At 39.5% G+C, this 144,179-nt stretch overlaps 2 protein-coding genes and 1 long non-coding RNA gene across 5 annotated transcripts; 1 reads left to right on the top strand and 2 right to left on the bottom strand.

Annotated features, from left to right (window-relative positions):
- Positions 1 to 54,822: 54,822 nt before the first annotated feature.
- Positions 54,823 to 69,337, bottom strand: LOC131575999 (uncharacterized). Its single transcript, XR_009276898.1, has 3 exons — positions 69,004 to 69,337; positions 62,509 to 62,638; positions 54,823 to 55,082 (listed from the first exon to the last, which is right to left on the bottom strand). It is a non-coding gene; the product is annotated as an uncharacterized LOC131575999 (long non-coding RNA).
- Positions 69,338 to 71,878: 2,541 nt separating this feature from the next.
- On the top strand, positions 71,879 to 76,825 carry C2H18orf21 (chromosome 2 C18orf21 homolog). Of its 2 annotated transcripts, none has more exons than XM_058833086.1 (5): positions 71,879 to 72,042; positions 72,127 to 72,149; positions 72,906 to 73,105; positions 76,023 to 76,231; positions 76,611 to 76,825. In XM_058833086.1, exons 1-5 carry the CDS (start codon positions 71,969 to 71,971, stop codon positions 76,762 to 76,764), a joined length of 660 nt encoding a protein of 219 aa, XP_058689069.1. In that variant the 5' UTR covers positions 71,879 to 71,968; the 3' UTR covers positions 76,765 to 76,825. The 2 variants fall into 2 exon arrangements, with proteins under 2 accessions (XP_058689069.1, XP_058689070.1); XM_058833087.1 differs by having other exon boundaries at positions 71,929 to 72,042; positions 72,127 to 72,490.
- Positions 76,826 to 79,111: 2,286 nt separating this feature from the next.
- Positions 79,112 to 121,875, bottom strand: RPRD1A (regulation of nuclear pre-mRNA domain containing 1A). Of its 2 annotated transcripts, none has more exons than XM_058831563.1 (7): positions 121,549 to 121,875; positions 112,161 to 112,290; positions 111,392 to 111,498; positions 111,217 to 111,311; positions 110,133 to 110,259; positions 109,859 to 110,034; positions 79,112 to 83,717 (listed from the first exon to the last, which is right to left on the bottom strand). In XM_058831563.1, the coding sequence occupies exons 1-7, from the start codon at positions 121,697 to 121,699 to the stop codon at positions 83,568 to 83,570; spliced, it is 936 nt and encodes a 311-aa protein (XP_058687546.1). In that variant the 5' UTR covers positions 121,700 to 121,875; the 3' UTR covers positions 79,112 to 83,567. The 2 variants fall into 2 exon arrangements, with proteins under 2 accessions (XP_058687546.1, XP_058687547.1); XM_058831564.1 differs by lacking the exon at positions 79,112 to 83,717 and adding an exon at positions 106,896 to 106,978.
- Positions 121,876 to 144,179: the final 22,304 nt, after the last annotated feature.

Here is a 144,179-nt window from a genome sequence, read left to right as displayed (position 1 = left end):
CAGCTTCAATCAAAACCATTTCTAGCATGGGTTTTGTACTGACATACAAGGGGTTCACTGCGTTCTGCTTTGAGTGCTGAAGTTAAAAAAAAAAAAAAAGTCCAAATTGAAAAAAAAAAAAAAAAAAGAAGAAGATGCAGATGAGGAAGACTGTGTGGAATAAAAAGGCCCAAAGAATGAAACTTCTCATAAGTGCTACTGCCTGCTGTGCTTTAAAACCCACAGGTGAAAATTCAGGATTCTGTGAACCAGGAGAGCTTTGCCTTCAGTTTTGGTGTACCTATGCTTCCAGGTAAGATCACTACTTTGCTGTCTTTACAGGTCCTGCAGCTTGACATGCTTGCACATTTCCTGCAGGTCACAGCAGCTGCATGAGGAACACCTGCCATCCTGAACAGAGCGGGAGGGAAGGGGCAGAAGGGAAGTTGCCAGGAAATGGTCTAGTGGAATGTGTCCCACCCATAGAACCAGATGATGTCTCGGGGTGTTGGAATCAGATAATCTTTAAGCCATTCTGACAGTCTATAAAAAGACACCATTGTGGTAAAGTGGGAAAATGTCTGTATTATTGTGTCTGGCTGCCTCCTGTCCTAGCTGCATGTGCCTGCATGAATACACAGCTAAATCAAAGCTAACTATGCAATTGAGCTACAGCAGACCAGCAGAAAAGTGACATAATCAGGGTGTCCTGGTGGCTGACAGTCATCTGAGAGAGTACCTTGCTCACCGGCTTCTCTGGGGCTGGCACACAACGGAGTCTCTCCGCCCAAAACATGGCCTTAAGTAAGACCTGGAGCTTCTGAAGATGGCTGTGTTGTATCAATGCCTGAGGGAATCACAGAGCTAGGAGGCCAAACACACAAATGCCTTAAGATACAGCATCAAGAAAAAGAAAAAGAAAAAGAAAAAGAAAAAGAAAAAGAAAAAGAAAAAGAAAAAGAAAAAGAAAAAGAAAAAGAAAAAGAAAAAGAAAAAGAAAAAGAAAAAGAAAAAGAAAAAGAAAAAGAAAAAGAAAAAAAGAAAAAGAAAAGAAAGAAAAAGAAGAGAGCAAAACAATTTTAGTGTTCTTCCAGCATTGCCTCTTGCATTTACTCCAGCACACTATATTTGGTATGGCTGTTTCTGTAGGAGAGCTACTCTCTGACAAGTCCTCATGTAGAAGCAGCAAACCTCCAGGGAGTTTAAGGCAGCTTTTATTTAGACCCACGCTTTGTTATGATACCAAGTTTAGCCTCAGTCATGCTGCTTACTGAAATCCCAGTGTCTGCGGCTGCTCACAAGCTAAGGGTCCACATTTCTTGGGTTTCACTGATTTTCCAGCATCACTGCCCATACAAAACTCTGCTCCTGTCAATTCAAATCTTTGACTGGAGCTCAGATGTCTGGCGATGGAGAGAGGGTGGTGGCAAAGACAGCATGCAATGTACACTGATGGGGACAGGAACATTGTGTAGTTGTCAGCAGAAAGAAAAGGAGGCTCATCTTGCAGCAGCAATATTTGGGACAGAAGGCTGGAAGATCAATTTAACTTCTTTGATGTGTCATATCTTGCTAGTAAAGGCTTAAATGCTATTTCTGTCTGCCACATTGATTTTCATTATTGCAGATCCTCTTCCTGAGGTAAAGAATTTCTCTCAGAGAAGTTTCCTAAACCTGTTTAGCTTGCAGTGATGTTATGTTTTAAATTACAACACAAATACCTGCATGCATATATGCACCAGCTCATATTATGTGTAAGAAATCTGTGTATGGTACTGTGTAATTTTAGATTTCCATGACAGCAGCATTTAAATTATGTATTTTCTTCAAAAAAAGAAAAAAGAAAACAGATCATAACTCATCCAACTTGCAAGTACAACACCCTGTCCCATTGCTCCTCTTCCATTAATCTGGAGATTGGAAGGCATTAAGTGATGCAAGGCCTTTGAATCTGCCCCCTCAGAAACTCTGACAGCTCAGAACATTGTACGTTCTCTGTTATTGTTCCAAAATATCAGCTTGCACAATCCGAAACTGTTTAAGAAATACTGATTTAATCATATACTCCCCCACATTTTTGCGACTGCCATCACTACTGTGAGTGTTAATATGCCGAGTGGGACAATGGTGGTGTTTTGCTGCTCTAAAGAAAATTTTTTTCATCATAAATTCCAGGAATGGGTTCTTTCTGCTGTTTTAGCTATTTCATGTAACAAATAATTTTTGCAATAGGAGAATTTGGCTCATCATGCAGATTTGTGTTCTTTATAAGTGGAAAATAATAGCAGACAGTCTTCCCCCTGTGGCAGTGCTTTATTCCAGTCAAGGTTCATAAAATATTTCTTGAAGAGAAACGCACAAATCAGCCTACATCGGAAATGATGATGATGATGATGATGATGATGATGATGATGATGATGATGATGATGACGACTGCAAGTTTGGGGGTGACAGTCTGGTGTAGTGGAGTTCCTTCCCTGTAGCACTTGGGATTTGGCTGGTGGGGCTTGATAGGAGACCAATGGAAGTTCTTAAGGCTGAGATGAAAACCATGCATGGTGTCACTGCTGGAAGAGCTGTTTGGAGGAGCCTGCATGTTCCCAGAATAGTACAGCTTCTCTAACATAGCTACAAGCAACACATCAAGCTCCAAAGAGATTCTTTTTTTAGGCTTGGATCTAAGGAGGAGGGAGGGGGGAAGACAAACACTAGAAGGCTGACAATGACAAGCAGGCATTCATTTAAAGGAAAGTAATACATCTACTAAACTCTTAAAGACTGACAGCATAAAGCCTTGGCAATCCCATCACTTTCCCCAAATATAATAATGTCAGAATTTTAGTGTTGTTAGAAAAAAAGAAACAGCACAATGTTTAAGACTAAAACATAGCATTTTACAGCATTATAATAATAATAATAAATACAACACTGTCTGGAAATAAAAGAACTTTTTTTTCCTTTTTGTCTGGGCTCAGATGTTGCAGTTACTTCTGCATAATCATATACATCAGCCATGTGGTAGCACATGGAGGCCCTGGCAGTGTAAAAAAGCCACTGGATTTTTCAGTAATTGCATTGTAACTTTAAGAAATGTCCTGTACATTTAGTATCCCGCAGCTTACTTATTGTTTTGTATAGTCACAGGATTTAATGCCCTTGGGCTGCACTTTTGAATGGATCATTTGGGTGTTTATGGTTTTCACTTCTCCTTGAAGAGCTCACCTTCCTGAGCACTCTGATGAATGCAGTTCAGCATGTCTCAGCTTTTCCATGGGAAGAAAGGAAAGATGTTGTTAGACCAAGACATTTCGTTTTCTTGAGCATCAGGTACTTACCCTCTAGACAGCTTGGTTCTCTGGCTTACAGCTCTGGGTTTCCCTGCTGTCTTGGTCATGTGCAGAAAATACAATCCAATTACTTCTTCCATGTGGAGAAGATGCAGAGAGTTAGCAGTGATAGATAGATCCCTGCAGTGCAGAAAGACCCATCCTCTGCAAAATAATGAACCCTGTAGCAAAAGAAAAAGGAAAAATAAAAAAATGCTTGGAAAAACACAGCTTACAACTGAAGACCCCACGGCCCTGAGTGAACTGAAGTTGAAAGTTCATGTAGTTTTGAATCATTGCTCAAGGCTCTCTTCAGAGTCAAAGGGATCTCAGTTCATACACTGGTTATACATTTAATCCTGCTTTAGCAGCTGCAATCAAGTCAAAAGTTTTTACTGTTTGGGAGGGTTTTGAGTGAAAGCTAATACCACGTGTGGTGAGAGAGAGCTTTCTTCAATTCCACAGACCTGAAATAATCAGTACCACAGTGTGAGCTCCACTTCATTCAGATGCAGTGTAGGCCGAAACTTCTTTCCTAGTCCTGGATATTCTTCACAGAGAAGCGAGCCTGAACATTTCTGAAGCAAACACTGGCGTTATCAATCAAAGCAGCACCTGAGCAAGTGATCTGATTTTAAAAGTGATGAAATGGAAACTGTTGGTGCTTTTTCACCTCTGAACATCAGACAGTATGCTCATAGCTTTCTCTGGAGGCATTTGATATTAGCCACTGTTTTGCAATTTGCCCTCTCTTCTGATGTGTTACAAATGTGGGAGCAAAAACCTAGGTGCCACTATTGTTTGCAATAAGAAGCAGTAAATAGCCTCTCATCACTCCTTCACCAAGATCACATTAATTATAAATACAGGAAATGGGCTGTCTTTGATGTAATTGCATTCATTATTAGGATTTCTTTGCCTACTGTGGAAATCATTATATTTGGGGATCCTCTTAATGGAAGCAGTTCCGTTTGGATATGTATAAAACTGTTGATCTTGCAAAACAATGTCTGACTATATATTTTTTAACTTCTTCCTCCTCCCCAAACCAAATTTAGCCAGTTATGTTTGTGAAATAGGAAAAAAAAAAATACCATTCATTGTGTGGCAGAACACAGCTTGGAAAACCTTCCCAATGCTCTTAGCTCAGCTTGTATATATGGTGATGTTCACTTTCTCTGCTTACCCAGAAGCCTGAACAGATACTATAAATTCAAAGACCCTCTCCACATTGCAGGTGCTAATTCACAAGCAGCAGCACACACTCTGCCCTCAGCAAAGCCTGGGCTGGGTGATGGCAGCCTTGGCCCCACAGAGGAGCATCTGCATCTGCAGATAGTTTTAGAGAAATCAGAAAGTCTCAGAAGAATAACACTCTGCAACTGTAGCCACCTCTTCCCAGGTGACCTGCACATCAAATTTTTTATTTTCTTTTTCCTAGAGAAGCTGGAAAATGCATTTAAAACACATACCCCTGTATGTGATATTTTTCAGCCAGTTTAAGCCATGGAGGGGAAGTTTTGTGGGCTACAGAATAGGTAAATGCAGTTTCAAAAACCTTTGTCCTCTTTTTGTAGTCTGATGCTTTTTATTAGCTTTTCCATAAGGCTAATAAGCATAAGCTTATTAGGCATAAACATCTGTTTTCATCTATGATGGACAAACTGAATTGCCTCCAAGACTGCTGACATTCTCCTCTTAAAAGTCATTGGCAGCAGCTGAGCAGAATCAAACTATGGTGTGGTGTTTGTGGAAAGAGCAACCCACCACACACACATTCTTGCCCAGAGAAGTTGCATTGCATAGATCTCATTTCTATAGAAATTCAGACTCTAAAAATATTTTAAATTTGCTCTCTTTATTCTATGTATTTCATTCAGCTGTGCTTCAATCATTTTCTGCCAGCCTTTCTTGCTCTTGTGAGGCTGGAGAAGTCATAAATATGGCAGGTCCCTTTGAGTGTGAATGCTGGATGCTGTCCATGACTGCTGAGCTGCAATATGTGAGCCAGCGATACCACAAGGAGAGAGTTTATATTCCTTCCTGACTACATATTTTTAGTGTGTAAATCCACAGAGCAGAAGAAATTTATAGTGAAGTGAGTGGTCATGGGGAAAGTAATCTCCATATAAAGCAGTGGCAGATACCTCTTTCTGTCTGGGACTCCTTCTATTGGGAAGTTTCCCGCCAGGCTGAATGAAACCTTCAGTCACTGCTGTTCTTTTTTTTGTGCCTCAGTTTTGTGCCTCAGTGACAGGGGCGTCACTGACATTGTTTATCCATTATTCATTTAGCAATGCCTCTGGGAAGCAACTTAATGTCATGTATTTTTCACTTACATGAATTGCAATAAACTGGTTTCTTCTTCAAGCCTGCCTGCACTGGGGAAATTTTCTAAGTTGTTTTACAGCCAGCATAGCTGAAAGTGTTTGGAGGCTGCAGCAAGGGCCTGGTAATAGACAGCATGAGGTGAGTGATAGTTTTTTACCGATGTGGCTTCAGACTGTGGCACTAGCTACGCTTACTAAAACACAAACTATTAAGACAACATAACCCAGAAATATTTTGGCTTTCTTGAAATACGTATTATCTGTCTCTCTTGGACTGAAAATGCTTCTATTCCACAAACTGCTCATTCTCCCTTGAAAGGACTGGCTTTCAGTGGGAGATTTGAGTTTTTCTTTGCTTTCCTAGCCTTCTTTAAAGCAGGGTATTTTAAGTCAATATATCACTAACAAGCCCAGATGAGATTTCAGTGCAGCCTTTACTGTCAGAATCAAAATTACATTAAGTACTGCATTTTGAGGCAGTGATATGTGTGCAGTCAAGAGGAGGTAGATTCTGATCTGGCCGGTGAAATGCTCCCAGTCAAATCCCATCACATGTGGGCCTCTACACAACCAACACATTTATAACTAATGTTATACACTACTATACAATACTAATAAAACCAAAGGGTTGGAAAGAGAAAAAAAAAATCTCTGGCTCTATTAGGAAGGATGTGAATAAATCACAGCTGAAAACATGGAGCAGAAAAATTTGGTGGATACCCAAGGGATCGAGACAGTAGATCCTTTGTTGAAGGAAAGCAGGTGAGGAGAAAGAGGGGATGCTACACAGAAGGGAACACTCATGTCTGTCCTCAGGACCTCCTGGTCTTGACGTGAGCAATATATGGGTCATTGGATATGGGGGATTAAAAATTATCCTGTAGTTGCAACGATACTTTTTCTGAAGAGGTGAAATTTGCTGAATTTCAGCTGAAGTCAGATGCACATGCTTCATTCCTTTAGACAGTCTCCAAAAATAGTAGAAGCAGGGTGGGTTATTAAAGCATGTGTCCAAGTCCTTGTGTGAAAAAAACTTCCCTTGGCATGAGAGGCGTTTCTACCTCAGGATAAGGATGGCCAGGTTTGGGTAGTAGAGACCGTGCCCATGGGGCCACGATCAGTCAGAAGTTCTCCGCCTGTCCTGGGAGCAGCAGAAGACCCTGCTTTTCCTGCAGCTGCTGTATCCCCTCTGTACTGAGCTTCTGGCACGAGGAGACAAGGGCTGTGCTTTGCAATGTGTCAGGAATGAGGACAATGTGTCGGGGAAGAGGAGAAGGAAGGCAGGAAAAACTAGTTGTTTCTTAGCCTTTACCAAGCCATTTTCATCCCTAGAACTGATCCAGGGCTTCCTGTGAAATCAGAAAACATGTGGTCTTACAAAGAGACACTAGGACCATCCCAAAGGAGGGAGAGAGCCTCTTCCAAAGCAGAAATCATCTGTATTTCCCTTCGGTGCTTCCATACCTTCTCAGATTGGCTAAGCTCTCATCTCAGGCTACCCCTGGAGTGGGTTTGGCTTCCAAAGTTCCCACAGCTTTGGAGGACAGTAAAAGGCAACTGGAACTGTTCACTGACCTCTGCAAAGGGGCTGGTTGGTCACTTTTGCCTTTCCCTTTTCTTTCCAGGGCCAGCCATGAAGGAGATTTAGTAGTCTGTTGGCAAGGGTGCAAACCCAGGTTTAAATTAGCTCATGAGGACCTCTATGTGCAGAGAGGAACCAGCTTGTTCACACCTCCATGTCTTCTACCTGACCAGGAAAATGCCTGATTCCCAAGCTGGTATTTCTGCCTGGCCAAGTGTCCCAACACAGGACCCTGTGTTGTGACCCGTCTGCTGTGGAATGCCCCTGGAAGGAAGCACCTATCTCTCTTCTTTGCTCCCCTGTCCCACAGCCAAAGCAGCCTTACACCTCAGGGTCAAAGAGTGGTGCTCAACATTACGGTGCCATGCACAGGTCCCCCTTGAGCTCTGCGCTGAGTGCAAAGAACACCTCAGGGCACACAGCACTTTTCCATCATCCCAGAATTAGTTTCTCTGCAAAATAGTTTTGCACTTGCAGACACTTGAGGGTGTCATGTCCCTCCTTTTTCTTGCCTCCAAGAAGCTAAGATTCTCACATAAAATTCAAATGAAGATGATTTTGGTGGGATACTCAGTAAAAAAGCATGTTGGATGGTGAGACAACAAATCCTTTCCGTCTCTGAGAAAGAATTGTATGTGGTCCTTAGTGCTATACTGCCCAGATTGCCTGCTATCTAATGAACCCTTATCTTGCCTCTACCAAACATTTGACTATAATCAAGGCTTTACACATTTACTTTAGCCTAGTCTTACTTCAGCTGCCAGGGTGGTGAGGTTACTAGTTCTCTTGAGGCATTCCTGGTGGCTCTCCAGGTTGCTAAATCATCCTCCATGCAGATCCTCTCAGAACTGGTGGCTTAAACACAACTTCCATGCCCTCCCTCAGCTGGATTACAAGATGGGGGCCAAGGGGTTACTCTGACCACCATGACAAAGGCAGCAGGTCCCTCTCATCCTTGCACAGGTTCCAGGATTGCAGTGAGTTCAGTTCTCCCTATGAAATGCTGAAGCTTATGGGCAGCACAATACGGATCATGAACTGTCAAAAACTTCCCTACATTTTCTCCATGGCAGACAGATGTGTAGGTGGGGTTTTTTTTGGTCTCAGAAGCCTGCAGCTTGATGATTCACCAGCACAAGCTTTGATGACTCCTACCCTCCAGCGCTGTTTCCTGCTCTACACTGGCTGCCCAGCTGGCAAGCTGAGGGGAAAGCTGCAAAGAGAGGGTATGTGAACCAAAGGAGTCTTGCAATGAACAGAGAAGGCTGTGACTGGTGTGTCATCCACTTTTAATATGACCAGGTGTCCCCTTGGAGAGTGTGTCTCCCATGTATACTGCATGCTAATCAAATGTACATTCCTGTGGCACACAGAAATACAGAAGAGTGAAACCCTTTTGAGGCTCTGTTGGAAGCTGCTTGTCAGTGTCTTCCCATCCTGGCCACAGGGATTGTAGTCCCAGGTGGAATGAAAGATCAAGGTTTTTCCCAGCATCTGGCCTGTGCCAGCTTCCTGCTGTGTGCTAACTGGAGGTACAACTCCAGCCATGGCCCTGTGTGAAAGGGGTAGCAGGTGATCCTGCTCCGCCACAAGCAGACATCCATCCAGACAAAGCAGGGAACGGCAGCAGCACACCAGGGTCTGCCCCCTCAAAAAAGGGCAGGTCCTGCCCAGAGGGAATGTAGGCTGTGATTTGCTGCAAGTGGGAACTTGAAGCACCCATATTATATCCACAAAATATCCACATAATAATTATGGATAACATAATGGACTATGGACTGCTGAGGAAGAAACAGCAACATTCCCACAAATGCAAGGTTAATACTTTTTATCCAATTTATTTGCTATGCTTAATTTACATTCTTTTTTCATGTGGCTGTGAAAATACTCATATAAGTGTGAATTATTTAAATACCTGTATTTTTTTTCATTCTTCCCCTTTCAGTGAAATTTTTGGTGGCAGACAAGCTTCTGATGGACAATTTTTATACACATCTGTGGGATTTTTTTTATCTGTTATAAATATAAATTATTTGATAGCCAGATATTGCCTTAATTGTTTACATACCAACTGGGGACAGATAATGTGTAGCCTAAGCTTTATTTAGGAACTTAAACTAAAATGTTACTGAGTGGCTGGTAGACAAAACATTACATTGTAAGGTTGTTTTGGTTTTTTCCCTTGTCCTATAATATTTTACTTTGATTAAAGCTGTACTGAGGTAAAATTGCACATCTCACGCAAAAAGCAATTTACCTCAGCTCTTATTGAAGTTAACCATACTTATTTGTCCTAGCATAATGTATTTTTCCAGCTGCATTCTAACTGCAGTGCTTTATCATATGAACCAAGCCAGATTTAATCAAATTCAGTTTGTGTTGTGAATTTTAAGACATTTGTTCAATTAGTTGGAATAAAAGCAAAACATTTGGAAGAAAGATTAAAGTTGAAAAATGCTGTTGCTAAGCTGGGTATCCAATGCTCCTTCTGCACCTTTCCCATCCCAAGATACTTCTCATGCTTGAAAAGGCTTCCCAATCTTCTTTTTTTTTTTTTCTTTTTCCCTGTTCCTCAGACTGCTGGTGGAGCTCAGAGGATAGGGAGGATAGGAGTTATTTTATCAGGTTTCAACAAACAAGGGTAAGACCTGATGGTTTTTCCTCCTGTTGTGTCTGTCATGAGATTTTTCTGGGCTCTGATGGATTGGGACCACATTCAAGCTGGGGGCTTTCTTAATGTATTGGAGTCTGCCGGGAAGCCACAGTGCTGCTACCCAGTTCCTCTCTAGTCTTTCCAGTGCCCCTCAACTGCTTTCCTATTATTCTCCTGGTTGCCACCTGGTGGAAAAGTTGCCATCACTCACTCGTGTTGGCCCTTCAGACCTGGGTGTGCAGCTCAGGGAGACCAGCACAGGAGCTGAAGGACATCGGGGAGAAAGATCAGACTCTAGCACACCTTTCCAGCAAACAAATTACTTTCTCCTCTCACTTCTCAATTGCTTCCCCTAAAATGGCTGGTTTGTACACCGACAAGGTATTTTAGGCCATAAGAATGTTTTTACTGTGTAGTCCTGCCAATGAAATACAACATACATTAATTATTATTGTATTACTTTTATCAAGAGATGTTTTATGCTTGTTGTTACTTCGTCTTATTTTCCTCATCTGGGAATTCTTACCTAATTTGGCTTAGGCTCTCCAGCCTGAGTGATTTGAAAAGACCATGGTAAAAAAATTGCAAGAAATAAAAATGTCTTAGTGAAGTCAGAGTCCACTTTCTCAGCTGAGAAGTGCAGTGTTTTTATATTTTGAGACAGTTTCTCAGACAGCCAGACAAGGTGACATTAAACAAATCACACTAATTACAAGACAATTTATGTAGAGAAATTTTACTGGCCTGCTAATGCTTGGCAGGAGCTGTCAAGTACTAATGTTCCAAAAAAGAGCATTTCCAGCATTCACTTTTTTTGGTGCTTAGGGAAATGATGGAGTCTGTTGACGTCCCTTGTTTGTGCCAAGGGACGCAGAGCCCACCCCAAGTGAAGAGGCAGGGAGAGCTCAGAGTTCAGGCCATGTCTTTCAGACAGAGTTACACAGATTCTGCTGTGGCCCCAGGCAGATCATTCCTGAATGCACCCCATGCCAAACAAAATCAGCAAGAATTTCTGTGATACCTGGAGGCGTTGCACCTCTCTGGCTTCACAGGTGCTGTGTGTGTGTGTCATGCCCAGGGGTGCAGACAAGACCCTGCCATTCTGGGCTGGAGACATTTTACATGGTTGATGGTACATTATATGACTGAGGAAAACATAGTGCATTAGCTGCCTTATTAACAGAACAAAGATTAAACACTTAGCTATAAAACTTGCCAACAGCACCACAAAATTTGCTTCTCGGGGGCATGTAAAGTGCCTTAAGCTTAAACGTGAGAGATATGTAGGGTTTTGCCTCTAGCTCACTTAGTTTAAAATTGTGTTCCTGTAAGATGGTATCTGTCCCCATCCAACCCCAGCTAGTGGCTACCTTCACCTTCACAGAACCAACACAAGGGTATGGGTCACCCACTTCTTGCACACACTGGTGCTTACATCATAGCTTAAACACTTCAGCTTACAAGAAGCCACCCTGGCCCTGAGAAGTGCTCAGGTGCATCATGCTGCATGTGATTTTGCTGCAGGGACAGCAGCAGCCTGGTAATAGCAAATGGCTCTGGGAGCAGGGCCAGGAGGAGAAAGCAGGAGGGGGAGAAGGCTGGTAATGGCCTCTCACTGTGAGGGTTTTCTGAATGAGTCTCTGGCCCTGCTGTCTGGACAGGCTTCCACTCTATGTAGCGGCCATTGATGACACACAGAATCACAGAATATTCTGAGCTGGAAGGCACCCACAAAGATCAAGTCCAATTCTTACATTCTTACATTCTTCTGTTCATGGTTTCCCATGAGAAGCAAAGCTCAGGGTTAAACCTCTAACTCAAGGGAGAGTGAAGTGCCATGGGGAAGGATCCTCAAAACCCTGCTGCTTATAGCTAAAAGAGCCCAGCTCTGTTTCTCTGGGACTGTTGGAAATAGAAGCCAATTAGATAATCATCTCACTCTCTGGAAAAGCAGAAATGCTCTGGCAAGCTTTTCCTCATGTGCTCAGAGGAAGATGGTGTGAATCAATGTGAGCTGGACATTCTCAAATAGCCTGGGGGGTGAGATGTCTTGTTCTGGAGGTGGGTTCAGATCCTTCTCCAAAGCTAACTGAACTCAGCTCTCTAAATTGGTATCTGGATGCAGGGTTCCCCACACTCAGCCAAGTTGCTCTCATTCTCCCACAATCATTCATGTAGCCCGTGTCTGGTTTTGGTATTGTTTGGAAATGTCCATAAGCATGAACATACCTCTGCAGAGCTTGGGCATCTTCTTTCTGGGCTTCTTATGTTTTGCTCTGAGCTAGATTTGCAGGGAACTCTGCATCTGTGCTTCCAAGGCTTCATGCTGCCTGTGGGAATTTATCTCTGGTGAGTCCTGGATACTTGTGGAAATTGCTCAGGAGGTAAGCTGTATTTTTGAGAGGGTCATAAGGACTCTAAATGGTATATTTATCAACAGCTGGAGACAGGAACACCTTAAGGGGCCTTGATGGAGGTGGCACTTTTTGCATGCATCAAGGAAATGCAAACTCCTGCCAACCATAATAACACCATTAAGTCCCACAGCGCTTGCACGCCCAGCGGGCATTTGCAAAAGTTACAAAGAGGCTTGAGGGGCAAGGGCAGAGTACTACAAGGGGCAAAGTCTCCACAGGGAATGAAGCCTCCTGGTCTTACCAGGAAATGCAGTTCCTGGCAACTGAAGATGATTTGCACCTTGTCTCAGCAACCTCTGGGACTTACACCTGACTACCAGACACTCTCCTGCGGTAGTGACACACAGAGCTCATTTTCCTGTACAGCTGTACCCAGTGGCACATGTGATTGTCACTTGCTGAGTATGGGCACATTTTCACACTTGACTCACAGTTAGTCCAGTGCCACAAGCCAACACTGCCTGTGGTTACACAAAAATTCAGTAGGGCTGAGAATGCATATAGAAGGGGAGAGAAATGGGTCAGAAGAGTTATTTCAAGCAGATGTTGGTGATAGATGTTGGTAGCAACACTAAGTTATCAAAGGGAAACAGATATATATATATCTTTTCAGGATAAAAAATGAGCATCTGCACTTGAACAGGGTTTAGTGATTGCTAAATGACTCCATTGTCAAGCAAGAAGCTTTATGAACAGAAGGGTTTGCATGAAGCAGTTGTTGTTTACACCTGAAACTGGTGTACAAATAAAGCCATCATTCTTTGCTGCCAATTCTCTGCTCTGAGCCAGAGCAGCCTGTGGAGCTGCATGACAGCCCTCCTTGCAATTGTTCCTCGCAGGTGTAGCTTTTATATGTGTTTGCTAATGGTTGTCCAGGTCAACACACACACTCAGCCCCATTTAATTCAACAAAGCAATGTGTTAAGAAAAGCAGGGAAGGCATTATTCAGAAAAGGGAACTTTGGCCATGGACAGAAAAAGGAGAGCATGCAGTTAATTTTCTGCTTTGAGCTGCCCCGCAGAGAAGTTTAGCTTTTTTCAGTGAGTGTCAGAGGAGACCAGGGACAGGGGACACCATGGACAGAAGTTTCCTTATGCAGCTGCCTCCTTTGCCTTCCCTTCCACAGGCAGTAATCACAGCCCCACAGACTAAGCTTCAGCTGGATAAAAAACAAAGCCTAAAATGTAACACACTAAAATGTGAATCTGAAATCTAATCTTCTTCTCCCATCCCATTTCTGTACCTTTTCTACAACCACCACCATCAACTGTTTCTCCTGTATCTTTCTCCTTGTTCAGGTAGGTCACATGAGGTGCCTTCACCCTGAGAAGATCAATCCTGGGAGCTGTGACCCTCTGGTACCTTTTGCTGCAGCTGCACGCCTCCTGTGGTGGCAAACCTCAGCTGCTACAGAAGTGCCAGAGAGCCCTATGAACCTCAGCACCAAAACTGTCCTCTGCCAATTGTGGAAGGAGGCAGCAAGCTCTGAGTGATTGTGTCCCTTAAAGCCACCAGGAGCCTGGGGTGTAAAAGTGCCACTGCAGGAAGGGACATGAGAATGGGACCAAGGGACTAAAAACCTTCCAATGCTCCAATTGCATGACCAGGAGGAGCACAGGGAGGTGGTGGGAAGGGAGGAAAGTCTGAGAAAGGCAATAAAGAGGGGAGATGGAGGCTGGAGTAATCCCAGGAAGGAGGAAATGGAGAAGCAGAAAGAACTAGCAAAATGAAACGGTATTGATGGCAGTAGAAAGCATCATTATATTGTGCTGCATAATTGTAACACAATGTTGTCACAGCTACACTTAAAAGATCTCACAAGCTGGATCATAGAAAAGCTTAAAATGTACTGCTTAAAGCAATAAGTTTGGTCCTTTTTCTTTTCACTTCTCATTGACAAAGGAGGTCATGTCTTCAGGCCTTTTATCTAGAAATTAACATTTAAGAAAACAATTCTCACCAAATTGTGTGCCTCAAAGAACTAGAGCACTGGGGAAAACATCAGCTATCACAAATCTTACCACTAAACAACAAGCACTAACAAGTGGGGGATTAGGTTTTCCCTGGACCTGCCCCTTTAAGTTCCTGGTAGCTTTGATCTAGCTGCAGAGAACTGACGTGGGAGGACAGATCACATACTCCCTCCTGGATACCTTCCTTTGTAGCTGCATGTGATGCTGTCATTTAATCTTGGCTAGAAATGGGAACTAATGGTTTCTCTTTTTGTGGGTAGCATGGATAGATCCCATGCAGACATTCCAGCCCCAGCTATCATGGCTTCAGGAGACAGTTTCCAAGGAGAGGTTATGCTGGGACTCACCGCTGCCTAGGCACACATGCAGTAAAAAGCCAAGACACAGACCCATACCCCACCTGTGAAACACTACAAGGTACAGTGTTGTCCCCCGGGCAAGCTTTTTTTAGCACTCAGAAACTCCTGACAAACAGTAAAATGTTCAAAGTGTGTCTGGGAAAAATTTCCAAATGGACAAAGAGCATACTTCTTAGAGAAGTGTGGGTTATATCCAAAGCCAAACAAATCCAGTTTCCCATTCTGACACCAAGTGGGAGTCAGCCCCAGCCTTCAGATTTACAAAGGCAAACCCAGATCTCTTCATGCCTTTAGACAATGTGAAAACTAGTTTGGGCATTTAAAGATAATCCAGATAAAAACAAGCTCATCTTAAAAGTTCATCCAGTGAGACATTGGATGTATTTGAAAGTTCATATCATCTTTTAAAATCACTGTGGCTCACTTTTAAAGTCTGAAATCATCATACCCATAATAAATCCCTTCATGGAAGTTCAGTTTCCTGGAATTAAACTGGAATAGGAGGTATCTGTATAGACAGATACACAAAATAAAACAGGCAGGCTGGCTTACAGTGATGTATACTGTCTGTAAGGGAATACATCAGTGGTTCCCCATATAAAAAACACCTTTCTATAACTATGGCATGCATTAAATGACACTTTTTAATGCTTTTTTTTTTTTTTCTGCAGTAAGAAAAAGTGATTTCCCTGGATGTGGCATTTGCTTGAGCCAAAGCCCATGGGGTGTATTGTCATCTGTGTCACTGTAAATATTTGTGTTAGATCTGTTTCTGAGGATTCTTCCTCCAAGCTGACATGATCAAAAGCAACAAATACAACATGTCTTCAGTTTACTTCCTTGCTTACAGGTGTTATCTCCTGAAACATACCTTACAAGCATGATGAGTATGAACTGGAAGACATAATCTTTAAATTCATAAAGAAATGCATGCATATTATAAATTAGTCCTATGCTAGATTGGACTACAGACCTTTCTGTTAAAGGTAAGCCATTCGTTTTTCTATTTTACTTTATGCAATACCAAATATTTTCTGACATTTGATAGATCACCCAAAGCCACATGTACTCACATCAACTCTCAAACAAGTCATCATCATTCCTTGGAATTCTACTTTTTCCCAAGTAAAAAGCCAAACCAATAATTTTTGCCTACTATGTTCAGCTACATTTAAACTATTGATTACCCAAAAAGTTTACACAGTTAAGACTCCACTAGATGTGAAGCAGCTCCTGATGGCACCAGGTACCACTGTCTAGAGTCACACTGGCTCTGTTCACCTTTTTCATCCCAGGAAGACAAAACAACCAACAACTCCCTCCAAGAGACAGTGCTACTCAGCTGGAAAGATTTCCCACCAGACACAGTTAGCAGAGATTTGGCGGAGGCCCTTGTTGGTACAGTCCCTGTTCAGGAGCTCTCCTGGGCTTCTGCTGAGGTCCTTTGGCGCCCTGCATCACACCCCCTGCCATTGCTGAGGGCTCCCTTCCCCTCTGCTCCAGTTCCACTGCGTGACACTGTTTGTCCTCCGTCTTCTTCCAGCTAGGCTTGTATCCAGCATGTGAGAATATTCTGCTGAGTTTCATCTGCACATCGACAGAGGATTTCTGACTGCTTCTGCATGTCTTACTGGCTGTACTAGCTCTGGTTTCCCACTCAGTGTCTTCTTCTGCTTGACCATGGATAGCAAGAGAAGCCAGTCAGCAAGCTCTTTCCGTTTTCAGCTGTTTCCCAGCAAAAGAAGCATTAGCATGTCAGACTGCCAGACAACACACCACAGAGACTCTCCCACATATTGCTTCTTTCCTCCTTCTTTCACATCAAGAGCTAAAGAGGTGGGTGACAGATTTCCAGTGGAGGAGGGGGGAAATTATGCTGAGCACTGCTGTTGTGACCTCTCTGTCTTTTACACTTGAGCAGGAACGGGCCCTGCAGTGAGGCACTAAAACCAACAGCCTATCTACAAAGCCCCTAGGTAATTAGTAATTAAAAAATAAAATTTTTAAAAAAAGAAAAATAATTGCAATCTGCCAAGAGAGGAGAGAGGGCTTTAAAAGGGTATACCTTTATAGCAATAAATCGCTAAAGAAAAAGAATTACAGGATAATGTACAAAGGGTCAATGCAATAAAAGGAGTGAAAGAGACACCTGAGTTTCCTTGAAGTCACCAGGGAGGCAGCTGTGCTCGGTGTGCTTGCTGCACATACATGTAGCTGGATAATTGCTTGGTTAGGAACTGAAATAGCAGCATGTGGGCATCATCCAAAGGAGCAAGTAGACACACAGAAAAAAAAAATAAAACACCAGTCCAGCCTTGGGCAAAGTTTTGCTGCATGCAGAGTAGATCAACAATTTATTTCTGAAATTTACACTTTGTAGGGCATAAATAAGGAGGGAGGATCAGCATGCACCCCAGCAATGTACATACCCTCTGACAAACACTGTGTTTGGCTCGTTCTAATGAGGGCAGCCCCAGAAACAAGACTACAGAACTGCAGGAGCTGTGTGCTCTCACACTGCTTATTTTTAACACGCAGCTCGATTAATCTGAAGGTTAACTTAATTAAGTAAAGCTCACCTCCTTATCAGGCTCTTCTAGGCTTTAACAGCACACCAGGTACTGAGAGGCCATTCAGTAGGCCTTACAATGTGCCTCTCAGCTAGGTAAATACGTGCTAATTGCATTTCACTGAAGGGTTCAGAGAAAGACAGAACAGTTAAACCTAAAGTTTTGAACCTCTGGCCTAGGAAGTTGTGTAGGAACCCAAAGGAAAATCTGGGTCAGGGAATGAATTCCATAGCATCTGTGGGACCATGGGAATCGGACTAAGGAGGAGAAGGTGACTAGACATGAATTCTCACACAAAACACCAATTTGTACACTGCACCAAGCTTTTGGTGTGCTCCCAAGGCTTTTGGGGTTGGAGGTGACTGCAGAAAAAGCACAGCCACCCTGCCCTGCAGCTGGGAGGCCCCAGGGTGCTAAGGGCTCTGGGTTACTGTCATAATGCATATTGTTTCTGATTCATTTTAAGGTCCTGGTTTCCACTTAGGAAAAAAAAGAGATCTCACACCCATCAGCGAGTGTTACCTGTGGCAGGATGGTCACAATGCAAAGCCCCATGGAAACTCTATGTGCAAACACAACCCGTGTCACCTGCATGTAGTGAGGCACCAAGAGACAACAGGTCTAGCGCCTCTCTTGCATGCCAATATGTTGGTGATGGTGCAACATGGAGCCCAGGGCAGGGATGTGTGGATATGAACACTGGAGACTGGGGGGAACTGTCTCTTCTTACATGATGAAGAGGGGAGTTTGTACTGCAGTCCTACAGTCATATGTACTGCAGCAAAAGCAACCTGAAAGAACGAGAGCTGGACAGAGTCACCAAAAGAGAAGAACAAATCTGAAAGAGAGTTTTCAAGGCATCCTGCCTTGAATCCATGTCCCAGTTACAGTCTTCCTGACTGCCTGCTCATTCCTTACCTCCATTTTTCTTCTCCTATAAAAGACAAAAGTAAAGTTCATTTTTGCAAGGAGTGCAATGCCATAATCAGGTTAAGAAAACAATTGACTGAATGATGACGTGTATTACTAAAATCTGAGTTCTGAAAAGCTTCATTTGCTCATTTGGGACACTTGTCCTGTTTACAATGTCACTTCTGTTACAAGTGTTTTTAAGGACTAAAACTTCTGGGAATGAGAGGAGCCTGACAGTCTTTTAAATTTGGCATGCAAATCTGCCAGGCAGTTTCAGCCTTTGTTCCCTTCCCCATCAGTGCTAGTAAAAACAATGTGCATTGGCCTTGTTTGAAGAAAGAAACAAGAGAAAGAGAAATGAGAAAGGAAGAAGTGGGGGGGACATGTGGACCTAGAGCAGTATGAAGAGTTAGCAGCAGAGGTGAGAAGAGCTGTTCGTACATCACTAGTACACTCTCTCTCTTAGCATTACACCAGTTCTCCACCTGCCTTCAAAATACATTCCCTGGTGCTGCTTAATTACTGCAGCTGCTGAAGTTTCAGAGACAAATGCATCTCCCAATAGCTCTACTTTCATCTTCTCCTCAGCACTTTCATAAATGCACTGCCTCCCACCCCAGCCAAACCAGTCATATTAACCTTTTCCCAGCTTATTTCAGAGCCTTCTCGGGAATTTTTATACTGATTTACATGAATCAAAGTGGTTGCTTTCAAAGCTCATTTCCCCCATATGCTGCTGCTTTGGAGGTAACCTCAGGACCTGGTTAGGACTTTCCCTTTCACATACTAGAACTGAATCCATGTTTTAAGGACACATTTCTCTCACCGTCATGCTCATATTTACCTCATTTTAAACAAGAAAACATTTCTTTGAAAAAATAAAATTTGTGGTAGTCCCAACTTCTCCAAATTTGTCCTGGAGGAACAGCTATATGCACTCTGACACAGGAGATCAGCAGCCAATAATTGTGGAAGTGTCCATTCACTGCCTCACCTTGAGAGGTCTTGGGTACACATGGATTTGCAATTCTAAGGAGGCTCTCCAGTCCTAACCAGTTTTGAGGGACTTTAGACGATCTCCATTTCAGTACCTCTGTCCTTAAATTAAATCAAGTGTATTGAGCAGCCTAACACAAGTAGCAGACTTCTGCATGGTGTTCTGACTCTTTTTTTAAACCAGAACCTTTGGCATGTGAGGTCTCATTCAACCAACAACAAAGCATAGGTCAATGATTCAAAAGTGTCCTCTCTAAAACAAGAAGCACCCATTTAATTGGGAAATCACCAGCAGCAAGAGATTAAGTTAAGACAGCAAATAATGAAAGCATGACAAGAGCATGTGTTTTCTCCCCTTGATACCTTTATTATGTTTCCTGGTATAAAAACTATAGCCTGCTTCCTTCCAGTATTATCCTTATTTATAGAAGAGCTAAAGCTCCCCCCTGAATTTTGAGAGGTCGACTTCACAGTAAAGTGCCACAGGGATTTATGCAGGCCTCTGCTGGCTCACTGGAAAGGTCAGGAGGAGAGGTCTGCACAAACCCATGTGGATCAGGGTGGTGTGCCAGCAAGCTGGAGCTGAGAAGTACATGCTGAGGTAGTCCTGTAAACAATCCTGTAAAGTAATAAAAAAAAAACCAAAACCAAAAAAACAAAACCAAGAAAACAGGAGCAGAGCTGGAGTCATTCTTCTGAAAGAAGTGTAAGTGGAAATATTTGCCAAGCAGTGTGGGACTGCCAAACCCTCAAATGATTCGAGACTCCCTCCCACTTCAGGGCTTGGAATATGTATTCTGTGTTAAGAGCTACATGTTCTCCTAGAAGCCCATAGTTTAGCCAAAAAGTCATTCTGATTAATTCATGCACAGGCTAGGTGGGAGCAACAGAATAGAGATGGGGAAAAAAAGTAGCTAATTAAGGCAAAATACACTTGGGAGTTCTGTAGTGGTGGAGATACTGGGTGCTATTAACAGTCAGTGGGATTGATACTGGGGCACCTTTATAGGAGTTAGCAGATAATAAGAAACAGCATTAAGAAAAAATTCAGGTGGGTAAAATTTACTGCTGTCTCCACTTAGACTGTAAATGGAAAACTTGGAGAGAGCTGGTGAAAATGCTAAAAGCGGCCAAACAAACAAATCCCACTGGAACCAGCAGAGTGGTTTTAAATCATGTCCTTTAATAATCTACTATTCACAATACCGTAATATGTCATTGCTTTATTCTGGTCTGCAAACAATTGTTGAGTTCCCAACTTCTGCTGCTGGAAAAAATGATGACCTGGGGGGAAGGAATTTTTGTAGTAAATACCTTAGCATGAATAATAAGATAAGGTTATTTAGGTGACTGCTCCTTGAAAAATTAGCCTAACTTCCTAATAACTGTACTACATAGCTTAAAGAAATCTAATTTTATCTCTGCCTCCCACACAGTAAATCTCCCTATCACATTCTTTCCTTGCTTCATTGCTATTTCTTTGCTTAATAATCACCTACTTAAAAGATCGGGGATAATATTAATAATGGGCAAATTAGATACACAGAAAAACAATGTTTTCTGTACTTTCAGAGATACCCAGCATGACTGTCATTAAACCAAAACCAAGGCTTGAGGAGGGAGCACAGATTCCTAGGCAGGCAGCGGTGGAACAGGGCAAGGACTCTGGCTTAGTGTTGAGGAGACAACATTAGTCAGCATTGCAATGCTGAAATATTTAACAACGGGAGCAGCTCTCCCCTTCAGCATTTTTCTCCCATAAACTAATTAGGCAATAATATTATGAGCACTTCCTTTGAGGCTAGGCTTTCCTCTTAGCATAACTCTTGGCAGGCTGGGCAAAGCTGGGTTATGGCTGTGATGAAAAAGCTGGCACTACATTTTGCCTCAGTCTCCTTTATTATTTTTTTCAAAGTTCTATACAAAGCCACTCACATGCCCAATGGCTCAATCTCACTTCCAATTAAGTCAATGATAAAACTCACATTGACTTAAATGGGAACAGGTTTGCATCCCAAAGGCTAACAGTCAAAGCTTTTAACAGTCAGACTACTAATGGGGAAAGTAGAAAGAGTTAGAAAATGTCATCATCTTCTCTTTTCTTAGCAGCAGTAATTCAAAGTGAATAGAGTAGGCATGTTCGATTTGAAATTATTTTCAGGAAGAAAAATACGTGGTGAGTCTATTTATAATGCGGTGATTCAGCTCTTCTTATAATATGTGTGGATGGTTTCATGGCAGAGAAGAAGGCAGCGCATAAGAATTATTGACTCTCCCTTTAAATAGTTTGCAAGGACTTTCTTAGCCCTTACTATATTCAGCCCTTACTATATCACCTAGCCTGTGCACTGCTAATAAAAGGTGTTGGCCAATTAACTTGGTTATATTGGAGTCCACTGCTGAAAAAAGAGCAAAAGACCTGGAGTGCCCCAGATGCTTCCTCAGCACTGGCCTCTGCTGTGGACATATATGTGGACCATATGAGGCCAGGAAAAAGGAGAATTTTGTTTTTCTTTTTATAATATTGGCAAAATTAAGAAAAAGGAAGATATTAGATTAACAATGGCTGCATTCATGTTAATTTTCTTGCTTTAACAAACATACTTTTGTCAGAGGAAGGGTAATCCATAGGTAAAAAAGCCTTTGAAAATAGCTGGGCAGAGATGCCAAGCATTTAAATTTCCCATGAACCTTTCAAAGACACATAATTCCACTCAACCTCGCCAGCCTCAGTGTGGTCCCACTCCTCACAGAGGGCACAGGTATCCACAGAGAAGTGCAGCCCTCTGGGAGCAGTGGTTTAGGTAGTGATACCAATTTCTCATCCTTTCTCCCTTCTCTCCTCTCCTGCAGAGGATGAGGGATGCAGGTTGACTAAGCTGCAGTCCCCAGCACACAGGGGCTTCTGCTGGCAGGGAGTGAGAAGGGAGGGCATTGCTACCACTGACTGCGTCCTGAAATCTGCACCCTTGCAGCTCAGTGTGCTGCAGTGAGTCAGTCCCTGACTCAGCTCAATTCCAGCATGCTTGCAGCTGGACAACTGCCACGGGAACCCTGCAGCTCCCTGCCTGGAGCAGCCCCAGTACACACAGTGGAAGCATTCTGGGCAGGATGACACCATGGAAAGTTTGTAACCTGACAGCTGGATTTGGTGCTTCTTTAGGATGCCCATGACAGCCACAGTTGTAACTGCACACCGTGCATGGGAACAGGGAAACCTGCCCTGCCCTGTCCTGTTCTGCCACAGTATTAAAAGTATTTTCTCAGTATTCTGGGAATTGTTTGTTTGTCAGCTGGTGGATGTGTTCCACCTTTAGTTATGTCTTTCATCTCAGTGCCTTTTCTACTTCTTGCTTTTCCCCTGCTAACAGAGTAGAAGGAAATGTGTTTGCCTTTTGCAATGTTTATTATCAAATTCAAACAGAAAACACTGAACTGTAGCAGTGCCTGAGTAACCTGGTGTGATACACCCACGCAGGGGGAAGAGGTAAAGAGAACAGCTTTTGTGAATGACATTCAGGCTCAGCTTGCAGGTTTGCAACTCTTCTGAAAAACTGAAATGACTCCTGCTGCAAAGACAGTCAGCAAAGTTTCATGACCCATTATTGTAAGGGGAAGCCAGGTGGCTCAGCTGAATCCAATGGAGTTGCTCTGGAGGAACACAAGGGAAACAGGTGTCTCTGACATTGGCTCCCAAACATTTACACCTCTTCTCTCCTCAACCCATGATCTGGGCAGTACACCTGCACACACCCACACATGCTCTGGTTTTGTCTCCTTTTCTGCACCACTCTCCACTTCAAACCCTTTTTGATTGTCATGGCTTCAAAATTCAAAACAGTCCCAGCTGCCTTCTGCAAATAAAGCAGACATTGTGACTTTGCATTTCTGTGTCAAATGCTGAGGGCCAGTGGCATTCCAAACATCCGTAAAGTTGAAATAGTAGGCCAGTACAAGTACACACTGCAAAATCTCCTGGAAGAGGAGGCAATGCAGTCCTGCAAGATGTGGGTCTGGATCTCCTCATCTTCCTCTCTCCCTCTCTCAGCCGCTGACTCTTTCTCCTTCTCTCCAAGCCCCCTTAGAGCAGAATGATTGACACTGGTGGCCTTTGCCCACTCACATGCTGCCCTAATGGGATACCCTAATCCCAGCCTGATTCCATCCTGCTCCAGGTACAACACACAACCTACAGACCCCCTCTGGGCTGAGGAAAACATACCAATGGCATTGTGTTCAAAATCCCACTTCTCTCTTCTGCTGCTAGCTCCACCAGCAGTTTCTTTCTCTTTGGAGAGCAGAATAAAGGGAGAAAAGCATCAGAAGTGCAGTGGGGCCAGACAGGAGCCTGAGGCTTGAGGTGAGAGTGCCCAGAGACTGGCACAGCCTGGTACCGTGTGCATGTAGAGCAGCAATGATGCTACAGTGCCATTGTGTCAGCCAGGAGCAGGATGCACAAGGGTTCGGGACATGGCTTGTACTGCCACCGAAACCACTCTGCCTTTAAACAAGGTAGACAACTTTGAAAAATTTCTTCTCACAGATAACTGGCTTCACAGGTCAGTGTGAAGAGTGAAAAAAACCCTCCTCCCTTTCCTGCTGCCACAGGCACCAGTCACTTACCCCATCACTCCTGCTGGGATTCTGTGTCAACCCTGTTGGATTTACAGGATAGCTCTGGCAGATCTTACCTTGCTCCCTTCCTTTGCCTGGAGGGAGAGGCATGTACCCACAAGTGGCCTGCTTTGCCCAGCCTGGCCCCATTCAAGGAGCCCTGTGGGGACCCACATGATTGCCATGCCTCTTTGGTGAGGCTTAATTTACAGGGACAATCTCTTTTCTGACTACTGCAAGTTCACCCAAGGCTCTTAATGGATGTTTCTCCTGAATCATGACTACTGATAAACATTCTTCATTAAAGTACTAAATTAATCTCTGCTGAATATATGTGATGCAGCCTGAAGCCCACCTCAATCTCCATTAGCTGCATTGTTCTTGCGGCTGAGAGAAATAAGATTTATTTTAGTCAGTAAAGTGAACAAACACCACCTGTGAACCACTCAGGAAGCTGACCTGAGCTAGAAGGTGACATTTTTACTGTTCCTTTTTGACTATAACGAAAGCTAATGGTGCATGGGTTATTATGTTTCCAGCAAAACTGCCTTTTTCAGTTGAAAATGAGATTTTTGTCAATTAAATATTCAGTGAATCAAAGACATGTAGACCATACATATGATAATTCAATTTAAAAACACTGAAAGGAGCTTTAAAGAATGGCACTGTAAATGACAGATAAGTTTTTTTTGTGTGGTTTGAGTGAATTGTCACTTTTATTCTCATGCTCTATATAGTAATCACAGTCTGATTCAGCCTGAAAATATAAACAGCTCCTTTGATTTCCAGGAAAGTCACTGGCTAAAGTAACTTATGCAGTGCCACTGTTTTACAGATAAACAGGCTAATTCAGTTACTTACCCTGCCAGTATGGAGCTCTGACAATCACTAAGTTCCATGTTTTGAAGGCAGAGGAAGAAACTCTTTCAGTGAACTGCATGGGACTTTGAAAGCATAAGCACAGCTCAAATGAAGACAGAGGTTCGGAGAGGTTCAGAGAGGAGAGGTTCGGAGAGGAGAGGTTCGGAGAGGAGAGGTTCGGAGAGGAGAGGAGAGGTTCGGAGAGGTTCGGAGAGGAGAGGAGAGGTTCGGAGAGGAGAGGTTCGGAGAGGAGAGGTTCGGAGAGGTTCGGAGAGGAGAGGAGAGGAGAGGAGAGGAGAGGAGAGGAGAGGAGAGGAGAGGAGAGGAGAGGAGAGGAGAGGAGAGGAGAGGAGAGGAGAGGAGAGGAGAGGAGAGGAGAGGAGAGGAGAGGAGAGGAGAGGAGAGGAGAGGAGAGGAGAGGAGAGGAGAGGAGAGGAGAGGAGAGGAGAGGAGAGGAGAGGAGAGGAGAGGAGAGGAGAGGAGAGGAGAGGAGAGGAGAGGAGAGGAGAGGAGAGGAGAGGAGAGGAGAGGAGAGGAGAGGAGGAGCCTTTTAAAATGAATGCTCAGGACTAGGCTTTGCTTCATTATTTGAAGCAAATCTCGTGAAGGAGATAAGCTATAGACAGTAAGACTAATGCTGTAGTTATTATTACCGTCAAAGGCACCTAACTCCTTCAGATTCCCTGGAAAATCCCTGAACTGCTGCATGTTGCATTGACAGAACTGAGTACAGGCTCTGACTAGTACAGGAAGAAATATCTCCCACCATTTTCATGCTTCATCCATGGTTTCCATAGCAGATTTGGCAACATCTCAAAGCTTCCTCAGCCCTATACCTATTATCAGTTACGTTATGTTACAGTGCTGCATTTTAATTGCTGGTTTTTCTGAGACAGAGGGAGCTGAATCTAAATATATCTCAAGCACCAGCAGTGATATTTAGCAGAGCTACTGTAATCAACCATTCAGCCACTGCCAACAAATAAAACCCACTTGAGCAAATAGGTTCTCTGAAAAACACCTGAATGTTTGACAAAATTTCTTTTTCTGTTATTTTAATATCATTAGGAGGCCTCAGCTTTCTTGATTGGCAGGGTGTGCATCTAAACTGCCAAGAAATTACCCATTTTCGATCACAGCTCTTTTCCTTTTCTAAATGCAGACACTGACAGCTCTAAGAAAGGTGCTCAGCTAGGAAGCTTTTTCTTGAGTAAGAGAAATGAAATATTGCTGAGTTAAAACCACTAATTACAGTTTATAATCACAATAATTCCTGGGGAAAAAAAATTAAACTATACTTAACTGCTGGGTTTTTTTCTTTAAACTAGGAGTTTGGCTACAGTCTGATGGCTAACTACTTGCAAAACTCTACTCAACTGATACAGTCTAGCTGGCAGATTCCAGAGCGAAAAACTACACCTCTCCTACAGTATAGGCATATTTTTCTGTCAAACCATTTGCTTTGTAATTCAAGTGCAAAACCTAATGTATGCAATAGGAAGCAAAGTATTTGAATAAAGATCACTGAAAAAACCCTGAAGTACACCCTTCATTTTGAGTATTTTAGGAAGCTCTCGGAATTTTTGCAAGCCCATATGGGATATTTTACAAAGGGAAAAAACACTAGGTAAAATGCTTAGGCTGTAGTAAACTTTGCAATTGCAGAAATTTATACCCAGAATTCTGTTCTTCTATCCCAGTGCATGAGTTGCTGTTTATACCTGAAGTGTTGACACCTCCAAGGCTTTCCACTGGGATGAGAAAGCTTTTCTCACTCCTTTTCCCCTCAGAAGATGCCCAAACATGGCTTGTATTTGGGAATACTGAGAGATGGAGATCCTCTAGCAAAATTTTTCAGTATTATCATGTTTTATCCTTCAGTACTGAAAGAAGTGCTGGAGGCAGAGACATGCACACACAGAGATGCAACAACTGGGCTTTTCAACTCAGTGGGAATCAAGGGGATAATAGATGGCATTGGACTATTGGGCTCTTGTGGGTTATTTTGCTAATTCATTCTGCTGACTTGCACCAAAGCTCAGGAGATCTAACAGAAAAGTATAAATGGCATTGAAAAGTCAGCCAGTGACCCAGGAGGCCACCTTCTTAATGAAAGCACTCGGTCTCATTTAAATTATAACTACGCAAAGTGTGCAGGAAACACTGAGCCTGATCAGAGAAGTGAAGGTGAGAATATTTATTTACATTTCTTAAAAGTACCTTTTATTTTTTCCCCCTCTGGGAAACAGTAATCCAAAATGGAGTACAAAAATAGAGTATTTGTCTGGTAAGGCAGTCTTCAAAAACTGTCTTATGATGACCCAAGGTTTAGTTCCTGCAGTTCTTACCTCCTTGATCAGAGCTTTGTTCTGTGTGTCTTGACACTGAAATCAATCAATAGAGAATGGGGCAAAGTTTGAGTGATCAGAGACACTCTGGAAACATAGTCTAAATTATTCAGCTTTTACACTAAAATCTAAATGTCTACTGACACATGAGGAGACACGTCTTTGCAGTTTTGCAGCTTCCTAAAAGATGTCCAAATGGAAGGATTGGAACACAAATATTTTTAATCATCCCTATTATGTTATTTTAACAACTCAAAATATAAATCTTCTTCTGAGTATTTCAGTATTTCAATATATTTTTAATCCGTATATTTTAAACATTATATCCCAGTGTATCCAATACAATGCAGAACTAAAAAGGAAGATTTCAGCTGAGTACACTTTAATGGATGGGATAAAAAGACATGCAATGTTTTAAAAAAAGTTTAACATTTTGGCAAAGTTAAGTCAAAACAAAGAAATTGTGTTGCAGCTCCTAGCCAAGATGAGGCATACTCTGAAATCAGCTGCTAAAAAAAGTGAAAAGTTTGTCCCAATGAGAAACAAAAAGTTCAATGCTAATCATAGGCATGCTCTCTGCTTAAAACATGTGAGAATACTTATTCTAGTTCTATTTCTATGGAAAGCTCATACCTACAACTACTGAAGTACAGACACAAAACAGCTGAGTTTCAAAAGGACAGATCATGAGATAATTGCGAACTGTTTAGTGTTTCATTCAGGGATCTGAGTCAATTTTGCAGAAACAAAACCACACATAGCAATGACAGTGGCAAGTACATTATCATTGTAAGTACAGTAACTTTTACTACCTGATTCAGAACTTTCAATCTGCATTTAAGACCAGGCAGAAATCTGGATCTAGGAGAAAGCTTCAAAGGCTAATGCCAAGGATCACATTCCTTAGTCTGCTTCTTTAGATGTTCAGTCAAGTCCCACGCCTGTACCTGTCTCTCACTTTCTCTTTACATCTCTTTCACGTTGGCTTCTTCTCCTTATCGCAGACTCTGTTGAAAAGATGTGCCCCTCTGGCTGCAACACAAGACACGAGGGTTCAGAAAAGCTCCCATGTCCTGTGTTGTAGCCGGAGGTCTCACAATAGTTTAGAGCAAACCCTCTGGTGTTCCTTTCGCCAGCAAAGCTCTTTTCCTGCACTTTTGAATTCAACCTATGTGTCAATCTGCGAAAGAGAAGTGGAGAAGAATGGAAATCAGGTGCACAGATAACACTGTGTGCTATTGGTACTGTCAACACAGCAAATGGAAAAAGCACCTGAGTTGCTGCCAACCTGGGGCAGAAAAGCCAAGTTCTGACTTGGAATCTAAAGCTGCCATTTAGTTGACCTCAGCAAAGACATGCCAGCTCACAGAAGTTGGATTCAGCCCTACTGACTTTGAATAATGATCTCCAAATCTTGATGGCTGAAAGCACTTCTTTGGCAACTTTGCCAGCACCTGTTCTTTCAATAGTAGATAAAGCTAGGCAAATAATTAGCAACTAATGATGTAAAAACAAATGCTGCCTTTTGTTTATTGTTTGCAAATTGCCCTTACATGGATCACAACATTTCCAAATTTGTTATGCAAAATTACTTATGAATGCCTTCATAATTAATAATTCCAGGTCTGCAGTTCACTCATAAGAAGTTATGAACATTTGTAAATCACATTGCATTTCTTAATTATATAAGCCATGTAAAACTTATTCCTGATGAGGTTAGTTGTCTAATTAACTAACTGACACTGCAGATACACAGCTCAAGACACCACTTTTGATAAACATCCAAACTTATGAATTTAAAGGGGGCATTTCTGAGAGCAGTTTCTGCTAATAAATCTCTGTACCAAATATCCACAGAAAACAACCCCTTGATATCATTCAAAGAGTTAAATTGAAATTCACTTGTGAATCCAAGCAGATATTCACAGGACAGCATGTTTTTTTACTGTTTGCTCAACTCAAGTCATAAATTAATGCTAACGAAAATATTCTGAGCTGTTGTTGAATTTCTTATGAGCACAGTATTTACTTCTATGTGTTCTTTTCCCTGTGGACTTACATTTCATTCCCAACTGAAATGGTTTTAAAAGCAGAGCTTGAAAATCCCTTCATATACATATACATATACATATACATATACATATACATATACATATACATATACATATACATATACATATACATATACATATACATATACATATACATATACATATACATATACATATACATATACATATACATATACATACACATACACATACACATACACATATACATATACATATACATACACATACACATATACATATACGTGTGTGTGTGTGTGTGACTCCAGTACAGTATATTGCTATGCATTATAATAAAGATCAGCACTTTGAAGCCAGGTGCACAAGACAAGATTATTGCTATCTCAGTTCAAAAAATCTTTAGCAGATTTATTGGGTTTTTTTTGTCTCTTACTCTCCACACATTACTTTCATGCTGTTTCTACTTTGTTTGGTACTTTTGCTTCTCCAAACGAACTCGAAGAAGCAGGTGAGGAAATGAAGAGTACTTAGTTGCTATTTTTATGAAGATGACCAACTGAATGCCTGTTCAGACACTCACATTTACAGAATTAAGCAAATTACATAAGCTGCTTGCTCTAAAATGTCAAACTTCTGTTCAAAAGAGTTTAAATTTTTTTAAGCTTTCCTATCTAATTCAAATAAAAGTATAAAAGTCACAGCTATCAGTTTGTTCATTTTCAGATTTATCTCGCATGGAATAAAGTACAGTTCAACTGGTCAGACCTCAGATTAGACAAAGGACAAAGCTATGAATTAAAAGGTCTTTCCTTAGGAGGGCATCAAAAGGAATGCCATCAGTATTTTTAACAGTAACATAGCTCTTAAAGTCTCCTAATGATGAGTGCAACAACAGTTTTTAGCTATTAGTCTGCCACTTGAAGAATACCCAAATCTTTTCATGCAAGTATTCTAGGAGTTTTGCTATGAATTATATCGTTTATCTAGAAATTAGTTATTTCAAACCACCTGCTTTCATATCTCAGCTGCATAGTAAAAAAAAATACCCAACCATTTTACATTCAGTGTGAAAAAAAAAAAAAATCATGCTAACCAAGCTCCATCTGTCTTACCAATTCCCTAAACTGTGCCTATATAGGCACTAAAAGGAAATCAAAACACGGAGTACTAGAAACTTGGGACCCAGAATTAATCTGCTTTTACAGAAAAAGTATGTCCAGATAAAACTAAATTATTCACTCCATCCCATTTCTACAGCATGGAAATTCAAGGTTAGAGCTGATATTGCATCCTTAAAGATTTGCTGATGCCCTCTGGAAAAAGCATGAAAATATTTTGAGTTAGAGAAGATTCTGCTTAATTATTCTGCATTTCCTCCTTTTGTGTCTCCTCGTTTTTTGTTCACTGAAGGCATTTCTGAGAGAAGTTAGTCTGAGCCCACAAGGCTCTGTGGAAAGGTCTCATTGTTTGCTCTGTGCAACACCCCAGACAGGAAACAGGATGTATTAGCAAACAACCTGCTGTACACAGAGCATCCTTTTACCTGTTTTATACCACCAACAAGGATAAGTTGATTTATGGATGAATGGGAAACCTGCTCATTCCTCAGGATTCATTTCCCTAGTCTAACAGTGCAATCATCTTTCACTCTGCAGCTATAAACTTTGAGTCATGATGAATACTGATGGAATGGAGGCAGAGATTTGCAAATCATCACTCCCCTCTTGCCCAGTGTGAGAGGAAGGTGGAAGCTGCAGTGAATGATCACTGAAATCTGGCCTTTCAGCTAAGCTGGCCAGTGTAATCCTCACAGTGAGTCATTCAAGAGCCATCACTGGCAGATGTCATTAGCCAGACAGTCATTACTTCTGTGGTTTGCATAAGGAGCAGGAACACAATGTGTTCATATGACCTCAGAGGTGTCCAAAAGGTTCTTTCTCCAGAATGAGGATATGCCATTCCATACCTGGTCATCAAATCAAACCCCTAAACTGAGAGGAATTCTGACTTCCACCACCAAGCCCACACATAAAATTCGGTGGTGTGGCTGGACCCAAAGTGAGAAGAGAATTACTTTTCAGTTTCAGAAACACATTACAGGAATACTGAAGCCACAGAATACAAATCTGAACTCAAGCCAGGGGGATTTTTCCTCATCTTCAAGCCATTAAACGTAAATTAGCACCTCCCTTTGGATCTGGATACTGTCTTCTCTGCCCATTACTATCATTAGTTAAGGGAGAAATTTCTTGTCACTGTTGGAATAATTTTTTTTTCCCAGCCTCTATGCTTTGTAACAATTTTTTGAGTTTGTGACAAATACCCTTTAGTTCTAATTAAATTTCACATCTCTTCCACACCAATTCACCCTTTTCTTTGGAGAGGGCAGTTTTGCTAGGGCACACTAAAAATTGCAGTCATTCTGTAGAAAAATAGATGTGTGTATGTGTTACAATTTACCTAACCACTGTGAATTAATTTGCTGTTTAAAGTGACACTGTACTAATTACATATCAGCTGCAGGCTGTGATCATTTCCCTTTGAATGAACAGTACATGCTTCCAGCAAAGTCCTCAAGACCTATTTTGGAATTCAAGAAAGCAATAATCAATTTTCTTATGCTGCTACTTCAATATAAAGCAAAGAACTGGCTAACTTTATTTCTAAGTAGATAAATGTCTATTTATTAGTAGTAAAATGATTTTGACAAACTCTGCTCTTGCATGAACACAAACCCTTGCGGTACTCAATAGGTACACATCACCTCAGGCAGAATTTGGCCCACAGAGATCTTAAGTGCTCCATAAGCCTCATCTTCTTCTGATCTGTATCCACAGGGAGTTTTCCCTTATTCCAGAGTCCAAAATCTATAAGCATGCAGATTGGGACAAGGCCTCTGTGGGCCATGTAGCAGCTCTGCTTTGACATGATCATACAGAAGCATTTATCAGCGATGATGTTAAACTTTAACTAGCATAATTTGAGGGAGCAAAAGAAAGGAATTTACTTTTAAATATGGAATCCTTTATATGATATTTTCTGAATCAAAGACCAAAATTTAAAATAATCCTGTAATTTGAAAATCTATATCTGATGTGGCTGAAGAGGGACTTCTAAACCTAGCTGTCTTAAATATAGATTTTAAATCAATATGAGTAGTTTTGGAGCATTACTGTTCAAGGATTTTGTGCCACTGCTGTTAAAGTATTATTAATTCATGCTCTTATCTTTTTCATTTCATAAAGTGTACAAGGGTTTTTTTTTTCTGCAAGTCTATTATTGTAGGAACTATAATCCATCTTTTTCTATTTCGCCTTGGTATTGTCTCCCCAGATCAAAGCTAGATTATAACACAGAGTGAATTTCATAAATTATTTTGAATTATTTTAGAGAAAAAGAAGAAAAGGAGAAGAAAATGCAGGTTAAAGTCAGAAATACATCACATATCACACAATTTACCAAGAAGCAGTCAAGACTGCTTGAGATAATCTTCTAAAACTCAGCAATAAAAAGTTTGTTTAATTTCTAAAGATGGCAGATGTCATAAAAAAAAGAGGCTGATGCAAAAATAAAGCCTCCAGAGTCTGGCAGTTCTGGTTGGATGTCAATAAAAGATAATGTAACCTGTCAAATTTGCAAGCATGTTTTATCTAAGCATCATATTCTACCTTCACCACTCAAGCATTACCTTCCAAGAAACATCCGCATCTGCCTGATTATCCTAAAGTAATTCTGATGAAGAGAGCAGGCTGCAAATTAAAAGTGTCTTCCTCTGACTAGTTTTCTCCATCTCCCCCTCCCCACTTTTTAATCCTTCATTTTTTTACAGTTCAGCTAATTTCTTCATGAAAGGTTAAGGAGTTAGCAATTATTTCAATGGCTCTTGCAGCTTTAAGGCTAAGTGTCTCATCTGGCCTTTATTTTAAGGAGCTTCCCTTCATTCTTCATACTCAATGTCTCTCAGTGAGCACTGAGATTACTCCAGAGTTACTTGGAGCTACTTTGCCTGTTCCTAGAAGAGCATATGAACCATAGTATGGAGATGGCCCGTCATGCTTCACACTCCACTAAGCTGGGGTTGCACCACCAGACAAAATTCTGAAGGCTAGTTTTTGTTTTATGCTGATTTATATATGTCTCTCTTGTGAAATATTTTTTTATCCCTATATCCACTATGAATCCTCCAAACATTTTAATTTGTCTTCTATTAGTCAGCCTTCACTTTCTTTTACCATCAGTTCATACATTGTGACTTTGCAAAGTTTCAGAGGTTGCTTAACTTCTTCCATTATATATGTTCAGTTCTGGAAAGAGGCCCAAAAAAGCACACAATCTCAACAAACCAAGCATTTATTTTGAGGCTTCTGCTGCCAGTCCTCATCACTGAACTGAGAAAGTTCATATCATGTCCCCATGATATCTCCTCCTTGTTATGCTTGATAGATTCAATCACCCTGGCCACTGTGTTTCTGGAGAATCTGTCCAAATTCTGCATCAATCTCCAAAGAAAGCATGAAAGTCTGAAGCTCTGTTGCTTGTTTTCCAGCTGCACAGCAAACATGCATAAAATGTATGAATCAGTCAAAATCACAGCTATTTCAGGAGCTCAGAAAGATGGAGAACTGGGTCAAGGTGAAAATGTTTGTGCCATGATTCTCTGGCATCAGTTCTTAGCAACTCCGCCCTTGTGCAAGCATTTCTTCCTTAGGCAGAGCTAGTTTATGCTGTGAGGAGGCTGCAGTTCATTCTTTAGAACCTTGGGTAGCAGAGAGAAAACTCATCTCCACAGACAAAACCAAAACGGAGTCAGGCATTAATTCCCGAAGAAAAAGTGTGGTTTTCCTAAATCAAGAAAAAGAGCGTGGAAGCTGGCCCAGCACTTCCACTCAGCACAGAAAAAAACCCACTTTCACCACAGGACTGGCATCAGCTTGGGAGAAAGGCCACTGGCACAAGCTCTCTCTTGTCAGGCAGTGCTCTCCTCCCATGACCTGCACAGCCTTGCTCTCCTTGCTGGATAGCCACTGGCACGTGCCTACACACCCTGCAGTAGGGATGCTGCGGCTTGCACAGTTCAGGCTCCTTTGCCTCCCTGTCCCTGCAGGGTAAGGATGCACAAGGAGACTATCATTGTCATTATGACAGGCCATAATTTTTTTTTCCACTTTTTATTCAGCTGTGATTTGAGCAGTCCTCTCCCCATAGAAATGAGCTTGTGTAACAGCATTTTTGTCCTGCTTGTGAGCACTTAACATCATCTTTTCACTGCTTTTCAGGTTCCAACTTACAAAGCAGAGTTAGGCAGTTATTAAAACAGATGTAATTAATTAAATGAAATAGCACCAAGGGAAGGCATGTGGACTGATATAAGTTTCATCTAGTGGTACACTTCACAGATAGAGTGACCCTCAGGTCAGTGTCTCCATGGGCTGGAGACACTGCCACTGAATATTGCTTCCTGGAGAACTGAGTAGCTGTTGCAGGCATTTTACATCTGGGAGGTCTGCCACTCCCTGGCTTATCTACAGTTATATGGAAAGTGCAGGCCAGAATTAAATAGTGAAATAGGATTTTAAAGGTGGAACTGAACAGGCATCTGCTGATGACTGCTGATACCGGATGCTTGGCAGATTTAGAGCTGGCATCCAGAGGGCACCAGAAAACAGGGTTGGACATAGCATGACTGGTGTGTCACACAGAAACGAGCCTCCCAGACACTGTCAGGCACGTGCAGCACTTGCCACGTAGTTCCTACAAACTAGCCTGTGGAAAGCCTGTAACTTCAACTTTGCAGAAACTGTTTTCCATATTTACTGTTAAGCCACCATCAGTGTTATCTGAGGTATGTAACTAAAACATGCTGAAGAATGGAGCTGATGATGGATTTAGAGATGTTCTAAATTTTCCAGTCTGTAGGTGGTTTTGTCCACTGCTACTTCCTTCCACTACTAAGAACTGACTATTGCATCCTGAATTAAACACTCTATATGAGGAAATTTTTCCCACAGCACAACTGTCAGAAATTTGAAATGAAATAATAATAATGTACAGTCCACTGGCTGTCTAATGTATGCGTGGGATTGAATAGTACTTTGCAATACATTCCCTTCTTACTGAATTACTCTAACTTCAAACTGAATTAAAGTACTTAGTTGTCACTACATCATTGAACTTTGATAGCTGAATGCAATCCAAAAGCTGGGACTGCAAATGATTTTCTTGCAGAAATTCACAAATAAGGGGGAAAGAGGAGATTAAAAAAAAAGCTTATTCCATTTTCTAAGCTCTGCTTCATTCCCCACTCTGGGAAGTACAACTAGGATGTGAAGCATGTATCAGGTGGAAACACTCCCCCCAGGTGGGGGGTCTACTGTAGATGTGTTCCCAGTCTCTTCCCCTGCAGTAGTGCAGCCACAGCTCTGGCTGTAGCTGTGTGCTTAGCTGTGCACCAATCAATACAGTCAAGAACAAAACCCCCACTGGTAACTTTTGCAAAACCATGTGGATACCTGCTACTGAATTCAGTGCAACAGCCTCTCACACCCTTAGCTCATATCCCTTTGTCTTCCATTAGTACCAGCTATGCTGAATTGTGTGGGAACACACCAACCATGGATTATAAAAGTTTATACTAAGTTATTGCACTATACAAATATTGCACCTTGAATCCTACCTCCAGGGCACTTGTTAGCACTAGCTCAGTTGCTGCTTAGGCAGTTTAGGCTGTAGCTGTGACTGTACTGAGTCATGCACTCCGACACAGACTTTTACTAAAGCAACTACACTACAGTATTTGCTTTTGAATGGGTCCCACTGTACCACATTGGTGAAGGTGATGCCTTGAGAAGGCTGACCTAGAACAGAGGCTAGACAGAGTAAAGAATAAAGTAGGTATTTATTAAAAAGCCTTAAAGGATACACCTTGGGCAGTACAAGAGCCTGGCCATGGATCCAAGATGGATCCAAAATGGCCACAAAATGGACAACCAGGCATTGGGGTTAATTGTCCAACTACAGATTCAGATTATGAAGTCCCATCCTTCTTGTTTCCCCTCTTCAGTCCACCGTTGTTTGTGCTTTGGGGCCTGAAACTTGTGAAGATTGTCCTTGGTATCAAGCTAGAAAAGGAATTGTTTTGTCTACCTACTCTATGAAGAGAATTTATTGACACTTACTATGAAGCTCAGAGCTACACACCTGTAGGCAGCACAGAATCTGAAAAATATGAAAGATATTTCATGCTTTGCAAATATGAATATGAAGCAAATATAAAGCAAAATCAGTAAAAAACTCCACTTGCCAAGTTTGGTGTCCGTCTACACAGCACAGACTTCCTGCTTGTTTTATTTGCCTGGTAGCAAAGGAGGCAGGCAGATAGTGTGATGAAACTGGCTACCAGGGAATCATCCTGCTGTGTTCTCTGTGTCTTCGATTACTCTTTAATTCAGGGAAAATTTTGTGCAAAGCCCTTCTGACTCTGAACAAACATATGTACATCCATTCCAGTTCTTACAAACATGAAAGACCATAAAAGGTTATGTTACTGTCCACAGATGCCCTTCTGCTACCCAGCCTCCACAGAGAACAAATGCTTTCACTTAAGGAAGGAATAACATGCAAGGCATTTTTTGAAGTTTAGACTATTGAAGTACAGTTTTTGAGCATTTCATATACTTCAATGACTATTCTTGCAGCTGACTACAAAAGAAAAAGGACAGATGCCCAAAAATAGTAAGTAACTAGTCTGAGGTCACACACACTGTGGCTACAATGTCTGGAAAGGGTAGGATCAAAGCTTAAATATTCTCAAAACTAAACATGTCTGCTGTACAGGGGTGAGCCTGAAAGCACATTAGCTGGTACACTGAGGAACATCCTCCAGAGCATGTGCCCTCACAAGACCAGCACATCAGTGCACAGCTTTCACAGCCTGCTCACACACATCCTCCACTGCCGGCCTCCAGGGCAGCCACTGCAACGATGTGAGGAAGGAGGCAAAGCACATCACCCTTGCACCTACTCTGGAGAAAACCCCTTCAAAGGGCTCTACATATATCCAAGACATTGGACTTGAATATGATTTAATGCTTTCCCCATTTCCCCAGGGGCAAAGGTGCTTTAGGAAAACTGCAAATTTTGGGCAACTTTGGGGGCATCATGTTCAACACTGGAAATGAAATGAAGAGATAATGGAACATAAGGTTCCTACAGATAGCTCTGGGGTTGAAATCGGGAAGCAGGAAACAGAAAATACAATAACCAAGCATCTATACATTCCTTACAGAAATCATTTGGTAGCATAGCGGTTAATCCAGATGCCATTAGCCCTTCTGCAATGTTGTTCATAAAAAGCAGCATATGAAAAGTACTTTGGCTGAGTTTTGTGTTTAATTAAAATGGCTTAGATTGATCAGTAAATGCATTTACACCGAGTGCATGTGCCATCTGGGTAAAGTGTGTCTAAGTAAATCTAGATTAGAGTTTGTGGTCTGATTTTAATTCAAGTGAATCATCTATAAATTAATTGAAATACAGTAAATGGTGACCAGAGCATGCTAAAGATACTTGGTCCAGTGTGGGTTTAGCTTCAGAGAAGATGCTATCCAGTGATAGCAAACACAGTTGAATTGAATGCCAAGGGACAGCAGGGAAGTTTTTGGTGGGTATAAACTTGGAGCTCTGAACAGTTTTCTAAAGTAAGTCAGATGAGAGGAAAGAGCTGGAGAAGGCTTAAAGGCATATGATAGAGAGTGAGAGTCACTAGTAGATTTCAGTGAGATGTTTGCAGCAGTCTGGACTCTCTGTGTGAGAGAGGACCAGTGCAGCTTGTGGTACGAACGATACAGGAGAGGAATGTGGTGCTGAGAGCTGCTCCTTGTTGTGATGGAGCTGGTGGTGCCATACACTGGCTTCATTTTTGCCAGCATTCCAGTGCTAAATTCCACTGAGCACCAACTTCCTGTCAGCTTCAGCAAAAGAATATGTGCTTAAATTATCTTTGAGGATTTGTGTATCAAATGTTATTACTTCTGTCATTTGTCAGTCCACCCAGAGAATTCTTCATCTCCAGCTTGGGAAATACTGAGTAATAATCCTGATTAACAGAGGTGGGAGAAGGTGGAGGTCTGGGAAATTTGCAAAAGAATATATCTATATATGCAAAAAAAAAAAAGGGGGGGGGGGGTACTAGTATTCAGTACATTAATTTCCAGGGATTCTTAAGGAGAAGTTTATTTCTCCTTAAGAGGACACAGACAGGTAGAATTATCCCCTGTAGATGTTTTAGTATTCACACAGACAGATTACCTTTGTAGTCCTGCATAAAAGAATGCAGGTAAAGGAGAAATTAGCTATTGAATAAAAACCTTTTCTGGTGTTCAAATGTTTAAAAATTTTTCCTCTTGTAAATACTGTTTTTGTAGCTCAAATCTAGGTCAAAAAGCAATCTCTATCATTCCAAATTATGCTCATTTACAAAACATATACAGAGAACATGCTCTACAACAAATCTCTGTGCCTTGTTTTAAGCAAGGAAACATCAAAATCCATAGTAACAGCATTTATAAGAGAAAGATCAATATGGCATCTGGTATTTTAAAGGCAGAAAATGATTCTATTAAATTTCTACTGGTAGAAAATGTACAAACAAAATATCTAAAACCCATGGTGGGTTTTAGTTTCTCACACTGTGCCACTGGATAAATCAAAGGGAAATCATCACAAAGTTCTTTGTAAAAGATGCACTAGGAGTTGCTTTACCTGCTTCAGATTGAAACAACAGCTCTCCAAGAGAATATAGTGGCTCAAGACATCACTGACATTCTTCAGTGTGCATCTTATCAGAGCATCTCTGTTGTTACTGGAATATGGGAGTAAAGCTTAAGATTTGAGGGTTTTTGCCTTAGGTGCTACTGTTCTAATATTGTCTGTGAGTGTGTGTGTGTGTAACTAATTCAGTTGTGCTGCCAGAAAAACAATAAAAATAGTAACAAAGAGTGAAATATTCTGATTTTGATTCCCATTTTAGATACATAAAAGTGAAATCTAAGAATAACTACAGGGGTTTAGACCAAAGGTCTGTCCACTTCAGCAGAGCAGCCTATTTTTGCAGAATTGACATTAAGAGATCTCTGAGCACAGTTTTTGCTCCCGGGACTGTTGACAATCTCTTGTTCTGGTGTTTCAATTAAAAAAACTCCACCAAGTATGGCCATAAGTGGATGGCTATGGCATCATAAGAACAGGACAACCACATATAAAACTAATCTCTCTGCCTTAAATGATTTTAGCTCAGGACCTTATTTCTCTGAACATGGGATTCAAGCATTTTGCAATGCTCAGTGGATTTATTTTCATGAGCTCCAGTCATCCCTTGTAAATTTTTAGAATCTACCGTGTCCTTTGGCGAGGGCTTTCACAAGTAATCTACCTGTCATGGGAAAAAGGGAATGAGACAGCTCTAGCCAGTGGGAGGTTACCGTGTCAGCCCACTGGCTGCCAGTGTTGTCATGTACTCTGCTGGGGACTCATAAATGGATCTACAGAGCAAAATAGTTTTTAAGTGTGACAACAAAGTAGATGTTGATGGATATTTGCACAGGGCAGTCCCTCAGCATGAGAGATGTTAGAGGAGAAAGCATGAAAGAGGCTGTTTAGGTGTAGGTGTAGGAAGGACCAACCTAAGGGGTTTCCTGGAGGGAGGTGGTACTCATGACAGCCTCAGACTTTCCCAGAATGCAGGGTTCTGTGAATATAGTACTGAAGAAGAGCTCAGAAGAGCAAGATAGAGTCTACTTAAAATACAAGACAAGACAGATGCCACTAGGCTGGGAAAAAATCTAGAAAGCTGTATCTTTGTTCCTTAACCTTTATACAAGTGATCAATCATACAGTTCTTTCATTCTTCACGTGGAATGACTGCATTCAGAGAGGAGGCTAGACTAAAGCACCTGCTCCCCTTTTCCCCTTGGAACCTATGTGAAGGCCCCTTTTGCTGCAATCAACTGACCCTTTCTATAGTCAAATACAAATATGACTATTCACGAGACCCGTAAATAGTTTCAGCTTAGAGTAACACCCATGCTGAAGACATTAAATCAAGCTAGAGACTGAATTTTTAGATGCATCTGATACAAAACCATTGCAACTGGTACAGGGCCTTAGGAATTTGTACATTGACAGCAATTAATACCAGTCATTAACCTGGGGCTGGTGGTGTCTGAAGGCCTCCAGTGGTTGCTAATAAATCCAGGCTTTTATAAAAGGAACAGAGCAGTTATGGATAAAAGCAGTAGGGTGGATGTGACAACCAGCAATTTTAACTTATCACCTTGCAGCTTTATTTTTGAAAGCTTTTACTTCCCACTGATTGCAGGCTTCCAATTTTTTGTTGTCATGTAATAAATTACAAAAATTATCTTTTTCTTTTTGGCACAGTTCTTCACAGAAAAAGTGTAGAAAAAGCTTCTTTTTTTAACAAAATGAGTTAAGTATTGCTGCCATGGTGATTATAAGATGAAAGCAGCACCAAAAAGTAGTCTAGAAATCTAGATACAAATTCAAAATTCTCAGAAGCCAGGGTATTTTGGTTTAGTCTTTTCTGACAGGATGATTTTGCTGTGTGTATGAGGGGGATGATCTGCATTTTGAAAAGCAGATCTTTAACCCTTTTCCTGAAAGCAGAGGACTGTCTAACTTAATGATATGTCTGAAGGAGATCTGAAGGATATCACAGCCGGGAAATGAACATTCTCCTCTCATCAGGGATATGAGGGAGAAGGCATCGTCATCCCTGAGGTGGCTGTAAGGGTGGCACCACTGTGCTGATCATTTAAAAGCTGTCCTGTTTGATCAGGAACTACCCTATTTAGCACTAGGGTAGTCTAGACTCTAACATTTATTAACATTCACTGCCACATTTACTGCTCATTGATTTCATACTCTAAATAAGTATTCTAGACCAAAAGGTCTACTTGTCTTCTTTGCTGACAATGCATATGCCTTGATCATAACCATCAAAAAATGTCAGTTATGGAAGCAAAGAGAAATTTTGAAACTAGTAAATATGTTTTCAATATTTAAATAATTATCTCCTATGCATTACTCATAAGAAGAGGACAAAGGTACTGTGGGCTAATAAAGGCACAAAGACATTAAAAAAAGAGCTTCACTCAAACCTGCAACTTTTCTAGAGCAAAAAATAGAACCAGAAATAAGCTCTAAGCACCTGACTAAAAGGTAAAGTCTTTGCATCAGGAAAGGATACTGAAATCAAAGATGCAAAGTTTTTGCATTAATGTCCCCCTATGGCTGTCTTGAAAACGGAGTCCAGGGACTGACAGCTCAACAGATCTCTTCCAGGGACACAGAGCTGGTCAATTCAAACTGCTCTGTTCTCTATTATGTGCAGCATTTGAGATAGGTCACATTTTACAGTCAGCGACATTAAACTATTTCATAGTGATCCATGTGCTAAAAGTTATAATATATTACTAAGAATATTTTAATCACCTAAAGTTCTGGGACCTCAAAGCACATATTAATTAATGCTTATTTTAATTAGCTCTGCCTTGGAGAGAGGAAGAAGACAAAACTGTGCAGCCTTATTAGCACTACACTCTAGATCTGTAATTAAATCCAGAACACACAATATAATAAGCATAAGGACTTAAAGCAGTGGAATATTGGTCACCACCACAGCAGCCTCCCACTGTTATAACTTTCTTTTTCCTTAACACCATATTTCTTTCTTCCAGTTTCCACAAGGGAAAAGGCAAAAGAGTTCTGCTCCTCATGAGCCAAACTCAGCTCTGTTCCTGCAGTGAAAACATCATCTTTTGTGGAATTATTCTATATTCCATTATACTCAGAAGAATAAACTATTATTATGAGGAAAAGTCTTTTTGGCTACCAGCCACTGTGTATGTGTCTGCATGCACAGAAACCTCTGTTTTGCTGCCTTCAAGCATTTTGCCTCTTTCACTGTACAAGAATCATTGAAGATGCTTTATTTTAAATTTCACAGCTGCTGGATTCTTAAAGGAAAAAAATGGGTTCTTCTTATTTTCTGTCTCTTCACAATAAATTAACTGTGGGCTGAATGGGCAAGTCAATGTGCAAAGGTCATCCAGCCAGTCAGTGAAAAAGCAGAAATACAACACCCAGTAGCACCAATCTCTAGCCTCCTACACTTGCCAATGACCATTCTAGGAAATTCTAATCACTGCTATTCAAGCATCTTCATAGGTGCACTAAAGACACTAAAGACAAACAAAACTCCAATAAACTGACATTCTAAGTTCCTGAAAGTCAGAAATGGCATTCCTGTTGACTCCAAGTTTTTTAGGATAGGATCTTCAGAGCCTAATTACAATACTGGAAAAGAAAATGATCTAGTTCTGTACTGGTACTATCATATAGCATTAGATTTCAACCTTGTTTTGCTTGCAGCTCCTTAAAATTTACCCAATAGACTTGATTTTCTTAGCAAAATTCTACAGACACCCTAAAAGTGGTTCTCACACTCACAGAGAGGTACGGATCATGCATTGGAAACATCTGCTAAGGCAGGGAAATTACATTAATGTAAAAAAATCCCAAAACTTTACCAGTAACTAAATACAGGAAAGTTTTGTTTTCTCGTTCTTATTTCATAGCAATTGACGTGGGTTTTTTTTTCTTTTAATTGCAATAAATCACTTCAATTTCACTCTTCTTGCTCCATTTCATGGAATTTCTCCAAATAAATAATGAAGTTGAATAGTTATGCTTGCAGAAATTGCTATTACTTTATCAATGCCTGAGCCAACAAAAGAATTTTTCATGCACCTGTACAAAAGAGAAGGAACTGAATAGCTTTCAGAAATCTGCTATATTTCAATATATTCTGGTGACATGAAAAAGTATATCTACAGTTTTGAAAGGAGTAGAGATGGAAGAATGGGTGGAGAGAAAAATTTTGTACACTCATGCTTCTTTGCAATGAATTCACCAATATTAGAACAAATAATGCTGCCTTACTCCAGAAACAATTCTTGGCCAATAAATTTTGCATCCAATTCTAAAACATCATTTTAGTAATTTCTAATATGCAAATCAATGGTAATGTTTCAGTATCTTTTACATTTAAATGTAATACTTCACTTTATTATTTCCTTATTTGCATTTGATCTTATTTTGATTTACTGCATTCTAATTTATTTTGCAATTTTAACCAATTTTGGGAAATATTTGAAGTGTTTTATGAATTCTGATAGTTTCGTTAACACAACAGCATATTAAGTGGATTGTAGCAGGTTTCCATCTATTCCTCAGCATCTAACTGTAGAGACATTAATGTATTCCCCAATTAGACCAAAGCAGCAAGTGAGTTTAGACTGGATTAACCTTCCCCAAAGTTTTAGAGGAGCTCATTAATGTTGCTCTGCACAGCATCTATAGTCTAACAATGAAGACATTATGTGATATTGCTTTAATACTTTCTTGACAAGCTCCCAACATCTTGCAAGAAATTGACTTTTATGCCCTGTTATTTCGGCAGGTATCAGGTTTTTTCATCACAATCCTTAACTTTGACTCCCCCTGTAAAGATCCCTGAAGTCCTCCTTAGATTTTGCGGGTTTATTAGAAGGACCATGAAGAAAGGGGGAAAACAAAAGGCCAGGGTGTCACTATCCTTATTCATATCTATGAACACTGCTTTGCTCCATTAATAATGCACTGAACTCACAGCATATGGTACAGGTGTAATTTTGCCAAAGTTTAGCCTCATATGGATATAAATAATATACTCAGGAATATTTGGGGATTGGGAGAAGACTTGCTTTTAATTTGAAAGCAATTTGAAAATAACAAAAGTCAACCAAAATTTTATGAAAACTGTTTACTATGAAAAAAATATGCAGTTACATTAGTGCTTCAGTAGCTGAACTCCAGCCTCAGGACACAGCTTGAGACAAAATCTCATCTCAGAATTCCTTGAATTTGGACAGATGCAAAACTTAACAGGTTTGTGGAGACATCTTTAAATAGAGCATAACAGAGTGTTCAGTTTACTGGGGGAAAATGTTACAGACAAATTTAATTGAAAACCTACTTCATTTTTTTGCCCAGCTTCTGCTTTCTTGTTAATGCATATCCATATATAAATTGTGAATGCCTAACAAAGATTTGAAAGAGAAAATCAAAGGGAAAACAAACAAAACGGGTTCAATTCCCTCTACAGAGCATTTGCAGGAAGATATCAGACTGGATAATTTTAAGTTAGAGAGGAGCAGGTGAATGGACGCAAAGACTGATTTTCACAGAAAATTGACAGTTGTTTTGGAAATATAGGGGGGAAAAAAAGTAATTATTTTTCCTCTCTGCCCTCAGCTTCTTTCTTCTTTTTAATCCTCAAGGAACTAACTTTTTTTTAACCCCAAATGCATTGGGGTAACTTAACTTCAATAAATTAAGCAACAGCTGTTCCTTTTAGAATTCCAGTTGTAAAAACTGATTGATACACTATTAAATATTTCATCATTAAATATACTTCCTGAATGTGTGCCTGCTAGAATGCAAAATGCTGGACCCACTTTATTAGCTTTCTACATTCAGGTGGTAGAGCCAGAAGTGGAAAGCAACTGGAACATGGCAGGTGGGTATTCTGCTGCTGCAAAGAAGTCTCTGGACCTGTTAAAAGTAATGCAGTCCATCTTCAGTAAGCTACACTTCAGGCAAGATTTACTAATAAGAATAATCATTAAACCAGCAATATAAGGGAAAATATAACTTCCTGCAATAAAATGAGAAAGGCATTCAAAGATAGAGACAAACTGGGAGGTTGACTTTGCAACACCTTGTGGAAATGAGTGGTGATCAAGATTACAAAGAAGAGATTCATGCCTGAAAGCTGGCCTGCTTCTTTCAAGTACAGCAGTTGATCTAATAAAAGGTAGTATCCCCTGTAAAACCTTGCTTCTCTTAGATTTTTAATCAATTCTGATTAGAAAAAAATGGTGCTATTTCATTTTTTCACTGGAGATTTTAAAGAGATTTACAAAGAGGTTTACAGGTATCACTGGGATTCTTGATGCATGAAGTACGATGGACTACATCCTCAGTGACGGTCCTTGGTGCTTTGACACTCCATATCCTGACATAGACACTGATGTGCCATTAGCTGGGGACAGTCAGGTGGCTCAGCACGGAACATCTGAAAGGCTGAACTGATGAAGATGGTTGAGTGATGCTGCTGGAGATGGAGGTGCCCTTCTCTTTCTCCCCCACCTCCCCAACACGGGCGCTATCCTGAGCTGGGACTTCCACAATTCATCATGTTCCATCTCCTGAAGATGGATATCGTACTCACAAGATATAGACAATATCCTCTCCAAACATCATGGGGCTCTCATTTGGAATATCAAATTCCAGCTTCAAACACTTTAAATATCTGAAAATGTTTGGCCCCTTCTCCTCTATCTTTTGGTACAGTTCATTCATTCTCTTCCTTCCATGCCCCAAGTCAATGAAATACAATTTAAACACTTCATAGAAATTGGAACAGCTTGAAACAAGGGAAGGACAATTCTCACTCTCTGTCCCATCACCCTTTCTCAAAGCTTACTGGGAGCCTCTTAAGGTGCTTCCCCAGAGAGGCAGAAAATGCAAATTCATTTCTACTTAGGCAGAGGTGGGACTTGAAGTGGAAAGAAATGGGACCTCCCAGCTGCTGTGTATGAGTGCCACTAGACGAAAACTGAGTGTTTCAGTGTCATAACACTGAAATTTGCATCCATTTCTAACTTTGAAATTCTGACAGGTCTGAAGTACAAGACAGGCTGAAGTGTTCAGCTGTCTTCAGGCTGGAGACACACTAGCCATGTCAAGGAGCAGGATACAAGGCACATCAGGAACATCTTAACATTAGATGTTTAGACTATATCTGATATCTAGAGACAAGTGGTTCTGCCATATGTGATTCCAAGACCTCTATATTTTCTTATCTTGGAAATAAATACCTTCACACTTTAGGAATGCCCAAGCACCACCACCTTCCAAATCAAGAACACTATGCAGCATACTATGAAGAGAAGAGACACCTATGGTATAATAATTCCAGCTTTTTTAATTAATAGCTGACCTGCTCAATAAGAGCTTGGATACTGTAGAAAGAGAGAGAAACATGATGATGGCATGAAGGTGTGCTAGGATCAAGAAAATGTGGACAAAGCTCTGCATACCTCGGGCCAAACTTCCCAAGCTGTCTCAGTTAAGTTCTGTTTTTTTCATATGGCAGTTTCACATGTTCACATTACCTGTGCAGCTGAGCACAGCTGGGCATGACTTCATTTGTATCTGTTCCCACTCAACTGCAGGCACAAACCCTGTGAAGACTTTGCACAAATCTCTCCATGTGAGTAATCTTACATTCATACAAAAGGAGGCTTTTAATATCCTGTGCCAGACAGCTACGAAAATTTCATGGGTGTATGAGACAGACACATCTCATGACCCTTCAACTAATTATTGCGCCATTACTACCTTTGGTGCTTTCTACATTTGCTCACCTCAGACTAAACTTCTATACCTCACTTCACATTATTTCAGACTGAGTATGACTTTCCTCTCACATCCATTTTCATTTACCTCTGATCCGTCCCTTTTTTGAAATTCTGAGCTGATTTTCATAGAAATCTTATCTGAAATCAAAGCTCTGTTTCTCTGTAATGCTTTGGGATAAGGCCTTATCTCATGCCATTATTAAAAACGGAAAGCTCTTTTATTCAGGTATACTTTTGACCTCTGCTCTTCTCTATTTGGAACAAAACCTACAGCATCATGGCCAAAAATAGAAGCAGCATCATTAAGTTCCCAATTCTATACTTTAACTGCTAGATGATGCTTCCTGTGAGTATAGAAAATTTCATTTAAATGCAAAATCTCATTATGTTTGCTTACACTAACGATGTGTTAATATTATTTTTTATATCCTGTCTTTCCTTGACCTCCCTATCCCTCCAGGGCTTAGCAGATTTCCAAGGTCCATTACAACAGTGGAAGAAGGCTTATGTGACTACTTGTCACTCAGCCTGTATGTTAAAGGTTCCCATAAAACAGCTGGGGACATTTATTACACCATAGTCAGCACTGTTTGAACAAAGCACTCCATGACTCTCTGTGAAGAAAATTTCTGACAGTGCAGATATTTTAGGAAACAAGCAGAAATATTTTGAGGATACTACCACCAGCCAGGCACTCATATTATCCAAGAGTTCAGCACTTTCAATATGTGATGAAATGTTCCAAAAGTACTCTTTTTGCAACCACATGTACAGAATGGGATGCATTCCGCTTAAAGAGAGGACACTATATTTGTATAAAATAGTGTTAAGACAGCCTCAATCCCAGCCCACCATAATTACAGTAAAAGAAAAACAACATGTGGCTCTGTAGATAAAGTTACCAGGGAAGTGGATAAAGAGTTATTGTTAGTATATAGTGCTCTGCCAAGAAATTACAACTAACAAGAAATTAAGTAGAATTTAATAAAAGGCTCAATAAATGTGGCTATATTGCACATCAATATATTGCAAAAACTTTTAATAGTGAAACTATGACTTATTTGTGACTCTGGCTTATTATGTAGGTTATGAAGCTGTTTTCTTAGTGAAGAAAGAATGTAGAAGAAACATTCTATGTTCTATAAAAGCTTAGGTTCTATTAAAAAATTTTGTCAACCAGAAATGGAGTATCTGAGGAAGAACAACTGTAACAAGTCTTATTATCTTCTGAAAAACCAAGGCATCACAGATAACATATTTGTCCAACAATATAATCATATGTTCATGTTCAGCATGTATGATCATCAGTAACATTAGCCAGCTAAGCCCCAAATTTGAACAGCACTTTAGTACCCACCTTTTCATTGAGTTGGCAAACAGTCACAGTGAGTGAAGTATTCACTACACTGAGAGATGGTCAAAATTGGAATTTCTTTTCTGCAGGAAACTCTGACCTTTCAAAATGTGACAATGCTCTAAATCAGAAAGAATGTCACTACTTCAGAATTTCCCATTAAACAAATGGCTTGAAGAAAAGAGATTCAGGAATCTAAAACAAAAACACTTTGGTAATGACAAAACAATTTATTTTTATATGATTGATGGTTTTAGTTTGATATGGTAAAAAGCTTTGCATCAATTGTATCTAAATGCTGTCTAAACCATTTAGATTACAGTTGACGTCATCACAGTAAAGTGGTCAACAATATATAATGTAAAAGGACAAAATAAAGAACTGGAATTACTAAACCAAAAGATTTTTATGGAACTGAAATAATTATTTCTGACAGCTCTCCATGGATATCCTCACTGTATCTGTTATAAAATCTTAGCATATGACTACCCTTCATTCACTGGTAATAAACAGAACAGTCCTCCCTTTTTCTGCCCCAAAACAACTTGACTGAAAAATGTGATTAAGTCTGGCCTTTCTGAAGTGAGTGGGAGTTCTGGCATTGACATCAATTAAGTCAGAACTTTTTTCACTGATTTCAGGAGGACTATTTGTGTACTTGAAGACATGCAAACATAAATCCTGTATTGATCTGGAACCTTAACAACAAAACTTCAAAGGAAATGATCCCAGATGAGAACATAGAGCAAGACTCTTAAACATAGCGCATAGACTCTCAAAAAAGAAAAAGCTTTGTCTAGCCAGATTCTGAGACCATTTTCCATTAATTTACATCATCTGGAACAATAGCAAAAATAGACTCTTTCAAAATCAGTATGACCAGTCTATCAATTTTAAAGCATCTTCAACCACAGGTAAAGAGTGACACTATTTTTATCATACACTTAGAAAAAAATCATTACTGTTACTACATTATTAAAATCTGCATACTTATAAATAAGGTAGTGATTTCCGACATGAAGAAGATACTGTTCCCAATAGTCAATATAATAAAACTAAGCCACGTAGTAAGATATACAAGAAGAGAATTCACCAAATGTGGGCAAATACGCCTCAGGCACCATCTATTATGTGCACATCTGCCCACAGAGCAGATTGCTATCATCTAGCGCTATCAAAAGGCTCGATGTATTTCTCAGGAAACAAGCACAAACACTCTCAATAAATCATGGTGCTAAATATATGTTCCTCTGTCAGTAAGACATTGTCTTCCATCTTGGTTATGCCTGAGAGAAAATGTTTCTTTTTTTTTTTTTTTTTTTTCTCTTTTTGTGAGTTCAGATTAAAAAAAGGGTTGATCCTCTTCTTCCCCTGATCCCTTGAGCATGTGCTTTACTGCAGACTTAAAAAGCTTTGTGGGACATTTTGGTCATGGTACAGGCAGGGCCTCATTGCCAAGCTCATTGCTTGCCACTTATCTAATGATACCTAGGAGACAAATTTCTTTGGATGTCCACTGGCCTGGATATAAACATTAAAGATCCTTACATCATTTTTGGCCAGTATAGTCTAAAGCATATCCCCACTGCTGCAGCTGATGAAAGACTAACAACCATCTTCATCTGCCTCCAAAATCAGCTGGTGCAAAGTAAAAGGTGTCTTAATTTCCAACAATAGAGAAGCATATATAAGAGAAAGTAAAAAACAATATTTCAAGCACAAATCATGCAACACAAATTATTACAAAATTGCATTGAAATTTTCAGAATGATCACTTTAAAGCCTCTTTGTTTTTTTTAAATGAATGTTTATTTTTGGTACATTAACTCAGTATTTTTAGTATCAGTAGGTAGAATGCATACTTTAATCTAAACTTCATAAGAATATTAGCCAGAGCTTTGCAACTGCTTTCATTCAAACAGATGACTGTGTTTAATATGGCAGTATAACCTTGTTTAGTTTCCAAAATAATTTTGCAAAGGAAGTGGATTACTCTGAGGATAATTAGTGTGATAGGGAGGGTTTTTTTAATCTCGATGTCATTATTTGAAACTCACTAGGTTAAATTTGTTATGTTAAGTAACCTTGGGCACCAAAGGGAATTTGAACCCTTCTTCCAGGTACAGCAATGCAGCAGGAAACAAAGCTGTGCCACAAAGCAGACTACCCAAAGAAAATTGTTCTGCCAACCCCATTAAAACTGGCCAGAGTGACTGAACTGTGTTCCCAGAGCAAATACACCACAGAGACAGAAAACAAGCAGTGATCTCCCAAGTGCCAAGGTCTTTAGTATAAGTCCAGCTGTTACTATGTAAGAGCCTGCATGGACCCTACTGAATGTCTATTAGAACTATGGCAGCCAGAAAAAAGACAAAACAGAGATGGGGAGCTGTGGGGACAGGATTGATTGGGGTTGATGATGGACCGGTCTTGGACATTAACTTAGGACTGTGGGAATCAGGCCTGTGGCCAGAAAGATGAATACAGCAGGCCTGTTCATATAAGGTTTAAGAATATGCTTCCAGATCGATCTTAGGTCTCTCCAGATTGGTTGTCATTTGCCGCATTATTTTTCATATTCCTAATCCCAGTTTGTGATTGGAACTCTGCCTTTGGATCAACCCCCAGATCTTCCAGATATATACTGCTGTACCCACCCATTTTCACCTTTTGTGGTTGACCCCGTACTGCATGTTCGCCTTTTGCTGCTGGTTATCTTTCCATTAAAATGATTTTATTTTTCAGGTCATCCAATGGTGCCTGTCTCTTTTCCTTGCCACACTAGAAACTTGTAGCTAATGGCCAGAAGTCAACATTACCAGAAGCATAAAACTAGAGTAACTGCAAGAATGATTCCAGGCCAATTAAGGTTCAGTAAACATTCAGCATCTGTGGGTTCCTCATGGTTTTTATTAAACCAGAATGAAAGGCTTATGCACATAATTCTGTACCGTTTTTTCCTTTATGCTTAAAATAAGAAGCGTCTCCCTAAAGGTCTCCCAAGGTCTGAATCTTTCACTGCATTTAATCACTTTTGTTGTCATTCCTTCTTCTTTGCAGCAGTTTTGCCTGAGTACTCCTGGGACTGGTGTTGCATTACAGATTCATCAATGATTTGCTGCTTACTCTACATTATCCCACAAGTGCTGAGGCAAACAGTTCCTTGCCAGGATCAAATGATCCTCTATATTCGCCTGCAGTTTAAAATCTTGTTAATGTTGACACTTCTGACGAAAGCTCCACACTGACACAGGAATGTTTGAAACCTGCAGGCTTTGGTGACTGCCACATAAACAGGTACCCAGGGCATGAAGCTTTTTCTAGGTCCTCTATTTGCCCCCAGAGACATAATCAATTTAGGCAACATCTTTACCAGAAGCAACGTCAAATAGAACAGCTAAAACAGCCTCTCTGTCTGGAGGTGATGTTGCTGATGGGTGACAGACAGACTGCTTGCTATCCTATGTTGCTAAACTAGCGTGTCTGAGGGTTTTGCTCTAAAGTCAATTAACTTTAATGGAAAGGCTCCAAATTGCTTCAATGATCTTTGGACCAAGCTCAATAAGAACTAATTAGATCTCCATTCCAAAGGTTAGTTGTCAGAATTATTAATGGATTTTTGTTTCTTTGTTTTTTGATATTGGACAAGAGGGTCTTTTTTAATTATTTAGAGGAACTGACATAATTTGGAAAGTCATAAGTTGCAAATACAGGTGCCAGTATTAAAAATTTAATTTCAGGTAAACAGACAAGTAAAAAATTTTACACACTGTGCAAATGAGGTCCACTTCATGAGGACAAAGGAAACACAAACTAAACACTAACTAAAGTTAGTGACACCTTTAATTTAGTTCTGTGGTATTTACTATATTTCACAGGCTGACCAAATCTTGCATGTGTTTTACATGAATACAACTAGGTTTACTGACTATAGCCCGCAGTTCTGATGATAAAATCTAGGACCAGGGCTGGACTTTTCAGAACTCATCTCACTCCCTCTGCTGAAAACTATTGACACAGGAAAAGATTATATGTCTGAAAAACTTACCACAGGAGAGAACATACTTGAAGAAACACTGCGATGAAGGTTCCTCCTGTGGGAGTGATATTACAGCAAATGCCTCAGCAGTCTTGGTACTTTCTACAATTTATTTATTCTGTCCACAGATCATCCCCTGCAAATCAAATTAAGAAATGTTCAAAATCTGAAAGTCATTTATGTCATGATTTTCATCCTACTTTTCCTTTCTTTCTTTTCCTGGAAATTGTAGGAAATACCTGAAGGGAGGGGAGGGGAGGGGAGGGGAGGGGAGGGGAGGGGAGGGGAGGGGAGGGGAGGGGAGGGGAGGGGAGGGGAGGGGAGGGGAGGGGAGGGGAGGGGAGGGGAGGGGAGGGGAGGGGAGGGGAGGGGAGGGGAGGGGAGGGGAGGGGAGGGGAGGGGAGGGGAGGGGAGGGGAGGGGAGGGGAGGGGAGGGGAGGGGAGGGGAGGGGAGGGGAGGGGAGAGTTCACACTCTCACATGATGCATACAAAGGCAGAGACCCATATAACTCTTCCTGTGGACAGAGACTGCCCTTCCTTCTCCTGATAGAGACTAAACCCCCTGAAATACAAGGGAGTAAAGGAGGAGGGTTGCTCCCCTCTCCTTCATCTCCCATCCACCTTGCAGTCAGTCACCAAAGGAATAAGTTAAAATGAATTCTGGCACAAAAGTTTCCTACAGGCTTCCCCACCTGCCCCTTGCCAGCTGAAACCTGAGCCTGCTCTGTACCTGCTCCAAGTCAAGGTCACTCACAGTCTTAAAGCAGATGAGACACTGATACAATCATGATGTGCTGAAGGTTACCTGGTGGAAGTCAGGATGGGCACAGGAATATGCACACACATAACTTTTTCTGTGTTTAGACACAAACCTTGGCAACCAGGTATGGTCTAAAGCGTTGGGTTGAGGGCTGGTCTGCAGTTCACGGTCTCTTGCAGAGATTTAGCTTGCCTGTGCAGCTCTGGTGTTTAGAAGCAGTGACACTTAACTTCAGCTGGAGACAATGAAGATGTGGGTAAACAGCCTTTCTGAAAATTAGTTTCTCAATAGTCACAGTCATAGAAGCATAGAATGGTTTGGGTTGGAAGTGACCTTAAAAATCAAGTTCCAATCCCTCTGACATGGGCAGAGACATCTTCCACTAGACCAGGTTTCTCTAAACCCCATCTAGCCTGTCTTTGAACGTTTCCAGGGATGGGGCATTCAGAACTTCTCTGGGCAAGGTCTTGTAATAGCACTGAGCAACAATTACTCAGATTTTGAATTAACATACAGACAATTAAAATATTTTGGATTAACATTCAGAAAAATTGGAAGAGCTCAGATACCCTACATCCCTGTGTCAAGCCCAGACTAAAGTTTCAATTAGGATATGTAAGCATCTTTGCAACCTATGTGAAAAATAACAACAAAACTGGCATTAATCTGGTCCAGTTAATCAGAATGATCCATAATGTTGAAGTTTTTAACAAGCTGCTGCCCAACATTTTTGACATGTTTTGAAACAAGCCATCCTGATCAGCCCTGTAGAGGCAAGTGCTTCTAAACTTAATGACTCTCCAAAGAGGAGAAGGCATAAAGATTTAGCGACTCAGTAGACATGACTGCACAGACCTCTGCTGCCAGATTGGAAATGACAAATGATTTGTTAATAGAGAAGCTTTGTTTTTGTATTATTTTTTGCCAATGAAGTGAAAACAGAGCATTGATTAAGCAATCCAAGCTGAGAAAATTCCATCCAAATTGGATGAGAGCTTTCAGACCAGCAGCTTTAGACCAGGTTTCAAGGCTTTGAAATACAACTTCTCCGGGCTGCTCAATGCTTAAAGATACCTATCCTGGAGCCACAGACAGTAATTGATGTCAAGCTGACACTGTAGTTCACAGATGAATTTCAGTTGTGTGGGCCATGCCACATGCACAACACTGTGTGAAAAAATGCTTTCTGTCTCAAATGCTACGAACTGAGAGAAAGGATTAATAGACACATCAACAAAAAGTTCTCTGCACAAATAGAGTATGGCTGAAGAATACCAATAGCCCAACATGCTCCTGACTCAAAATCACCCTTCTCTTCCACCTGTCAGATAAAATCATTTGTACAGAAATTCAGACTGAGCCTTTCACTCACAATATTAGGTTTCTGCACAGCCAAAATTCTAAACTCATACCCTGTGTAATAATTTTATGGAAGTCACCCTTACGTATTCAACAGTAAATAAAAACCAGGTGTCTAGAGGTAATTAAAAATATTTGCAAGTTTTTTTCCTCTTGCAGAAAAGAATTAAATTTTCCAGGGGAGATTTAAATACAAGCTTTGGCACTCACAGATATTAAAGTTTGAGTGACTCATATTCTCATTCCCTTGTGTAGCTACATTACTAGACTATATTTCCCTCAATTCATCACAGAATAGGCTATGTCCACAGCCATAAAGCAGAGATAGTGGCATGTCAGGGAACACTAGGTCCAAAAAGGAAAACAGGCCCCTAAGTAGAACTGGAGCATCTAAACTGTAATACTCAGAAGGCATTATGGAGCCTTATTTAAATTAAAGAATGTATAAATTTTTAAGTTGACTATTTGGTGTCTGGGGAGGGGGGGGGGGGGTATTAAAATAAGCCTGCAAAAAAACATGCCCTTTCACTACAAATTCCCTAACATACTCATAGAAAACTGCTGCAATGAAAAATTTTCACCTTAATCAGGTCAGTTTGTCTGGACGACTGCTGGGTAAATAGCTATGCCATTTTATTTGTATTGCAGCTCTTGCTCAAGAGCTAGGAAAAATCAACATAGACTTATAAGCCCAAGTCAAAAATATGCTTTATTTTTAACAGATAAGCATTGAAAGAAATGGTATTTTTTTTTTCAACTAGTGATCTGTATATTTTACATATTCAAAAATTAAAGTTATTTTTGCGTCTCTGGATTTTAAAACAATACCCATCATTTTACAGCCTGGTAACAAATGGATTGTTCTTGATGCAGCAGAATTGTTTTCCTGAGAAGTTCATGCAGGACTACAAATCCTTAGGCTAAGATCCTGTTTTCTGAAAATCTTGCCCAGAAAACAAGCACAGATATGGGAAGCAGCAGATTTCCCTTACCATGATTTATCATCCCTATTTAACCTATTATCTTTACATTCTTGATTGAAAAGTTCCTAATTGTTTGAATGATTCCTTCTTCCCTGAAAAAAAAACAAACAAAAAACAAATCAAAACAATCAGAATAAGAGAACAAAAATTTGTGTTGATTGTTTTAGAAAAGAAACTGAGGGAAAAATGTTATTGGTGATAAAATTATTTGGATTTTTCTCTTGCTATTGAAATGAATTACTGATTTGTTGAGTGAGTAACTGCAACACTGGTGCCAGGGGAGAACTTCTTATAGGACTCTTTGCAACACTGTGCTGGTACCTGTAGTTCTATTCATAGTCTGAGTACCACCTTGATCAGATTTTCCTTGAAATTTCTTAATATAACATTACGCACGTAAAGACTTCTATGAGATCTGTTGTTCTTTTATTCGTTAATCATAGAATCATAGAATGAATCATAGAATGGTTTGTGTTAGGAGGGATCTTAAAGATCATGTAGTCCCAACCCCACCTGCCCTGGACAGGCTCACATTTCACTAGGGAAGGCCGCTGCAGGCCTTGAACACTGCCAGCTTTGTACTTCCCTGCACAACCTGTTCCAGTGTCTCACCACCCTGACAGTAAGGAATTTCTTCATAATTACAGTTACACTAAGAACTATTTCTTTCTAAATAGAGTACATTTCACTGCCTGAGAGAGAAGTAATAGCTCTGTACATACATGAAATGACACACTTCAAAACAGAATTCTGCTTCCGTTTCTTTACTATGACCCAGGATCCTGCTCTGATGTGAAGATGACATAGCAGGTAAGTACTGAATCACATACGGATTCCTCACTAACCTCTGCCTATCTTTCTGACACACAGAAGTGACATTCCAGCTGACTTTTATCGGCCAGACTTAGATTCACTGATGCTGCTGAAGTAAATGCATGTAGTTGTCCTTGAAAGAGATTTGAAGAAGATTTTTTTAATTCTCACAGTAAAAAGTTACACTATTCAAAGTAGTTGTGTCCATTAGAAACAAAATATTCTTTTTTTCATTAACTTGTTATTTTAAACATATTTCATAATTTATTTGTAGTGGAAAAAGGATTTATAAGTAGAAACCACAGGAGAGCCATAATTCAGGTCACATTTGTGCAGCTCACTAGCTAATCTGAAAATCTAAATCTACTGAGACTTTCTGATATCTTCTCAGAACTGTGTGTCATATCACTTATGAATAGACTCAATTCAAAAGAAAGCTTTTAAAATATAAAAAAAATTTCTGCATTGTCATCTACTTCTTTGGTCCGTCTGTTCATCTCTTTTGCTCAATATTTGAAAATTAACAGACAAATTGGGTTTTGACCCATCCACTGCCTCCTCCCTGTAAGAGATTAATGGCTAATACATAATCCCACTGGATTGGCTATAAAATGCAATGGCTGCAGAAGAGAACACATCACACTTTCTCCTTTTATCAATTGCATTGCATATGGTGACAGATTATTAAAGGAAGAAAAATGAAATTTTTTCTTCTTTCATACCCAGGATCCTACTGAAATTTCCTACTCCTACTAAAAACTGTAGTGGATAAAAAATAGGAAAAAACCTTCCTGCAGCTGAGAGATTGAGAAATCAAGGGGATTAGGTGCAGCTACTGGTTGTGACCCAGATGAGTGACACTGGCTTCTTTCCCACCTTTCACAGTAACCATGAAAATTATGTTTGCTTCCTTTGGCGCTGAATGTATTTTACATATTTCAGTTGCAAGCTCTTTGGGGCACAGTCAGATGCTAAATATGCTTTTTACTGTTAGAGCAACACAGCCATGACACATCTTGAGACCTAACAAAAATCCAAGTAATGAGTACCAAGGATATTTTTCCATGCAACAATTTAGTTCTGTGAAAGACCATTTTCCCAAGCACTCAGAACAGTACTTGTACATTTGCAAATCACCAGCGTGCCAAAAGAAAATCTAATAATACTTAAAATACAGAAATAAAACACAAGTCGGTTGGCAAAAAGGCTATTAGAGAAATACTGGGCGCCTGAACAAATCCCTGCATTCTTCAGTTTCCAAGCAGTTTCATCTTCCAAAACATTTTGCATTTCTTTTGACACTGTATGTGTATCTCTTAAACAGCTTTTACAGCACAGCTAAAGAAGCACCACTGTGAAAAAATGCTGTACCTGGTGAAAGTACTTCAAGGAATGTAGACCCTAATCTGCAACCCTTTTCTCTCACAAATAATCTTCATATCTTAGATTCTGACATGAGTAGGATTATTCATATAAGAGAGAAGAAAGGTAGGCATGGGAACTTAAGAATTGCACTAACACAGTAAAGCATTGTAAAATGACAATAGAAATGGCATTTAAACTCTCTGGAGTTATGCCTATTCTGTAGTACAGAAAAGGGACAGTAAATTGAACAAGTAGCTTTTACAAAGCTGCAGCCAGAGACTAAGCAGGACCTTGTAAAATGGAGGTATGGAAATAAGCAGAGTTTACACAATGCCAGAAGTACTGTCCACAAGCTGGAAGCATAAATCAGGAATTACAAAGATAAAGTTTGAACTCCCATGAATTTAACAGACTTCTGTCCTGCAAAGAATTTGAAAGCACATAGTAAAAGGCTCTTTCATAGTATAAACAGAAAAAAAAGAAAACCAAACAAAAAAACCCACAAGGAAAAATGCTACACCACTGTGGAGGAAGTACAGAAAAAAGACTAAAGACAACACAAGGAAGGCCTCAACTAAGTATTTTAGTTGAAATTGGAAAATTTCAATCAGAAATTTTTAGGTTAAATTTACAAAGATAGGATGAATAACAAGAATATGGATATGCAAATATAAACTACCACAGCTAGCAAAAAACTCAATTCAAAAAGTTAAATGCTTGAAGTCTGATTAATCAGCATCTCACACTTTTAAAAATTTCTTTCACATGTAATGATGGTCCAGAGATGAATATTTTCAATAGCACCATCTAGTTGGGAGTGAAGCTCAAAAATAGTAGATATGGTTTCCTTACTTACAAAAAAAAAAAAAAAAAACTGTGAAGAAAAGTAAGAGGAGATGGCAGTTGGGAAATTACAAGCTATTTCATTGGACCTCATTATTATGAAAGGCTTTAAAATACATTTTGAAAGAGACAATATATGAAGACACAGAGGTAAATGAAAAATGGGATAAAGTGCAACAGCAGTTTAACAAGAAGATACCATACAAATCATCCATATAGTTTTCTTAGATGAGGTAAAAGATTTTGTGAACAAATGAAGTGTAATAGAGCTCATCTTTCAGGACTTCAGCAATGCATTTGACATCGTGCTATATGCTATTAACAAATCTAAGGACTAAGACTTTTTGCATAGTTAAAAAACAGCTAAAGGAGAAGTAATAGCAAGTAAGTGCCATTGAGATGTATTGAATTGATTAAGATTAGCAGTGGGTCTTCAGGATTCATTCTGGGGCTACTGCTGTCCTTCCATAGCTCTTGATCACTGTGACCAAGGTAGAAGAGTACCTGCACACTCCAAAGTCAGTAGAGTAGTGAAACTGTACAAATGGAGCGGCTTGGAGATGTGAGTCAAAGAAATGGGGTAAGCAACAAGGCCTGGGGAAGAAAATGAAAACGTCATCTGGGAGATGACCCAGTAATGACAAATGAGGACTATAGTTGTCGATGAGAGAGTGACTAAACAGGTGACATGGTGAAAAAAGCTGTAGCACATGAGAATGGGGATTTCCAGTAGAACCTGGGAGACAAGGACATTTCCCATCCAAAGACACTAATAGAGTTGAGTTGTTTAGCACAGCAAGAGAAGAGCTAACTAAGCATATAACTGCTGCCTAGAAATGCTTTGAGGAAGAAGCCTCAAGGTAGAAGTAGTTTATCTAATTCAAGGAGCAGCAACAGCATGGCGAGGGAAGGCAGTGTACATGCCACACACTCATCTAGGCTGTACAGAAGGGAAGCAGCTATAAGTCCTTGACTTTCTCAAATAGTCTTCCAGATAGAAGAGTGGGGTCAAAATTCCAGCCTTGTAGGGTGATACACAGCTGCAAGTATCATACGCTATAACACCCTCTACAACTGCCTGGACCCACTGGTCACAAACTGTCCATTAGCTCTTCCATAATTAGTGTGATACTCATATTATTACTGCTTTGATGTTACTGTTTTCATTTTGGGGGACATATCCAACACACCATTCCATTTTTTCACGTGCACTTTTCATTACAAAATCCATGTAAAACTAATTACACAGATAAAGGCTTTTGCAATAATGCAGGCTACTTGAAAGTGAAAATAAATAGAAGAATGTAGAGCCTAAGATGATTTGAACAGCTAGGGCTCACACAAATATAACATTAATAACAATTAAGCATTTTGTGAAATAATTAATAATTATTTTATAAAATAATTCAGGGAAAACTGCAGAATTGTGCTTAAATTATTAGCTGCTTAGAAGAAGTTTGTCAGATGGGTGCTTTAAAGAGAAATATAACAGAAACTGTATTTTTAGAACTTGTGGAGAGACACATTTCTCCTGAAGAGAGTTAAGATTTGGCACTTCATATGAGCAGAGATGATCTGGCCCAAACATTCTTGTTTGCAGATGATGACTACTATATTATTCACTCTGTCTTGGCACAGTCAGTCAATAGAGGGAGTGCAGCAGAATAAAAAAGCCTTTTCTCTATTTGCTGATAACATTTTTAGCACATTTAGGGAGAAATCTGAAGAATCATAGTAATTTCTACACCCTAGAAAATGTGTTAAGCAGAGAGAAAAGGACAGAGAGGACATCAGGAGTTGCAAAATACAAAACAAAACACAGAAAAATGTCTCCAAAAAGGGAATGTGAAATAATAATCCTTAAAATACATTGTAAGAACATATTTGAAAGAACCTTTCCAAGAAATAGTGTCTACTTATATCCATTAAGTTTACATTTGCTTGAAAACAAATCAGTGGATACTATACTAGGGATGACTCTAATCCTTGTATCCAAAATAATAAATTCAAGGGATTAGCCAGGACAACAGCATTTTTTATCAAACAGAATTCATTTGTATCCATCCTCACATTACCAGAAAAGTAGCTCTCTCCTAATTAGCAGAACTTGAACATTAACCTTTTGTCTTGACTGCAATCACTTCGATTAATGGTAATGTTCAGCCTCCTCAAAACGTCTTTCATAAATTGACTATTCCCATGGTAACAGCTGCTACTTTCATTCTACAAACACCAAGAAAATGTGATTTCCTTTATATCAGTGGGCCAGGCTGGGGGTGCAACTTTGGCCTTTGTCAATGCTTTTTTTCAGACAAAACTGTTCATTCCAGAAGAAGAGGAAACAGGTGCAAGCACAGTTCAGGAAGCAGTTGTTGACTAATCCACGAAGCAGGTTTGGCAATGCTTTGAAAGGAAGCTGTCAGACAGCCTTCCTGCAATGCCAATATGTTCTGTGGCTGCATGAGGGAAGGACAAGCACAGTCAACAGCAGCCACCAAACTTAAATCAATATTTTTCGTGGGTTGTTCCTTGGATGGCATTTTTTTTCCTTTTTGCTTGTTTCTTTGGTGGTTCCACAAACAGTAGCAAGACATCCGCTTAATACCCCCACAAGAATAGTTGAGAAAGGTAAATCAAGGATTTTCATTTCAAGAATATTGAACTTTAGCCAAAAAGAACATCAATTCATTGCTGAGACACTGACACAGCTTTAACGATTGATGTCTTCATCTTCAAGGCCCACAACAGTCTATAAACAAAGTCCTAATCTCAGCTGAAGTGAACTCCCAAAGTAGCATCAGCTTTGGCGGGGCCAGCAAACCTTCACAACAAAGGTACTTCTTCCCCAGCGAGCCATGCAAAATTTTTTTGAAAGTTTATAAATCTGAGGCTTTTTCCAGAAAACCCATCTGTTGCATATGAACTCATCTGATACCTTTACCTTCTTTGAAACTGAAGGTTTCCAAGTCAATCTGTCAGGGTGAGAATGGATAAAGTGAGATTCACATCTACTTCTCCAGTAATCCACTGAAATAATCAAGTTTTCCCTTAGTCACAAATGCAAGATTCTGTCATAACATAGAGCTGCAATTTTCCAAAGTTAGAATTGCATGTTCAGTTTCTTAAATTGGCCTTTAAAATACATTTTTAATTTTTTAATGAAATTTTTAGCATTCACATAAAGGACTGGCAGACAGCAAAGAGACTGAAAAATTAAACACAACTCTAGAAGCCCTTATTTTTTCCTTCTCCTTAATTACTCATTAACCCTTTCAGCACCAAACTAAGTGATTGCTTTCCTTGCCTTACGTACTTTTCATCCCTGGCATAACAAATCCCTGTTGTTAATTAGACACTTTGGAAACCTGAACACCGTTTGGCATCAGGTCTACTATTTTTAGCCAAAACTATCAAGTGTTTGAGAGAAAAGTGTTTGAGAAAAATCATGGATCTGCTTTTATGAAAGTGAACAGTTAGTGGCTGCAATTGTGCAACCTACATAAACTCTGTCTCTGCTCATTCCAGCAGATGTTAAGGTTGCTCAGAAATGGACAAATTTCTGATCCTCATGTCTCAGCATTTATCATGTTTCTGTATCTGCAGGTTTTGTTGCCATCAGAAGGTACCAAACCCAATTCCAACAGCAAAGCCCACAGCTTCTCCCACTGTAGATAAAAAGGAAAATGCCACAAGTTAAGAATGAATAGGAGATTGTAAATACATTGCAAGCATCAAGCTGTTGTATTTATACTTACATGAGTATCACACTTCATGCCAATCAGACTCAAAACGTCACTCTGATACAGGATCATAATCCAAAAGGGGACAAATTATATCTCTCCGTTCTGGGCTCACACTGGGGAAGTCTGGGTTTGAGCTGGTGCCCAGCATTCCAAGCTCATGTTTATTTTCACTCCAACTCCAAAAAAAAATTGGTGAATAATCCAGAACTGCTCATCCAGGAAAGATTACAAAGGCTTGCCAAATTCCAGACTACAGTCCATGGAAAAAACCAAGTGCACAGATTCGTTGGCAAGAGATGCCTCTAAACACGCTCAATTTTGCACGCATTCTAGGGTGGTTCTCAAAAATGGTACAACCTTGGGAAAAGAAGTACAAGGGAATTAATTGAACCCTACCTGTGAACACCCTGAATACCCCTCAGCATTAATGCAGAGGAACACCAAAAAATAATCCAAAGTAAGAAAAGAGACCCAAAGTATTCATAGTAACCAAAAAAGTAACCAAAAATTTCCTGCAAATCAATGAAAAGGAGGAAATGCTTGGCAGGAAGGGTTGCCTGTAAGACTGGCAATATCATGGTAACAAAATCATTTTACAGGACAACTTGCTCTGATGCCACAGCCCAGTTTTGCAATCGTGCTACGGGCACCAGGACTGTTAAGGTACTACACCCACATCCCACAGTAATAGTCCACATCCTGTCTGGTGACTTCCCTCTGCAGTCTGGCCCATCTTCCACCTTGCACCTCCTACCTTCATTGGCCCTGGAGTCAGGAGAGGCAGTAGAAACATGCAGTGCTCCTTTTCCATTTTCCCCAAGGTTTGTTCTTCCTCTACAGCAAAACCAGAGCAGAGCAGCCGTACCTGTATGTTTTACAAGGACCTGTGGATGATAGTGAGTTCAAGGACTGGATAGAGCCAAGCTAGAAAGTCCCATACTGGAGAAGGATAGATAGAGACGAGGAGATCCCAACTACAATGCCTTCCAAATTAAATCCTTAGAGGGTAAGTCCTGGCTTCTTTCCTACCACTCCTTCAACAACAACAGCTCAGATCTCACAGGAAGCAGGCTAGGGAGGAGACCACTGCCCTGACCCACAAGTCCTATAAATCTCACTCACTCTTTGGCTCAGGAATATTAATATGATTGCCATATTTAGTGTCTTTATTATACTTAAACAAAAACAAAAAAAATCAGTAATATGGGGGATTCAGTATGTTTGTTTGTCTACATACTTCTTTTAAGTGTCACCAGCTCCTGCAAAGCAGTGCATCACAGGCCCTTCCTACCTCATGCTAGGGAGACATAAACAGCATCCCTGCATCGCTCTTTGAGTTTTGAGGTATTTTGCTTGCTTTTACCACATATTAATGGAATTTATCTCACACCAATTGGTGAGCTCATTGCTGTCAAAGCAGATGGTAAGATGGGCCTGAAAAAAAATTGGGCATCTTTATTTCATGTGAGGGGAATGTAAGAGGAAAAGGATGTCTTTTCCATTTTCTGAGGGCTGAAATGAAAGTCAAAGCAAGTTTTTATGACCAGCAGAGTTTGAGGAAAAATTACCCAGCTCCAGTGGATGCATACCTTGCATCTAACTCCATCTAATTCCCTCCTCTGTGGTTTATTTGCCTCGTGGGCACACCAGGTGCTGGGGGCTCATCGACTGACAGCATGCTATCAATCTGCTCCAGGCACCGGTGCTCAGGGAGCAGCGTTGTGAAGCAATTCAAGATACCAAAACCAGGAGCAAACTCATAAGGTACTCATGATAAAGAGGTAAGATTTTTTTCTATATTTCCTGCAGTTATCTTGGAGAGATGCTAGCACAGTAACTTCCTCAGTGGGAAACTACTGCTCAGTACTGACTTCCCATTGTTGGCCACCTTACATATTCAAATAGAGATATAAAAAGCACAGCGTTACAAAACTTAACAACAGCAGAAGAGGTCTGTGTGAGGATCAGACCTCCAAACGTGACACTGCGGTAGAGATGCTGCATTGGAGCTATTCAGGCAGAAGGCTCTGCATTTGGAGAAGGAAGAAGAGCTTGCCAATTGGCATTCCAGCAGTTAGTTGCTGGCCAAGATTTTCAAGGTTGAACTTTATACCCGTAGCTTCACAAAGGTCACACTTAGCAAACTATTGGGGCTTAACAGACCAAGGATGCATTTGGCTCTTATTCCAAGGCCCTTTCCTTGATATTAATATTGATGACAGTGGAACAAACATCTCAATAGCTGCACAGAAAGGCCAATGCACAAATGTGCTATACTCAACATATGGAAGAAGTCTGAAGCCTTAAAAACCACTTAATGAGAAAGCTGTGGATATCAACAGCAGCAGGAAAAATCTAAAATGGGAGCCAGAAGCCTATATCCTACCATGCTAATTTATATTGTTAGAGAGGAAAATACATGGCAATGTTAACTATGCTGAGGATTTTCAAAAGTTGCATTTATTTTTGGTTTTCTTTCAAAAACAGTGTTTCAATGAATATGCATCATGCTGGGTTTGTGGCACTGGTAGTATGTCGATCACCATGGTACCTGAGCACTCAAGCCAATGATTAACCAGTGGAGCAAATGAAACAGAAGCTGAGAGCCAAAAGGTACTGTGACAAGCTCTTCACAGACCTTATGGATGCCACAGCATCTCTGTCTAGACTTCTAGTCCTTCAGGCTTTCCACTGTCTACCTTCCCTGCTCTCAGGATAACCAGATCTTTTTTCCAAACAGTGCTAAGGGATACAGAGATCTCAGACTGGCTTAGGAGAAAGGAGGAGATAAAAAAACCCCAACCAACAAACCCAAAAAAACAATACACAAATATTTTCATCAGGAAAACATTGCTTAAGCACACAGTAAGAAAAAAAAAAAAAATTTTCATTTCCATAAATTGATTATGAATTGACAAACTTAGTTATGTCTGCCCTGCTATCAACCTAATCCTTAAAATTACTGTTCTGATGAAGAAAAACAAGTCTTTGCTCACTAAGGAAATGACCTTTCAAGGGACTGATGCAGACCATACTTGAACACCACTAGCTTTATTTAATAGGAATGAAAATAATACATAAAAACATATGGCTATGTGCCTTCTTGAAAAAAATCAGAGATTGCATCAGCCCCTCTCCACACTGCAAATAAGCAACAAATTAACACAATGTTTGTTTAACATGTGTGCATACAACCAGTGTGAGCTTTTCTGGGTTGGGACCCTTAAGCAGAAGCCTCTGGATTTTAGAAAAAGAAATCTGATGAATTATCTATCCCTAGCTGTTTTGTTTTCTGGTCAAAGTCTCTGAGGGGCACAGGAAAGTTGAGGGCCTTGCATGCAGGCCAACTTGACAAAGGCTAAATCCTTTCAGTACTGGGGAATTGTGCAGCTATAATGCAACCCTCACTGAAGAAGTTTCCTGTTTTCCATCAGTAATCAAGGCAATGATGCTGCATTCTAATTAAATTGGTGTCACATGGAGTTTTTCCCTTTTACTGTAACCACTTCACACTTAGGAGGTAGTTACATCCAGTTTATCCTTTAAAAGAGGAGTAGGCTTTGGGGACAAGGCCCCACTACCAGCAATGAAAACCCAAGCACTCACATCCTAGTGCAGTTACAATATGTTGCGTTACTACTGTGCCCCAGCAGCAGCGGCAGCAGTTTTGAAGCAGATACGAAGCACTGCACCACCCACCTATATTTGACTGTGAAACTCTGGATTAAAGCTCACATTAAGCATCGGCCTGATTCTGTTACCTCTCCTGTGTCTAAATTATATCCATCACTGTCATCGCTAAAGATTCAGATCCTCTGCGCACTTCATCGGCATTATAATCGAAGCTAATGAAAGACATGTTTGTTTAGCTGTTATAAATGGCTTTGAACATCTTGGTTTCAGCCAGGGTGATGAATTAAGAATCTCAGCTGGCAAACAGTTTAATTTTGAATGAATTTAGCTAAAATGGATTACTGAGAAAGCAATATGGATTTTTCAAATTCATATTATTTCACATACTTTAGCAGTAAATATTTCACCCCTTCTTACCATCTGAGTCACCAGGCATAGAACTGGAAGAATCAGCAATGATACCAGCTTCTCAAACACAAAACCAACTTAGGATACTATAAACAGGTGTGAAAAGCCACTTTTCGACTGCAGCAGGGAGTACAGCCCTCAGACAGTTTATCCCTCAGCTGACTACATTTCTGCCTGATAGCAATTCTGCAAAGCAGCCTGTACATGGTAATTAAAGCATTTTGTGACAAAACTCAGAAACCAACAACTGCAAAGAACTATTCCGTAGCAGAGTAATTTATTAGAAGTACCTGGCTTTTATTTTCCCTGGTACATTTTCAAATGAATTAAAATAATAACTTAAGGGGAAAGAAAATTATCTTTAAATAGTGGTGGGGTTTTTTGTTTTTTTTCTCTCCCAGGTAATTTGGAGTCAGGAGGAATCTAAAATAACAGCATGATTGTTGAAAATTACAGGGTAAAGTTGGAAACCTCTAGAGGTCATCTAGTCTGGCCTCATTCATGCTCAAACCAGTGCCACCTTAGAACAGATAATTCCGAATTAAAAGGGAAAGGAAATAATTTAAAACAAAAAGAAAGAAAAAAAATGAAGCCTTCCTCTATTCCCTTTTGCACCAGAAGTAAAACTAATGCAAGGGAATATGTTCTTGAAACATATAGTTCTTTTATGTTGTTTGTAAGTAAATATGACCAACCTGGCAAAATAGATCAAAGCTGCCACCTTTGTTTGACCTAGTTCCCTTTCTGCCTTGATGCAGGTAACATTTAGCACAATGTATGGCAAACTCAGACTCAGTTGCCAGCTCTGCTCTGCCACACTGCTGGCCAGAAAAGGCTGGGAATGCTGCATGTTCAGCTCCAGTGAAAAGGAAAACGGTCCATATCATTCATTAGCAGTCTGCTCCAAGCTAATTAAGGAACGGAGCCGACAGCTGCTGAAGAGGGTTCCACCCCATCTTTTCCTGGGAAAGCAAGGTCTCTGGGGCAGGGCCTGGACTCCACAGAAAAGAAGAATAGGGTGGGGGAACCTTACAAGATCTCAGTGAAACCCAGATGACTCATCAGAAAGTAAAAGGTTTCTATTTTGGCAAGAGGCTGAAATAGCAGCTCTGGGTTGTGCTGCAGCAATAAATGACCCTAAGTGCCCGGGACAAACTCCTGTGCACACTGATATTCCTAGCAGCAGGGGCTATTTCACATCTCATTAAGCAAAGGGGTTTACATGACAATTAACACATTAATTAGCAGCATCTTTTTCACAAGTGAAAATTTGGCTTGAGATTTCAACATTTTTAGACAACTGCTCTGTGAGTGAAAATTAAGGAATAGTGAATTATGCCTCAAGGTGAGTAGGACTTACGGGTTGAACTGGCCTAGCAGTATGTTTGTGTACTGAAGGACACTGCAACCTGGCGATGGCCAGTCCCATAACTTTCATGGAGGGAGGGCCTCCTTCCACAATCTGCACTCTGCCATTCAAAGCCCAGCCCTTGGCATGGGCAAAGGGCCAGGCTGGCCACTTCATGAGCTGACCATAAACAAGCCTAATGTACCACAAAGTCACATAGGGACAAAGCAAGGCCTGGACTTCAAGCAGCAGTAGCTCCCATTACTCAGCCCCAGCTGCTGACCTGTGTGGCTCCCCACTACAAAAATCCCATTGACTGCATTTGTAGAGACATAACACCAAAAAGCAACCCTGATAATTTCACTGAAAATAGGTATCAGCTATAAGAGAATGTTTACTGCCTTAGAGCTTCACATCTTACATACAGAGTTAATAATTTCTACCGGAGACCACTTTAAAGAAGAGTTTGCACTATTAAGCTGTGTGAAAATTTCTCTCTGAGGTTTTTGTTCAGTACATCATCTTTAATTTCTATTATCTTTTGAGAGAATGGATTTATAAGCATACAAGAAGACGTAGAGTACTGGAAATATAATGAAAGGAAGAAAAAATTGGAAACTGGCACTTGAAGTTTTCAAGATCAGGTGGATTCTGACAGTCATTGGGTCCATTCTCTATCAAATGGATGTTGCCAACCCACGGGAAATAGTGGCATGCTTTGTATATGTTATCTTTCACCTCCCTCAGGTACAAAATGCAAGGAAGCTGTGTTCTAAACAATATATAAACTAACAAAAAACCACACTAATCTTTTATATGTTTTGGCACTCAAAGCATAGATAAATCACTGTGTCATAGCCTAACCTATCATATCACTTACAAAATAAATCCAGGCTCAGGAGGAACACTAGATAACTTGTCCTTTAATTAGCTTTTAAAAGCTGATGGTTTGTTTCAGAATATGATTTATTTCTTTTATTTATCAGCCTGCCTTGTTTCAAATGGGTACTGTCTGACTGACCTCTAGGTACCCTTGCATTTGCTCTGTGATATCCCCAGAATGTCAATGCTTTGATTCTTCATCTTTCATTTCCCAAACATTTCTTATTGGTCACTTCTGGTAGCGGTGGCAGCTGAAGTAGAAGTTTATCCTCTGATAATCTGTACTGCTTTAATGGTTCCCAGCATCCTGAGGATATTTTCCAAGTGTTATGGTGACACCAGCTGAGATCTTGGCAATAGAAAAGTGTTTAACATGTTTTTTCTAACTTAGTCTCTTGTGGTTTTTTTGGCTTTCCCAGCCCTCTGCCACCCCCTTGATTTCTATGGCTTAACGCTTTTTGTTATTACTATATTCTTAGTTTTCACTTCTCAATATCTTTCTGATTAAAAAGCCTTTGAAAAACCTGAGGGCATTCCCACTATGCATCCAAAAATCTCTTAATAAATTTCTCCAAGCCTCCAAGTCACATTTGTCTAAAAACTGAGCAAAAATCCCCTCTAAAAGGAAGAACAATAGTCACATCTTTGCTATATATTTCTCTGTAAACTAGAGTCTAGGAGCTATAGCATAGAAACCTTGTAAAATGATGAGCACGTTTCAAACAGTTCTAATACAAAATATGACACATAAACAGGTCACTGGTTTTAGCATGTCTCCAAAATAATATATGCTTGGAAATGCTTATCCTTGTAGCAACACTATCCTCTTTTTTCCTGTGAGAAAATGAATCTTGCAGAAGCATGCCTGAAAAAGCAAAATTCTCATATAATTTCAATCACTCAGTTTGTTCATGACTTTTATACAGCTGACTGAACATTTATTATCTCACGTGAAATAGAAGCTGTGAGTTTGCTCACCTTTGTCACCTGCAGGATCTTTGAAATGCCTCCTCTTCTGTTTCTTCCAAAGAGTATGTTTCCGCATCTCCCAGTCATTCCCGAGTCCACTGAACATGCAGACATCAATAAGTTCTGGCTAAGTTATCCTACGTAACTCTGAAGAAAAAAGGAGAGACTTGCAGATGCTGCAGAAGGTCTTCTTTACTCTCTTTATAAATTTTGTTTTCTTGGTGGTCTGTCACAGTCAGGTCTCCGGTAGTAAACTGAACAACCTATCCTCCTGGCTCTTCTTTTCTTCTTTTTCTTTTCTGTAAACACATAATCAGGGCTTCAAATCCTTTAGGCATCACAAACTGTATTTCTCTATTGCCCTCTACTGACTGCTGGCTCACGCCGCCTTCCCGGAGAAGTGGCGAGCAACAGATCCGCGGTACGCGCTTCTCGCCGCCCTCCCCCGGATCGATAATGATACACGATGACCAAAAGTCAACACAAATCATTCTATTTTTTCCTTTGTTACAAAACACCAGGCAAGATTTACAGCCTATTGGCCAGCCGTGGTAGCTACAAAACGCTACACAACAGAATCAGGAAGCAGTTCGTAACATGGCTCTGCTAACGTGGGCTTTTTTATTTTTTTTGGTGAACAAAAGCCAGGAAAAAGTAGAGACGAACGCGTTCTGCCTTGAAATGCGGATGAATTCATCGCACTGATGCCACAAATACTGCCTCGGGGATCTGAGAGCTGTCTGATTTTAAGAGTTTGTCCTGCCAGCACTGGTTGCACAGAATACTGCCTTTTGATGGGAGTTCTGCAAGAAGGGGCTGGTAGAGAGCCATGAATTTGAGGCCACGGATTTTGGCCATTTCCCCTTTGTCTCTTGGCTTTAGCACATTCAGCAGCACACCTAACATGGGAAAGCCTCATGTGACAGGACCCGGGACGAGGCACATCACCCTGTGTGCGGATGGCACCGGGAGTGGCTGTTTGCGCTGCTTCTTGGACAAAGATGATCTATAATGCAAAGAGAATCCAGCAAACTGAGATAAAAAAAGGGAATGGCCCAGTGTTGTCTCAGGAGCAGAAGTTTTTAAAAAAAAAAAAAAAAAGTGTATAAGCATTTCAGGCAGGGATATAAAGAGTGTAAGAGTGAAGTTGGAGGGGGGGAATATAAATGAATCCTTTGCATTGTGTTAGTCACTGCTTAATAAGTATAGCACATGATGGTTAATCAGGTCACTCAGACACTTGTTCTCACAATAAAAACTTAATCCACAGTGCTGGTGCAGATGCTCTGGCCCACCTGCACCACTCCAGGAACAGGGAGGAGTCAGCTCCCAGCTCCAGGCAAAAGAAGAAATCCCTAGCACATTTCCCTTTATCTAGGCAGAAGCTGGGAAAAAACGTGGCTTTATCTTGCCTCACCATTCTTCCTCCACAACCAACTTCCCTAGGGAACAAACGTGCTTAAAAAATTATAAACACAGACCCATCCCTCAAAAAAGTGTTGGAATTATTTTTGCTTACTTGTGTTCATAAAGTACTTTCATTTTCCCCCTCCAATATTAATAAATGGGAATATTTAATTTGCCAAAAAATCTTTTGACTGAGAACACTGGTTGTGTTTTGAATAGATATTGTGACATCCCTGCTCTTCAACTCAGAAGAGGTAGGAGTTCACTCAAAAGTTAGGCTCAAGAAAGTCAGCAACATGGCAACAAAAATGCAATATTGAAAGGTTAATTGAAAAAATTAGTTTCATTAAAAAATAGAGTCAGCAGAGGCCCTAATTGTACCTATTATGATCATTTCATTAACAAGTCCAGATTTATTGACTGTGCAGTAAAGCTCTCTTAAAAGGAAGCCTTGAAATTCCTTTTTCCCCTTGCTTTTCTATTTCTAAAGCCCTTGGCTACTCCATGTCAGAAAAAAAGAGAAATAATTATATTTATTCAAATTCCTTGATAGAATATCGAAGTCTGCTCAGCTGAATACCTCTCCTAAATGAACACCATTACCAATATATCAAAGGATAAAAACGTCTAGCCAGTGAACAGGATCGAGGGAATTAATAAAATACACATCAAATGCTGAAATGCTGAGTTTTGTTTTGGGGCTCTTTTAGGGGGGCTGGGGGCTGCTGGATTTAGTTTTTTTGTTTGTTTTGTTTGGTTGCGGTTTTTTATTTGGGTTTGGGGGTTTTTTTTGTTTGGTTGGGGTTTTGGTGGTGGTGGTGGTTTTGTTTTTTAATGGGAGTACATTTGCAGAGTGATAAAGCGAAGTCCGCAGTCGCCAAAATCCACGGAAAAGGCACCTCAGATAGAGAGGGTGAGAGATGAAGTTCAGCACTGCCGAGCATCAGGCAGATTTCTGGAGCTGCTGGTGCAGATCTTTCACCTGACAACCCCTAACGGGGGGGGTTGGAGTTGTTCTTTTTTCCACAGAATCATAAAACTGTGATTAAAGGGAACTCTGAAAATCACCCAGTCCAGTCCCCCTAGCAGGGTCCCGTGGAGCAGGTGACACAGGAACGCATCCAGGTGGGTTTGGAACATCTCCAGTGGAGATTCCATGACCTCTCTGGGCCAGCCTAAGTGCTCTGCCGCCCTCTAGGGAAAACAGTTCTTCCTCACGTTTTCTTTTTCCCCACGGCAGAAGTTTCCTTTCCTACGGGAAAACTTTTCACAGGGCCGGGGACAGAAGCGGCTCCCCGAGGCGGCAGTCGCGCTGCGAGCGGGCCCGGGGCGGCCTCGGCTCCCGCGGCCCCTCGGCCCTCGCTCGCAGCCCCGGGCCCGCAGGCACGGCCCGCCGTCCTCCAGCACCAGCCCCGCCCCTGCCCCTCGCCCGGGGCCCGCCCCAGCCCGGTACCCTGGTGCTGCGGCCGTGGTGCCGCCGGGGCCCGGCCAAGCGCTGCACATCGCCCGCCTTCCCTTCCCTTCCCTTCCTTTCCTTTCGTTTCCGGCGGGGTGGGCGGCCGTCGCCATGGGACGGCGGCTGCTGCGGGCGGCGGCGGAGCGGCTGGCGGGGGCCTGCCCGGGCCAGGCGCGATTCCTGCTGTAAGGAATCGCGGCGGGGAGGGGACGGGCGGTGGGAGAGCCCGGCGGTGACGCGCCCTGACGCTTTCCCTCTCTCCTGCGCAGGTGGATGCTCCGCAACTCCCGAGGCGAGTGAGGGGACCCGGGCTCAGGCGGTGGAGCCGGGGCCGGAGGAGGGGGCTCCGGAGCCCGGCGTGCTCCAGCCGAGGCTCCTGCCGTGGGAGAGCAGCCCGCGGAGGCTGCGGAAGGACTGGAGCGTGGGAATGAAAGGCGGCTCGCCCTCTCCCTCCGTTTTCCCCGTGCCCCTGCCCTGCCCCCGCAGGGCTGTGTTTCGGGGCTGCCGGCAGCAGTGGCGAGCTCGTCAGGAAGCAGGGCCAGGTGTCCCTCGGGGACTTAGGGAGAGGCGCCCGAGTCCGGCTCCGGCAGCACGAGCTAATGAGGCAGATGCCAGGAGCGAGCCTCTTATTGGGTCTGAAATTTATCTCAAAGCGTTTCTTCTTTCTAGCCTGAGGTCGTGTCGCCTTCTCTCACTTAAAATGGGCAAAGAGCTTTACAAGGCTTTGGTGTCCCTGATCTCATAGAAGATTTTGCTTACATGGAGCTCTTTGCAGAATTGTGAGCCTCCGTTGCTAAAGGTTTTTAGCAAGGAATCGCATTTTTCCAAGAAAATCTACACTTACGTATTGTCTAAACTTGTGCGATGCATTAACTTGGTCTGAATTGTGCCCAGCTGAGCACATTCTGGTGCTCAGTTTCCTCTTGTGTTCTAGTGCTATCTTAAACACAAAAACATGTACTTAGGTAATGTTAAAATTGAAACATGCCATTTTAAAGTTTGCTTATAAAACATAGTTATTCATCCTTTTGCCTTTATTTATCTGTAGCTAATGAACGTGGATTAGAAAGGATATGTCCGTACTGCTTCCAGTTCCTGATTCCTGACAGCTACCGGGTGCGCCTCAAACCAAAGATGAAAGTGACTCCACAGATACAGAAAGTTCTAAAACGAGAGGCAAAAAATCATAAGCTTAACATGAATCAGACAAAGCTTTTGAGAAAGTACAGGGAGTCAAGAAGCATTCTGGTAAGGATATTTACTTGAAACTGATAAGTACATGATATTTCCCTAAATTTCATGTTCCTATTTCAGTGGCCTAAAAGAGAAGATACAAGAACCTTTCTCAGAAGAGGAGCCCACACATTTCTTTTTTGCAAGCATAAGACTCTTCCTTTCTTTTTGAAATAATTTCTATGCATAAATGACATTTTTAAAATCTGCCTTCCACAATAGATAGATCATGAACATGAACGACAAGACCAGTAAGCTTTTCTCTCAAAAAAAAACTTTGTGACCCCACATGTTAAAGAAACTACACAAACATCTCATTTACTGCCTTTGTTTATCAGTTGCTGAGCAAATACGCAAATATGTTTTGACACAAGCTTTACTTCATGTATTTCACTAGCCTCTCATGGCTGCATCAGATTATTATTACTATCAGTATTAATAGAATTTTTATACATTTGTCTGAATGTTACTGTTTATAGGAAGTCTTTCAAAACTAAACCACAGGGGGAATTGCAACAAGTTGGTGTTTTTCTTGAGGCTTCAGCTATTTTTCCTTGAAGTACTCAGGAATGTGACACTTAATAACTATTGGAAGAATAGTAGTATACATTTAGTCTAGTGTTGCCAAGGTATGTACCATTTTTAAAACAGATTATGTGAATGGTTGTTAGAATAAATGAGACAGGACCCTATTGTGTCCAGGAGTTGCTGGCACACTTGGCATTTCCTTGGATGAGAGTCTTGTGGTTTCAGGAGTAAATTTTGTGAAACCAAAAACTATTAAAGAGTCAATAAAAAAAAATTAAACTCTGAAAATATCACCAAGGTTCTTGGCTGTCAGAGCAAAATATGATGCTTCATGAAGGTGCTCTCCCCAAATTGTAGCTCACAGTTGAGCTTCAGAAAGGACATCTGAAAAGGTTCTTCCCCAGAGGGTGGTTGGGCACTGGAACAGGCTCCCCAGGGAAGGGATCAGAGCACCAAGGCTGACGAGATCAACAAGCCTTGGGACAACACTCTCAGGCATATGGCGTGATTCTTGGCATGTCCTGTACTGGGCCAAGAGCTGGAATTTGATGATGCTTGTGGGTCCATTCCAACTCAAGATGTTCTGTGATTCTGCAAGCTGAAATCTTTGCCTCATTTTTCTGGGATCACAAATGTTGAGGGTACATTAGAGAACTGTCTCTTTAAGCAACTGGTGAACAGAGCAGTGTCCTATGAGATGATGATGGGCTCTTAGATTTACTGTGTAGCTGGGGAGTGTTTGTAGGGATACACTGTGCATTTATATGAGTAGTTTAAAATTCAGTTAAATAGGTCCAGTTTAAAGTCTGGGTTTGATCTTGGTATGTAATTGCAGTTTGCTGTATTTGTGTTCCACTCAGTTTGAATTTGTCCTGTGGATTATGATTTAAGTGTTTCTTAAGTCTTCAAAATGCTGTCAGCAACTGGCAGCTTTCAAAATTAGCAATGTTGATCCCTGTAATCTAATACCTGAGACTTGTGCAAATGAAAATTCCAGTGTGGTTGGAAATTAAAGCAAGCGACAATGTGACAGGTTGAACCAATGAGAACTTTTGTATCAAGCAGAATTTGATTTTAGATTTCTTGTGCCATAAAAAGGTATATAACATAGGGACTGTTTCAGGGATTTAAAAAAATTTTGGAGTTAACTGCTGATTTCAGGGAATGCAAATTAGCTGTGAAGTGCTGTGATTAATCCAGTAATTCCTGCATGGTAAAGTGGCAACCTCCGTTTATATTCCACACAGTTTTAAGTCACCATGAGATGATGAATGTTTCCCACCTGAATTTCATTTAGAAGAACTAAAAATATATCAGTACCTGAGCACTAAAATAGTTAATGCTGTTTCTGGGTTTTTTTTGTTTTGTTATAGTTTGTTAGGCTGACAAAATATAATGTCTAGAGAAAGCCAAAACACAACTAAAAATGTTCCATTTCAGTATCCTTAAATGTAATTTTTACTAAACAATCTGAATTTAAATTTACACCCTTTGAAATGAAGAATGATTTGGTGTAGATGTTTTCCAAACTGCTTAGACATTTCTGTGACAGTTTTTTGAGTATGTTATTTTTAACCAGAAGCCTCACATAACTGTTTTTCTGTCAGTCTAATTGGTGCCTCAGAAAGTTGTCTGGCTGTGTTACTCTCATATCTTTTAGTATGAGTAGTTGCCATGGCAGTAAGGGATATCAGGAATGCATGACAGTTTCTCTGACTGGGTGACATGATTGGTTCTGATGCACCTCTCAGCTTGGTGTGCTGCTCAAGTTCCCTGCAGCCTAGAGGTACACAGAGAGAAGATAAAGTGCCCTTTGTTTAGAACATCCTCCTTATTATAGTAAGTACTTTTGCCCTAATACAAAGCCTTTTCTTTGTTCACTGAGACTTTCTGTTTTTAGTAAAATGGATGACTGGGTTTGAGAGTTTGGTAGTTTAAATATTTTATCCCATCTCTGAAAAGTGTGCAGTATAACTTCATTGGGGGTAGAATGTCTTAATGACTTTAGCCAAATACCTAATGTATAGGAGTACTTTAGTATACTTAAAAGTATCTTGTACACTCAAAATATGATTTGCCAAGTTCAGGTGCTGTTTCATCTGTCTTGACAGGGTTGTTCCCTGTATTTCACTGTACAATATTACATTCAGCAGTATGGGTCTCCTGAAATTAGTTTGTAGGGAATTGGAATAATTTCTAGATAAACCCAAAGGGTGTGTTCGGCTTAATAAGCCCACATTAAAATACTAGTTATAAAGTATGTGTTACTTTTCAGTATCTCATGTTTTACTTAAGCAAATACTCAATTTGTGTCATGGTGTTTGGGTAATTCTTCTAATGGCTTTATAATATAAAGGTGGAAAGACTGAAAGGCAGCTTGATATTTCCTTTCTTCTCTCCATAGCTGGTTACTTGCAAATCTTGCAACAAAACAGTAAGACATTATGGTAAAAGCAGGCATTTTCTGGCAACCAAAACAAAAAATTGTGGCACTCCAGGTATCAAATCTAACCTGAAGACACCAGATACAAAAATTGAGTCTGCAAAGAAAATGACACCTGTAAGCTGTAGTAGGTTGGGATCTAAAGGGAACACTCCCTCGTCACTTTCCAGGTATGTGTTTCTTTAAAGCAGCTCTTTGCCAAATAGAATGTATTAAATCTTGTTTGATTTTAATAGTTTCAGTAACTTACTGTATTTCTCAGCTGGTATGGTTGAGGAGATCAATTTTAACTTTCCAACCTTTAAAATCAAAGATTCTCATGAAAAGCCACTGTGTGCAAAGAATGCCCAGTTACATTTGTGTCATTAATGCAAAATGTCTGCCCTAAAATTTGCATGACAAACACTTCTGACTGCTCACTTGCATGTAAAAATACACTATTTCTCTTGGATATTTTTCACTCAAATTATATATGTGTGCTTTCACAGTTACTTTATGTTAATTCTGATTTCTCCCCTTTTCAAGACATTTGAATCTTTTGTTTTTCAGGACACGTGAATCTGGACAGGCAGCAACCAACTCTGCTTCAAAGACTCCCCGCAACTCCAAATTTCACTTTTCTAAGCTAAAACGGATGCTTGACCTAGAAGAAAAAGAGAAAAGCCAGAAGGCAGATTTCAAAACCTTCTTGACTTTACTTTAGTTATATATTATTTCAAAGTAATAAAGATTACAGCAATAAACATTGCTCCAGTTTTAGTAAATCACCAAAGTGATTTCTTTAAAACTCAAGCTGACATCCTGTACATTGTGGAAGCACAGACCATGTATTTTAGAAGGAATATCTGTTTTGTAAGGGTAGTGATTGTCCCCTTACAGAGGGAGATGAGAAGATAGCCAGTTTAATATGCTTGGGAATCTTAAACATGTTTTGCAGTTTCTGATGCCCCAAGAATCAAAAGCCAGGATTTATCCTTTGGGGAAGCTGATGATGGTCCCACCAGGACCATTTGATTGTCAAGATTAAAGATTTTCAATTTATGTTTGGCACAGAGCTGAGAGAGGATAGTATAGTCACTGTTCAGGACTGAGGTCCCAGAGTCTGCAGTGATAGACCTGCTCATGGTGCTTCACATTTCCCCCCTGAAAAATAGCACCTATTAGTTAAAAGCATTTATTTTCTTGGATTTAAAGGTCTGTATTTTTCTTTTGCTAGTCAAATGAATAGTTTAAGTGCCTTCAGACTCAGTGAATACTGCTTAAGAAATAGGACCAGCAAATAACTTTGTGAGCTGGGAACAGTCCAGGCCAGGGGAGAATAGTTTGTTGTAAACTGTACTGAAGAGTCTCAGAGATTGGCATGTAACCTTTTTACATCTCCTGTACACTTGCACAATAACTGAAGGGTTCACTGCTCTTTGTCTTTTATGTATATGTAGGATAAAATGAACTGCCATCCTTTAATCAAAATACAAACCTTGGAGTGTTGCCTTTTCCAGTGTAGAACTTGGCATTAATTCACCTGTTGCTGTACTTAAAAGCCAGTCTCTGGAAATATACTTCGTTTTGTTGATGGAAAACATGCATTGCACAAAAGTATTTGAAAATACAAATTTCACAATAAATTTTCTTATTAAAAGTCAACACATTAGGTCCTGCTGTGCTTCCCGTGAGGCAAGTGTGAAACCAGCACAGGCATCTGCTGTGTTTCAAGGTGCCAACATTAATGTGTTTGTTAGATCAAAGCACATTTCCCCATTGTCCCTGTTTACAGTGCTTCTTGCACAACAACTTGTGGTCTCAGGAGTGCATTCCTTTTGGATAAAACTACAAGCAGGGGATAAAAGACATGAAGGGGAGAACACAACCAGTGTGCAGAGAAAGCTAACGGACGATCTATCCACAGCATCACAGGAGAGAGCTTGTCTAAACTACGCAATTCCAAAAATGTTTTGTGCGTGGTAGGCACTGAGCTACAGGCATTCTGCAAACCAAGTGTGTTACCTTTGCAGCACTGTTAACAGAGATAGAGCCTTGTCATGCTCCAAATAACATCTCTTTTTCTTTGGAATTACCCAAGTTGTCAGACATGTCCAGATGTGTTGTTTAAGGGGATTGTTACTGTGAGCTATTAGACTTTAGTCTAGGAACAAAGGGAAAAAAGTCATTGAGTACATGCCTTTTCTTGTTTTACAAGTGTGCTTCAATATGATGGGTAGAAATAATCTCCAAAGCTTTTATATTATTCCTAAGCCTTTAAGAGTCTTTTTTCTGTTAACTGGACTTGCACAGAATTGGTGTACTGAAAGGCAGACACACATGTATAAACATATATCTATACATAATATATATAGGCATATACATACATACACATCAGAGACTTATATGCAGACATACAGTACACACGTATATGTATGTCATGCACTCTTCCCTTCAGGACATGTTACCTTCATGTACTTGATGGAAAACTGAAGGCTGCTGGCTGTGAGAGACTTGCTGAGCTCCCCTCCAAACCACTGCCAGGCCACATTACTGGCTTGTGTTTGAAGAGCTGGAAGAACAATTTGAGAGAGGAAAAACGCCTTCACTGATTTCAGAGAGGGCAGAACTTCAGCCAGACTTTGTAAAGCAAAAGCAAGAAGGTCTCCCTTAAGCATACAGACCTGCAGAGGCATTTGATTAGAGAGTGAGAGTTATATCGCAGCTTACACAAATTCTATACCATGGGCCGTGGTATGCGTATCGCTGGCAGTACTTGTGTCATACCACATTGAAAATGTTACAAAAGTGTGTCTTAAAATAACCAGCTCAACTAAACTGACAGTTCTACAGACAGGACCTCAGACCCTTTAATGCACTGCGCCCTCACTGAAAACTCACAAAATACAGGGAGTAATAAACCTGAAATTAGCATCAAACATTTCCTCAGCATCATTACTGAGATGAGATCTTGGCTGACTCCTGAGTAGAGGGAGCAGTTTACATTAAAGCCATTTCCCACCATGAGACTGACAAGGCAAGCAATGAACAATAATTTTCAAAGATGTTTTTACAACGTTTTATTAAATATGAAAGAGCGTACATACAGGTGTTACTCTGAGGACATAAATTACACAAGGATTACAGGTTCTGTCAGAAAAGCACAATAATGAAACATCTTTACATTTCAAACTTTTCTTGTTAACTTTTAACAAGTCTTATTTCTGTTGCAAACAAGTAATGAGTGCTATTGAACTTTTGCAAATTCCCACAAAAACATCATGCTTAGTAGGATACTTTAACTATTGTAAATATGAAATCAGAATTAGATTCCTAAATAACACGATGGAAGAGATTTACTACTTAATCAAGATAAATGACACACTGAAATAGGAGCCGAGACAAAATTGGTCATTCATTAGAAAAAAATTCCACTTCAGACACTATGTTTGAGTCTGCTTTCTTTACTTGCAGGAAAAATCACTGTGATTAAATGTAATGAGCAGAACTGACCTAAATATTTGTAAATGTAACCATCAAATTTTAGATGTGCTGATTTTCCACTGAAAAAACCCCACACCCACAGATCTATTTCCTTACGTTTCAAAAGGCTCTTCTGCAGAGGGCCAACCAAGCCTATGTATGATTTCCATATCCTCCATGGTCATCTGCACTGCTGGCTACTGCATCCTACGTAAGTGTTTAGGGTCATCATCAAAGCACCAGACTGAGTTACCACTGACCTGAGAGCAGCACTAGCCTGTGCAAGTCCTAACACAATGGTTTTTTAAACCTCAGGTAAACAGGAATGTCATTTCATCATAATGAAAGCTCTTAATTTGACACTCGGAAGACTACTCGGATAAAATACGTAATAAGCATGTGGTTTGGGTTGTTTTGCTAGGGATTAACAGAGGCGCTTTAATATATTAATACAAACATTAACAGAGTGAATCAGACAAGCTAATATTACTGCAGGCTGTAGTCTGATTTCCAAAAGAAGTCATGAAACATAATTTCTAAGAATAGTCAGTTTTGTAACTAAGGACTTCACATTTATTTTTAAAACCACAAAAGTGGGGTAGTATTCCTGATATCTTTCAAAACATTCTGCAAATAACACAGCTTGAGCCTGCAAATGCTAAAATATACAAGCAGTCCCAGTGACCTCCAAGGTAAGCATTCTCATATAGCAAAGTGCTGCAGGAATCCCTTTGCTTTTTTTCAGAGAATGCTTAATAAAAGTGCAATATAGTGAAGCAAATAATCTACTTATTATGCCTTTATTATTAGATGAAAAATATTCAGATATTTTATAATTGTGCCTTTTGTAGGGCAGGCATTCTGGTTTGCCTAGAGCCAGACGATGTTAGAAGAGGTAGGCAGGGTATGCCCACACATTTTCCTTCTCAGGATCGCAAAACCCCAAAGCAGTTCTCTGGCACAATCCCACCTACAGATAAAACATTGTGCTGCCCAGTCTCACAGTTATTTCTGTTTTGACGGAAGCTGCCATGTGGTTTGCTCCACCTTTCCACCCCGGCATGTTCTCCCATTTGTCTCCTCAGCACCCTACCTTTCCCCACCCAGCCTCTTTTCTTCCTGAGATATCAGAAGTACGTACATTAAGCTTTGGAACCTGAGAATTTGGAGGTATTTTTTGACACTACAGGGCTGCATCTGTACTGTACCATGCTTCTCCTGCTACTATTACAGTTACAATATAATCTCCCAACTACTTGATACCTGATGCCTTTCCCATGTAAATAAAAAAAAAAAAAAGCTCAGCGTACCATTCAGCCATTAATATATGACACTTGCTCTTTGCCTTTCACAAGTCCTCTTTTCCAAACAAATGTTGAGGGAATCATTTCCAAAACTCCAGCTATGAAAAACTCCTTGAAGTAAATAATTTCACAGTAAAATAAAGAAAAATATATCCAGAAAATAACACTCTCTCAAAATTAAAACTTATATACATCAAGAAAAAGTTGAGGTTTTTCCCTCATTCTTTTATCAGTTCTACATTACCTGATAGATAAGCAGTGTTATCACTAAGAGTTATGAATAGGAAAAACAAATCCAGTGAAGTAAGTGTCATGTCTTTTTTAAAACCTTTGAGAGATCAAGAAGATTCAGCAGTCAACTTTATTATTATAACTAATTTCAATTCAGGCAGCAAAAGACTGTTTAAGCCTAATTCCCTATGATTCTGAGTATCCAAGATAGATCTTTCAGCGCAGTCCAACAAGCCTTGTCACTGCACTTATAATCACCTCTGGGCACAAATTAAATTTTCTATGGATGGAATTCAACCATGAACTCACTATTTATGCTTCTTGTTTTAGGATTTGTTTTAGAATTCTTAACAGATTAAGACAGTTTAATATTTACCACAAATTTGGTGCTATTCTTTAGCAAAACTGAGCTTTTAATGCAACTGCAATGCACATACATGTGTGTAAGAATTTATGTGATGAGCTTAACGTACTGGAACAGAAATATTTAAAACATTAAAATTGTATCAGGTCATTTTCTTATCAAGAATCTACACCGAAAAGATGTCAATAAGTGTTATTTAATTTTGCATACTACACTTAAACAAAAGAAACAGAATCCTCTGGATTCAATATAGTCAGCTTTTTTTTTCCTATGGAATGGAAAATTGCCACTCAAAACTTTGAAATTTTTGGACATCTAGTGAGCTCTGATAACTATTTAGAGCACTCCTATTTGTCAGCCAGAATTTTTTAGGAAATCAGTATTCTACATAGCATGCCATGGACTGCTACGTCAACAGCTCATATTTCTATCTTTTCAGGATTCTTCCCTACTTAACTGAGGTCCAATTCATGGCAACTTCCATGAGAAAAGGCATCTGGACTGATATGCTTAAGTCCAAGTGTATCTATTTTTAAAGAGAATGATTATTCTCCATTCACATCCTACAAGTATTCTAGTGATTACCCCTGTAGAAGCCAAAAAACAAGTGACAAGATAACTACCTTGAACAATTTTACTCCAGGACTATTTTGAATTGTTGTGGGTTTTGAAAAGAAAGAACAGCTTTTTGTAAAAAAATTTGCTTTCATGTGAGGTGTATTAAACTTGTAAACTTAACTGGTACAAAGCAATGCCTGACAAGTGCAAAACCATGAACAAAATGTAATCATTAAATACTCCTATGATATATCCAACTCAAAACACTTGCAATCCAGGTTTTTAAGGTCATCAAAATGCGAAAGGTACAGATAGGTATTTTTAAAATCTCCCAATGATTACATGGCTTGTTCCAACTGATTGAAAAGCCACAACTTTCTGGCAATGTGCTAAATGCCTGTCTGTATCTAAGTTTTTAAATAAACTTAAAAGCTGATGCATAGTATGGAAACAAGGACTCTTCACAAATTCAGCTGTTCCTAGACAAATACCACATTTATGCCATGCAACAGAGTTTTTTAACTGGGCAATAGTTTTCTGCTGTTTGACTTATACACAGGCCTGAACAGTCTCCTCCCATTGTGTGAGAAAAAGACAATTGAGATTTAGAAATATTTGCTGGAGCAGGTGAAGGTGGGGAGGTGGTAGCCCATGCTGGCCTCCACAGTTTCTCAGTGGAAGAGGACGTACAGTACAGCTGTATCACCATCTTGTTGCATGTACAGATGGTACATTGTCAAATTTTAATAAAGGGCACTTAGCAATTGAGACAGTTTAGAGAATGACCTTTCAATTTAATTAAAACTGTAAAATGGCCTCACATTTCTGGGATTAACCTTTTTAGATGGAAACAGATGTTTCAGAAAGGGATTAGATTACAAATGAATGGTCCCTCGATTTAGAAACTAAGCAGCTGTAAAAAGCTACAATTTTAAAACATAATTAAACTGGTAGATTTTATAGTTTCTACATGCTGCCTTCTAAATGATACAAAAATATTGCAGTATTTTGAGTCATTTGAAGACCTGCTCAGTGTAACGTGATTAATATTTTCCAATAGAAAATTGGTTGGTAGTGTTTACTTCAAAAAAACCCACACTGTTTTGGAAGTGGGTAATTTAAATGTAATGGACAGTAAGATCACTTTTAACTTTGCATTAAATTGCATTGGCCTTCTTGCAAACGTAAGCCTCTGGTTTCCACATTTCACTCCCTCACTAGCAACGGAAATGTCTCAAGTTAGAATTATGTTTTGATTATATGTTGATCTACATTAAATACAGGGTACATAAGAAAAATCTTAGCATGTTTTTTTACAGGGCACCCAACTAAAATCTTTACAAAAGATAATAATTCATTCTTCCATGTAACAGACACAGATGCCACTTTTATAAATGTACCCTTATGTTCACTTGCCAATAAAATAGTAAACAAATCAACTTTTTAAACCATTTTTTATAAATTATTAAAGTATTTTTACTGACACTCTGCAACAATATACAAAAATAATACTACAAGAGTACCGATTGGTCTGGCCTACCCCTCATTTCACAGAAAAGCAGAGGTTGTGGGGGGGTTGTTTGGTAATCAATCATCGCTGTAGATGTCTCCTGCAAATGGTAAGTGTACGTGGCTGCCCGTGACGTTGGGAAGTCGAGAGAGATCAGGCAGGTTCTGGATGCGTGACCTGAGTTCTTTCCGTACTTGGGACACTCTGGCTAACTTGCGTTTGTACTCCTGTAATGCAGAAGAATTCAATATGAGGTTTTTTTGCTATTCCATCTCTACTTCTTACTGCACCTGTGATTTTCCAAATTAAGTATTCCTTCGGCAAGTTAGGTAAACAGCCTTTACCAGGTGAGAACACAGAGATCTGGGTATTTAGGAGGCAGAGGTATCAGCTCTAGCATTTTCCCAGCAACGGACTTCAAAGCATAGTCATGGGACTATTTTGCTTTGAATTCTAAGAACATAAATGCTAAACAAGGAAGACAATCCCAGCTAACACAACCACAGGTTTTTCTCCATGTAACCAGGAGAACGGGATTATTCTTAGAACTTAATTTAGGATAGTTGTTACACATATTCTACTATCAATAACAGAGGCTGGAAGGATAAACTTACTGATGTCAAAGAAGTTACTTTCATCTCATACTGGTGGAATAATAAAAAGCAACCAAATACCCCCTAACTTGGCCTAATAGGCCCCACCTATCTGACCAATGATAAGTATTTTCTATTAACTTTTTTAATAAGAAACGTATTTCCTTAACACATTTATGGATTTAACCCTGGGTTTTCAGAAACTTTTGGAATTGCGGACTTAGAATTTCATATTGTATTGGAATCCAGGTCAAACCATTCACAATTGATATATTTAATGATGATGAGGAACTTTTCATTGAAACAACATTATATAAATAAAGTTTAACACTGTAAATCAATGCACTAGAATTTAGTCAGTGGTCACCTCTTAAGAACACGAGACATAATGGAGAAGAATACCAGCTTTTATAAAATGAAAACAGTCATTCCAAAATATAAGAAGATTAATGTATAATTCACCAGAATATTTGAATTGCGAATAGTTGCAAACTGTGGAAAGCAGAAGAAACTAAGCACTAGCAGACAAAGCAGTACTTCATAAAAAAATACTGCAAATTACAGCACATCAAATACAGATGTTTTCTAGTGTGGCTACAGGTTTTGCTGCAGCCTGGGCGGTTACTTCATGGCTGGAAGTAACAACACATACATAATCTACAACTTGGATAATCAGCCCATGGATAACCAAGATCTCATGACTACAACCACTTTTAGATAACAGTGGGGGTAAATTCTACATGATCCTGCAATAGCGACAAATATAAACACTTGATAGTTCCAGCAAATATGAAAATACTGTGCAAATGTCTATAAAAGATAACAAATTAGAGTTTCTTTACAAGCTCTAAACGTAATTTTAAGTATGTTACTATATTGTTAACAACATGGAATAATAAGGAAGAACAATGAAAAAAACTTTTGGTAGTAGAACCCAATACAGCAGAAAAAAGGTAGTAAAGACTGTTAGGTAACTGGGACGTGATCAAGATTATTGAACAATGTCCAACACACATTAAAAAAGTTTGCAATTACTAAGGCAGCAGCATGACCTTCTTACCAAGGGCAGTGAGAGAACCATGAGATACCTTAAATTCTTAATGAGAACAGTAATGGGAAGCTAAAAAAAAATTATCAAATCTTTACACAGAAGAAAAAAAAGTGTCCGTGAATTAGGACCATCAATTCCTTGGTATCATTTATATGTCAGAATCAAATATAACATGGAGATTCTTATGAGATACTAAACACAGTGAAAATACTACAAATGTCCAGTCAGTTGAACTGTAAATACATGGCAACAGTACGCAGGGTAAAGAAGGATTTATTTTAGCATACAGGTGGCCAAAGAAGTCTTTGCTCCTGTGAAAACCATCACTTGCTCACATTTGTCCAAAATGTTATCTTTGGTGCAAGTGAAGGAATGTGGAAATGGCTGTATCCTGATATTGTATCCCTACAAGTAATGCCCAAAAGCCCCAAACACTTCACTGTTTCATACCTGATTTTACAGCAGCATCCACAGGCCTCACTGAGCAGACTCTGTGCAAGACACATAGTCTTTTGCCAGCATGTAAAAGGCCAATCATAGGCATTCTCACTATGCATTTCAGTCCAGGATGCAGAGACTCCTGATGATGATTATTATTATAGGGAATATATTTTAATGCTAAAGACAAGATCAGCTTCAGGTGTCACTGTTTACTAAAACAACCAATTTGGTACTACACAAAATACTAGTCAACTAGAATCTCTATTTTCAGAAGCAGGATGCCTGGAGATTGATCACTGGGCAACAAGGATTTTGAGGAAGCTAGGTGATCTGGCCTCCACCATGCAAGACATACTGCTGCACAGAGGATGAGCAGAACTGTAAGCAGAATCAATACACTCAAGAGGCCTAAAAATCATAAAATATATTAAATATAAAATCCCTCCTGCGGGTAATTCTTGTAAAGACCTGAATCCTGTCCAAGTTTATTCCCTATCAATGAGGAATGTAAAGCAACAAATCGGCATCCCTTCACAAATCTGAAGCCTGAAGCTAGGCAAATAGACACAGTCACTTAGCAACAGACTCAGCAGCTATATTCTTGCTAGACTTTACTTCAAAACCTGTAATGTGCCTTATATTAGACTGTCAGTTGCTTGACTCCCTTAAAGTTCCCTTGAGCTGATAATAAATAATTTCCATAACAACATTGCATTTCTGACATCCAGCATTTTCCATATAAATTTTGCCTGGGACTTGTTGCCTAGTGACTATCAGCTTGATCAATACTACTAACAGTAGGCTCCTTTTCCTCACTAAGGAAAATGTTCTCATAAATTCTGTCTCTCACATAACACAGTCATCTTCCTTTCACCAACATCTCTGGGATAATGCACTCTTGGGAATCAAAATTTGTTCCTTAAGCCTTCTCAGAAATAAGAAACTCTGAGAAAATTTGCTTGAAGTTTTTACTGCAAAACTAGAGTTTAAAAAAAAAAAAAAGGTAAGGTTTTATAGTTTATTATATTATTGATACAGTATAAGGTAGAGAATGAAATTTTAATCCTGTTTTGGTAATCGAAAGCATATGTGAGATCTGAAACAACAGGTTAGATGTCCACAGTAATCCTCCCCCACAAGCAGAAAAATTATTCACCTATCCAGAGCACCTAATTTCCCATGACGCTCCTGAAACTATTCTAGAAATGACTGGAGATGTCCAGTTTTTATGACTGGTGAGTAAATCCAAAAGAGGACTATTTTCAAGGACAGTGACTCAGCAGCTGAGAGGTATTTTCAAGGCAGCTGCTGTTCACAGTTTGATTCTATTTTAAACCACTTTTTATTCTGAAAAGTTTGCTTGTGTATTTTTAAGGCTGTTATTATAGTCCTGGCATGACCTAAGTAGTCTTAGACTGCTGGAATACAAGTATTAAGTACTCATTATCAAGAACATTCACTGTATGTACAGCCTTTACTGTTTTATCATAACAGCATGCACATGTACCTACAACCTTTTTTACTCAGTGTGTATGTTGAGCATGACAATGAAAGCAGAGAAGTTGGGAACTGGGATATTGAGGTGTTACTTCTTGTATTGTTGCTCCATTAGAAATGCTGGATGTTATACACCAACTAACAATTTAATCCTATTTTGGACATTATTAACTGTGGAAATCTTCATGGAGAATTTCAATTTGATTGTCACTATGTTGATTTTAAGATCAATTTCAAATTACCCCTGTATAAATGAGGCAAGATTTGAGATATTTTCTTCAAAGAGTCAAGGACAGGCAAAAGTATGATGCTTTCTTTTGTTACACTGAGCTTATTTTGCACTTCTTCCTACCTATGGAGAACCTTAGTCTTGGGATATATGGGTAACCTGATGATTGGAATTAAAGTGTCTTCAATTTCTCCAGTGACTTAAGCTAACACTATTTTCAGGCAGTATTTATTTGTACTTCCAGTCATAAAAGCAGGTTTATGAGGTAATTAGAACTTATTTTGCTCATTAGAGTCCCACTAATTACTACAATTCCCATTATTTGACAGATGGATATTTTGTGAAAGCAATGCTAACAACATATGGATTCAGAATCTAGATTAATAGCAATTCCCTATCAAAAAGTACCAGGCAAAAAAGCCAAATAATTTTTGATTAGACATTACAGACATCATAAATAATAAAAACTTGGGCAGGTCAAAAAAAGCTGTGCACTGCAGAGAATATAGTCCCTTCGAAATAAAATAGATCTTTATATAGATGTTCTGCAATAGGAAGGTGGTACAGATGAAAAACTTCATGGATATGCTTTCCCTTTACAATATAGTTATGACTTATTATCTGATTACTGAGACTATGGAATGCACCAAAATACTGTGTGGTAGAACATATATAGCAAAGCAAGAATAACAGGTTTGGAGGAAAGAGCAGTATTTAATCTGCACCCTCAATAGCTACAGAAAGATAAGTTGGAAATAAATACTTCAATACAGGAGAACAAAACCCAAACATTTAAATGGATTTTACGGTATTGAGGGTATGTACACCATTATTACAGGCACCCATATCCTGTATGTACACAGCATTTAAAACTGAGATCTCTGGCCTTCTAGATCCATTCCTACCTTCAATTTCAGGTGCAGATGTCAGAGCTGCGTTACAGAGCACAGGCTTCTCCTGTATTATGTCCAACAGTGCAGAAACTACTAGAACTCTTCAAAGGTTCAGATGAAAGCAATTGTAATGTGATAGCCTGATATCTCGATGCTGAAATTCAGAATCACAATATTTATAGTCCCTACCTTGCTAGACTCTACCTCACCCAGTCTGGGTATTTTTCTGAAAGGAAGACTGACAACTAGACTTACAGGACTCAGGTAAGCCTCAATATCACCATCACCTTGGAAAACAGATGAGCAGGATTGAATTTTGCGCTGTCTTTAAAAATTTGGCATGGCTCACATTTGTCAGCAGTATGACTAAAATCTCAACCTATTTACCAGTGTTTAGGATAAATGATACCCTGAAATAACTTCAGGAGTCTGAACCACCATCTATAAGCTTCATACATAAGGTAGAAGAACTAAGGACAGTTATGATAAGCATAAGAAAGAACTGACTTGACTAACCTTCCATTGAACATTGTCTGCTTCCTAGAAAAGGTATTTCTGAAGCAAGCTTCAATTTTAAATATGCTAATATCTAACTGTTTTGCATTTAGTCTTGCCAATGAACTTTCTGAACTAAGTAAACAGCACTGAAGCAATGAGCAACTACACGGTGACTGCTTTGTTTACCCCATTTTGTTCTATACACCACCCCATGCATTACTTACTGTACACATTATTCTGTGCATGGATTTACTAGTATTCTCCGAGGTTTTCTAATGGCAAGTTTCACCGTTACAAAACACAATTTATTCTTCAGAAACCTTCTCTGAGCTGACAGATGAAAATTAAATGCATCCTCTAATTCTGGGTATCCCATTTTTCTTACTACTTACAATTTCCAAGAAATTAACACTTCAAAGAATTTTCTAAGTTAAAGTGTTAGAGACTCCTCAGCCTGTGTGCAAATGAAGCAACAGGAAGCAATGAACTCAGAAGGCTGGAAACGACAAACTAAATTAGTGACCATCTGGGGAAAGCTTGATTATATGACTTCGTTTACCATCAACCGTTATGTTGTGGTACAGACTGGAACACACTTCAGACCTTCAAATCACAAATTCCTTTTAGCAGATAGAAACAAAGTATTTTATCTGGACATTTCCCATCTGAAGTATGACTATCAGAAATGCTAAGTCCTTCTCAGTGGCCACAAATTATTCTTCCTATTTCTTGAAAATGCAATTTTTGTCCAGCGCCTTCCAGCCTAAAACAGTATCTCAAATCTCATTCACTGCAGCCTTGACTCCTTGTCTCCATCTCCATTCCTGGAACATTGCTCCTAGAAATAACCTTTGTCCAGGAAGGATGTTCACTGCCTCTCAGACTTCTATCACAGCTGCATTCAGACACAATACAAACACTCACAACTGGTTTTTGCTTACCTCTTCCCATTTCTAGCTTTTTTGATTCTGATCTAAATTTCTCCCTCTCCCATCCTGGTCTCCCTTTATCATTTTCTCTATAATTCTGGTTCCAATTACACCTGTTTCTCCCCAGTCCTATACTTGGCCTGCTCCTATTCTCCATCTATATAATATCTATATCAGATCTATTACCTCATATCAGTTTTTGCTTCCACTGTCTTAGTCCAATTGAATTCCAGTTCATTTCAGTCCTACATGGTATTACACCCTTCTGGCTGGTCACTCCCTTCTCAGACAGCTGATCTCCGATTCCATTCTTTACTGCAACATCTAGTCTCAAATCCCTTCTTAATCTCCACAGACTCTGGTGCAAAGTTCCATATGAACTCATCCAAGTTTTGCATTCAAACCCATCAGCTCCCATCTCCCCATTATTTAGACTCATGGGAGCCATGGACAACCCACCCATAGAAGTTCTTTGTTCTCACAGAGAACAAGTGGCCAAGCAGCACATGGACAACCTAGAGAACAACTGTACATGGTTTTAATTACAGAAGTCTTCTTCAGCCCATAATGGAAAACTCTCTGGCAGAAATCTGCACAGAAGTTAGTAATGTTTTAAGTAATCTCTGATGAGCATATTAAAAGCAAATTTTTTTTTCCAACAGCTTGTAATTTCATTAAATTCAGGTTCACTTTCATTAATGTATCAAAAGGCATGCTTCCCCCCATTTCATAATAATTTGAGAAAACCCATAAATTAGTTAATCTCAAAGCTAATTTTTCAGATTATTTTATTACAAACTTGTCTTAAACCTTTCTGTTGAAGATTGTGCTGCCAAAAAGTTGCTCAAAGTTTGGAAAAATAGAAGAAAACAAAACAGGATTTGAAAGCCTTCAGGGAGGTGGTGGAGTCACCATCCCTGGAGGCATTCAAGAGGCATCTGGACCTGGTAGTGAGTGATGTGGTTTTGAGGTTACAGTGGTAGTGCTGGATGGACAGTTGGGCTGGATTGGCTTGAAGGTCTCTTCCAATCTTTATGATTCTATGAGTAAACTTAATTAGCAGGGATATTAATAGGCTGGCTTAGTTTATATTTATCTCCCCTCAATCATAAAAGGTCCAGGGTGATGAATATGAATTTATAAAATAAACTACTATATAAAAGCATTGATTTAATTAGACAATCTCTGTGGGACTATGATTTAATTTAAAGTATTTCAGGATAGCAGATATGAACAGCAACTGAAATTAAAGATGCCTGCCTGAGGTTACACTTGGTCTACTTGTGTTTTATTATCTGATACAGCATTTATTTAGCTATTACAATAAACTCAAAGCTACACAGTTCCAAGAGATGCTTAAATTATACTGAATTCCTTTTTCAAACACTGGCGGACAGAATGAAGCACTGGAGAACTTTTGATGATAAGTAATCAAGTACTTCAGAACAATTCTGAGCAATTTTGCTCAAATACTCAAGTTGCTACTCCGCACAGGCAGAGAAGGGATAAAGCAGAAGTTTTGAAAATAAGAAAATAAAATTAAATGGCTGGAGGTTTATAGATAGCTTCTTGAAGTTTCACCTATTCACAGAAGATCTACATGAAATACAAATTAAAGGGTATCAGTGTTTAATTTTAGAAGAATTTTAAATGAGTGAAGAATTTTGTTGGTCTATTAGAAAAGCACGCCTTTAGCAATGCATTTAAGAACAGCTGTGTAAAGTCTTCAGGCTCAAATATTTACTGTACCTAACATATGAACTGTAAAAATTCAGATGTGTCAGATGCACATTCCCCAGTTTCATGCATCCCTTGCCTGTAGGTCATTACAACAGTCTCAGTTACAAGTTCAAATTTCACATGTGGAAGACTCTCAACCTAATGCTATGTTGAACCACAAAAACATGGATTGTGTAGTTCATTTTTCAGCAGACACTTCATCTTAAAGTATGAAACTGTTGTAAAGCTAAGACTACATGTATTTATTTTGAAGATGAAAATGAATCTGAGAATGAAAGTTAACACTGCAGGTCACTAGGTAGGGATTTATCTGTTGCTAGCCCAGTTACAACTCTCTCAGATCTTTGTCAGAGACAGATCTACATAATGTAGAAGCATAAAACCTAGTTTTATTATAGCAAGGTTAAGCACTAGTAGCTGTCCAATCCATAGAACTTAAAGCAGGATAACATATACAGCTGTTGCAGCTGCAGTATAGAAGCACTCAGTGTTAACCTGTGGGCAAGAAAGAAAAAGAGAAAGCATTCTAGTGATCTGCAACTGTGTGTTAGCTTTACTTAGGGTGAAATAAATAAAGGCAATGCAAATACAGGACCCCAAATTTCAGCTACAGGTGAGCCCATACTAGTGACCTTATTCATTTAAATAATCTATCAATGTACGGTCTATCTGTGCAAAACTGGTTTTGGACATTTTGAAGAAGTTCTTCCAACTACTTTTTCTTTTTAATGATTCATGTCTGTCTTTTCCAAGTTCATAAATTATTCCTATCCAACCCAAACAAGCTGTGAAAGATGGTCACCTTAAAATTTCAGAACAGTCTTACTTGAACAACATGTGTTTTTAAAATATTTTTAAAGGATAGTTTTCAAAAGAAGTAAAGACATGCCATGGGCCATCCAATATGTGTACATTCTAATGAATTTTATCAGCTAGACAGATTCACATTACACTTGTCAACTTATTCTCACAGCTTCATTAAGTAGGTTGAACCATCCATTTTAGATGGATGGATTCTCAAGAGGAGCATTAAGTTACAGCTCAAAAATAAGCATTCCCAAGCCTGATGTGCTTAATGGCAGTTGAATATGCTCAGTGTCAATTGATAACTGAAACTATAGTTTGCACAACTACTGAGTGTAATTGTGTAAGACAAATTGCTAATCTGCTGCATGGTGATTTTTATGTTTTTCTCTTATTTTGTGTGAAATAAGTGTTTCAGATGCTGTGTTCAGCAATGGGGATGGGAGCATAAGAAAGCTAAAGCTGGAAAAAAGAGCTACACAGCAGCAGTAGATACTCTGATTTAATTGCCCCTCATACACCGTGTGGGAGTATCCCCAGTGAACACTCTACTATGCATGAAGCAAGCAAACTACACCTCTTCTATGATCAACAAGAATCACAATCTAAATTCTCAAAAAACACACACAGATACAAGTTCTATCATTAAAAAAACTATAGAAAAAAGGGCTTTTAAAGAAAGTGCTTGCCCACAAGCTTTAGTATTAAAATATTATGACTAGAAAAATCTGCCTTAGCAAAGTGATATCAATAGAGAGCACAGAACAATTCCAAGAAAAATTCAAAATGAAAAAGTCCCCTACCAATTAACCAATTCCAGGCAGTAAATGTGGCACACTCACATGTTTTTACATTATTTACCAAATTCCAAATTGCTCAAATATCTGGTTTTATTTTATAGTAAAAATGTGTAAAAAGAGGTTTTCAGGGAAGAAATTATGAGCAACCAGAAGGAAAAAATTCTAGAGCGAGCGCAGAACAGAGAACAAGTAAACAACATTAAAAAGAACATGGGAAGACATTTACAGTGTTTTCTGCAACTCCTCCTTCCCATTATGAATTGTACTGTTCCCAAAAGCCTACTGATTGCACTAACCCTATTAATGCACATCTTTCTGTCAGGTACTGATAAAAAACATGTATCAGAGGTTAGCAATCACAGAATTACAGAATATGGTGAGTTGGGAGGGAACAACAGGGATCACTGAGTCTAACTCCTGCCCCTGTCCAGGACCATCCCCCAGAGTCACACCATTGTGCCTGAGAGCACTGTCCAAACACTTCTTGAACTTGTCAGGCTTAGTGCTACAACATCATTTCATTCTAAAATGTCTTAGCTTTCTAAAGGATCTTTCATCCATTCAAGCCACCTATAGTTCACTAAAATGATCTTTAAAATCATTATCCTGGTTTATACAGAACTCTAGGAGTATCTGTGGGGTTTTCCATTTTGTATGTTTGTATATTCCTATCCAGTTGTGGATGAAATTACCTTGGAAGAGCAGGTCATGATGCAAACATAGTAAGTTAAATGTTACAGTAATTTACTACTAAGATATTTGCAAACGAAATCATGAGTAATTCAGTAGACTTGTTACTGGTGGGAAAAAGGCAAATGATGCAAGTAATTCCTTTGTACTTCACGTTTACACAGTGTCAAAAGAAATAGAATTATACAAAGTAGTAAATCACTTAAATTCCCTTTTTTTGCCATGTGTTTCTTGCATCTCAAAATGCAAGTCACTTAGGTATATTTCCATGAAGTTCATTATCCTGTGTTACTTGTATAACACACACTCCAATCTCATTCACACTAAATCTGCTCTCACCAACTTGATACTGCTTTAAATTTGCACCAAGGGTTCTAGAGAAAACCTCAGGCTCTACTTCCAGTTGTACAGCCTAAAATAAGAACCTGTACAACCTCTCTTCTAAAAAGTTGGTTTCCCTGACAATGTCTTAGAAAAGCAGGGTTTTAAAAGATTTGCTGTCCAAATTGCAAAGTAATGACATCTGTCTCATTTCACTGGTGAGCTGCTTCAAATTCTCTCAGAAAACAAGACCTGAAGTAGTAATGGAAACAGCACTCTTGCTGCAGAAAAGGGCTTACCATGGTGGCAAACTGAATTGAATACGAATCCAGTATACATGGCTACCATAGCAACTTAAAAACTTTCCATTAATTTTCTATCCCTACTTTTTCTTAAAACCTTTAAGGCAGATCTCTCCATAGACTCGTGTTTCCAGATCTCTTGTAAATAGGAAGTTTGAAAGAAAAATATAAATAAAGTATACCCATCACATGATGACAAGGAAAACAAAAACAACAGGTCTGAACCTGCAGCTGACGTTCACGCAAGAGCTGGACTGATTGGCTGGCACAACAAAACCCACCTGTCAGAACCTGTTTAAGATTTCTGGTGTGCTGGACATGATCTGTGGCAGGCTAGAGTGTGTGTTTATGAAGAACTATACAAATGCCATCTGGGTATATGCTTCCAGCCTGCCATAAGGTAGAGGGATTGAGTATGAGACCTGTGTGAGCCACTTTTCCGTCACTCTGCAGTACAATGTCATGTAAAACGGCAACATTTCCCTATACAAGGTGGGAAACATGACAAAATTATTTACTATTTGGCCATGACTTACAAGAAAATGTAAACACTTGTACACAAATATACCATCTTAAAAAGCAACCATACAAGTCAGCATGCATTTCAAGTTTTTAATTTTTTTTCTAAAGGGCTTGCCTTGTAAAGTAAAAGGTAGTTTCTCTACTGACACCCCTCAAACCCAGGCTAGCCAGGCATCACAGAAGGGGTCAACAGACCAAGTGAGTTCCTCAGTGACTCCCAGCCATCTCTAGCTGGTCTCTGATGGTGCACTAGCACAGCATAAGGAGCCCCTGGTGAGAGGGCAGGTACCTGCTGAAGGAGCAGAAAGGACACATCTCTCCTTCACTTCCACAGCTAAAAAAAAACCAAAACCCAGAATCATCTTCTTGCCACTGTTCAGGGAAAGTGACATACTCATAGCTACCTTATCAAAAAGAGTCAAGACCACAGGATCAAATAAAAACAGCAAAAGAACTCTCCCACAGTCATTCATGTGTAGGTGGAAAGCTGCAACTGTGTAGGGCATATTTCCTTAGTTTCCAAATGAACTGAAGTTTGAAGGAGAAAGTTCATTGTGGAACATGGCAGAAGCTGTCTGACATTACATAAAAGCATGCTAGGTACCCCAGTGCTGGAAGAAAAAGCACTGTTAATCATATACGCACCATGAAAAAGTGAGTAATATGCTTTAACAAGTACATCTGTACGCAGCAGCATAAGAGAAAGCCCGTCTGCCATTAAACATTTTGAGGGACATGAAGAACATGTCTCCTGAGGAATTATTTCAGTGAGCTCTAGATCTCACAGCATTTGCAGAATTGCACAGTATTCCTTCCCTCCCACTGCACCACTAAGAGGACACCTGCTGCCCCTCACAACAGTTTGTCTGTGCATGTATGTTTTGCACCAGTAGCTTTGTTTTTACTGGAGCTCTTATGAAATTCAGTATTTTCCAGCAATCTCCTCCTACTGAAACTTGGGCACTGGCTCACATGCAGAAAATAAATATTCTCTAAATCTTAAATCATGTAATAGATGCATGACTTCTTAAATTAGAAAATATATATTTAAATGGTAATCCTTTACCACTTACATTGAAAGATACAAATCTGGAGTTTGTACTCACTATTTTATGACTGAACATTGTAAAACCTACATTATGAACCCCAGTCTTTATTACTCTTGGTCTTTTTAAGAGTAGTTTCCATAAACTCTCTTGCTCTTTTAGTTATATACCTAACAGTATGTTGGCTATTCAGACTCCAGAAGACAATGAATACTTTCAAGTAAATCCAAACCTAAAGTTCAAGTGACCAAGATTATTCTACAGCCCACATATGAATTTACCCTCAGAAGCCTACAAATTATTGCTTACTATTTAACAGAAAACACGAGGTTGAAACCTACAGCTGCCATTGAGCATGTACAATTTTTCTGATCATACTGCCTAAGAACATTAATTTTCCACTGACTACCACAGCTGATACTGAGCATGGCTTCAAGGATTTCGGGCTAGGATATTTGCTGAGTTATATATGCACACAGAGCGTGAAGGACACTAATGGAATAAGTGAGATGCTCCAAGTCAGCAGTGACAGGAATCTTCTCTATCTTAAACTGTGAAGAGTTGAAAAAAAGTTATGCTAATTTTGTGGTTTACATATGGATCAACATAATAATTTCAAACTGGCTTAAAAGCAGTTGCATGATCCAATATTAGTAACACTCATTATCCAAATAATAAAGCAGCATCCTTTTGGGACTCAAGGACTAAACACAACTCTACTGGAGTGTGGCTTGGGAAAAAAAGGAAGATCTTGGGTGTTCCAGAAAACTGGATTCTTCCCTTTGCATAAAGCAGAAGACACTAATCAGCCAGAAGGTAAAGTTTCAAGGTGCTCTCTTCTAGAAATGCTGAGAACATGGCTACAAAGCAGCTGCAGAAGGCTGCCCATTACATTTTCAATGGCATTGGGATGACTTCCCCATACAGGCACTGCAGCAAGGGAATGCATTAGCAATCCATATAAATTATAGGTGAGAAGCTAGCCAGGAAACTAAAGGATGTTTTAAACACTACTGTCTGGAGGATAGCCTAGTCATGTTAAATTTCTTGCTGCTGTGTCCTAAGACAGCACTATCGTACAAGAAATTCAGAAAACCAGGAATTACTGGTTCTTAACAATGTGTTGTCTGAAAAAGTTCAGGCAAGCTCTCAAAACCAAACCTGTGTGTAGTGACTGTACTTTCGGCTTTGGGTTTGCACCTGCATCACTGCTTTATTACACAATCTTTCAGCCTGAGGATAAATGTATGATTTCTTCCACAGATAAGAGTATTATAAATGGGGACTTTCCAGTCTTACATTTTCAGATAAGCTAAGTGTAGCAGTTGTGTTATCACCAAGAAAACAAACAACAGGTATACACACAGCACTGAATTCTCACTACAGAAGTGGCATCTAATATCATCCTATGCCAAATGACGCTTTTCTCTACTGGAAATGGTGCTCTATATTCACTACATGACGTGTGACAGCAAACACAAGAAATGTCTGGCTTTCCAATGGCATGCTAAATTGTTTTCTTTCAACAGTCAGTGTATAAAATACTAATTACAGTGGAACAGCTCCTATATTTAAGTCATGTAAAACTAAAGACTGTTTAATGTACCACCGTTTTAAAAAACAAGAGCAGCAAAAAAAATTACCACAACAGAAGTTCTGCCAGTGGAAGACAGAAAATGAGGAAAAAGAAAACCATGATCTACTGGCATCTCTAACAATGGTTATTATGGAATCACAGATGAGTAAGACTAAACAGGTATGTCTGGAAGCTATGTGGTGAGTATCAGTTTAACAAAACATCTGATTTCATCTGGATGACAAATACTCCAAAATAAAGTTCATGATGGCATAGCTCACCAAATCTATCAAATATGCTGGCCATATAAGCTACAGCTATCACCTTTTACCCGTGGTTCACTACAGCTGAAGGATGTCAGTTATCCCCACCAGAAAACAGGTGACTTAGTATAGGAAATTTTATGTTTCTAGAACACATCAAGAATTTAAACATGGCTTCACTTTTATACTCCGAGATCTTGGACAATGAGGAGCTCCAGCTCTCACTGTTGAGTCTGGATGTGTAGGACAGCAAGGACAAGGTGGAGGGATACAAGGAAAAAGGAGATTCTCTATTAAATGCAGTGTTCTCAGTGGTCTCCTTAGATGGTCTGGTGACCGTGGTTTGAGAAGAATGCAGAATAAATGATAGTGCACAAAAGAAGAAATAAAGTGATGGGTCATAACTAGCAAATAGGGATGTGATGCAGAAAATTACTGATTTCATATCTCTGCCTTTGCAGAATCATTCCTCCTACTCTGGTAGCAACCTAGAAATAAATTACAACAAAACTTTGTATATTTGAAATACTGCCAAGTGTAACACTCGGGGGAGTTACACCGTCTGCTGTCTCCTGCCTTCTACCTTCTTCAGGACCAAAGGGTTCACATTTACTGAGAACATGACAGTTCTGAGGCTTGTCTTTAAAGAAGTTATAAGGAGTTCAGTGTTCCATAAAATCTGAGAACTGTTTAAAGGCATAAATAGCTGTGGTAAAAACAAACAATGACATCTCTCTACCTCCTCTGCTGTCCAATGAAGTACTTGGGCTGGAGTAAAATGAACTTTTGATACTGACTGAAGCAAAACAAAGGAAGAAATACATAATTAGGAATAGAAAGTGGTCATGACAACCTAACATTTGAGGAAATAGAGTCCAATAAGCATCTACTTAACCTGTAGGACTACAGTCAGATGTAAATCTTGATTCTCCAGGCCTCTTCACATTTTATTGCTACTTTCGACATGTAGTTCAAGTTCTGTTTTCAGAACTGACATTAAAATAAAGGTCTTTAGGTCTTTAGAAAGGCAGAACTCAAAGCTCAATGCTTATCTCCAACTTTCAATTCTGTTCTTCAAATCTGGCTGTCTTTCAATGTACTAAGTAGCCACTACACATTTTCTGTTCTAAATTCTGCTTGCAGCCAAGCTTTAAAACTGTTGGATGTGCTGACTACAAAACCAATTCTCCACACCTTTACAGGTGCAACATAAAAAATCTGGTTTGGATGCATAGGGAGGAAGAAAAAAAAAAAAACAACAGAGAAATCTCGTTCCAATGTTATTATTACACACATTATTTTACACCCACAGTAGTGCCAAATGTCCTAACTCCATCCCAATTAGTCCAATTCTCCATCCCACAGCAGCTCCCAGGCATTGTGTGCCCTTTCCAATCCAATATTCCTTGATGTCTTCTACATCACCATCACCTTTGTTGTGTCAAAGAGCAGTGGAAGTTATGGCTGGTTCCATATTCCCATAGGCTGACTAGGATAGACTGAGGGGAGAAAAGCTACTGAAGCATTCCTCTGGGCCTCTCTTCTCTTTACATATTCACAGAAGTAATTCTATCAAACTTGTAAGAGTGAAATAATTAGGATTGTTTCCCTGGCAAAGGGAAGAATTGATATGACTGGCAGCATAACTGCAAGAGTCAAGTCTCCCAGGAAATTGGACAATACCTTATGTAACAGCAATTCACTCTCTCCTCTACTGCCAAGTTCTGTCAGCAGCAACTGAGAAATATCAAAAAAATGTTTTGCCCTCTCTAATAAAGTCAACTTTATGCACTTTTTACCTCAGAGATACATCTTCATACTATATAAATAATACGAAATTCCAAGACAACATAGAGTTCATTTACAGGATTTGTACATCATCCTGAGTTGTTTCCCTGCTTTCTGCTTCTCCTTATTTCTATCCGTTTTAGTCCACACCATTTCAAATCATCTGCATATTAGACTCATACAATATTCTTTACTTTTGGCAGAACTGAAAAATATCACAACCGCTTCAGTCGAATGCAAAAGTAAATGTACTCTGGCTATTCCTTTAGTTTAGAATAAAGTTTTAAGGCAAGTGTAAGAACCACTTTACACTTATCAGGTGGTAGTGAGTATCCTGTGACAACTTCCATTTATTCCTGGCTAAGAAATATTCCAAGCAAGCACAAAAGCTGTGGGATACATTGTTTCCTCACTGCTGCTATAAGAGCATCAATTGCTCTTACATCACACCCCCAGAATAACTTCTGATGACAGCTCCGAAATACAGTCAAAGAGAGCTGGTGTTTCAGCACTGTCCTCAGCCTCAAGTCACGCTTTCCAAGTTGTTCTCCACACTCTGCAGACACATGTACCATACCCCAATCAGTGAGAGAAATCCAGGTATGAAGAAACCCAGCTTCGTAACACATTTTGAAATAAGGTGCTAGGGGAAAAAAAAGGGAAAAACTAAAACAAACAAAACAAACCCCTCAAAACCACAAACAAGCAACCCCTCTCCCCCCCACCAAAAAAAAAAATAAAAAACAAAAACCAAAAAACCCACAAAACAAAGGAAAAACCCCAAAACAAACCAATGGGCATGGGTCTAAACATACATGTGATCATAAAACCTCAGCTTCTAATCAATGCAAGAATAAACACATCTGAAAGGTAGCTGTACCATTGTCTGAAAGTCCTAGAGTTCTCCCCCTCTTTTGATTTGCACCTCATCATGTGTTTCAGTATGGAGGCAAGCCTTCCAGATTGGATTCTCTAGGAAAAAAGGCTATCATTAATCTTGGGAGATCAATTTTCAGAATCAGGCCAGTACTAACTAAACTAGTTAGCAACTACATTTGCTACTAGTTGAAAGGAAACATGACCCGAAGTTCTGTATTTCATCAATGAGCTTTAACAGAAAGATAGTGAGTTTTTAAGAACTGGGTTTTTCAGCACAGTCCAGCTAAGAGTTATTCTACCTAACAGTTTTCATCTGTTCTCAGATGTGGCTCTTGACCTACTACACCATGAAGTGGTCTACTATTCTCCAAGCTTCTTAGGAATGAGGATTAGCTGATTTTATTTTAAAAGCCTAGATATTTTGAAGTAAATTCCCCAGGTTTACTATATGATGACATTAGTGTAATTGTCGTGATTGGTGATTTTGATTTGTAAAATTCAGTTTCACTGTGAGTCCTACAGAAGAGTATTTCTGCTCTCTACATTTTGCCTGATGGAAGCTGTCTGAAACAATCACAATAAACCCTGTCACTAGTTTAGGAGCACCATTACAGAAGATCATAATGAATTTAAACTAGGAAAACAGAACAGCTTTGGTTCCTGATTAAAGCAGTTCAACTGCTAACTCCATTTTGAGTAATGAGTTCAATTTTGACAACAAAATTACTAAAATTAAAAATTATCCTGATCTGTTGTGAAAGATTCATATGTATTCTTGAATGTTCTTATTTCCAGTGGTATTTTACCCATAATTGATGGGCTTAGTAGTAGACTAATTGAAATTAAAGCTCTGAACTTAAAGAAAAATATCAATAAAATCCAAAACAAAATCCAAAAAGCAACAGTAAAAAAACAAACAAAAAAACCAAAAAAAAGCCCCACAAACCAAAACCCAAACAAAAAAACACATGGAAAAGTGCAGTGCTCTTACACACTACAACATGTCGATTCAAACCAGAAATATTTCACCCCTACTAATGCTTTTTAAAATGCAAACTGATTTTTATCATAAAAATGGCACCTACACTTACTAATCACTTTGCACATATTAACATTTCTTATTTTCCCCTATGCCAACACTAAATACAACATAAAATGTCATACATTTCATTAACAGGCTCTGACAGTATTTGCCACCTCAGGCCACAACATAAGATGATGAATTATTTTCCTACATAGATGTGAGAACAGGGGTAAATATGAGCACCCTGCCCAAGATCTAGAGTAACTGGATGTGTATTTTCTTTAAATGCAATCTCAACACTATTGCTGTCTACCTGAAAACTGTTTCCTTGCTGTGCACAATCAAATTCTCCAAAAGGTATCAGCTCTGTTCACAACAGCATGAGTGCCACTATCTTCTACATTGGATTTTACACAAATTTCTTCTAACAGTGGAGTGGTTTTGAGTGAAAACATCAGAAGTCTGCTGTAGAATAAAATCTGTTTTGTGTTGCTTCAGCAAGGCTGAGAGAAAAAGCAGACTGGTTCTAACCATATATTTTCTTTCTTCTGTCAGAGATTTCTACAAGCAGTTCTCATCAGCCATTCCAATCAACCAGGCAAACCATTATCAAAATGCAGTCAAAGACTGTAACTACTGTTATAGGTCATATTAAAGTGTAACTTGAGCATGGCACTTACTTTTAACTTCATATAGAAGCTCATTAGACAAAAAAATCTCTTGTTTATAATAAAATTTCTAGATCTTAGTGACAGCAGAAAAATTAAAATAAATTAAAAATTTAAAACTGTAAAAATAAACCTAACAACACAGGCTTTAACGTGGACACTATTTACAGAGAACTCTAAGGAGCACAGCATTTGAGTCAACTGCAATGATCTTCATATTCACATGGGCTTATTTTCCTATTAAATGAAACTACCAGAGCACATCAGCTAAAGCAACATATTTTGATTCAGATTTTTTATACAAGTCATCTCAAATTGTGGAGCAGAGCTTTCCAACACCTTCCCTTCCCTCTCCCTTTTCATCCATAATATTAAGGATTTTTTGAAACTAGATTATGAATGTTAACTTAGTAACTCCCATACAGAAAGGTTAATGTTTAGTCTGCTTAGAATGACTACCTACCGTTCAGTGCACTTATGTTCCTATTTAGAGCTTAAATCTACTTCAGTAATTCCAAAAGCTTCTAACTGTGGGAGGAATATAAGCAGGGTTTACAGTTCTGCTTTGTATTCAAAATACAGATTTAAAAACATCACAAACTTTAAATTTACTAGGTCCAGTGATACAAACATCATATTTTTAACAAAAAAAAAGTAAAAAATAACAGTATTACTGTTAGAAATGAAGGCTTGCAGAAAAGGTAGTTTGAACTGCTACTACTGACATAAATAGGAACTACAGTATCAGTATTTCCTACATAAATTTTTTGTATCCGGGTTTTCTTTTTATTCCAGCAAACTCCTAATCAAAGCAAAGGAAGTATCTACTGCACAATGCACTATAGAAAAGTCACTTACTAATCTACAGCTATCCTTCAGGAAATGCAAGTTAGAGCACTGATTATTCCCTTTCTAACTCCCCATCATCTCAGGTGTTTGCACAAGGTTTTACATACCTGCAAAACTTCTTCTTCTGAGGATGACACAAATAGATCCATTCATTTTGGTTAACAGTATGAAGTTTGTGGCTGGCAATAGCCAGGAACATTCTGGCTAGAAGTCTCACAAACAGCAAGTCCTACCTAGTCAAGTCCAGTATCTTCTCTCAGTATTTTTATAGTGAGGAATTCAAAACACACCTCAAGGGTATTAAAGTATCTGGTATCTTGTGGTATCTCATACATATATATCTTTTTTCCCCCCTTTTAATAAAAACTAACAGGTAAGTTGCAGAGTGAAAGCTAAAAAACCTCACCCTTCACAAATAAGGGTTAAATGGATTAAAAAATTTAACAGCTGTAACATTTTTATTAACTTGTTTCAAAACCAGAGTATCTTGGATGACCATGCTTTAAAATGTGATGAAATGAAGCAAAAGGTTGTTTTTATTTTACAAGGATGAGTAAAGTACAACCTACAACCTGTTCAATCTGTTAGAAAATCCAAGATTTATATTCAATTATCTGATAAGTCAGTTTAAAAGGTGGAAGCCTTCAAGTCTTTCTGCTGCTCTGAATGTCAACATTGAGCTGCGAAGTCTAATCTTTCAGGTATAAACTGAGTAACTATATTATGCACTGACCATTTGACTTTGCTATGCTGTGTTTGGCATAAGGGCTACTGTTCTTCACTCTAGTCTTAAAAATTACTTCTACAAAACTCCACAAGTTTATCTCCTGTCACTGAAGAAAGTACTTATCAAAAAAAGAAAACCACATCTAAAAGGTCAGCAACCTGTAAAAACAGTTAGTAAAAACTTAGCAAGCCTACTTCCACTGCAGATAAGAGATGCAACCTATGTCTTATTTTAAACATTCCATCACCTTAATGTCTAGCTAAATAAACCTTAAAGAGAAATTAAGGAGAAATTACTATTTCAGTGACCACTTAATTCTCCCCAGTCACCTTTGGGTAGATAATCCAAACTACTGGTACTATGGAAATTTAGTTTTGGCTTTTACTAAACACAACCCCAATGCTGGTATTCACTAAAAGATTTGCACTGTACAATTCTAATAAAGCACGTACACTAAACAAAGCCTCTCAAATGGCCATTCAAATGGTCAACCTACAAGCAATGGATTTCAACCAATTTATACAGATTTCTAAGCACAGTGGCCTGTTACTGAATTACATTTCATTTCATGCAAGGCAGGATGGGGAGACCTAGAACATAAAGAACGCACCCATTAGAGATCTTTACCCTACATTTCCTTCCTGATGGTGAAGAGCTACATATATTTCTCTCAAAAGCAGTGCAAGTTACTTGGAACTGGGCCACTGATCTTGGCAAAGGTTCTCCCCACTTTATTATAAAAAAAAAGAGATCCACAGTCATGCTCCCCTCAGCCTAAAAATATCTGCCTTGACTCAAAAGATTTATTTCAGTAAAAGTCATATATTCCCTGAACTGGAAGCACTACCAAGTCAGCTTCAATTTTTGAAGCTGCAATCTTGAACAAAAATGGTTCATCATGTCAAGAGATCATACAATATGGTCTGTTTGTACCACTATTAGGTACCGCTATTTCTGTTACCAAGAACATATCAGAAGATCTTAAATACTCAAAACAGTCCTACAGGGTTTGGATGAACCTGACTGACCACTTCCTGATATGTTCCAGTTAGCTGTTTGGTAACCACTGCACTCACTGCGTGCTCAGCTCCAACTCCAGAATAACTTGAATTACTGTACTACTGCCACATTTATGGAGCTGTAGATCACCTTCAATGCTGCTCCATAACAAACTTCACTCCATAACAAAAGGCACTGTAGGGCTCTTCCTACAAGTCAATCTTCAACCAAAACTCAGTAAAATAATTTGGGTGCTCAGCTGCAATGTTATGAAGACATAAATACCAATTATCTAAAGTGAACTTAAAAAATACAAAGCATAATGGAATATATTACCCTAAGTACTCTGTCACTAAGCAAAAAAAGCTGACACACTAACATACTAAGGAAGAATAAGTGGTTAAAAGAGAGAAAAAAAAAAAAAAAAGCCAGCAAGGAAAGCGCTACACCCCATGATAACATGAAGGCCATGGTGAATGGCAACAGTAGACAGTTGGTATTTGGTATATACCAGATTGGTATTGCAAAACAAAACTTAAGGATAAGAGGTCTGTTATACCACTGCCAACCCAAACTGTTTGCTTAGTATTTTTGTCTACTTTGAAACCATTAAGTGTCAACTGAGCAGGAGAAATAAAGTCTTTCAAATACAGAACTAAAGTCAAGGCTGACTAACTGCTTGCTGTTTATCTGAAAAATTCAAAGTCAAAGTGAAAACCTTTACAAAGGCAAGTCAAACTATATGGAGCCATAAAAGCTCAATCATAAAATAAATGTGCATTGAACATATTGTATTTTCTCAACATGCTAAGAAACCACAATTAAAACCAGATGTGTGAGAGTGTAAGAATATGAATACAGCTTACAGAGCTGTAGAAAATCAGAAATGCAAGATAGCACCGTTGAGTGTTTTAATTAAATGTAAACTGCTAAATCAGAACAGGCTTCCCAGAGTAGCCCTTCTCTCATAAAATTTTTGATCTAGTCACAAGATGTTCCCAAATTTAAAGTGGTAAACTGATAGGAAGAGTGTGCAAGAAACTGCGTACCCACCATACACTAAGTGTAGCAATACTACATCTTTCCATAAGGTCAAAATGAAAGTGAGATGGTGTCTTGTGATCCCCTACTCACACCTGTTCATGAGTCACTTAAGATTTCCAACTATCCATCCCTTTACTTGAAATTTAGTAAGAGACTAATCAGTCTATAATCCAGGAGTCTGTGGGAGGGAGAGGCAAATGCAAAGAAACACGAGAACAGTAAATCTTGTTCATGTCATTTTGTACACAGGATGGGAAGAGTTAGAACATAAAGAATAGCCCATTAGAGATCTTCTCTTGTTCACGTCATTTTTAAGGCCATATTAGTTCTAGAATAACAGGACAGTTTTATCAAAAGGACATGAGCCATCTGGGTATCAATTTATGTACATCCAATTCCTTGTTCCTGTAAAACACAAAAATCTCATTTTATACTTCAGTGACACCAAGAGACTAAACAATATTTTTGTTCAAAAACTAGGGGATGAGCAGGGAGATAGGCGGGAGATACAACACAGAAGGAAAGAGGGGGAAAAGTCAATCAAAGTAGTAGAAAACAGGAATGGTTATTAGTCATCAAAGGCTTCAGAAAAAGAGTGTTCCAGAAAAATATTTCTGCAAAAATTTCCATTTTCTCTAATAGACAGAATCCTATCTAGCTAGAAATCCTAGCTGGAGCCAGAGTATACTGAACCTTAAATATTTATACTATTTTAAAACTACCAAAAGTGAAGGGAAAAGACTCCTTAGCACGACCTTAAATTAGAGGGGGGTTCTCAAGGGGCCTAAGTGCAATTATAAAGCATACCTTCTCTGTTACCTAATGAAGTGAAAGTTTTTTTATTGTGATTGTGAGGGAGAAGTCCTACATTCATCACTTCTCATTTCTGATCATGTAAACCCAACAGTGTAAGTTAAAAAGCAAAAGTCTGAAAAAGTCTTGTTTTCACAACTTTCTCCTTTTGGAAATGGCAGCTTCAATGCAATCAACCCCCGAACTTCTGCACTGGGAATTCTGAATTATTTCACTGAAACAATGTGAGAGTCTTAGGAACAACCATGTGAAAATTTTAGTCTTCAAGAACAAGAAATGATACAGGATAAATACTTATCCATCTCAGGCATAAACTCAGTAATGCTTGTGAGAATATAGATGAAAATAGCAGAGGTTTGGTATGAGTAGTTACAGAATTCCTCCTCTTCAAGCTTTCAAAAACAACAGACAATACAAGATTTTGATTCTTAAATTTATTTTTAGCAGGATGTGTTTACTAATGGATGGTGACATCATTAGAAGATGCGTCCATGTCCACCACCTGCAACAGAAGCTAGACAGATGTTAAAGAAAACAATTTAAGATTTAAAGATGACACTACTTACCCCTAACATACTTAGGAAAGGCACCGATCAAGCAGTACAGTTAGCTTTTGATGCAGACATGACATTATTTACCTGTTACCAAAACTTCCTGTGAAGATTCACGACATACATTACCTTGCTTTTGAGGGGAATCATGCACTTCTGTTTCAGAAATAACTATTACAGAGATTCCTATTCTTAAAAAATTACTCATGGAAAGATTGGTTATTCAAAATTACTTACCTGTAAATTATCTTTAGAAGATAAAAGATCAGAAAATTTAGGTCTGAAGCTTCTATCTAATGCTGCAAGCTACTGATAATTCTTTGGGAATTCCAATTCAAATTGTTAAACAAGGTTAACAGCAGGTAACGTTTCTAGATTCAGCTAAGAATACATCCACTTGTTCCTTACTATACCTCTTTGGTATGGCAAGGAATCAGTAAGGTAGGATCTCAACATTATACTCACAGATTTGTGATACTAACTCAGGAAGAAATAAAGCCTTTCTGTTACAACTGAGAGACCATGTTATACTCGGGAAAGTGTGAATAGCTGGAAGTCCAACACAAGAAACAACGTTGTATGGAACAAATTAATTTCACCACAAATGAAACTTGAACAGCAAAACCTAGGGGCAGACAGTTCAGGGAAACACATTCTCAAAGAATTAAGTGACAGGCCCTCTCCCAGTGCTATTTCAAATGAGAAGCCAAGAAGCAAGGTTCAATTTGAGCCATGGAATTTCCCAAATCTGTAAAAAAGGAGAGTCCTTGCTTCATCTCTATTTCTTAATCACCAAAACAAATCCTACATGTGCTAAGTCAACAATCCCTACAGACAATATCACCAAGACATCCTAATCTTACATTTCAAAACTTCAGAACGTTTATCAGCCTCTATTTCCCAAACCAAAAAGCACTAGTGGTAGTGAGCATGAAGGTACTTTACTCGGCACTTGTTTAGAAACTTCATTTTAAGGTTCTTGTTTTGAAAACTCTTGGCTCATAGGCCTTTATTAGTAACTGGGTTGGTACCATCCTGGCTCGTAGTTCTGTATTAGGAAATCATATTCATGCTACATTTATCAGTCTAAAAACATTCTTACAGTGTACCTGTTTAAAACAGACTGTTACAGATACTGAGGACTGTCTCCTACTTTTTAAAGAAAGACCTCAAACTAGTCCAAAAATGAAACTGTTCTATATTACAATTAAATTCTTCAGCAGTCTAAACAATTCAGCCAATAAACCATGTGAAGGACCATAACAGCCCAGTAATATTCAATTGCTTTCTCTCAGAATTTTGAATTCTCTTATCTAGCAACACTGGGAAATTACACTGGTTTATATTAGCTGGAAACAGCCAACAAGGGTGGAATCTGTTCACAGCTGCGTTACCATTTTTAATCTCTTTTAAACTGAGCTCTCTTGTTTTACTTAAGTGTAAATCTGTCTGAAGGACTAAGTTCCTCCCTTTTGAGCAACTCACTATCCTGGTAGTCTACTATAACTAAACAGAGTGCAATTGCTGGTAACAAGCTACATAAACAAGTCAGTGCCTCTAGACAACCAGCCCTTCACTGAAACTGCGGGAACTTGTCTTTCAAACCCTCTACACAGGCAGAGGGAAGGTAGGGCATGTGATGAAAAGCTTAACACTTCCTGTTCTTTAATCTTCCAGGTTCCATTATACAGTTGGATCAGCTGCTACTGAAATCAGCACTACTGTGCATACCATCTATCTTACATGAAGTTGGTTGATAGTCTTCCCACAGGATAAACACAGTAAGGTTGATAAGAAGAACCTTCATCAATTGCTTTTCTGTGAGGCATAGAGGAAAGGAAGTAAGTCAGGAAATAAGAGTAGGCTAGGAATGATACAACTGAACTGAACGATGACTTCCAATACATTGTGAACAGCATTTTCCGGAACAAAAGCACAACAAAATCTGAATCCAAGTTATGAAGTTATAAAAGGGTAAAGAAACCACGAGGGAAAGAAAATATTCTTGACAGGCATATATGATGAAACCTGAAGAGTAATTACTTTTGGGACCATATATACATATGCTGCAGTTACAGGGCACCACGATTGTTCAGACATCTCACCTTGCAAAATGATGCAGCCTCAATTCCATTATTGTAATACCCAAGTTAGCACTGGGAAGCACTTGACATGGAATTATGGACATATTCTAAATATGTGGGATGTTCAATAGAAGGCTTTACAGTTGTACATGGGAAAGGAAAACAGATGACTGGTAACAGCAAAGAACAGAGTAACTTGAGGGGTCATTTGCTACTAAAGTACTGCTCACCCTGCATCCTTCTTTTGATATGATCTGTCTGGTCCTGCTGGTGCTAGTGCTGATAACCAGCTGTGTTAGAGGCCATAGAAGCTACAACTACATTTTACTGTGTTTAATGGATGCTTGAGTCAGGTTAAAAAGTTGTGCTGAAACCTAGAATTAAATTCTTATCCTTTAGCAAATACATAACTAAGACTGACAACAATGAATGAAAAGAGCATGGAAAGAAAATGACACTATGAAGAATTAAATTTGTAACACTGGGGATAAAACTTTTTATCTGCACTACTAAAACTAAGTCTGTAGATATAATCTAAATACTGAACAGCTAAAAAAGCAGAAAGAGCTGCTTTAGTAGGTTTAGAACACTAGAATCAAACAGTGTGTTAATAATGTGCTGGAAACAAAGACGTAACAGTGGCACTAAATATATATTTATCTTTGGAGAGAAGATGTTTAGGCTAACTAAAACCATTTGTAAGAACAAGCTTTAGTGAAGAAGGGACTAAAACAAAACATTACGCACTTCCAGTTTATGTTCTTTCTCTGCAAGGAATTCTTTTTGACATCGGAGAAAGTCTGATAACATTCGAGTTAGCTGTTTTCTATCATCTATTTCAGCTGCCAACCTGCCATTGTAATCCGCCAGCAACATACATGCATCATCTACCATTTTGGAAAGTTGCTCTCCAGATTCCTTATCTAAAAAGTAAGCAGAGAAAAACAAGTAAAGTGTGATTTCATTACATACCATTACATTCTTAGAAGAGCATTTCAGTTACCAGGCCCCCAACCCTCACCTGTTATTCTGTCTAACAGGGACACATCCTGGACCTCTATAGGCAAGGAAGCTATTCTCTGGTGAACTGCTGCATCCCCAGAAGCAGCGTTTTCTAGTTCTTGTAATGCTCTAATGAGATCTGTGGTCTGAAAAAAGCATGCAAGATTGAGAACTAGTTTAAATAAACAAATCCTAGAACAATTCAGAAGTATTTTACAACAAGCTAATAGTATTGATTTGATGGTAATTTTAACAGCATTTACAGTATCACCTTTGGAATCAAAATAAAACAAAACCAAACCTTTAATTCTCAGCACAACACTGCAGAGTTTCTAGTTTTAAAGGTCACGTCTCTTCAATAGCTTTTTCATTTAAATTCTTGTTATAAGAATACTTATAATATTTTCTTCTTGACAGAAGAGATTATTTTACAGTATCTTTCATTTTATTATCCTTTTTTTTTAAATTACTTTTCCTGTTGTTTTGCTTCACTATTACATAAGACTGTATCAGTGCACTTCTGGAAGCAGGGCTGATGTTCACAGAAGCACAGATATCTGCTACAGAGAAACATACTAAACTATGATGACTTGAGGATGGTCATTCTTTGCTATAACTAAACTCCTTTTGAGATAGGGCAATACCACAACAAAACCCCACAAGAATTAGAAAATCTGTAACAGTACAAGGTAGACAAAAATTTCCACAGCCATCATGACTGAAACTTTGGGAACTATTTCATTGATAAATCCGTAACAATCTTACTCTAATACATGTGTTACTCGCTCTACCCTGGAAACTGAATGAGAACTGAATACATTGCAGAAACTACTGCTGAAATCCTGACATGAACAAAACTGGACATTCAGCTCAGACATTTAGGTTTAGTGAAGCTGGACATTCAGCTCAGACATTTAGGTTTAGTGTCAAATACATAAAGTTACAGCATACCCCGCTGAAAAACTAAGAAAAGTTTCAGGGGTAGCCACCCTTGCCCAGAAACAGTCCTTCACGGAAAAACAGAGACCATTCAAAAACAAAGAGTAACTGAAAAATTCTATATGAAACCACATGTAAACAGAATTTTATGAACATGCTTTTACCTGAGGAGGATCAGTGGGAGAACTTCGAGGTGAACAGTTATTTTCATCAACTTTGATCTGTTCATATGTACGCTTCCTCACCTTTCTGTCTCCATCTAAATAAAAACAAACAGCAGTCAGGGGAATATTATTTCAAACAGGAAACTGAACCTTCATATACTCACAAAATACTTACACAAAGCTTGCCTAAGTTGTTCTAATACATCATTTTCATAAACAGACCTTTCTTCCCAGATAGACAGCACTCGGCCAAGGTGTTTCTTACAACTCTCATCAGACTCACTGTTACAAGGAAAAAAAGGAAATATCAGCACTGTTGTATAATTATTTTTCACAGAAAGACCTTCACAGTTCTTAGCAATATTCAAGCATTAGAAGTCAAATAATCTCATAAAATAACAAATTCACATTTTAAAGAAATACCAGTTCAATGTGTCCTAGCAAGCAGATAAAAAAAAAAAAAAGGCCAATACCCGACTCTGTTTTTTTTTTTTCAACCCATAAATCTGCAAACACCACAAATCGATTTATGTTGCTTCAACACCTATGCATCGTTGTGAAAATAATCCTGTATCAAGACCAGCTTCCTCATGCAATGAGATTTGAGGCTGCTGGGGAAAAACAAATCATGCAACACCCAGTAATGAAAAATGCCTAACTGTTGTAGCACATAAACACAGACAGCAAGCAAGTCTTAGTTTCAGGAACAGCTAACAGCCTCCCAAGGCAAAAAGGGACTGAATGCTGACAAACTTACTATCCAATTTCATCCAACAGTAGTAAGACTATCCAAAATCAAAAGAACACTGAGTCAATTAAACTAACAAGATTTCAAGTACAGAAACAGTACATGAAGACTAGCTGGGCCAGAAGACAACTGATGACTTCTCTAAATGCACCTCAAATGCAGTATGAAGGACATTGCACATACAAATGTACTGTACCTTGAAACATGCTTAAAAGCCTCCACTATTATTGGGGCAAAGTCCTTTGTAAATTCTGGTCCTTTCCTTTTGCTGTTCTGTATGACATCATTGGCCAAGTACAGGAATGTCAGCTTCCTATTTGGTTTTGCTAATAAAAAGAAAAATAAATAATAATTAGAAATCTTTCAACTAATACCTATAAATCCAGGTTCATACTGAATATAAACAACCCCCCCTACACACATCCTGAAATCAAGTGTATTTTTCCCATTTTCATTACTGCTTACACCATTTCACATTTTCAATATTTTCATGTAAGAAGAATTTAGTCACCCATTGGGTTTTCTCTCCCTTCTGCTCTCTTTGTTCAAGTTCTTCTTCTTGCATAGTATGACACAACTTCGACTTAGAGCTAACAGAAAAAATCCCCAGATATTCCAAAATGTTCTTCATCCCCTAACTATTTTCAGATGTTTTCCTGAGCCTTTTATGATTCCTGTTTGGTGGCCTTTGTAGATTTCTTCCAAGTACTTCCACTTTCTTTTAAGCCTGCTTAAATTTCTTTCACTCATGAAGTCTTCTGATGAGGCACTTCACAGATTCACAATCATTCATGTGAAGAACCTCCTCCTCCTTTCCAGTCTGAATTTCACTCAGTCTTACCTAACCACTCCTCATTCTCACATTTAAACAAACTGAACAGTCATGTGCTAGCAGCTGTAATAGCACAAAAACACTTTCAAAAACCGGTTTCATGCTCCTGTGATGTATCTCTTCTCCAAGCATCTCAAACATCTTATCCCACCTCTCTTAATGTGCAATAGACTACAAGCTTCCAATTTACGAGTTGCTTCTCAGAATCTATTCCTTGCTTTCTAAGGGCTCCTACCTGGGTATTTTCATTTACACTTCATCTAATCTTCATAAGTCTACAAGTTTCTTGGAGCTGAAACTCTTATTGTAGCATTTCTACCCTTGGTTAACACCGGAATACCATCACCATCACATAACTTCAATATGTACATTCTCATTTTAAAAAAAGGCTTTTCTTGAAAGACAAATTTTTTCCACTCTCTCAAGGAAAGCAGCACTGTGGTAATGACAATCTGGGATTTCTTGTAATTTGCATAAGCATGATTTGATTTTATTACTTTCTACTCCATCCTCTAAAAAATGCAGAATTACCACCCTCACATATAAAGAGAAAATTCAATGTTAATATGCTTTCACTCTAGGCAAATGCTTTTGAGAATAAATTTTGCACTACAGAAAGACTCCTCTGAAGGATTTCTCCTTGAAGTACTGAATTCTTTCCAGTCTCTTGAACAGACATATCTAACAAGTTGGGAGTTCTGGATTGACTGGGGAAAAAAACCTGTTAAATATAGAAATGCACTTCTCTTACAATTAAGGCAAACTGAAGAGTACAAAACAAAAAAAAATTAGCTTGGAAGTGCTGGACACAAGGTGGACTCTATTAAGAGTCTGCTCCAAAAAGTGAAGTCACTACATGCAAGCACCCAGGAAATTAATGTATTTCAGTTAAAATCTGGCAAATCTATAATGTAGGTTTTATAAACTTGTGCTGCTCAATTTCTATATTAAAACCTGACTAATGATAAAATAACACATCTCCTACCTATGCTTCATGTAAATCAGAGTTCTGACACCTAGCAAGTTTTGAATTATTCAAAGAGAGAATGTCAGAAAACACATGTTGTCTCATAGGCATAATCTAAAAGTAACTAGTGTTTACCAAAGATGGCCCTGCCCCCTCTCTCAGTTCTTAAATAAGCCCAGAATCAGGACTCAAAATCTAATGAAGCAGGCTGCTCCCCATCCTATATCCTCTGGAACTGCATGCAGGATAGGCTCTTGTCCATCCATTTCACCAGAAAAAAAACCCTCATGTTTTAATCCTCAGTGATGTAACCCATTTTTGAGAGACCCCGACCCCAACTTCCTTCTTTCTAATAAACAACCAAATCAATTGAGCTGGCAAAGACATTAGACGGACACACAGTGATGTGAACTCAGGTAATGCTGACTCTCACAAAGACTAGACTTTATCTATTCACTACAGTAAAGGATTGATGTATCATATTTGGAAAAAGCATCCTTAACCTCAGAAAGTCACTTGCAGGCTTATTTCCCCAAGTATTACCTTTGCAGCTTCCTACTATAATTCAACATAAAGCTGTGCAGAATAAACAAAAATCCTAAACCCACTATTAAGCTATATGTGCCTTTGGTTGAAAATTCAACTGATGTTCTACCCTTATTATTCACAAGGAAAATTGTGAAGTAAAATTTAATTTCTCTTGCTGTAAGAATGTGCCACACGAACCTCCAAAGGTAAAAATTATGCCTAGTCTTAAGAAGTGCTCCCTTCCCCTTCACAAATCTTCAAGACTTACTTACTGGTCTACTGGCACTCTGCCTTACACATGAGACTGAAGTGCAATGTAACCTCTGGCAACATAGGCTGACACCTGAGCTGAAAAAATTCTATATGACTATAAATTAACTAGTGATGTCTGCAACACAAATTAAATTCAGGACCAAATAAATCTGTTCTGGACAAAGAGCTATGTTTAAAGCATCTCTCTTCAGTAGCAGTAACGCTAACTTTGCAGCCCTGGGCGTTGATAAACCTCAGAACATCAAAATGGGTCAAACAGACAATTTTTGAAGGTCCTCAACACATGGCAAGGCTAATAGTAAAAGCATTCTTATTGTCAAAAGAAAATGAAGGGAAAGAACCTGTAAAAACCTAGGCTGAAGAAGGATCTGAAATGCACACACTGCCAGAATGTACAGTGTTAGAAGTAGCCAACCCACAGCATCTCTGGTACACCAACAGTACCTTCAGCAAACACAAAACTGCCAAAAAATCATCCGTGTTGGGTTGAGCAATCTTTTCAGAAGCTCTCTGCAGTGTTCTTGTAACTCCTCTGTTTGCTGCAGCTAGAGTCACCATTTAGCCAACAAAGCAGCTCCCTGAAGCATTGGATTCTGAAATACTTTAAGATGTCAACAGTGCTGATTGGTGTAAGAGCTGTATTAGGCATATTACTCTTAAAGCATCTACAGTGAGACTACATGGGATTGGCACCTTGTAAATGAAACTGTCTGTCGCAAAAATGTATCTGACATGTTTAAATGCCAATGAATATTCTTCAGATAATAATGATATTCACCAACAATTAGCATACTGAGATATCTGCAGTGGAGACAACATTATCAAGATTTAGTTTTTGGCAACCCATCCTTCTCAGGAATGCATTCTTGTTAGTCTTGCCTGGGTATGCCTGGTTCTCTAACAGTTCAGTATCGATGCCTTGATATTATATGCTTTAACCCGTAAGACTTGGAGAACTCTTAACACTGACAAGCCACCACTTTAGTGCAAGAAACCAGTATTTTACCCTGAAAAGCAATAAACCAGTCATTTTCACTGAGGTTAGTCCTGGCAATCAAAGTCAGCATAATCACCTGTATTTGTCTTCTCCAGATTTACCTCCTGCATCTGAAATTGAGTTCCCATGAAGATTGCTAGAAACATGCCCATTAGTTTCATGCTGTTTTACACCTAGAGCCAAGAGATATTTTCTGTCTTAGATATACTGGAAGAAACTACAGAAAAACTACACAAGCATAAGAGATTTTACTTACATCCCACTACAAGTGTATAGTGACTGAGCCACCTGAAAATCTTACAGCAGGTTGTGACCTTCTACAGGTCAGCTCTACTCTGTCAACTGACCTTGAAAAAAAATATCACCTAACAAAAGGGTTTGAGACAATAAGCATCAATATGTTAAAATCCCACAACAGTTATCAGCCCTAAACATTTCATTAGCATACTTAAATTCTCTAGTATGGATTCAAATAAAGACTTGGCTAAATTGCTCTTGAACTACTTTAGTCTACACACATGCAGGAGAGTTTACGAGCGCCAGCACTTCTCCCAAAATCTCTGGGACACTTTCTCATGGCATGCTTCACACCTTTGCAAGAGGAGCTCATGACATCTCTGTAAATACCTGACAAGCTTTCAAGCTTTTTATTACAAGACCAAACACTGTTAAGTCAAGCAGCACTGAAACTTGAGTGCAAGATCACTGATCCTTCACACTGTAGAGAGCTAACCTGGGTTTTTATGCAAGCTGATTAAGCAGAGCATCTTTGGTAATATGACTCTAAAAAGCCACTTGAGAGGCCACCAGCAGAAAAGACAATTCAAAGATAACATAATCCATAAAAGACATGCTGTAAACAAGCACTTAACATTCATTAACCTTCTGCTAAGAAAAGGCTAAATTAAAAGTTCAACCTTGCACGGTCACCTGGTGAATTTTACCAAGGTTTGGTAATTGCTGTGTTTTCTTTTGGAAGAGGGAAATGGGATTGCCCACTGAATATGTCTAGAGTTTGAGGGTCCAAACTGAGTTTGCAGACTAGTAACAAAGGGAACACAGCACAGCTACTGCTGGGAATAAGGCCATCAGTATCAAATTACCACAGGAACGCCAGAAAGCTGGTCACAGACCAAGGAAACCATTCCAACATAATTACTCTGCAAAAGCTTCCCACTGCACTTAGTGCATCCTGAATTACCTGGATGTATGAAACAAACCAATTCCTTTCCATTGCCTCACCTGGCTGGTAAAATGTCAAGATGGATATGAATCGACAGCACCAACAGTTTCAGGATTGGAAAAAGACCCTACACTTAAGGATTCGGAACCAGAGTGGTGAAAGATAGGCAGGAACAGGTGACAAACATGTTTGGATTACACAACCCAAATGTACCTGTTTTAAATGAACGGCTCTTATACTGCAGCTCTGCTGCTCCTAACAGCAGATCATTTTGTAATCATGTAACACAGCAAATAAGTTTCCTTAACTAGACTCAACAACACCCATTAACCCAAAGTTTGCTGCTCTCCAAATCTTCTGGTGTGGACGAGAAGATTCATGTGGGCATGACCAGTGAAATCCAAAAGCCATAGTTTTGCTTCTCTTAAATAAACCAAAATTATTTATTCTCTCACATTGGCCAATGACACTATACCACTACTAAGTAAAATACTCTTACAACCACCAGAAAAGAAAGATTCCTTCTCCTGGCAAAAAAACTACACTACATGGTACATAACTGCTTTTTTCCCATCTGCAAGGCGATATATTGCAACCACTTTTGGCTGTAGTTGTGCTCCAAAGCAGCTAAGTATTAGAGCAATTCAGATGTAGTACAACCTTCAAATCTGCTTACAGTGTTGCTAGGTCTTCTCAATTTCCTCACTAAAATCCTCTATCTTCCAAATTTCAGCAGCTGCCACAACAGCCAGTAGCTTCATAAAAACATATTGCATCAGTACGAAAAGCGATACTGGATGAGGACCCAAGCACCAGTGTATGTCACACTAGCAGAAGCTGTAGACAAACCACAAAGAAGCAAGAAAAGTAGCTTCTTATACCAGTGAATGATTTCAACACCAAAAAAATCAAAACAAAAAAAAAGCATAATAAACTGGAACAGCAGGTGAACTGGCAGAGTCAAGCATTACAAATGTATCCCCCTATAGCAGCCCAGACAACTGTGGCTGTCATAAAGGCAATACACAATGGCTCTATTGACCTATGTAAGATGTGCAGGGAATACAATGATCATGACATGGGTGGGGTGACAGATGACAGCCTAAACAATCGGTCAAGTGCTTAAGGAGGATGGGGGATGATCACCATCAGCTTCTGTTATTGACTTATCATTGAAATGCCATGTTGGTCTCTGAAGAAGCAAATACTTGAATCTGAAATTAAGTTCAAAGATACAACACAGTGGCCTGTGCAGAGCAAGACTTGGACATGATGATCCTTGTGGGTCCCTTCCAACTCAGAATATTCTGTGCCTACTAAAATATCACTAACAAAGAAATACTTAGCTGGACCTGGAAAAGTTAACAGAAAATGAGACGACAGGAAGAGATTATTATGGATAACTAACTGGAACTCAAAATAACAAGTCCCATATTACAAACTTTTAGCAATTTTGGGTGTTTTCCTTTGAAAAAGAACACTTTTTAACCAAGTACAGCAAATTGCACATTGAGCCTACTGAACAGGCAGTTACTGTTCACCCTTGAAGGCAGATGCTTTGAATTAGAGAACTGAAATTTTTCATTTCAAAAAATGAACAATCAAGTAGCAAACCTCTACAGTTGCAGAGCATCCTGAAACCAGGGAGCAAGACATGTACATAAGAGAACATACCCGACTTGCAAATAGCAAAAAACAATTCTCAACAGACTCCATCTCAGAAGAACCTATTCAAATGTGTTCCTTCCTAAGGGGTTTCCCAGCAGCCACTTGGTGACGGCAGGCTTACACAATGAATTTGTATCCATTATGTCACTACTAAGTTTAAAAAGAAATGCAGTAAGGCAAAAAAACCCTTCATGGACACACAAAATTACACAGGTTTTAATGGGACCACCAGCTGCCTTTTTAAAATTACTGAGATAATAATAAGTTAATTAATTAATACTTAACTACTGAATAAGCTTATGACTAACGAGTAATTAACCATTTAACTTTGAGAGTTACATTTAATACCTCTGAAATCTAGCTGAAGCAGGATAATTTCCTCAGTACACACTCTTCAAGAAAACCTGTACATGAAGGTGTACTGAACTGATGATCCCTAGGGATGCCAGAATATGGGACCTGACCACTGCCAATTAATCCAAGTAAACAGAAAGACACTAATATTTTACACTGTGTAAATTATATGCAGATTTGAAAAGCTGTCTTTTCATTTCTACTCCAATGTGGTAAAAAAAAAAAGATTATTTTAGAAGTAGAAGAGTCAGAACTAAGCATTAAGGAAAGAAAGACCTCTGATCTTAGGAGACTTGTCTTTATGAATAGTTAGAGACATGTTCAGAAAGGATCATGCAAGCTCATCTGACTCAAGTCAGATCTTTTACCAAAACTGAAAGCATGCAGAAAAAAACATAATATCATTGTACTGTGTTCCACCCAGCTAGTTACACAATGCTCCTGAAAGGCAGTAAGAAAGATCTGGAGATGGGGATGACAATAAAAAGGGGGATACAACCAAAGGAAATAAAATCTAGAAAGGGAAGGTTCAGTTTTCAGTTCCAGGCCTCTACTGGCCAGAAATAGCAGCTGACAATGTCAATAATTTTGATGTCCATATTCCCCAAATAGAGGTAATTTTCCTCTCAGGTAGAAGAGAAATCATGTGGCTTGGATGACAGGCAAGTCAGGAGTCTTAAATTTACTCTAGTTATGGCCTCATTGCCTGTATCTACTTTGTGGTGTTGCTTCACCACAGGACAGCAGTTTTCCTCTCCTCTTTCCCATGCTGTCTGCCTACTACTTCCACTTTTGGGGATCAGGCACCATCTTACAAATCGGTGCAACAATTAGCCAGAAATTAGCATCAGGTAAGTGCAAGCTAACATTTATGAAGCTTGGACATTATAAGAGATGGAAAATCAAAAATTATCCTCTGAATACTAACTGTGGCAGTTTCCAATGAAGCTTCCTATTTTCCAATATGAAACACTTCACGTAGGCCTAAAAGCCCAGAAGGGTCAGGACCTTGAAAGCAACTAAGCTACTCCTAGCACAGGTAGAGTTTCACATGCTTTCCACAGACCTTTCAAAGTTGGCATCCCAAGAGAGGTCACAGCAAAATCTTACTCTGGAGTGGCAAAAGCAGGACAATAACTTCAACAAACAAAACAAACCCAGTTATGGCAGCTGTTCTCACCAAAAGCTCAAAGTAAGGTTATTACCCTTGCCTCTCAACGCCACTTTCAGACACATAGCACAGGTTTCAAAGATTTCATTTATCCAGTTAGTCAACCAGCACAACAGGAAAATTAAAGTTAAGGACTAAACGTTAATACCACGGATTACTATGAACTAGTATTGGGCATGTTAATTAAGATGAGCAACCAAAACTCTGTGTCTATTTCAATTAGTTTAAGATTCCTTCCTCATATCATTCAAAACCCCTAACGCTCCTGTTGTTTGATTAGAAGGCCCAGAAATGCGAAATGTTTCAGATAGAGGTGGAAGATCGATTAATTTGCTCCTGGAACAAAAAAAAAGCAAGCCTGCAACTAACAAAGTGAAAATCTGTTTACTTCCTCAGATGGAATATGCCACCAAGTCAGTCTTTCTTCAATCAATAAAAAAAAAAAAAAAAAAAAAAAAAAAAAAAAGAATTCAACTCATGCCTCAAAGTCCCAAAGATAACAAATCCCAGAAAAAGAGTATTTTAAACAAAACCACAGCAGCTGTATTACACAAAACTCACTGGGTTCCCTACACTTTCCTAAGTCCTGTAATGGCTTAGTGCTGGTCTTCCCCTCAGTCTGAAAGACTAAGCCTTCTATTTTTCCCATTAAAGATCCTCATATTAGTGAGGCTTCAAAGGATGCTACTGGAAAACAGCATAATTTCATAGACCAAAGCAGAGTTCTAGCAGGGGAGTTTTGTTAAGTGAACCAACTTATGATCAGGTTATTATCCAGTCAAGTCAAATAAACCTTCATATGCCATTTCTCCCTTTCACTCCCTGAACCACTGCTAATAGCTGCAAGTTCTTTCCTGTTAAACGGAGAGCCACATTAGCATTTAAGTCTGCACGCAGCTAAAGAAACTCACGTTTTTATTATGGTAACATTGGTATTAACCATCTGGCAAGACCAGGAAGTAACAACCACTTTGCACACATTACACTGTTTTTCCCTCAGCGTATTCCCATCCTCATCTGCCCTTCAAGAACAGTTTCTGGCAAGAAAACATGAGTGGACAAGGAATTCAGGCAGTATTACAGCTAACCATCATTACAGAAAAATACATTATTTTTTATACTACATATGAAAAATAATGCCTAAAAAGGCTCTGTCTTGAAATAGCTATAATTAATAACAACAAAAAGCCCTGAGCCCCTGGCTCGCCGGATTCCTTCCGGTTTCCCACTTTCCTGTCTCCTTTAAAAAAGGAGACAAAACACAAGGGGCAGCCTCCTCAGAGACATCTCATTATGGGGAGAAAGGAAAGGAAAAGAGAGGAGCGAGCGGAGTGCAAGAAAAACGAGGGAGAAGAACCTGCCAGCCCACGGCCATCGAGAAACGGAGACCCGACGTTTAACGCTGGCCCCAACAGTTCCGCTCTCCCCAGGCGCTCAGGCCTATCCTCCCTCTCCCCCCGCCCGCTTCCCCGGCTCCGCAGGCCCAGCATCCCCGCCGCCACCCTCCCTCCCCTGGGCAGCCGCACTCCGCAGCGGGGGCCGCCTCCGCCTCCTCCCCGGACCCGCCGCCCCGGAGCGCCTCCGGCGGGCCCTGCCCGGCCCCGGGCTCACCTTTGCGCAGCTCCCGCTCCCATACGCTGACGATGAGCGCCGAGTGCTTGCGGTGGTGGATGAGCCACAGGCTCAGGGTCTGCACGCTCTGCTGCGAGTTGCTCAGCTCCGACAGCTTCCGCTCCAGCGCCGCCTCCGAGAAAGCCGACATCGCTGCGCCGCGTTGGGCCCCGACGCTCCGTCCCGTCCCGGCCGGGCCGCGCTCAGTCCCCGCCTCTCGGCCCCAATGAGGGAGGAGCCGACGGGCAACTCCCAGCCCTTCCCGCTCCGGCGGCAGCGCCCGGCGCCAACAAAATGGCGGCGGCCGAGGCCCGTGGGGAGCCGCGCGGCCCCGCCCCCTTCCCCTTGCCCTCACTTCCGGCCGAGCGCGAGCCGCGGGGCGGGCGCTGGGGCGGGATCCCTCGGGAAGGGGATCAGTCCGTCGGCAGTGTGTACTGGGAAATAACATAAAAACTCACGTCTAAATAAGAGCCCCTCACAGGGCAACCCAGGCCTAGGGGATTCTTTCACCCAGCAGGTCAAGAATTAAAGAATCGTTATGGTTGGAAGGGATCTCTGGAGATCATCCAGTCCAACCCCCCTGCCGAGGCAGGGTCACCTGCAACAAGTTAGACGAATGTGTCCAGGTAGGTTTGGAATGTCTCCACGAAGGGAGACTCTATAATCCCCTTGGACAGCCTGTTCCAGTGCTCTGCCACCCTCAATGTAAAGCAGTTCCTCTTGAGGTTGGGGTGAAACTTGTGTTTTAATTTGTGGTCATTGCTCCTTGTCCTGTCATTAGGTGCCACTGAAACGGGTTTGACACCATCTTCTTGGTACCTTCTTTTGAGATATTTGTATGTATTCATGAGATCCCCTCTCAGTCTTCTTGTGTCCAGACTAAACATTCCCCAGCTCCCTCAGTCTCACCTCACTGAAGAGATGCTCCAGACCCCAAATCATCTTTGTGGCTTCCACTGGACCCTCTCCAGCTCCTCATCTTCCTTGTGGCTGAGGAGCCCAGAACTGGACACAGCACTCCAGATGTCACCTCACTGGGTCGAGTAGAGGGGCAGGATCACCTCCCTCCACCTGCTGGCAATCCTCTTCCTAATGCCCTTCACCCCAGGACACCATTTGCCCTCTGGTGCCAGTTTATGGTCAATCTGGCACCCACCAAGACTCCCAGGTCCCTCCCAGCAGAGCTGCTCTCCAGTGCTGGTACTTGGGGTTATTCCTCCCCAGGCACTTACTGTGATGCTGGGTGTATGGTATTTCATATTTGTAAACAGGCACATACTCCACAAAAGTGTCTGGCCTCCTTTCTAAAAGGTGTCTCTTTTATTTTTGATTTTTGGCATTAACAATGTCATGTGACAGAATTCCACAGTTTCACTGACAAGATTATGTGCAAAAATGCTTCCTCTTTGTTGTTTCAAACCTGTTCCCTTAAATCTTTATTGCATTCTTGCTACTTCTGCTAATTTGAAATGAATAAAAAATTTTGTCTGCTTACCTTAATATTCTTTCCTAGATTTTCTATTTTATCATCTCCAGTCGTTTTTCAAGGATTCTCCAAACAGGGAAGGTACTCTGTGCTACTTAACATAAGTGGCATTCCTAATCTTGATGTGAGCATTTCTAGCATTCCCTGATGTCCTTCAGAAAAACACTTGACATTATTTCTTACTTTAAATGTTACCAACTGGCTGACAATTTCAGAGAGCTATCTGCCTTAACTCCTACAGGTCTATCCTGAATCCTGTTTCTGTAGCTAATAATTATGACTGCAGTTGTCAGTATTTTAAAATTTTCTATAAAATTGCATGTGTATTAATTAGAAAAAATATGCATATTTGTTATTCTTAGGGCATCCTGACAATGGCTAACTATCCATCCTTAACGTGGAGCATTCCTATAACCTTTTATACACCCAGTTTGACCTCATTAAAGAGCAGAATGCTAGTTATGAACAAAAATATTTGTTGAGTATATTAAAGGATCACAGGATGGGTCAGGCTGAAGGGACCACCGTGGGTCATCTGAGCCAACCTCCCTGCTCAAACAGGGTCATCCCAGAAACATGGCATAGGGTTGTGTCTGGACAGTTCTTGCGTGTCCCCAGTGAGGAAGAGAGACCCCACAACCTCTCAGGGCACCCTGTTCCAGTGCCCGGTCACCTGCACAGGAAGGAAGTTCTTCCTCATATCCAGGTGGGACTTCCTGGGCATCAGTTTCTGCCAGTTTGCTCTTATCCTGTTGCTCGGCACCACTGAGCAGAGCCTGAATCTACCCTCTTGGCACCCTCCCTTCGGATACTGACAGACATTCATGAGGTCCCCTCTCAGTCATCTCTTCTTGAGGCTGAACAGGCCAAGTTCTCTCAGCCTTTCCTCACAAGAGAGATGTTCCAGTCCCTTAATTACCTTTTGTCTCCGTTTCGAAGACAGGTGTCTGCTAGGGAGGGCAGGAGCCTCCCTTGGAATGAAAATGTAGACCCCCTCCCTCCGAATTACTATAATTTTGAAATCAAGGGGCTCTCAGGCAGAGATCTGGGGATAGGAATAACAGTTCTTTACTAGTATGTATAACAAGGCACACAAACAACAATAACTACAGCGTTAGCAAGAAAACAGAACCAGGGACCCCGTGACAGCTTTCTCGGCTGAGACGGGAAGGGATGGAGGAGAGGCTTTGTTTCACAAACCCCCTCGGGCGGGCAGTCCCGGTGCTCCTGCAGGGCTCTGAGGAACACTCAGCTGGAACAGCAGGGATGAGCAGAGATCCCGGCCCGGTGGCTGAGGTGTATCAGCAGCTCCACGGCGGTGGCTGGCACTGCCACACGTCCCGGCAGGACAGGGGGTGTGAGGCCACCAACGAAGAAGGAAAGAAGAAGAAGATGCAGCAGCTCTGGGTGATGGCGAATTCCTTTCTCTCTGCTGCAACAACTCCCAGCGAGAGTTTTCTCTGAAGCTGAAAAAAACAACCCGCCCCCAGCTGCCCCCGTCCTCCCTTTTTCCTGCCCCCTTCCACCCTGGGCCCAGCTGAACTCTTTGTGTTTCTCAAGCATCCACGAAGTACCAGCAGGCAGATTTTCCCCGCTGCTGATGGGTAAAAATTCCATAGGTGAGCCAGAACAAAAGGAAGGACACCTAACCCCTAACACCTTTGTCCTCTGCTGGACCTGTTCCAGGGGCTCCGTGTCTTATAGTGAGTAACCCAGAACTGGACACAGCACCCCAGATGTGGCTTCACCAGGGCTGAGTGGAGGGGCAGGATCACCTCCCTTGACCTGAAGGCAGCGCTCTTCCTAATGCACCCCAGGACACCACTGGCCTCTTGGCTACGATGGTGTCTCTGGCTCATGGACAGCTTGTTTTCTGCCTGGACCCCCAGGTCCTTCTCCACAGAGCTGTTTTCCAGCAGCTCAGCCCCCAGCCTGTACTGGTGCCTGGGTTATTCCTCCCCAGCTGCAGGACTCTGCATTTACCTTTGTTGGATTTCAGAAGGTTTCTTCCTTCTGCCCGTCTCACTAATGTGTTGAGGTCCCTCTGAAGGGCTGCACAGCACTCTGGGGTATTGGCCACTCCTCCTAGCTTTTATTTTCAAAAACTTCATAAAGGTTTATTCCTATTTCATATCTGACATTCAGAGAAGGTGTCCCAGTGGATTGTTTTTGGGCAATTTTCCTAATATTTGTTCTCAGTGAAATCTTCCCTTTAAAAATAAAATTTTAATGAGGGTGAGGTGGGAATGTTAGGAAGTTGTAATGTGAATTCGATTTACAAAATCATCCATAGCATGAGTGATTTGGGGGGAACTAGGCAAGATTTTGCAAAAAGGCTTTTGACAGATAAATAAGTTGCACAGATCCCTACAGAGTTTCTTATTCACTGCTGTAATAAATGGAATTGATTCGTGCTAACTAAATTGTAACTATTTGGAAAGTTATTATTAGAAATAATCAAAAGAATCGGTGTTACAAGGCAAATGTACCCCTTTACAGATGTTACATGTTAAAACTGAGGCACAGGATGTAGTCTGGAAGGTAAGTGATGTCTCAAGATGAAAACAGCCTTGAGATGGAAAAAATTAGAATGCCTTTAGGCATTGGGCCTACAAATCAGTAAATATAAGACTAATTAGTAGACTTAACACAACGCTTAGTACGCACGCACAAACCTGTAAAGTTATCCAAAGGACAATGAGGAAGAGGAGAAGCCTTCGCCAAAAGACCACCAGAAGAAGACTGAAGACCCCCTAACAACAAGTGAGGCATGCATAGTGAAGAAAAATGACGTAAAGTCAGAAAAATTGGAAATAGGAGGAAACTTACGGGAAACATTAATGAATATGTATAAGCATACAGTATATAAGTTTAGCTTGAAGAGCTCTGTTTTGTACATGAGGCAGGGTAAGAAACCCCATTTGTACCCCAGTCAGTTTTGGACGTGCGGTGGGGTGATAAGCCCTCCCTGAACCCTGGTCAGTTTTGCTTATGCTTTAATCCTACTTAATTACTGGCAAATTATATAAAGTATATTTATATACTATAAATTGTATTTTTTTTTTTACTAAGTTGTATTCTTTTAGAGCAAATTACTATTCAGTTCACTAAATTGTCTTCATTTTTAATTAAACTGTTATTAACTCAAGGGACCTAGTCGTCAAAATTCTAATTTCATTTATAACACTGCCTTTTGATGACCATAAATTAAAGAATCTGTAAAATACTGCTATTTTTGCTATGTACAGCAGAGGACACTCTGGCATTAAATAGAACTGACAGTGAAGTAAAATTAAGACACAGTTAGCAAACATGGATTCACCCATTAGAAAAATGAAATATGAATGGTAATCTCATAACCAACACCCAAATAGCATTTCTTGGAGTCTTATATATTCTGATGTTAACAGGAGCAACTTTTGAGCAACTGTGGAAAAAGAACCATTTCTCCCAAGACTAGAAAGTATGCAGCAACAAACAGTAAAATTTACATGGTAAATCCAATAAAAAAAAGAAAGAAAAGAAGGAAATTGGCAGAGAATTTTAGTAATGTTTGTAAAAATGTTTATTACTCCTTCCTCTGCATCTTCCATTCCAGATTATCAGAACATTTTGCAAAAAACAAAAAAATAATAAATTCTCTGAGATTGGGTTTTTTTGTAAATAAATATATTTGAATACTGAGAGGTTTATCTTCTGTGTTATATACTGTATAATAAACTACGCTGCACAATAGAGATTTCACTTTTCCCATAAATTTTTATGACACATTTTAAATTTGTAATAATAAGTGTTTTCATCAGTAATCTAATTTAAAAGCTAAGCTTTATCCAGTTAGTGAATAGAAATTTGCCATGAGACTTCCTCAAAAGCAAAGTGACTCTCAGACAGGAAACATGCACAGTGGAGGGTTCATTTATTGCAGAGCTTGGAGAACCTCAGCTTTCATTCAGAAACAAGTCATACATTATTCACCTGCCTTTAAAATTTCACCCACACCCACAGGCTGTCAACAGATGGTGAGTTTTCTTCTGCCCATTCCTGTGTTCAAACCATAATGGCATCTTCCCCCTGAATTCCTAAGAGCAAAGTTCTGTGCTGCTTCCCTTCTCTCTGGGCAGTCTGCTGTGTTCTTCTGCTCTGGAGGAAAGAAGCCACATGCAAATGTAAGAAAATAACTGTGAATAAATTACTCGTTTGATGTTTTTGTAGAACATGGTGCTGGGACGCTCTAGGTAGCTCAAAGATGTAATTACAATCACCAAGTGGCTGTACAGCACTCTTACTTTATGTGCAGGTTGCAGGTTTTTTGTTTCTTATCCTTAGTAATATTCTATGCTGCACTGGAGTTTTCTAGGAACCCTTATTTTACACTACTACATAGAGCAGTAAGTAAAACAATCTGTGTATATACTGGTTTCCTAAACATTGCTCACGAGATATGTAGGATCTGACTTAAAACCAGCTCTTGCACCAGAACAGATCATATCTTTCTCTGGATGAGTCCAGCCTTTTCTCATTTTAAACTTTGTTTTGTATCTCTTTCTCAAATAGCCTCACCCAGGAGATGCAGTAATATTAAAGAAAAAATGTGATTTCTCTAGTTGTGTTTCCTGTCTGAGAATTTGTTTTAGTCAGCCCAGTAATCACTACCTGGACCTCAAAAACTCAACACCGGCAGAGCAGTTCTTTTTTAATCTTCCAAGTGTCTCGTCCATCAGTTGTAGCCGTTTCTGAAGTTTCATCCTTAAAAATATATTTTCATCTTTCATGATAGGTTTGTGCATCTCACAGCCCAGTTCTGCATGAATGATCCTACTTCATTACCTCAATAAGAACATGAAAAATGGAGATATGAAGAAACAGGACCCTGAAGTATAGCTGTAAAGTGATTCTTGACTGAGATGGTAATTCATCTGTATAATTTATTCAGAAACACTAAGCCCCATTTTTTCACCTGAATAACAAGAGGACATATCCCTGACAGAAATTATAAATAAACACATCCATTTATTTTAAAAAAACAAAAAGAAAAAACCAAACAAACAAAAAACCAAAAAAACAAAAACAGAATCACCCAAAAACTAACACTGAGAAGTCCTGCAAGAGAAGAACAAAATAAAGCTTAAATGGAAGGAGGAAGCCCTCTGAAGTAACTTAAAAGGAGCTGCTTATTGGAGCCAAAAACCTCAGGGTGATTAATTGTGCTTTTACATGAGTTCCTTCCACTAAGCACTTCACCTTTTAATGTAATTCATTAAAGACAGAAACTATTTGCTACTTAAGAGATTAACAAAAACCACTCTCTGAGATATGTATAACTGATCCAGCAAAGCATTCCCATATATTGAGGGGAAAGATAGATTGAACAATCTAAAAAAATATGTCCAGCATTTCTGTGATTTCTTTAATCTGTGGAAATGTAAAAATGTTTGTGGAAAGCCTTCCTTTTTCCCTAAGTCAGGCATTCAGCCAGACAGTTATGTACATCCGGCTTCTTCATCATTATGCTATTAAGTGAAGTCATACTATGTAAACATCCACTGTGATTAATATATGGATGCAATCAAGTCCCAGTTTTTTGTACTAGAGAGCTGTAACCAAGCAGGAAAGCACTCCAGGGTATGTATTAACTCAGGTGTGCAGAAAGGCACAAAACATTAGAATGAGTAATTTTAAACATCCGAACAATATATTAATAGATAATTAATATGTGCCCTAGAGTGCATATAACTCTTAGTCACAGCATAAAAATAAAAAAAGCATATTCTTGACAATAAATAATGTTATCTTTCAAGGAAAAGGAGAACAGTGCAATGTATTGGCATAGTGTGTGAAGAACCAGCTTGAAATTACAAAAAGTGCAAAATTAAATTTGACTTTAAATCATAGGAGATGAGCTGATTAACCCTCGTTGATCCACTGGAGAACCTGATGTTCCAGAAGCCATTTAACTGTAGGAAGCAGTCACTGTGTTTTTGTTACTGTGTACTCAGCTCATGGTAGTGGAGGTGGTTGCTGCCAGCATACTGAGCTGTAGTACCGTAAGCACAGCCAGAGGGCTGAGGATAGCACTTATTCACCTTTACTCCACACTCATTCAACCACATCTGGAATAGTGCATTCAGTTTTGGTCTCCCCTAGTGTTTGAAAAATATTTATAAGCTTGTGTAAGTTCAGCCGAAGGCCACCAAGATGATCAGGTGGTTGGAATACAGAAACCAGATGGGGAGACAGTGAAAATTAGGCTTCTTTTAGCCTAGAGAAGTGAAGGCTTTGGTGCAACTTAATGGCAGCTTTCCAGTATCTACAAGGAGGTAAACTGAGAAAATTGAGTGATTCATGGACATGCATGTCAGCACGAAGCTGACAAATAATGGTGAGAAACTGAAATGGAAGTTCCAAGTAGATAGAAGCAAAAAGTTCTTTCACCACAGGAACATTCAGACAATGGAATAGGCTGCCTAGAAAAGTTTTGCATCCTTGAGTATTTTCAAGACTGGACTGGATAAAAGTCGTACTGCTGTGGTCTGATCATGTGGTGGTACCGGTTTTGAGCAGGAGGACAGGTGGAGTAATGCTCCAGATTATTTCTGTATGCTACTCTATTCACATTTTTGACATACTTGTACAGCTAGGTTTGTACTTGTGCAAGGTCAAATTCAAGCTTGATGGGCTTCCATCAGTTGGATTCACACAGTGCAGTAGTCTGTGCAGCTGCACAACATTACTGTCCTATCATGCAGAGCCTAACCACAGGTTAACTTGGATGTCAGTGAGACGCTTCAGTACAGAGAATACTGAAGAGGGTTGTCTTCTGGAATGTGCTTACCCTCAAACTCCTATTGCTTAGTGAGCAGGCACAGTAGGATGGAGAGGTATGTCATTAGAATTATTACTACACGGCCATCAACTGTATCTTCTACATGCTAGCCATCAATTATATTGTCAAAAACATCAATTACTTAAGTAGACAAAATTTTCTCAAATGTATGGGGATCCATATATAAAAGCCATGTATTTTTTTTTCATGCATACTTTCTCTTTTCCTTAAACTGAAGACACCTGAGCATTGCCAGAATGCTAGTGGCTGTTCCCAATGGAGGCTTATTTATTCACTCTAAAACTGTATTTTTCAGCCCAGTTTCTGAGGAAAGAATAATAAATGAAGTGAGTTTATGAAGAAGGAAAGATTGTGCAGGCAGTAGGAGCTCTTAGTTTGCTCTTGCAACACCTTCAGGAACATGAGTCACGTGCAGTAATTTTTCCAGTCATTGTTAATGACATGGTACTTAGTCTCTGTGCCATTGTCTTGTCATATCTGACTCAAAACCAAGTCAGAGTTGGTGATGGAAAAGCAGCTGTGTGCAGGAGTCAGCTGTAAATGCAATGGAAAGTCCATGTTTCTTCAGACATCTGCGGTGTATAAAGTGGTGACCAGACGCGCTGTCATTGTCTGGTAGTGGTCCAAGACCACCATATGCTTTTTTGCTAGGTGACTTTCCTAACCTGTCACATCTGGCACTGCTGCCTAATTAGAGAAAAAGCCTCTTGTTCCTATGGAAGTGGGATTCTTATTTCTCTTGGCAAATGGGGAGCAGGGGACAGGAAAGTTTGGAAGGTGGATAAGGATGGTGTAGCTGAGAGTACTGCTGCAATTCTGGGAAAATGTGGCTGCCCACAGTCATTGTTTGATGTCTCCCCTTTTTTGGCTGTCACATACCTACAACTGTGAGCTGTATCACATACCTACAACTTTATGTCCTCAAAAAGCCTAATTTTCAAATGAACATATTTGCAAAATGTTTGCTGTTATCCAAAGGAGGTGAATCTGATCTTTTCCTGTGCAGTCCTCCAGCACTCAGGGTGGCCATTTGCTTTGCTTTTGTTTTAAACTGGACGGGGCACCGTGTGAGGGAAAGGAGGCTTATGGCCTTCCCAGTGCTCCAGTGTCCTCAGAGTACTGTGAGCAGGGCAGGTCTCACCAGACCTGACTCGACAGCAACACTACTGCCTGTGAGCATAGGACTTACATGTGAGCAAGCTGCTTCCACAAGTTCAAGGTTCCCACCTGAGGAGCTAGATGGTATCACCCCAGAGGTTTTCTGAGTACACATCACTATTTACAGCGTGTGGACAGTCAGGGAATCAGTCCTCAATGAAAAGCCAATGATGTAGCCAGACAGCACAGCCACAGACATGGAAAAATGTCTGTTATTGCATCACTGCCTTTCACTGAGAGGCCACACCTGCAAGCTCTGTATCTTTTATTGAAGCGCAGATTTAATGCACATATTTTTATTGTCAAAGTCTATTTGTTTGGGGTTATGCTATGCAGAGCTTTGGAATTACCAAGCCCTATAGTGTAGTAAGTGCAATCAGATGCATTTTTCCAAGTTGCAGTGCTAGTGTAGCTACTGGTATTTTTCTTGGAAACTAGGTGTCACTAGTGGTTTAGAAATAGCAGATACAGTTCCATTCCTATGTGCATATTTTTCCCGCTACTCATTTATAACCTCTCAGCCTTTCCCTGTGCACCTCCAAAAGAGCATGAAGCTTCCTTCTCTGTAACTGAAGACTGAAATTAGATCCTTCTGTAGCCTTCTTCTCAATCAAGCCAAAGAAAGACAGGTCCCTTGTCTCTAGATCTAATCTTAGTCATCCTGGTGCACATCTGTGAAATTCACACAGTTTTTTCCTTTCCTCTTGCTACTGTGGGACCCAGTTCTCCAGGCATGATCTCACAAGTGCCAAGCAGAGGGCCCTTCCCTTGGCCTGGCCATAGTGCATTAATACTGCTGAGTATGAGATGCTCTTCCATCGTCAGTGTTCATGCCTGTTCCACTGTCTGCCTCTAGGACTCAAAAAGTCCTGTCCTGCAGAGCTTCTTTCTCCTCAGCCAGTGCTCCACAGCCCCAGCAGTCCACAGCACCTGCATTGCAGAGTCCAGGACTCTGCACTTTTCTCTCTATAGATTCCTGATATTCGTGACATCCAAATGGCTGCCCTACCCACCAGTGCATGAAGTGCTTTCCCCCACCTCGCTGTCCAGCCACCAGTGTGCTGTTAACTGCAAACTTGCTGGGGGTACGTTCTTCACAGGCATTAACCATATTGATCCTGGAACTGACCTCAGGTACCTCCAGTGAGGCACAGCTAGTGACTGAACATCAGTTGAATTTTGTACTATTGATCACAAAATTCCATTTTTCACCACGCAGTAGCCAGCTTCTCTAGTCCTATATCTCACTGACTCCCTAGAAAGATACTGTGGAATGCTGTGCTCTAGTTCTTCATATTCCTGGATGTATTTTCCAGGAGTATTTCCTCCCTAAACTTCCTGGAGACTGAGGTTAGGCTGACTAGGATGGTTTCCCCATTCTTACCAGTCTTGAGGGGATATTAATCCCTATCCTCTCATGGTAATCACAGCCAAGATTGTCATACGATATCACAAGTTAAACCACTACTATGTATGAGTAAGGAATCCAGCAGAGGGACCTCCAGTGCTTGATACATCCAGAAGCTGTATTAAAGAATTGCATCTGAATTCTATAAATTTCCTGAATTCTTGCACCATGCTGTGTTGACCTTACAGTGGATACCAGCAACAACAGTACTCTACCGTGCTGAAAATAAAAAGTGTGATATAATGCATTCTTATTTTCAAGATAGATTATGAAAGATTGCTTGAAAACCAGAGTGGAAGAAATTCAAGACCTGCATAGTCCCTGCATAGTCCAAGTAAGGAACTTGTTATGTAACCATTATGTACTAGAATTCCTTCACTAAGTTTCATAGTATAGGTAGAAATTAATTTTAACACTCCTCAAAGAAAATGTACAAATTCAATAAAGTGTTCATAACAATGCTATGGTCTGGAGAATTCTTTTGTATGATCATGGGGTGGGTGTACATGCATGATTCACACTGTAAAGACACATACAAGCTGTTTTTCTTTGCAGAAAGGATCTCCACTGCTATGAAATACCTGAAGTAAACTTCTGTACCTCACAACAACTTCTGCACCTCACAACATCTTCTGCTATCAGCCAGCCATAGTAAAACACTGTGAAACAGAAAATGGCAGAAGGATGTCCCCCAAGGGAAACTGTTGCCTCAGATGAGGCACAGCGACCCAGTTCGTGAGTGACACGATGGCTAAACTTACAGGCCTGTCGGGCTAATCACACACAAACACCAATGTGGTAGACGGTGAAGAGCGTTTATTTCCGATAAGCATGGTTTTATATGACTGAGTTATGATTACGTCATCACCGTGATATAGAACTTTGGAGAAAGAGGGGCCCTATCTTCACATACATCACGAGATCTTCCGATCGGCTTTCCCTATCTAACCACATCAGGAAACTTTATATCAGTGATGTAAATTTAGCAATTTAGCAGTAAGCATATATAAATAATGTAGAAGCAATTCCTCATTGTATAGTTCTTGGATATTGCCTTGTATGCTCAATCAGATCCATTTAGTTGTGATCAAAGTCATTGTTGTTTCATGCATAAATGAATGAAATAACTCAACTGTGACCTAGGAACTGCCCAAAGCATTTTAAGAAAGAGGGATGATCAGTTGTGTGTTTGAACACAGTCCTCATGGCACAGGTAGATGAGATTTCCTGCAAATAAATACATATTCTAATAACTTGAAACAATATTTTAGAGTGATATTGTTTTCAAAACACAAAAATTAATGTCATAAACCAAATAATTTCCTCATGTTGACACAGATATTGTTTTGCTTGTACTCAACAGACTGTCTTTTCAGCATGTCTTCCCACCCTGTGTATTCCAAAAAGCTCAGGAAAGTCATCTGGGCATCATGAATATGAAAAGAAATCAGAAGAACTTTGCAGGACAGGGAGGTATTGGTTGCCAGAACTGTGCTTTAGTGCTGCTTTTATAAGGAAGGAGCTGGAGTTCTGTCAGTTCCATTCGTCTCATATGCCAGCAGACTTCATATGATATCATCAAGAAATTTTGCTCATCCCAAGCAGTCATTTATTCCAATTAGTATATGACTTGTACTGAAAATTGCCCAAAATCCCACCCTTCCAAAGACTGAAAATTTGTGGTATTTTTGTTTTTAATCTGTGTTTGCTGTGTGCACAGCTAACCACACACCATAGACAGTTGTCCTGAGTTAACCTCTGCTATACCTATATGGCAAGAACCTCATTTCATTGCAGGCATTCCTCCCAGGATTCAATGTATGGCTGCCAAATGTGTTTATTTTGATCTGTCTGTCTTTGCTTCAGCCATCATGGCATTTACTCCTTGCCATTCTCCACCTTTTAAGTCTCAAGACTTAAAAGGGCCAGCTAAAAATTCATAAGGGTCATCTCCCATTCAGCCCGAAAAAGTAGCAGAAAATCAATCCTGCCCTCTCTATCCTCAAACTTTGACCTTATAGAGCAGCAAGTTTATCAGCAAAAGACCAATTTGCTGCTTGAACTGGGAATGTTTGAAACATGACTTGAAGGTCTGTTTTCACCCTAACACACAGAAATTAGATAACAGTCAAAATAGTCTGGAAACTTTACAGATCTGTGTGGTGTTCAGATGCATAGCCAAATTATTTCAGTCTTAGTATGCTTTGAAGGTTGGTAAAAAAATGAAAGGGGTATTGCCACAAATAGCTTGTGCCAGAATGTGAAACATTCACACTGTAAGTGAAATTTTAATCCATTCCCAGCATGGCAAGGCCAGACTGTGGTCTCTAGTCCTTTTTCCTCCGTTTTTATAACTTGTCAACTCATGATCTGAGTTTCTTGTCTAAAGTGAAGGTGATTCTCATCTTCTTTACACTGGTACCAGTACAACACCAGTGACCTCGGCAAAATGCTGTCAGTGTGAAGCAGTCCTACAGCTGTGTCTGGAGTTCACCTCCAGTTTGCATGGCCCAGGCCTCTCTCACTGATATTGGTATGCATCCACTGGTTAGCTTAAATGCATATCCTTTCCCACTGGATTTAAGGTTACATGGAATTCAACTAGTGTTGCTGGAGCTTTCCCTACACTCAAGGTTATTATTCTGATCTGGATGTGGATAGACACCTGGTGCTGTGATCACTGCAGTGCAATGAACTACACATTCAGGTACTCTGGGTCCTGCTTTGGCCTTTGCTGATAGCAGTACTTGCCAAGGGAGTAGGACCTATCTTTTCAAATAGGCCCTTACTGATTTGAGTGGCTGTATTTTCTATTTTGCTATTGCATTGTGCATAATCTAAGAAAGACTTTCCAGAGGTTCAAATTACATACAACTAACATCCACTAATTTTTTTACATTTATCTTTGGTCTTGATAGTAAACAAACATCAGTTAAAAATATAGCCTTAATATTACAGTATATATATTGCCACAGTAAAATTGCTAGCAATGTGTTTCTTCCAGTCTGCTGCACAAAGGTCCACTCAGTTTCATATTTTCTGTTTGGACTGTAAAATTTGTCTGATCAAGTAAAAGAAACCAGAAGAAACAACAGTCAACATGCCACAAACTGTATGAGTGCCACAGAACAGATTTTAAATGTCAATTTTGAAATTCAAAGTGACATAAAGGTAGCTGGTAGTGAAAAAATTTCTGGGGAAAAAGTAGAATGTGAAACAAAAAAATTGCACAGAACTGGTATCATATTAAAATGAAAAGAAAGAGAGCAAAATGCAAGCCAGGCAAAACAAATTATTATTTTGCAATTCTTTTCCCAGCTGATAAGAATAAAATCTGCTTTCCTGTTAGGCTTTCAACAGTCTCCAGAATATATCTACTTATTTCTACTCTTATTTTTTTAACAATTTTTTTTTACTCTCTCTCTCTCTCTCTCTCTCTCTGTGTATGGTAAATGAGATGTTCTGTTGATACATCTCAGCTAAATGCTTTGTGTGCCACCAGGTGTTACCAGATAGAACTTCTGACTGCAGCTCCCATTTGATAAGTTAGATGTAGCCACTGGATTTTATTTTTATTAATGAGTGCTGGAGGAAAAGTTGATGTCTATAGCAGGACTGGTTGGTATTTAACTTTGTTCTGTAAATATTGACTTGTAGGTTGTAATTTTTGCTTACAAATAGCCTCTAAGAGCTAGGCTAGTGAAAGGTAGAAGTTTGATTTGAAAACTCAAAGGTAAAAGCCTAATTTGAAGGCTGTGTGATAAGGCTATCAGTTTATTCTTCCACGAGGAACCACCCAGATACCATAAAACTGCAGTGAGATAGCCATGTTAGCAGAGATCATGACCAGTAAATAGTGAAGTCCTTTTCTGACGTGAACACCACCCTTCAGCAGACTTGGTGGCAAGTGACTGCTGAAAAGAACAGCAAAAATGTGTTTTTTTTTTTTTTTTTTTTTTAAATGCATGTTTTGGGCTAAGTGCAAATATAAAGCTAACACTTTTTAATTCTTTCCACCAACCATGAAGCAACAACCCAGACCCTCCTTCTGCCTAGCAGTGCAGTGGGGTTGTTGTGCTTCAGGATCAGAGGAGCAGGACTACTGGCTGGGCATCAGAAGAGCACCTCAGGTCCTGCTCTGACCCTTCCAGATTTGCCCTTCACAATTGCCTCAGGAGACAGCTTTGCTGTTGCCAGAGGCAGAATCTCCCTGGCAGGAAGATGGCCTCCTTAGCCAGAGCTGTGTGAAGTTCACTTTTCTTTCACCCCCCTACGCAAGCGATTCACATGGTGCAGTGGGCTAGCGCATGGTATTTGCTCTTTGTTATAGAGAGCCTTCTCCTCCACCACTTCTCCAACCATTTTGTTCAAGGCTATTTCTTTCTTCCCCAGCACAAACTTCACTGCTTAGTTCACTCTGGTCTGGATAAAAGTTTTACCAGGAATTTTTAATACAAAACGATTTTCAGAAGAGCCATGTGCTGCACGCCAAGAGAACAATTAAGGAATCACTGCTAGACTGTAGCTGAGCTCAATGCCGTGAACACAGAGTGTGTTTGCTTTTGCATGTCTGCAGAACATCATTAATCATGGTGTTTTTGGCTCCCACAGCCCTGTTCTTGTCCTGTTCCTCCTCTGCCTCTTCTGAGCAATCTGTTTACTAATGACAGCTTCAGTGTGAGAAGTTTACAGCATGAGAGGCTGAGATCGGGACCCTGACAAGCCACAGGCTTTTATCATCTTCTCTGGGCATTCTTTTTTGACAGTGTCTGTCTCTCCTCTCTTCTGTCAGCAACTGACTGAGTTATGATTTGGGCACCTCTCTTCCAACTGAAGTTAGGAATGGTTCTCTAGGGTTTTCCCCTGACATCAGTTCTAAAAAAAGAACCAACCCACTCCTGTTTCCTTGGTTGTGGTAGCTCTTACCCAGTTGGAATTTTTTTAGAAAAAAAACACAAAACAAATTGCCAAAAAAGACATCCTTAAAAAATTTAAACCAAAGCAAAACTAAGAAAGCAGACAATAAAAATGAAAAAAATCCGTGTGCAGAAATATTTTTCTCTTTACATTTAGTAGCAAAAATGAAAAAAAAAAAGAAGAAAGGAAAAAAACTGTCCCCAAAAGGCAATTTTAAGAAATATTTTCTATAAGATATTAAAAAATAGTTATCTATATAAATGTATGATACAAAAATATTAGTATCTGGTGTGAAAAAAATTTAGGAACAGCTATTATCTAGTTACAAATAGAAAATATATTTTCTTTGTTAAAAGATTATGTGCAAATACCATTTCGTTAACAAAATATTTATTGTCTGAAGTATATAATTGTGTTCAATGGATTTTCTCCTTGAATTTTTCTAATTCCTTTCTAAATCCAGTTTTACTTTGATGCTCACATTTATCCTGTAACAATGAATTCCAGAGTTTAATTCTTCTCTGTTAAAACTTACTTCCTTTTTGAGTTGCTGATAACTTTTGTTAATCCCTCCTATTTTTTGTATTACAATGAACCATATGTAAAGACTTCCTACTCATTCTTTCTCTTTCTCCTGCTACTCATTGAATTCTGTTATCACCACTCTGTCATCACTTTTCAAGGTTGGCAAATCCTGGCCTAAATGCATCTGGTACAGCAGTTTTTGTCATAAAAACTAAAATGGTACTAAACCTCTGTAACATAAATAAATCACATTGCACAAACCACCTGGAAGTCTAATTCCCACTCATTTACACTTGAGACCCTAAGTAATTTTAAATAAGTCACTTCCTTAAGAACTGCAGTTATTTAACCCTTCAGAATATTACCTCTTCTGTTAAAAAATTACCTATGCCAACATTATTGAGGCCTGTAGCTCATTTCTGAATAATAGCATCATTTTAGATGCTCATACTTGCTCCTCTGTTGCTACTAGTAGCACTCAGGATTGGTGTGATGTACACTACAAGATGTATCTGTCAGCTTGAAACCTGAAGAATAGATGGCTTCTGCTATTTCAGGCTTCTCAGTGTGAGAGATGTATCCTGTACTTGATCCTAAGACTTTATACACCTGAATGGATCAAAGTGTGACACAAAGATCTTTTGCAGGAGTACCTTCCCGTACTACTTCCCTACTTTTTTAGGGGAACAAATTCTGCATTGTCTCTCAGACGAAAATCTGTAACTGGGTAATGATGTTGAGTAATCATTCTTGTAAATATCCTTACCTCTTTTTTATCTAGAAAATCAGCAAGGAGAAATGTCAAGTGAAGAAAACCACAAAATTTTAACATACTTTAAAAATTGTAGCTGTTTTAAATTTCTGTGTTTTGACTGTGAAAGTTAATCCTCTTTCTCTCTCAATCACAAAATATTGTTCCTTGTGGTGTTGTAGTCAAAATACTCTATAATTTGCTCATGAGCAATCTTCATTCATTTCAGTGAGACTACATGGAAGTGAAAAAGAACCACCTTTCATGGAGGAAAATTTCTATTATATGCTCTAATTTCAGGGAATACCTCATCTTTTTCAAAGACAGACATGTACATAGGGTAGTTATAGAATGTTTTTTGCTGAACCACATTACCCACATATGAATTTGGTTTTACATGCATAGGAGACTGAGTGCCAGATCCTACTAAGGTTGCTTATGTAAATTGTCTTATTTATTTCATGCCTTACTGTACAAGGAAAGCTGGATTTAGCCCACTGTGTTTTTAGTACACAAAGGAATAATTATTTTTCCACTTCCTACTTGTTTTATTTCAACGTAAGAAACCAAAACCCAAAAGGAATTAATTTCCATGAGTGTGAAAGAGCAGAGAGTTTTTAGAGCTATGTCTTGCAGCCAGTGTGTCTTTGATCGTAGGAAGAAAAGAAAATTCTGCACTATCTGGTTGTCCCAGCACATTTAGCAGTGCTTTCAGGTAGGGTCTCCTCAGGTGATAACTATGCTTCTCTGTGTTCTGACCCACCCCTGCAGTGGGGTAACTACAACCCTTGCTAATCCCTTGGGACTGAATAGAGTGAAGATACAGAGAATGACCAGTGTTCTTATACATATATGTGTGAGTCTATTTCTATTTCTATTTCTATTTCTATTTCTATTTCTACTTCTATTTCTATTTCTATTTCTATTTCTATTTCTATTTCTATTTCTATTTCTATTTCTATTTCTATTTCTATTTCTATTTCTATTTCTATTTATATTTATATTTATATTTATATTTATATTTATATTTATATTTATATTTATATTTATATTTATAGCAGATTCATTTTACAAGAATTTGCTTGCAATGGAAAGGAGGTATGTATCACTTCTGGGTATTATCTATAGAAATATAATGATTTAAAGTATAAGAGTGTCACTTCAGAAAACATACAAGGAAAAGCCATAGGAATATATAAGGAATATCACCACACATGGATGGATCCAGCAGCAAGGCTTGATTGCTGCAATTTCCATGTCTGATGGTTGAATTAATGGTCACAGACTTGATCCATTGGGGAGCCAGGGAAAGCCCATGAAACACAAAATTCAGTGGGTTAATAAATGCTCAGGATCAGGTGGGAGCACCCAGGGACCTCACCTGGAGGGGGAGTTTAACACTATCTTATGCAACACTGTGGATTATGCACAGTCCTCTGGTGGAAGGGCCCAGAAATGAGTCTGGAGGCACTTTGAGGTTCTTTGATGGTTTATGACACATTTTAATGACATTACCACAGCCTCTCATGCCAGCATAGCTGAGCCAATTATGCCCCATCAGAAGGGATGAACACCTTCAGACCTACAAGTGTATGTCCCTATACCTCCCCCGGGAGGGTAGTTTTATGCCTGAGCCTTATCAGGAGAGAGGACATTGGCATACTAAAAAACATTGTCCCGCTTTGAAGGACTTGCCTTTCCCTTTTTCTGGCTCAAAAACTAACTTGTTGGCAAACAAAAGTAATTTTGTTGTGGTCAGCGTCTGGTGGAGGGTGCACCTCCCTTCTGCACTTGGGCTGTTCTTGTGGAGATCAGAGATTTTCCTACCACCCACCCAAAAACTCTCCTCCTCCCCTTCGGTTTGAGGGTGCAAACCTGCCTCAGGAAAGCACCCTCTGCTTTTGCAAATGGCAAATTGTTTGAGTCTTTAGTATTTCAGTCTTTCATACCTTGTTTTTCCTATGCAAACCAGAATTATCTAATGGGTTAGAGCCGGGTTGGGACAGTGGCACAGCTCCAATCCGCCAGTCAGGTTCTGTCACATGCTGCTCACAACAGCTGCAGCTCTGCATGGTGGTACTGTGGGTTGTTAGCTATTACGCTGATCTAGGTAAATGGGATGAATCACTGTGTTCCCATAAACTGCTCTGGCACAAATGTCTTGTCACGAAATGTTGTTAAATGGACACTCAGACAGTTTGAAGCTGTCTGCCAGGTTCACCGGCTCTGACTGATTTCAAAACATCACATCGATTAGTATTTACAAAGCAATTTGCAGAAGGCATTACTCAAAATACACAGGAATTTGTCAAAGTCACTGAAACGTGCAATTTATATAGTATACAATTTAAAAATAAACATGCTTTCAGTTTATCTGTCTTTGAATAGCTCCAAAGTATTATAATTATTTTTGGATGGTTGGCCTATAAAGCAAGATAGGGTATTTTAAACAACTGTTCTCTTTAAGAGAATCACATTATTTTCATGCCTTGGCAGGACTTCTCACATAGTGATAGAGCCAGGTATTTCCAGTGTAAAGGTCCAACCGATGATCTGACAGAATATTATCATGTCTTATTGGAGTCACACATGGCTTGCTGTTATTGCTGTGTATCAACAGGAATCCAAATCCTGCAAGTGATAGGAATAGGTTTATTATTTACAAGATGGAAAGAAGATTTCAGACAAAGTTATTTGCACCAAAAGCCAGACTCAGCTTGTTTTGATTTCTCAGACTGTTTTGTTCACATTTTTCCATGGATTTTTTGTTATACACTGTAATAATTTTTTTCTGTGATTTTCTAACAGAAATAATGATAGATAACTGCTAATGTATTATTATAATTTATTTATATGTGTTTTGAGTTTGTTCTATTTGTTCCATTCTTATAGAATGCTACTACCTAGTGACCCTTCTGAAATGGCAGGACTCCAAAATTGTTTTGGCAATGAAATTGCATGATTAGAGGCATTCCTGCCATTGCATATAGTTGTAGCTTTCTGAAATTTAACTTGATTTAATCCTAGTGTTTATTCATCTAGAAAAGCCTGGGTGTTACAACTGTAGTCTACACACATATTCTTTGGATTTTAATGACAAAGTTAATAGGATTTTTCATGCTTCATCCATTTCTCTGACTGTGGACAAATTCACAGTTATGCACAGTTATATTTTTTGCTTAACTTTAATATAATCAAGCTCTCTAATTCCAAGTGCATCTTGGAGTGAAATCCTTTCTCCTCTCAAGCACATAATAAAACTTCCACTAATTCCTGTAAGTTTCATGGACTTCACCTGTGTTTGCTGCATTAGGCTTGAACTGTGCAATTCTGATCTGATTCTGGATTTCAAACATTGCAGAATTTGAGAAAATCTAAATCCCAGATTTAACGGTTGCCCATCTGGCATGAACCTGTACTCATAAAAAAAAAATACATTTTGGGACTGAATACAAACAATAGTAATTTTTCATTTGTGTTTGGGCAGTTTTTTATTTTATAGGGACTATCTAGCTAACTGCTGTACCTCTGTGATTTAAAGTAAGAGTGTTTTATCACATCATCCAAATGCTAAAATCCTGATACAAAAGATACTGCACCCATTCCCTAATGGTTGTCCCACCATCCTATTAACTTCTCTACACATAATGAGGTATAAATCATAGTATGACTCATGCAAGTTCTCTAACCATTAAACATTGATACAGTGGTTGACATGAGTTTTGTCCAAAATTGAACATTTAGTCTTGTCCTGGTTCAAGTAAAGGAAAAATAATTTTGTGAAATGTATTGTCATTCTGGAGCTTCTTTGATTCTGAAGGCTTAAAAGCAGTGATTTTTTTTTTCCACCCACATGTTTGTGACCTTTCAGAAGAGACTATTCAAACTGTTATTTTTTCCTGTTCCTACTTTTTTCCTTTGAGTATAAAAAATGAACAAGGTTCAAGGTTTACTTTGGGTTGCTCTTTTTTTTCCCCGACTACTTTTCTTCTTTGCTATTCTACAACTATTCAAAATTGCTCCAATTCTGAAGTAGTTATCAGATCTCCACTCAGATATTTTTTCAAAGGTATGGAACTGCTGACAAATTCCTGGCACAAAGAAGAGTATCTAAAAATAAAGGAATAGATGGAAGATGGTAGATAGCAATTTCTTATATGAGCAAAAAGAGGGGAAAAAAACAAGGGGAAAAGAAGAGAAATTAAAGCAAAGTTTAGTTCTCTGAAAATTAGGAGAAAATGGAAAAGATATGACACAAATTTTTGATTAAAAAAAGATTTTGTATTGAAAGGTTTGATAGCCTTGTTCTTGATTCTGCTGGTGATGACTCAGTCTCACTAGAGAGAGCTACCAGAACCCAAACCAAAGCTGTACATCAGCTATTTTAAGTAATTTACATAAAGTAAAATAAATGGTAATAATAGTTGTAATAAATAATTAAATAATTATAATAAATTAATTTTGCGGTAAGGTATTTTCCACTATAACAGGGCAAAATTTGACACATGCTGCAAGGTAAAATATCCAGAAATGGCTGTCCTGTTAGGAATCAGAAGACTTCTAACCACACCATCTCTCCAGGATTCCTTGTTGTTTGGGAGAGAGCCATTAGGTGTACATTATTCTGCTTTGATCCCCACTAGGAAACACAGAGGATCTATTTCAATATTTAGTGATTGTACTGGGAATCAGAAAAACTAACATCATTTTTGAGTTCAAGTTGACCTCTCTGTATATTGATTTCACTCTTTGTAAGACAAGTTCAATAGGACTTACCTGTCCTAGCACTTTACTGTGCTAAAACAAACCTGTAAAATTCAAAATTACATTTTTATTGTTTTTCCAACATTACTTATATATCATTAATAATAACAACCATTTTCAAGGCATTCTTGTTCAAATACTTTATGCATTCTTATTAGATTGCATTAGAAGGATTAGGCAATGCAATAGTTACATGAGTCATTCCTCACACCTCTCTGTACAGCCTCTTTCCAGTTGTGCCTTGATATTACTTTTTCCAGATACAGCTGGAATGTAATGAGGAATTGCAGCTTCTCACTCATGTTTCAGGACATTATTCTGGAGATTAGATGGATTGTTTATCATTTAGACAATGGTAGAGATGAATGATTTATGACACTCAGCAGCAGTGAAGTTACTAGAGAGTAATGCACAGGTTGGTATACATGCCGAGCTAACCTATTACCTGCATAGGATAATTGCTTAATACTCCAGTCACTGAATTACTTCACATTACAGTCATGATAGAAGCTGTACCAAATGTCTGTGTTTTAAAAATTATGCTCTGAGATATAAGAGGATTTATATTTTTATGCAAGAATAAGAGGAAGCAACAGATTAATGTAGTGACTTAAAGTATTAATTTTGCAAGATACTCAGGCATGTGCACAGCATAAGTATAAATAGCTCTGTCAGAATCTTTTGGACTCAAGGATCAGTGCAGAATTGCTCTTACTCTGGAAAAGCATGGATGCATCTTGTAGCTGTGTCATCAGAAGTCAGAAAGGAGGAGGGATGG

This window comes from Poecile atricapillus, chromosome 2 (genome assembly GCF_030490865.1).
Source record: "Poecile atricapillus isolate bPoeAtr1 chromosome 2, bPoeAtr1.hap1, whole genome shotgun sequence".
Classification (NCBI taxonomy): Eukaryota; Metazoa; Chordata; class Aves; order Passeriformes; family Paridae; genus Poecile; species Poecile atricapillus.
This window is presented reverse-complemented; position numbering and strand designations above follow the sequence as displayed.

Bases quoted from the DNA above. Each gene is read 5' to 3' on its own strand.
- C2H18orf21 (XM_058833086.1), top strand. From the start codon at position 71,969: ATGGGACGGCGGCTGCTGCGGGCGGCGGCGGAGCGGCTGGCGGGGGCC. The intron at 72,043-72,126 runs GTAAGGAATCGC...TCTCCTGCGCAG, and splicing joins GGCCAGGCGCGATTCCTGCT to GTGGATGCTCCGCAACTCCC. The intron at 72,150-72,905 runs GCGAGTGAGGGG...ATTTATCTGTAG, and splicing joins GATGCTCCGCAACTCCCGAG to CTAATGAACGTGGATTAGAA.
- RPRD1A (XM_058831563.1), bottom strand. From the start codon at position 121,699: ATGTCGGCTTTCTCGGAGGCGGCGCTGGAGCGGAAGCTGTCGGAGCTG. The intron at 112,291-121,548 runs GTGAGCCCGGGG...TCTTTTTATTAG, and splicing joins GGAGCGGGAGCTGCGCAAAG to CAAAACCAAATAGGAAGCTG. The intron at 110,260-111,216 runs GTAAAAGCATGT...TGCTTTTTTCAG, and splicing joins CTCCCACTGATCCTCCTCAG to ACCACAGATCTCATTAGAGC.